Source organism: Nesoenas mayeri (assembly GCF_963082525.1).
Source record: "Nesoenas mayeri genome assembly, chromosome: 6".
Lineage (NCBI taxonomy): Eukaryota > Metazoa > Chordata > Aves > Columbiformes > Columbidae > Nesoenas > Nesoenas mayeri.
Window position 1 is genome coordinate 19,555,521 of NC_137545.1, and position 122,832 is coordinate 19,678,352.

General features: G+C 38.0%; 2 protein-coding genes across 4 annotated transcripts in view; both read left to right on the forward strand.

Annotated features, from left to right (window-relative positions):
- ZNF385B (zinc finger protein 385B) overlaps window positions 1-14,481 on the forward strand; it is a gene marked incomplete at both ends in the record, with an annotated part of 153,371 nt that extends 138,890 nt beyond the window's left edge. For 2 of the 3 annotated variants that reach the window (XM_080346760.1, XM_080346758.1), the window contains 4 exons: window positions 9,935-10,180; window positions 11,254-11,432; window positions 12,535-12,636; window positions 14,263-14,481. In XM_080346760.1, the coding sequence (XP_080202886.1) occupies window positions 9,935-10,180; window positions 11,254-11,432; window positions 12,535-12,636; window positions 14,263-14,481 (746 nt within the window). Of the gene's footprint in view, window positions 1-9,850; window positions 10,181-11,253; window positions 11,433-12,534; window positions 12,637-14,262 lie in introns of all 3 variants that reach the window. The other variant, XM_080346759.1, reaches the window with a different exon arrangement.
- Window positions 14,482-69,924: 55,443 nt separating this feature from the next.
- On the forward strand, window positions 69,925-116,991 carry SESTD1 (SEC14 and spectrin domain containing 1; the record flags this gene model as incomplete). The annotated part of the gene is made up of 17 exons (XM_080347191.1): window positions 69,925-70,641; window positions 76,245-76,353; window positions 79,842-79,932; window positions 81,961-82,074; window positions 93,701-93,814; window positions 95,561-95,658; window positions 96,080-96,135; window positions 98,613-98,824; window positions 102,394-102,516; window positions 105,880-106,074; window positions 106,734-106,848; window positions 107,921-108,080; window positions 110,713-110,794; window positions 111,082-111,204; window positions 112,326-112,517; window positions 114,421-114,542; window positions 116,862-116,991. The coding sequence occupies exons 1-17, from the start codon at window positions 70,587-70,589 to the stop codon at window positions 116,989-116,991; spliced, it is 2,091 nt and encodes a 696-aa protein (XP_080203317.1). The 5' UTR covers window positions 69,925-70,586.
- Between the last annotated feature and the right edge of the window lie 5,841 nt (window positions 116,992-122,832).

The following is a 122,832-nucleotide window of genomic DNA, read 5'->3' on the forward strand; positions in this document are numbered from 1 at the left end:
TCACAGTTGACTTCAGTGGCAGTTCTGCCTGAGCAAGTACTAAGTCAGTAGTTCAGACACAGACCCATGAGAATGTACTGGCATGCAGATTGTCAGTTCTTCTTGATTCATTTATTTAGAAACCCATACATTTTGTATTGAGTTCTAAAGCACTTTAGCAGCTGTGGGTAGAATTTTAAGATTTTTTTTTTTTCCACAAACAGCAACTGAAATGTGTGTTTCTAGTAATATATTTCAGATTCATAGATGGAGGAGGCAATGTTATTTTTATAGTTGAGGAGATGAACCAAAACATTTTTAAGCAAAAGTGAAGGATGTCTGGGCAGAATACAGTATGTTTGTTGTAATCTTTGAATGTTATTTTTCTAAGCATTCCTGCATTGTTGAAATGTTAAAGACACAGTGCAGTACTAAAGAAAGTTTGCATTCCAGGACCTCTACAATAAATGTGCTAGAGTCTGCAATGGGAGTATAAAATATCTGCAAAATTAATAATGTCTGTGTCAGAAAAAGATAAGCTTAACCAACAAAAGTCACATTTTTTAGTAACAGAATTTATACTGTATTTCAAACTTTGCCCAAAGTGTATTATAATTTTCCAACTCTTAAATTTTTCCTTTCCAGCCAATATGGACTGGCATAGCTCAGAAAAGATGGAAGGTTAAGGTAGATTTAAAGTCGATTTGCCTAGACATGCAGCAGCAGGACCCAGGAAGACTAAGCTGTTGGGTAATCTCACTTTATGGATACTCATAAAGCATCCATCCTGGCTGGTTGTGTGTTGTTATGTGTCCCCTGGTTAGATCCCTTATTTTCAACTGCTGGCAGCATGGCACTGCTGATCTTGCTGCATTTTATGGACAAACACCTAGTGAAAGTTTTTCCAGCCTTCTATAATAAAGGTATGATGTGTCACTGAGAAATTAGATATTGGAAATGTGCACTAGGAAATTGCTTTCTTTTTGTGTTTGTAGATGGGCTGGCTTTCTAACCAGAACTAGTGTACTGTATTTACCACAGTTACCTGTTCACTCTATTCAGTCTAAAAATTGTTAACAGAGGCAAAAAATTTATTAATCTATTTTCAAGTGAGGAAAAGAGAAGTCTTATATAACCTGCATTCTGTAAAAAAAAAAAAAAAGAAAAAAAAAAGAATTGAAGACAAGCAGGTGAAATGGAGACACAGCACATTAGCACATTGTTTCTACTGAATATTGGAAGTTTGTTTGCTCCAGACATAGTACAGACACTCCTGAGTTTTGACTAACAGTGCAGAATCAACCCTTCTTGTTCCCCTTGCTTTTGCACAGAGAAATTGCATTGTGTTGAAATATTAAATATGAGATTTTTTAAATATGAATGTCCTTTGTCAATATGTAACAACTTTTGCGCAGTTACTTTGATATATGCTTTTTATGTATCCACCAGCATATCTTCCCCTGCTCCTGCGCAGTGATTGCACCTCTTTTCTTCTTGATCTTGATCAGTAAAACAGATCTAAAACACCAGGTAACCAATCAAAAACAATTTGCCAGGAATCCCCAACTATGCAAGAAATTGACTAAAAATCATAGGTGATATAGTGGAATAAACTCAGACACCCCAGTAACTGGAGCATCTATTGCTCTCTGTTCCATAAGGTGTACAAATGGGCACAGAACTAGATTTTGCAAGGCAAGATTTTACAGCTGCAGAACTGTGTGTACTTCTGCATATTTTTTTTAATTCTCATCAGTCTGCTTTCATAAAAATTAAACCCATCCAAAATTTCAAAACCAAACCTTTGTAACATTACATCTTTAATCTGATCAGTTGCCAAGTATTTTTGCACTCTAAAAAAAAAATGAGAGGTTCCTTTGTAAAAAAATTCCCTGGAGTCTTTGGTATGCCAAATGAGAAATAAAAGATCTAAGATATTAAGTATCAAGATCACTGTTGTGCTATAGCCAAACAAGCAATACTTCTGAAATGAAAAAGCTGCTTCAGCTCAGCCCGTTGGAAAGTAGTGATGCAGTTAATCAAATAATCAGTCTGGCTACCAAGTTCACTCAGTATTGCAGAGCCAGCCAGACATTTCCTGAGGTAGCTTCAGTATCTTGAGAAAATATGTTGTAGTTTATTCCAGTACACATTTGTGTTTGAGATGAAAACCTTTCTATTTATAACTTCCATTTGTTTCTCATTTTTGTATAGAAACAAAATTGGTTTTCTTTAGAACACATCAAATAGATTTATTTCATGTAGCAGCTTTCATTATATATAACCTAGCCATTTTTCAAATAGGACTGAAGTACAAGGAAAAACATTTTTTAACAACTAAAGGCAGTCAAAGGGTTAATAGATACACTGCGCTGTCTGATTTGCATGTAGGTTTGCAGTGGAATTTTTCTAGAACAGAGCCCTACGGGTTTTTCAGCCTCATTTCTCAGTAGACTGCACAACTGGTGAGAAAGTAGGTATTTTGTCTGACAGCCATTAGAGTCTCATTATTCAGCAAATGTGGAGATAAAACACAACAGATTTTGAAATCCCTTATCAAACTTAGCTAACTCTATCTTAATGAATGTCAGGAAATAATCTAATGCTCTTTGTTGGGGTTTTTTTTGAGTGATGCTGAGATGCAGGACAGAGTGCTTACAAATGCTGTAAAGGTCGTGACCACTAGTGACTTAATTGCTTTCCTGCCATTTCCTTTATGGCATATATTACTCATAGTGTTCATCTTTTTCTTCATAAAAAGGATAATTAATTGTGCAAGTGCATGCTTTATTCCTTTATAGCAGTGTCAGCCAGCAGAAGATAAAGCTTTCTGTGAAGAACAATGGTTTGAAACTTGCTTTTCTTGTTGGAGCTATTGTCTGCCCTTCTATTCAGTAGTTTTTCTGCTAATATAGTGAAGGAGACCTTTCTCATCCTTCTTTTAATGCAGTCATTGATGCTCTTCTCCCTTCATATCTTATTTCAGGGCAAAGAGATGTACAGCAACTTTTTTTTCCAATATGATCACTTGTGGGTTCTCTCTCTCTGCCTCAGACCTGTGTCCCAGGGTAGATCCCAGAGTTTGTTTAGGCAGTCCTTCAAGTACAGTGTGGCTGAATAAGTTTTTATTTGTCATGGGTCTTAACATCCCCCTTAATTATTTTTGCCAGGCTTATAACTTCTTTGACGGTGATCTCTCTACTCTTATGGGATTTTTTTGTTTTAAATGCTTTAAATTCTGTTACAATTAGTCCGTGGTACAGATAAAGCTACTGATTTTTCTCTCTTCAATTTCTTCATGTCCTTCACTTTCAAAGCTCTCCATACCTCTGTACGTCTTCTGTAATGTAAAAGATGCTGACTTGCACCTACTACTCATCAGCCATTGATACTGACTTTCCAGATCCTGGCTTTTCCTGGTCCCATTTGTGAAGAGCTCCCTGCCAAGAGCTGCCTAACTTACTTCTGTTACTCTCACCTCTGACAATTTCTCTTTTTCTGTGATGGACTGAAAACCAGAAAAAAAGCTTGTGAGAAGTTTGTCTGCCACACCAGTGCCTGTGCTGGAGACCTGTTGTTCTGTCTCTTTTGTGTTTTCATACCTGTCTGTTTACAGCTGTGATCTCTGCTCTTAAACTGAAAGTCACTTGGTCTGAGGGCCACCTTATTGTTCTGTCTGCAGAAAGCTTAGAAGAGCAAGGTCAAGTGATAGACTTTAGTAATGTCAACTAACTTACTTCGTCAATGGGCACATTTTATAAAGAAGTCTAGGAAGAAAAAGTGTCGTGAGAAATACATGTCACTTCTTAGTTTTATGTCAGATGTGCCAAGCATCTAAAATGTCAAATTTTAACTGAGAATTTTATTTTTCAATAAATAGGGGTTTTACTTTGTCTTTATTGATGCCAGTTTAGCTACAATGATAAGCTTTTCAGCAAATTTTTTTTTGACTGTGTATGGCTGTAACTGATTTTACATTTGCTACACAGTTGATCGGGGAAAGAGCATTTGTACAATAGTCTAACCTGATTGATTTCATCCCGTTCTGTAATCACTGTATGCTTCAAAGGTTGTTTAATGCAGCCCAATATTCATAGTCATATTTGGAGCTGCTGAAATTATAGGGAGAACCTGAAAATGGGTTTCACTCAGTACAGATCTGCTGGTTTGGGAGATATGCTTGCTTTACCTCAGTCTCAATTACTCTCAAAAATAAACACTTCAGACTAATATCAGGTCCCTGTAACACAATTTTGTGGACTCACAGCTATACCATAAGACAGTCTTTGCACCACATTTCTAGTAATCCATAAATAAAACATTAACCCTTCCTTTCAGAAGTCACTTTTGGTTTAGTTATTGTATGGAGTGGCATTGTCAGAAATTATTGAAGGTGTTCAGGAGTACCAAGCTGTCCATGTTTTTAAAAGTCCTCCTTTCAGCAGTGATGTGATATTGTAATATGCCACTGTAAACAAGACTGTGCCAAAGGATTTGCACCTAACTATGCATCAGTTCTGCTCATTGGTTTCATAGTGTTGATAAACATGCAGTGATGCAGTAATATTAATACTTTACATTATTTTGTTGCTGTGTTTCACCTAATGTAGCTGGTTTAGGCTTGAAATTGCATGTCTCTTTCTTCAGGTTTTTCAAGAAGAAAAGGAGGACAAGTATTTGCTATTTTCTTACCTGTACGACAGATAACCATAATTATCTAGACTGCTGAAAACAGTTTTCTGTTTATACTTTTTTTCTAAGCTGGCAATATGTTCTGTTGTGTGAGCAGGTGGATAAATTATATAAACAAATTTCCCTTTCTAGGCTGGGAGATTAGCAAATAATTCAAAATAACTTTGGTGTAGGGTTGTCTAGAGCAGCTGTTGCCACTTAGCAATGTCTGTGCAGGCAGGCAGGTGTGAAGCCATACTTCTTATCACATGCACACAAAATAGATATTATCAGTACTCAAAATATTATTTCTTCTGTTCCTGTCACAGTAAGAGCAGGTTTATTTATTTATTACATACAGGCAGAAAATGTAGGTGACAGTTTTGTAAGGGTTATTAGGGTCATAGCAGAACTCTATATCTAAAAGCTTTTAATGTGTGTTAGAAAGGGCTCCTGCAACTGTATCACATGTATCATCTTTACCTTGGAAAATCTTTTAATTTCAATTGCTATTTGAACAAGCTGTTCCAAAACAGAAGTTGATTGGAAAGTTATGTTTTGTGTATCTTCAATGATAAAAACTGTGTATGTTGTGGGATATAAGTAGCAATGAGGATTATTATTACATAAAAACTTTATCATTTGAATGTCTAGATTTATACATGAGTTTTAGAATACTCCTTGGTTTTATTTTTATTATTAATCTCAATTCTGAACTCAGGATCTGAATGTTAAGTTACTGTTCTATTGAAAATAGCAGGTTTATTTTCATCATGAAGTCCAAATTAGAACTTCTGTCTAACATACACCGAAATCACCACTCTCACCACAAACCAAGAAAAGATATTTCCTAGCTGCAGAAAGCAATACCTATAGGCACGTCTTAGTATGCTAAGAGAGAATTTTAAAATATAAATTTATAATGTACAAATATATATATATGTTATAAAATTGTAAACACTTCACATAAATCACAAAGTAAACCAAGTGAACTCTCATAAAGGTACCTTATAAACCAATTTGCTTAATGGCATGGTTAGGGGGATAAAAAAACTATATGCTTTTTGCTTTCTGCATGGACTGCATTGATGACTGGACTATGAACTGGGACACAATGTTCACATTCAGTTGTTCACCAGGAAAGAAAATAACTAGAGAGATTCAGCTTGAGTCTTGCAGGGAAGAAGATTTACAGTAACATTTTTACCCTTTTTTAAGATAGGGCAAGTCCCATTCACTGAGCTTGACTAGGATTTCAGCATTAACATGCTGCTTCTGTAAATTATCCTATAGCAACTGTAGTAAGAATCCCATGACCTGCAAAGGTAGGTAAATCACTTCAGCTGCTCTTGCATTGACAGCTCGAACCTCTTACATTTGAACCTGTCAGGTGTCATCCTGCGCTATGTCCTCACTTTGGTACGTACAGTTAAAATGAGCCAGTACTAACTAGATAAATGAGTCTTGAATTTTAACACGGTGCTGACACAAACATAAGGCAAACAACCAGAAATATATGAAAACAACTTCAAAGCAAAGTTGAAACAATGTAAGTAGGCGACAAGAGCATTGGTATTACTGAGCCCAAAGCAATACTTAATTAGCTTGCTTTATTTTTTTCCTCGGGCTCTATTTCAAAATAAATTCAAGCTTCAGTAAGAACTTGAAATGAACCATTGATTTACTTCTCTGGAGTCTTGAGAAAAAGAGAAACTTAATTTAAAGACAGGAACTTAACATAGATGAAATACAGTCTTTCTATGTGCTAAAAGAACGTAGTAGGACAAAGTGCAACAATATGAGTTAGATTTTGAATGAACCTCATGCATGTGAGTTACGATGTGAGCATTTCAACTTGACCCTGATTCAGGCTGAATCCCACCTGCAGTTTTCTGGGCAGAGGTTGGTGCCGCCGTGGCCTCCTGCTTCCAGCCGTGCTCTGCTGAGCTCTGCAGCAGGAGCTGGCGCGTCCCTGGTCCTGGGCAGCAGGGACTCGCTCATGCACTTGTTTGGCCTCTGCTCAGCTCTCTTGGGCTCCCTGGGCTTGGCCCAGGTAGAAATCAGAGCAAATTCAAGACTGTTTTCAATAATACTTGCCTTCAGAAATAGCAAGAGGACTATAATCCTACAGCTGCATCTAAACATCCATGTGTATTTTATATAGCGGTTACATTTTGGAAGTATGTATATGCATGCAGGCATTAACAGTTACATTTCTGATTTCTACATGGAGATATTTTTTGTTAGATCTGTGCTATAAGTACAAATAAAAGAGTAATCTTCGAGCTTTGTATATACATGCAATTTGCATTTCCTGTGCTTTGCACAGTTGAATACTTGGCATTTCTGTCTCAAACACAAAACTGTAAGTAATGGTGTTTTGAATTCTGTGGATTTAAAACAATAAGCTGTTATCAAAAACCCATTTGGATAAGTGCAATTTTCTGATTTTAGAAGCCAGGAAAACCCAATTCTGGCCCCACTGTAGTGACAAATATACACTTAGCTCCATGTACTTTCTGTGGGAGTTAAACTGTATAATAACCTTACAATTACGATTTTTGAAGATGTTCTGCATTAAGCATTTAGGATGGTGGAAGAAAACATTAATTCATAGAGGGGCGTATGTATCTCCTTATACATCCCCATGGACGAAGAGCTTATTTGTGTCAGAAAGCTTTCCAAATGATGGAATTATTATGTGAACTGAGGTTCTTTCCAAAAGCTGCGATACTGGCAAAATCGAGCCCAGCTGGATGCTGGTAACTTCTCTCTAGTTTTCTAGAAGTTTTCTTGTTAGCTTGTTATGCATGGTGTACTCTGGAATTGCTTTGTATTATGAATAGTGAAAACACTGTAAATCTAGGGAATATTTTAAAATTGACGTACTACATCAGCTGGTGGCCGACTAGGTGAGGAGAAGTGGGAAATAAAATCTGTCATTTTTCAATCATCTGTTAAATTCAGCAATGGAAAACCATCACTCTGTGACGGTAATTGGTGGCCTGTGTAAAATGGATCTCACTTCACAGACATTTGATGGCAAACCAAAGAAATAAGAATCTGTTCCCATTTGTTGCAGAGGGTTTGAACAGTGAGGGCGGGGGCTGGAGGCGGGAGTGTGAGCAGAGTCTGTGCTGCTCAGGGCAGGGGTCCCCCCCAGCACACATCTGCTGATGTTCCTGCTGCCCCAGGAGGAGATGCTTTCTATCTCCAGGAAGTGTTTCAAAAGCACGAAATCTTTATGCTTACATTTAAAAAAAAAAAAAAAAAAGGGAAACAACATTAAAAAACCTCAAACTAGAAGTGTAGTCTCTGTATATTAACATACAGCTTGCAGTTCTGCAGGCATATTATTCTTTTAAAGCATGAAACTCAAAATACTGAGGAACTTTATTTTATTGCACTCAGGTTCAAAATATCCTGTTGTTATACCTTTTGCAGAATGGCATAATATTGCATAGAACAAGAAAAACAAGCCTGCTTTCTTGTAATATGAATTCACAAATGGCAACAATTCAGAGTGTTTCCTTTGTAGATGTTAACACCTCTGAGAATTTTCCATTTTGAAAACTCTTTAATTGAAAATGTTAGCAAATGCTGTTTATTCAAATTGTTTATTTTATGAAGACTCACAAGCCATATAATATGTTGTAGATTTTTGCAGATGTGACTTATTACTATAGTGACATTAAAATAGAATAGTCTATGAACTGTGATTTAACATCACTTTCTTTTGTCATATTTTATCAATCAAAATACCTTCAGAATCTGGTTTTATCATTAATTTGGTCCTAATAGTAGTCTTCGAACTTGTTCATTTTCAATGTTTAATACAGTTCATATTGTGTAATTTTAAAGGATTTTTATTGCTACTTTAAAAAATAATAATTCTTTTATTAGAATTTTCTTTCTCCTGGTCTTTAGAATCTAAAATTGATGTACTGCAATGTGCTTCTGGGAAATATGCCAACAACTGTGGGCTTTACTTTCAAGATGCCTGTTCATAGTTCATACACACTCTCAAGTATTTGTTGCAGGGGGTACAATCCTGTTTTCAGAATTCTTGGTAGCACAGTGTTGGCCTGATACACAGAGTGATGTTAAGACAAAGTCTGGTAGCTGTAAACATAAAGTATAAGGGCTCATATTTAAAAATAACCAAGTGCCCAAAATAAAATCTATTTTTTCAAATCAGTTCAACACTAAAACTATGCTGTAGGTTTCAACTTGGATATAAGTAGTTTTTAAGAGGCTGCTGTTATGTAGGTGCTGTAGTTGCTTAGATGACAATATTTTATTCATGTGGTTCGGAGTGACAACGTGTCACAGTCTTCTGCAACCATTCTTTATGTCCATTTGATCAAGGTTGCCCATGCCAGCACCTCTGTACTGTCCCCCTCCCACCCTGTGTTCTTTATAAGATGAGCTTGTCTTACTGCTGGCAACTGGTACGGCCTGTGGTCACAGGGACTGCAGCTGAACAGGTGAAAATGCAATGAGCTCTTGTAGACAACACGTAGGCAAAGAGCATTTGAATATTGGCTCTGACACAAAGTTCCGCTTTAGGCACAGCTGGGACATTTAATCTCTTGCCTCATGATCGCCATCTGTAAAACGAAGCAATACCTGCCTGCCTGTCTCATAGGAGCACAGATGATTGAGTCATGCTTGTGAAGTGGTAGAGGAATGCACTGAGTGCACATTGGAGCCATCTGATCTCTGGATATATGGGGAATTTTTCTTGGAAAATATTAGCAGCTGTGTTCATTTGTGTAGTGCAGTACTATAATCAACTTCTGTAACTCAAATGAGGCATATCAGTGTCAAGATGGTGGTGGAACCTTTGGGCATCCTCCCAGTGACTTTGAGCCATTCTAAAGAGAAATATATTGCTTTTCAGAAATATTTTTGTGATCCCCAGTGCAAAGATTTGCATGTTTCTGAGTGCTCTTCAGTCCTTAATCCTGGCTGCCTTTGGGACTTCTTGGGCTCCTTTCAACTGACCAAACCTTCAGCATGACAGCAACAACAGCTGGCATGAATTTATTGAAGTCATTGGTATACATTGGTAACCTTAAAAACAGGAACAACACCTCTTTTGGCAAATCACACACATTTCATAGTAAGATTTTAACAAGATTTCAAGGATGCTGCTGTCCTGTATAAAATGAGATGAATTAGGCCCCTGTTGTGTTAGGTTCACTAAAACCACGGGACTATTGCTGTATGAATTTTTTTTGTGTGCAGCATATGATGACATATGTTTTTTTACTTCTTTTAGAAGATAAAGGCAAAGCAAAACCCAATAGCGCAAGTCAGCAGTCCAGTACAGAAGCAGGTCTTTTTCTTCCCAAACCTGGGGTGGCAGCAGTGGCACCTGTAACACCTGCCTCATCCTCCAAGAGCACGAATGGAGCTCCAAACACAGTTTCTGAGTCAGAAGAGGAAAAAGCCAAAAAACTGCTTTACTGTTCATTATGCAAAGTGGCTGTGAATTCCCTGTCACAACTAGAAGCCCACAATACAGGTAAGTGTGCACACGGTACAAGTTGGTTGTGTATTATTACTTCAAAAATTCAGTGTAACAGTCTGTTTTTTCTGACACTGTGGTAGCCACATTTCACTGAAGAGTCTTTTAGATAAAACCTGCAATGGCAGTTTACAAGAACATCTCCGCTAATGACAATTTCATGTGTAATGTTTGCTATTTTATTAAAGCTCACTATGCATTGTTTCAACTGTCCTTCTTGTACTCTGTAAGCTTTTAGTTGACAAAATCCCTATAGTTCATGTTACTTGATTCCACCACACCTCCATAGTGGCAATCATAATATGATCATAGTGGTTTCTGTAACACTAAGGTTTCTAAAATGTTAGTTCACTCTCTCTTTCACATTTCATCTCACCATTTCTGGTGTCTGTTTTTTTGCTGGTACAACTTATAGTAATTTTTGTTATTTGACATTTTTTATAATTTTAAGGTGGTCTCCTTAGATTTCCTAGATGTCCCAGAATCTTTTGATTATTGTGACTTAGATATGCTTCCTTTAAAAGGCCACAAGTAGCAATCCCTAATGTGCTCTTGCTGTTCAGTGATGGGCTGGTGATGTAAAGCTTGTTAACAAACCACTGAAGCTGGTTTTGCAGCTGTAATCCATTCTTGAAATGGCCAAAGGAGCCATTTCTTCCAAATCAGAGGATACTTACTGAAGTATTACTGTTCGTAGGCAGGTTTTGAGTGATTGCTGTGGTTCCTCTCCCACTTTTGGCTCAAGTCCTTTCTCATGATTCACCAGCTGTATGGATTTTGGCAGAAGAACAAACAACAAACACATTGGCCATACAGCAACACACTTGCCCCAAACAGAGAGGCAGTGTTCCAGCGCCCGTTGTTCCCTTTTTGTACAAACCCTTCTTCCATTGTCTGGCTCCCCTTTACATTGAGGAAGTGAGAACTGCACTGGCCAAAACCAATCCTGATCTGTGGTGAACTTTTACCATTCTGTCTCAAAGATAAATGTGTTACAAAAAGTCCCAATGCTGATAGACATGGTTGCATGTTGCTGATCATTAACTCACCTGTGTCTTTTTGGCCATTAGGCTCTAAGCACAAGACCATGGTCGAGGCTCGAAACGGTGCTGGTCCCATCAAGTCCTACCCTAGACCTGGATCCCGGCTGAAAGTGCAGAACGGCAGTAAAGGCTCAGGACTGCAAAACAAGACATTTCATTGTGAAATCTGTGATGTCCATGTTAATTCAGAAATTCAACTTAAACAGGTAGCTTACATGTATTTGGGGTTCCTTTTGTGGGTTTTAGTTGCATTGCAGTATTGTAGGTGTGATGTAGATCTGTGTGAAGATGTTTTTGCAAAAAGTGAACTTAGTATTTATTTTGTCATCCCATAACTACTTCCAAATAGTTCACTATAGGTCAAGCTCATCTGATTGTTTCATCTGGGAAAAAAAGGACTTGAGAGTCATAAAGCAGAGCCGGACAAGGTGTCAGTATCAATGAATAACATAGCAGATCTAGTTTAGAACTTTGCTATAGCTCAAGAGAGATATTTGAGCTCTGGTCCCGCAAATGGAAGAAATTCTGTGTTCAGGTTTCTTGAATTCCTCGTTTGGTGCTGTTTCAATCTGCTCGGATAGTTTTTGATACTATGTGAGAAGGAATATGTGACTTGAATCTGTTGGTTTAGGACCACCAGCAGGAGGATAATACTGTAGATATGTCCAAATTGTGTAGAACAATGTTATCATTAGCAGCGTAGCTGTATGAACATGCAGCTCTATTCTGTCCAAGCGAATTAGCCCTGGGTTCAGAGCTGTGCCAACACAAATACGTTGTTTCTGATACCCAGATGGGAATCTCTGACAGGATGGTGCTGTGCGGATGTGTCCTCTCACTCCCTGTTATTTCAGTTATCTCTAAGATAGTATTAAATTGCATGGTGTAGGCATATCCCTGAGTACTGGTTCTTCCTTCTGCTAATATTGAATTATTTATACAACTGAACAGTATCAGCAAGACTGAAATTTACCTCCTACTGCTGAATATCCCTATGACCTAGTGATTACAGCTCTGCCTGGTTCAAAGCTCCTCAAGTGGAAAAAGGAAATACTAACCAAAATATCAGTAATGTGTAAAGCCTGTCTCGGATGACAGAACCCGCTATATTTGATTAGTTTCTGATTCTTTATTTGATGTGCTCCAAATTGTTATGTTTAATTTAGCAAAACTCATTTTTGTTCTGTCTAAAGAACCTACTTTGTCTTACAAACAGGGGCTTAGGCATATCCTGCTGATAAATCAATTTCAAACTCAAAACTGAGAAATGTGTATACAGCTAATTAAATGTGAGCATATTTATTTCAGCACATTTCCAGCCGAAGGCATAAGGACAGAGTTGCAGGAAAGCCTATGAAGCCTAAATATAGTCCTTACAACAAATTGCAGCGCAGCCCAAGTATTTTAGCAGTAAGTATTTTTATTTCTCATCACTGTCTATGTGAATTTGTGACCCTGGGGACTCCCACCACGCAGAGACAGGAGCATGACAGACCTGACGCTTCCACAGCATTTCTTCCCCTGCAGGCTGAGTCTGCACGGGGATCAGATTCAAAGATAGTTTTGTATTCTGTCTGCCCAGTCAAAGGCACACAGACAGCACTGTGAGTGTTATTTATTGCTAGGAAGAAGGGAATAATCAGTGGAATGGCGAATGAGCCATATGCCCTATGGAAAGGTATTGGCTCCGCTGGGCTGGTGCACTTTTCCTAGGAGGCTGCAATGTACATACACTGTCTTTCTGGGCACCTGAGATAACTCTCAGTTATTACAAATGCAGTCAGGGAAAAGTACGGAAGGTGTTTTGATATAAAAATACTAATGCTCATTCTCTGCATACAAAAAAACAGAGTGCTGTGTGGATGTATTACGTTGATGCAAAAGAGTTACCAGGTGTTTAGGAGAATTGGTTGCCTATGTTCTTGGGCTCTGTCTGTCACTGGCTCCCAAAACACCTCTCCTGCCTCTGTGCCCCAGCACGTTCCCCTTTCACACCCACTTACATTTCCAGGAATTCCCCAAGCTGGTTCTGCCAGTCAGCTGCAGCCTGAGTTCAGCCTGACTCTAGCACAGCACAGCTTGTATGTTTATTTGCTCATGACTCAGCCTGTATTTTATTCATTAGGGAAAAGTGCATGCCACCTATGGCACAAAAACAATTTAGAGGTTGGAAAGAGAGAGATGGAAATGTATGTCTGCAAGAGTAAGCACGTGAAAAGCCTTTAAAAGCTGAGATGTTAATATGTGGTTGTAATTGTATAGAGGCAAATTAAAATGCTGCAGACTTTCTCTAAGTCTCCCCATTTGATAGGTTCTGCACACACTATTCTTCTTCACTCATGTAATACATCATTTTACAATCTATTGCATAAGGAGAGACCTCCACTAATAAAAGAAGGATGTATCTTTGCCCACACAAATGTTTCATTGTGGTGCAAACCATTTTCCGTAAGACTGTAGTGTATGTATTTCTGGTTACCTTTTCACCACAACCAACAGCAACGATTGTAGATCATAAACTGAGTAACCATTCTTTCAGAAAGAATTCTTTATGGTATTGATCTTAAAAAATATTTATATTTTTAAAAGAGCAGCTCTGCATTGGCAGATGAAAAAACTCACTGGACTAATACTAGTTTCCCATCTTGACCACTCTACTTTTCTTCAATTCATTTTTGCAAGTGGAAAATTTGACTTTTGACATTGAAGTCTTAATCACATAGGGTTTTATTAATATTTTTGCACAGTTATGATTTACATAATTTAATATTGTTCACTTGCATATTGTGCTTTCTTCTAAATGTCAGTGTGACTGCACGTACTCTCAAGAGATTTATGTATTTTTAAACATAGGATTTGGTTGCTTTAATTGCCTTGGGAGTAAGAAGACAATGTGGGTAAACTTTCTAAGCAGCTGACGTGAGGCTTCTGTGCAAAACCACAGTGTGCCCTTTGTCAGCGTTCATTTTCTCCCTCAGTAAAAGTGGGCATGGGGAGAACCATATTTACATTGCTTTTTTGTGTGTTTTATTCCAGGCAAAACTTGCATTCCAGAAGGACATGATTAAGCCGCTGGCACCTGCTTTCCTTTCATCTCCTCTGGCTGCAGCTGCAGCGGTGTCGTCAGCCCTGTCCCTCCCTCCCCGCCCCACAGCCTCCCTGTTCCAGGCGCCCGCCATTCCCCCAGCTCTCCTCAGGCCAGGCCACGGTCCCATACGGGCAACACCCGCCTCCATACTTTTTGCACCATACTAATTTATTGATGTAAAAAAGAGATAACTATGGCCAGTAGAAAGGGCAAAAGAAAAGCAGGAAAGGGGTTGAGATTTGTAAACGTCTTTCTCTTTTGAAACGCCATCCAGCATGACACCTCAACCAACCACGCCGTAAAATTCATCATTATTGGTACTGCATTTTGGAGTCTAGACAGCTTTCTTTCTCAGTCTCTCTCTGTATTTCTTTTTTAATCCAAATGCAGATTGATTTATTAAAAACTTAATTGCTCATAAAATTTATACCATTAAATATTCATGCATCTATTATTTTTTTTCTTTCTTCAATGTATATGATGCACCTTGGAATCAAGAAACGTAAAATATTTTCCTGACAGACTTGAAAACTAGGGTCTTCCTCACTCACACTTATGTAAATACTTCTCTGAAAACCAATGGAGTATAATCTAATGTGAGAAAAAAGGTAGATGAACCAAACGTTTGATTATGGATAACATCTCAAAAATGAATTGCGTCCTCTTTTTTTTCAGTGTGCTCTTGTTGACAGGGATTGTGTGCTGTCCTAGGCCCCAGTACTGGTGTATTTTGTGTAGTACTAAAGACGTACCACATGTCTGATTTTAATATTTTTAGTTTATGTGCAAATGTTTGAAAGCAATGCAGCGCTGAAGCTTTTAATTATTTCTTTTGTGTCACACTTTATTTAGAGAAATTAAAAATAGAAAGCCATATAACATATAGTTAAGATTACTACTTGTTTGCTACTTTCATTTAACTTATTTTTGTTGTTTCTTCACTGGTGTTGCTAAACAATGCTTAAAGAGAAAAAAAGCTTTTCAATTGCACATTACCACAGCTCTCATGCATTGTTCAAGATGACAATGGATCCATGTATTTGTACGTAAATATCCTTTTCTCTCCATTTCTAACTAGTTTCCTTTGTAATGATGCTGCATAACGTTGTGGCTCCCTAATGCAATAATGTACAGAATATAAAATATTTATAAATGACCATATTCTCTGTTTACTAAATATATTGCAGTAATGCTCCACCTGTCTTCTTACCTCCCCAGTCCTTTTATAAAGGTGACATCAATATACAGTACTCAGACTGAAGTAATTATGTGATAATGGGGACAACAGAAGAAAGGGAAAAAAATAGAACTTTTAGAGTATCTTTATCTGCAATCCATAATAGCAAATGTCTGTGTATTTTTTTAAATGTACCTTTTCAATAAAATAATAAGAAAAAATATTTGTGCTTCTTGTGTTTATTAACTGGTACAGAAAAAAGAAGCCTAGAACAAACAAATTTTGCTAAAGGAATCTTTGGGAGCAGGCAAAGCAACAGACTTGCAATGAAGTATAATTACAGAACCTGTGTTTACTTCCCTTGTGTTTTAACGTTTTTCCTTACTACATCCTGTTACAGCCATTACTGGTGTGTTTTTGCAGTAAGGCTGTAAACATTCACTACATCAAAGATTCAGAGGAAGAAGCAGTAGAGCCAGGTGGGTGATTATGTTTTTATTATTGCACCACCAAAATGCTGCAACATGGTTATGCCATCTCTGATGGAGATAAAGGATTAACTTTAAAATCAGCCTGGGTGTACCCAAGACTATAAGAAGGCTTTGGAGCCAGGACTTGCTCAGAAGCATTGGCAAAGTGGGCAGCTGCTTGACGCAACAGGCTTTTGAAGGCAGGTGTTTGGGGAAGCTTTGAAGCTATCTTTTTTCCTGCTGAAAAGCTTGATCTGTTCTGTAAAAATATTTTCTTCGTTAATACAAAGTGAAAAGTAAAGAGCACAAAAGCAAAAAACTGTAAGTCTGTTAGCATTAATGCAAAGCCAACAGGGCCATTACAAATCCAAAAAGGCTGAAGAATAAAAATTTCAGGAACTTTATAATAGAGAATTTACAGACTAACATGTAACTCATAGTTGCAATGTGTATAGGAGACCATTTTCTGCAAATATAATTCTGCTCAGTTTCCTCTATTTAGTGGAGCGGTGAGCTGTGTTGTGAGAGGATAATTCACTGGAGAATCACCTATGAAGGGTAAGTAAGGGAGTACAGACTTTTAGCATCCTCTGGGGAAGCAGATACAGCTGTATTAATCCTATGGACTGTGAGAAGTACGAGGTAGTACAGGTAGGCACTGTTCCATGTGCATCTGTGTCTGTAACATGCTCATAGGGACTCAGGTTTAACTGCTCAGCTGCTTTCAGAGGAGTCACTTCCATGAGGAGCCTGTTTCTGTCCAACTTGAGATAGGTTTACAGAACTGTGGATTTTAACTGGTTCTTCAGAAAACTAGAGTTGTCTATGTATTAAAACACTCCTTTGTCTGCTTTTAATAACTTACTGTTGGTGATGAGAAATTTAACGCAATTACGAGTTTCTGCAATTGAAAATGTTCCCATATAAGAGACAGCCTATATTAAAGAGGGGATTAGCCAGGAGTGTGTAGATTTGTTGGACAGCTGGGTATTTCAAATAACATCTTACACTGGAGAAATATATAGGTCACTGAGAGTCAAAGAATGTGTCGTGTCATTCAGCAACAAGAGGAATTGCTAACTTGTGAAACACATGAAGCTAAAAGACTATGAATGTAAGCCAAGGAACACTCATGTTCAGATTCATATTCAACACCTTTTGTACTCTTTGCTGTGTTAAGTTATATTTTGTATACTGTAACTCCACTTGCCAGCAACGTTTTTTCCATGACATGCAGGACTGAGCATTTGAGATGATAATTGCATGATAAATGGCAAACCCTCTCATTATGCCTACTGGGATCTCATGTTTTAGAAACGAGCTCTACATGAGAGCGAAAATTTGTATCATCCTTGCGCAGAGGCTATCAGCTGCTTTTTAGGTATGTTAGGATGTTTTCTTCTGAGGTGTAATATCCTTACAGACAGCTGGCTATGAAATTCATGGCTATAACAAAGAACTAGTACTGAAATATAATATTTGCAAGGCAGTTAACATTTTGAATAAATATGTTGAATGTGCAAGTCACTAAGGTAATACTGGTAAAGTAGTAAGATCACGTCCTCTCATATGTCTATTATTTAGGTCTGTTCGCTGCACTCTGAGCTGGAAGTTGTTCTTGTATGAGAAGTCAAAAGGAGCGCTGTGTTGGTCAGGGGTTGTCACCTGGCACTGCCATCTTCCTATAGCAGAAGCAAAAGGATCCACATCTGGTGGATGTGGCTGGATCATGGTCCTTGTACTGCAAGAGATTTCCGCAAAGGGTATCAAACAGATGACGTGGTCCAGTAGTCTATGCAGATATATTTTTTTAAGAAAAATAATAGAAATAGGATCTTCTAAGACCACTGCAGGATAATTATATGTGTGCCTCTCGTTTCTGCTGGTCAAGACAATAATAAAATCTTTCCCTCTGATTTTAGTAAGATAGCAGAAGGAAGAAGAGAGAAGCTAGCACACACATTGCCCTGTCCATATCAGCACTTGAACTCATATGATAATGTTACACTGGGTCCATCTACTGATAATCTAATAAATGTCTCCTGTAAGAAAGATATTATTTCATTAAAAATTATGTCTCTTATTTTACTCCCTTACTCTGTGATCGTAGACTATAAATTTTATGCTCAGAGAAGACTTGCAAAAGAATTTGTCACATTTGTCTGAAAATAGAGTACTTTTTTTTAAGCTCTGCAAGACGTATTTCAATATCTTTATGCATCTGGCAATAACCCGGTGAGCTTCACTGTGTATCTTTTGAACATGTCACCTTGAATAAGTGAGATACTGTACTATTTATTCATGCTTGGTTGGACAGTAAATCTCCGCAGCTGTCACCTTCTGGTCACAGTGGTCATGACGATTTTCTTACTATACCTTCAATAGTTTTTAACCATTTTTTATTAACATTCTTGTTTCAGGTGACATCTTGAGTATCTTCAAGTATTTATTCTAATGACCTGTATTTCAAGTAAAACTATACATATGGTTTTGAGTATCTAGAATTCTTAGATGTTATGATGGTTTTGGATTAAAGTGACATTGATTTAGAAATGCTTCTATTTGGTTTAGTTTCCTATTCATAGTTGTTTGTATTGATAGAGGACTGTGCCAGATGTTGAATGCCAAGAACCAACTCCTGCCAAGCACCCGAAGCAGAGGAGGCCGAACTGAGCCTGTCGCCTTTGAAAGGCTGTATCTGAGGGAGGTCCCCAGCGACTTCCAAAATGGCAAGAAAGGGGATCCAGGGACATGGAAATAAGTAGGTCATTTGGATTGGCCAACACGGGTTTTCCAAACGTAAAATGATGCCTGAGCAGCCTGGTTGCTTTTTCTGATGAAAGACCTGCCTGTGCAGACCAGGGGTTTCAACAGACTTACACGGACTTCAAGTTTCGAGCAGGAGGTTGGAGTAGGTGACCTTCAGAAGACCCTGACATCTTAGATTAGTCAATAGTTCTAAAAGATAAAAAGGTTTTCTGCTGAAAAATCGAAAGTAATCATTGTGTTACAGGGCAATTAGAAGCTGAAGGAAACCTTACAGCTCTGAATACTGACTGATCATTCATAACGTAGTGGGTACCTGCTATGAAAGCCTGAAAAAAATGAAGACAAGAATCTTACCTGTAACAGGCTGAAGAATGAGGATGTATGTGGAAAGGTAAGAGGATTAAAGTGACGGGGAGGGGAAATTACTTGTGCTGCAGTATTGTTACTGGATTTTGGAAGGGCTGAAGTTGTTCTTTTCATGCCAAAAGAAGGACTTTGCAGTATTGCAATGTGATGTATTTCAAGTCTGGGTGAGTTTTGCTAAAACAAATACTTTTTCACAAAGTTATTTGTTTAGATAATCTGAAACTGTTTAACTAATTCAGTGGCTAAAAACTTCTTGTCAATCTTGCTCATATTCTACATTCACAGCCAAGCAACTTGTATTAGTGCACCAAGCACAGCAACTGACACTTGTTGTGCATTTGTCTCTGGGTACATATGTTTCAGAGCAACATGTTTCAGGCTGTCTGGGGATTGAATTGCATATTTATTCTACACCCTATCAGACTTAAAAAGGAAAGATTAATGCAAAACAACCATATTTTTTAGAAAAGTATTATGGACTTTTTAAGGGTAATGTTGGTAATATTGTAAAGTAGCAGCAAAAGGATGGATTATAATAGGAAAAAAAAATACTCTGTGCAACAGACGGTAAGGTTACTGCTGGCTCAGTCAGGTGAATATCCACTGGTTTATGCAGATAAGATGCTGACTGAAAAAAGGGCACCTGGTACCTCAGAAGCAGGGTTAGGTAAGGTGGAGACAGATTTCTGTGTCTGGAGAACTGGCCAGCAAAATCCACTCAACATAAATGTGCTGTCAGACATAAATCCACTACAGAATTTTTTTCTCCCTGGAAACAAACTCAGATCTATGCAAACTTACAAACCAAAATGACTCCTTTCTCTCCCCTGAAATAAAGGTAAGGAAAACATCGTGATTTTATTGCACAGGCCAGATGAAAATTGAACAAAATGGAAAAGTGGAGTTTATACCTTAAAAACAATTTTTCACTGAGTGCTAAAAAGTATTTGAATGCCTCCACTGTTTGTCTAAATTGCACAAGAAATAAAGGGAAAAGGATATTAAGGACTTAGGTGGAACTGAGAAAAAAGTAAAACATATTCCATCAGTATAAAACATTTTAATCTGTTGTGTGAAGGGACAGAATCAAGTCAATCCCCTTACATGAGATGGGGTAGGTATAGGCATCTGCAGTGGGTTTGATAGCTCGGGAACTATTTAGAAGCAGCAGACATCTTCCTCTTGCACAGAAGACCTCAGGTCCCCTGGAGGAAAAGAATGCCTTCCCCATCCAATGGGCTGAGAAGAGGAGCAGGCATAGCCAGTCTCAACCACAAAATGCAGGCAGCACCAATGCCAGGATGACCACATCTGGCCCTGTAGAGCAGGTTGCATGAGGAAAGGAACCAGCATGTTTACATCAGTCTCACATGAAAGCATTTGACTGTAGTGGTGCTGGAAAACAACTTGGTTAGGAGGTGTTAGCTGCTCTGAGCTATTTTGCCAGGCTAGGAGCAGCCATGGCACACAGGCTTCTTTCTCGGAGACTGCGGTTTGCACTTTAGATATACGATGTAATTTTAGCAGATTTAAATGCCCAACACGCACAGCAGCCAGTTGGTGCTGTCAGAGCACTAAATCTGAGCCATGGCTTTCAAGTCACTCCAGGCAATGAGCACCCTCTCCTGTGGTCCAGACCCAGACATGGCTCTTGTTCAACAAGACGAATTTCCCTGTTGTTTCTCCAGGATTTTGTTTTTCCTTCAGCAGGTCTCTTGCTCATAAAAAGATGTCATTTTTGGTCTAGCCTTCTCCCCACAGCCATCCACCCAAGTTACTTCTCCATTTAGACACTTCCTCACCTCCAGCTGTAAGAGGGAGGTTTTTCCCACTGTTCAAGGACCAATTTCTGTCAACCAAGTTCTCACCATCCCATATCTAACTCTATTGCAGCATTATCCTGCCTTGCCTTCTGATTAGATCAGCTGACTCTTTGACCCTCTTTCTAGTTCCTTCCTTGACCACATCAAAACATGCTGCTTGTTTCTCTGTCCCTATCAGTTTTTATAGCCTGTCAAGATGTCAGCTCCCTCCTCTACCTCCTGAGTGAAGTCTTTCTTCATTTTCCAGCAAGTGATGGTGAGATTTTTCCATTTGGCCCTTGAACTTAAAAGCAGATCATTAAACAGTTCACCTTCAATATCTTCCTTACAACTCACTTATAGAAGCAAAAACCCACCTCCCACCTGTCCTCCCCCTCCAAAAAAAAAAAAAGAAACACCATCACAACACCAGCAGGGAGAGTAAAACTGGCAGGAGATTTTGTGATGTCAGATTTCAACACATAAGGATGCCTAAAAATAGGGAACAACCTAACCATGACCCTTCTCATTTTATCTATCTAAGCTCTGTCAGCCTTGACTGTGCTAAGCACATTTTCTGGCAGATCTGATGGTTGACTTAGAGGGTCAATGATGCCTGCAAACACTAGCTTTTTGGGATATATTATGTCCTCAGGAAGGCAGGTGGTGGCTTTATTCAAAGCTAATTTTCACGTTCAACTTGCCAAATCAGGATTTCAGATTTTAAATGTTCTTTAATATTTTCTGCAAAGATCAAATGAAAAATGGATTCCATTTTAGCTTTTTCTTGTCTCCTGATGGGATCACATGGAGATGTACTCCTGTTCTGAATACAGTCCACGTCCCCTGCAAAACAGCACTGTTTGCAGCACGGCTACAATTTTAACTGCCAAATTTGATTCTGTGAGTTGAAAAAGCTCTTATGTGCCATAAATTCAGAAGTTCTAGTCATTTTTCACAAGACACATTCACATTTACTGTTAACATCTCCAGAGTCGGCAAATGTTCCAAAAAGATCATAGAAAGCAATGGAGAAACTTGAATGGTGATGGTTTTTTCTTTCTATTCATATGCTTATTGCCTGTGTTTACTCTAAAGTAGACATTCAGCTCCATACTTCTGTAATAACACAGAACATTGATAATGAAGGTAGAACTTCAAGACTAATGGAACTTGTCAGATATTTCCAATGTTTCAGTAGAAATGTTGGTTAGCACCAAAAGAAATTTTCTTCTTGGCATGAGAAAGGAATCTCTTATCCTGATTCATTGGCATTGTTTGACCTTGGCATAAGGAAGAAACACAAAATGATATTGTATGTTGTTCCTCAGGAGGCAAAGACAGAACTTGAGATCACTGACAAAATATTGGCTTCTCAACCTGTTAGTATGGATATAAGTATGATGTACCTTTTCTTTTTTGCCTCGTGTTCTTAGTCTGATTCGAAACCTGTTCATGAGACTTAAATTGCCTGATGCTGTTTGGATGTTGCCTTCTACTGCTAATACAAATACCAAGTGCACTGAGGATGATGTTTGAATGGGATAACTGCTCACATTCTTTCTTCAGTTTATCAAAGAGCAATAACACTGAAGTGGTTACAGTACAGAATTTTAATATAGTATATCTGCTTTACAAACAGCATTCCTCTCAAGACATTATTGACATGACCAGACATCCTTTAAAACATCCCATGTGGAAAATTTATTCCTGCATCGATGCATCTCAAAGTATCTGATTTTTCCAAAATACATGTAGAGGTTTTCAGAGACTAAGGTCAATAGAAATGGACTATAGATAGCAAAGGAGGTTTCTTTTCAGATATGAATCAAAAATTTACAGTCATTCTCTTTCATTTTAGAAATATATTTCACCACATTGTCAAAGGAATTGTCTCTTCTCATCATGACAGACAGAGAAGATGAAAATCTTCAAACTTTTTTCACTTGGTATTTGGAAGGCTGATAGCAATGACTGTTCCCACCTTTTCTCAAAGCTTGCCTGCATACTTTCAACACACCATTCACACAATGAAGCATTTCAACAGATCACCCCCTTGCTTTCAAGTTTCATTTAAAATAAGAAAATTTTCAATTCTGTGGCTGTTTCTTTCAGATGCAGTTGAGACAAAAGGAGGGGTTTTTTTATATCGTCTACTGATGGAAAGAAATACCGTGGCCTTAAAAACAGCTAGTGCTCCTTTGAGAAGGGGAGAACATGGGCAGTTCTACCAGGACTGAATCAAAGCAGTCTGGGAAACAAGCTGCCAGGTCTCTGTGCTGATGGGAAATTTGCTTCTCATCCACTATCTGTTATTAAAAAGGAGAACTAAGAAAGTAAAATGGAGATCACACCCCAGTCCTTTTCTTTGCCTTACCATGGCAAAGAGGAAGGGCTGACACCATTTCTTCAGCCAGCGGAGTGCCCTGGCCACAACTTTCAGAAACCTTGAACGCTTGGCTTCTCTCATCTCTGGCACTTGTCCTGCAGAGAACCTGGAGCCATTTATAAGCTGATCTCCAGGAAGTATGTACAGGCATTGTAAAGAGAAAATCCAGTTCTCAAAGTTATTTGTATCTGACACATCTGTAGACCAGTCTGACTAATTTTCTTTTTTCTGTGTACTGTTAAGAAGGCAAGGTATTTGGTCTACATATACTATGAGTGGCAGGATTTTTTTTTCTCCCTATTTGCTGGGAAGGATCTTCTTACTTATAGTGACGTTAAAACAAGTAAACAAATGAAACATGTCTGTTGCATTGGAACTCAGTATTCTCAGAGCTAAATCTTGGAATAAGCAGACTCTGACCAGTGTCTCTTTAGAGGATAAAGAAGCCCTAAAATTAGCACCACTGCTCCCCAACAGAAATGCATTTCCTCTTGGCACCAATTGAAAGTACGGAGGTGAAATAAGTACCTCCAAAGAAATATCTCTATAGTCATTGTAAAGAAATTGAGAGATAATGACAAGTATTTCTGAAGTTCCTGCAGGTTCTTCATATCAGGAGGACAAAAATAGACCCCAGAGAAAGCTCAATAGAGCTTGTCACACCTGGAATGTGGATTTAAAATATAAATAATTTCATCTGCAAAAAAGCTTTCAGGTTGATTCAAAGAAAATAACTGCTACCTGAGAACTTCACATTAATTATGCTTGTTGGTTTTCCTTTTTTCTCTTTTTTTTAATGCATTGAAAATAATCTTTAATATTCTCATAATACAACTAAGAAGAAACCCTCAAGCTTTTTAATTAGTTATCATAGAATGTGAATCTGTAATTAATTGTATTTTCAAAGATTTCGCCCAGACTTTCACTGATCTGCACAATATGTGCACTTGGAGATACAGCCTTGGCTGTTACAAGAAGTCTAGTTTCTGAGGGACACAGCTCAGTTCCATGTTCTGACATGGCCTCTGTCCTCCTTTGCTTGACCTACTGTTGAAGGAAAAATACAAAGGACAAGAGTGTCTCAGAACTTCTGCACAAAGGAGTTTCATCTAAGGAATTTCCTTTTCTTCAATAACCCAGGAAAGAAGGAAACAAGAACAAACTGCACCCCTGAAATCTGTAAGTCTCTGTTGAGCAGAATCCTTTCAGGAACCTTCATGAAGTTAACCCCACTGCAGCTGTCTCACCAGCTGTGCTCCTCCCACAGGTATTCCCACTGAGAGGAAAAACATGGATCTTTGTATTAGAAACTCTGACTTGATATGCAGATAAAGACTAATAATCTGTGATTCTTTTTGATGCTTCATGCTACCTCAAAGTGCAAAACTTTAGGAATAACAGTGTAACTCTCTTGGCTGTCAGTAGAGTCGGCACTAGGGATGAATAGTACATTATATTGGATTTACACTGCATCTCAGAGTAAAGAAAGTAACACAGAGTTTCTTAAGGCTAGCTGTTGTTATTTTAAGATGAGTGCAGTTAAACTTGCAAATATAATCGCTTTCATTTTCCTTTCTTCTTTTTAGAACTATAGCTTTAAGTTGCAGAAGCTCTGCATGTCTGTAAAACAGTCTACCAAAGTCCTGTTTAAACTATCTTGCATATGCTTCCCTCTCATATAATTATTTCATTAAGGGAGCAAGCTGTACCAACATTGCTTCCTTAAAAACACAGATTAATCAGAAATATATTATTAAAAGAAAAGGATACTTTTCTAAAGTACTTTCCAAATTACTTTCCTAAAGTAATTAGATTACGACAGAGTTTACTGTTGCAAGTCAATAAAATTGTTTGCCACCTAACGTTTTTAAAATATAGTATACAATGAAATGCTACTTCTTGTAAAGATACATCAAAAACTTAAGACTAACCAACATTTATCATGCTTTAATAAAAATAGTAGTGATCCTTTTTCTATAGGCAAATACTTTTATACTCAATTAGTCAGAGCCCATAAAATAAAAAGGAGTGGCGGGGGAAGCCCAAGAACAAAAGGCACAAACCCTTAAATCTGGAATTATAAATCTCAATCTGGATCCAGACTATATCGGGCTAAGATCTCCAAACAGTGGAGCTGCATATACCATGATGCAATTAGAAAACCCCTGTACTTCATAATACCAAAAAATTTCACTGAACATGTTCAGAACTGAATAAAATTTTTGAGTTTGAAAAAATGTATGCAAGGCAAAAGCACCCCCATCTGGAGAACCAATTAGATGTAAGGCCAAAGAATCTCTCTACTTGGCTTATTATAGATTTTCTAGAGAAATTCAAAACATAAATTATAGAACTGATGATTGAAGAGGATGAAAATTTGAAGCAAGCAGAACATGTTCAGTTTCATCCTGGCTTAGGATTTTTCCCTAGAGCCAGCATACTAGAAAGGTCCAGAATGTTTTAACTGGTACCACAGGGATCGCAAAGGTCAGTCACCCACAGCAGATGACATCTAACACAGCATCTCCTGTGCAGAAGCAGAAATAACCTTGGGAACCAACCTATGAGCCCTCTGCCACGTCCTCACCTTGAGTGCTTGCTGGTGCAGGAAGGACACAGGTACTTGTCCTCTTCAGCTGCAAACTTTTGAACCACCCAGAACCCCTAGTGGCAATTCCTGCCTCTGATCTTCTTGGGTCCAACTAATAAGCGAGTCTAAGAGAATGTAAATGGTACGTACCTCTCAATATGTATGCCATATGACAATTTAGACTCATTAGCCACTATGTAATTACGTGTAATTTCACATCACTTCTGAACTTGGTCCATTAAGAAAACTAAAACTAGTATAACTTCTGTTCTCTGAGATAGCAACAATCTGACCTTAAATGAACCAAATATGAAATTGCCCAGTGATTGATTTTTCGATTTAATTATTTTTTCCTTAGACATTAAATTTAAATGTGGCAGTTTGCAGACTGCCGAATCTAGGTCAAATAGATTGGATATTAATAATAACCAATCCTGTGTGAAATCTAGGGGTTATATTTAACAGTAAATTCAGTTTGTGGCATATTGCGAAGCCTGAGTCTCATGTAAGTAGCCATGTCACACAAGGCAAAAGTATGGGCCAGAGTTCCACAGACTTCTGTACATACTCAAAACTGACCCAGGACCCTTCCTCCCTTGCATGCTTCCCTCCCCTGTAGCGATTTTGGGCATCACAGGTGCAGAAAGAAGTAGAGCGTTTCTAGATTGCAATTCTCCTTATCCTATTTACTGTTTTCTTTCTAACCCCAAAGAATTTAAGAGAAGGAGGCTCTGCTATCTGTCTCACCTAGGGATAACTGCAAATGAAGACACGAGGTTGTTTCCCTTGGATCCAGGAAGGACATACGATGCTGTGCTGACCCAGCCAGAAGGCAGCTGGGATGAAAGGTGTTGAGTACCATCCAGTCCAGCTAAACCACCTCAAAAGGTGAAAAATCAAAAAAACTAGGCCTTGCAGGAATGATAAATCAATGAAAATGTTTTGGCTTCTGTGAACTGAAACAAAATAACAGACTTGGAAATATGTAATTTATTTGTGCGCTGAAGTTAATTAATTTTTCTGAAGGGTATTAGAAGCTTTGGTGACGCTGTTCTTTCTAACTGCAACCTGCTCTATAATTTGCTAATAGATGATGTTAAGGAAACAAAGGGGTGAATCTCTCCCTACATTTGGCTCTTGTGAATCACCTGGCTGGTGACGGACGAGCTGAAGCCAGCTCGGCAGCATGGGCAGCCACTGCCCACAGGACACTGCCAGCACCCTGCAGCCCTCAGGGACCCGCAGGCACCACTCAGCCCATGCCCAGTGGTTGCACCACTTTGGCACGCCCGTGGCTGGGTTCGCTTTGCCCCCATGCACACAGCAAGTCCTTTGGTGCCTGGCCACCTATGCAGATTCAGGACAAGTTTATTTCTGCATTTGGCAGATAATGCTTTTGTATCAGGGATCCGATTATCTGCCCTGGTGAACGTCTGTAATTTATTCAAGCTTCTGGTCCGGATGGTTTTAAAAAAAGAAATCCCTTATGCATTAAATGAATTCAGAAATGGTGAGCTAGACAAGTGACAGCTTACAGAAAAGGGCAGTTAGAATGTGATGGGTAGAAACAGTGTTTGGCATTTTTGTTGGAAAAGCAGACATTTGGGGAGGGAGAGATGGAGAACAAAGATGAAAAGGTAATGTGTGATTTGAAAAAGAAATTGCTTCACAATCTACTGTGGAGTTTGGGGGATTTTTAAAATGTTTTTTAGCCAAAACCTTACAATAAATAAGTATGTCTTATCTAATGCCTCTTTCTTCAATTCATGCTTTTTTTTTTTTGTAAATCTTGCAGATGTTGTGTAATCGGAAGCTCCAGGGCTTGTTGAAAAGCCAGGAATACCTGCCTCAGGGAGAAAGACATTTTTCCAGGTGTGCTGATGAGCACTGTAAATCCAGGCAGACTTTGGAATAACTCTTAGCGAAATCAAAGATAAGCTGATATCAACCACTGGCAGTGCAAATGTTTAGATTCTACTGATTCCATCTTGTAGCTATAATGCAAAAATCTAGCTAAACAGAGAAAGGCACCGGGGAATCAGAAGTGTGTCCCTCTTCCTCATGTGTCAACTTACTGGCAGCTAATGAGAATTTCTCTTTTTTGACCTCAACAATTCCTAGAGCTTTCAGTAAGCAGAGCGCTGGGTGCTGGTGTGCGTTTTGATGACACCTAGTGGCAAAATTGGAATAATGCGCCCGAAATAGAAGGCACATGTGGGTGAAATCAGTGTTATTGAAACTAAAGGAAACTCCAGGGGGAGTATGATGTGAACAAGAGGCTGACAGCAAGAGTGGAAAATATTATGTTATGAATGAAATGGAGAAGCTTAACTACATTATTTTAAGAAGCAAAACCAGCTCTGATGAATATATTACATTTCTTTTAAAAGTGTTCCATACAGAGGAGCTATAATGAGCTCTACGGGATCAGTTACTGTCTATTTAAAAACAACTGTAAACAGCAATAAGATAAGATTGATTAGTTTAGTTCAGTAAAGTTGTCTCCTTGGATACCATTCAAGTGACTTCCACCATTGTTCATGTGAAATAACTGGGAATACAAGCTTCAGGGTAATAAATATAGTGTTCCAGATGAACTTCCACCATGTGAACTTGATGTGGAAAACTCTCTCCAGAGCAGAATTGCAGAATTTTGGGGGTTTCCTTTAAGCACTTTGCAGCAAGTGAGGGCAGGGGCAGAGGAAGGAGCCTGCCCAGGGCAGCACTCCCCACCCCGGCACCGTTGGGACCTGCTGCAGCAGCATCCCCCTCCGCAGGTACCTTCTCTAAGCTGTGGGTAGGCTGTGTGAGGATGTTATCTATTTATTTATTTTATTGCCAAGCTGGATCTCTGAGGCCATTAAAGTGAAACACCAGCATCTCTCTTCTCAGGTATGAGCCCTGCGAAAGGCCTTTCACTGAAGAAAGAGTTTCATGCTTTTCATTTTGTTTCATTCTTCAGGTATACTGTTCCTGTACCTTGCAGTTGAGTTCCTTAAGTGAAGATCGCCACCACTGTTACAGACCTGCAAGATGCCCCAAATCTCTACTCTACCTCACACAACAATTTATTTCACTCTAAATGTTTTCAGCACTTTGCTTTGCTTTAACTGGTCTATGTCACATGCTACATTTGTGTGCTGTCTTCTGTTTGCTATTTGCAAACAGCCCTGAAATCACCCAAGGAGCTTCAGTGTAGCTTCTAGGTCTGCTAATAGATGGTGTGGATAGGGAGATATGTACACAGAGAAGGGGGCTGTTGTAACCCTGTTGTTGGTAATATCCTCCTCATCTCCCACTGTGTGCCATGTAATGGAGGCACTGGGGCTGCAGTCAGCCTGCTGCAGTTATTGCTGAGGGCACAACTGAATTAATAGTTTGAGATTCCTCAGTTAATTGAACTTTCATTTTTAAAAAAATGTAATAGCATATACTTCACGGAGAAGCAGTGAAATTAAATTCTTGTTTTTCTCTTTGTTTTAAATTGCTGAAAATTTCATGACTGGCTCCTCTTTCCCCATTCAATTTTTTCTGTTACCTTAATTTTTATGTTGGGCTGGTTTGTTTGGGGTTTTTTTAGAAGATAATGAATCTTCCTCTAAATTTTGGGTCTCTGAGTTGAAAAATTCAATTATCTGGGTGCACCAGTATTAATGATGTGACAGACACAGCTCCATTTTCCTACCATAACGTCCTCATTTTCACTTTTTAATATCACAGTTAGAGGTCAGCAACTACTTCACTTTCAGAACTCTAAGCTAGAAAAGAAAGCAAGCAGGAAACTTTCAAACACTCCTTTCCTCTGACAGCCCCTCAGTAATTATTTTCCTGTTGGAACAATAACCCAAACTTTAAAAGCCCAGTCTGAGGCTTTTTTAATCTCATTTAATTTTTTTCCAAATATTCAATAACATATGAGTCCTGCTTATCTGTCTTTTTCTAATTATATGATTTAAACAAAAATATCGGTGAAGAAGAAATAATATTCTCACAATATGCACGGGAAACCTGTGTCCAAGATCTATCTAAAGCAAGTGTTAGTTATTTGTGCTTACAAATAAGGAGACAATTAAGTATATATTTCCAACTGCAAGAAGTTATTTATAAGGCAAATACCTTATCAAGACTCAATGACAGCAATCCTGGATTTTATTTTATAGCACCAGCTTCTATGAGACAAATGAGAGGCCCTGTCTTGGCTTTGATAGCAGAGACAGGATATGCAAAGACACGTTGGCCCTCAGAGTTGAACTCTAATATCTATTTGCAGCACTGACAGTGGTGCAGCCACCATTCGGACCTGCTGCTACAGGAGCTGCAGGACAGTGATTTGCACCGTGTGGTGTCAGGGAGCGCACAGCCCTCACCACCCCCCATGCAACATCTGCTTGTGTGTCAAGCCTGTAAGAGGCTGCAGCAGAAAAGAATAAAACAACCTGTTCTTCGTGTTGAGTGGGGCTAGCAGAAGCAACAATGAGCTTAAATTTGAGGAAGGAATATTTAAATTAGATGTTAATAAAAAATAATTCTCATGCTTTGGGTGAGTAAGCATTGGCACAGATTGCCTAGGCTTTGTTCTTAAAACTTACAACAGAGGAGATTTCACAACCTCTTAGCAAATTTTTGCCAAAAATTACTCACTGCAAAGTAATGTGTTGACTGATACCTTAAGATCCCTTGCTGCTCTAGATTTTAACAGCCTGTATATGCACAGTTCATTGATTTGCTGGTTTGTTCAATCATTTGACATCTTAGCCTCAGTAATTACATCAAAAATCCTGTATCAGCTGCCAGTATGGTTGCATTACACAGTGCTTTGATGCATTTGTACTAATTGGCTGCTTCTGTATTATTATTTACTGCACATTAACTTTTAGCCTGACTCACATAGAACACTTCAAGTGCCAAACAATAATTAATGTTGTTAAAAATACACTGCAGCAAAAAGTAGAAACCGAGAGAAAAGTGGAATATTTGCTGCTTTTTCCCCAGAAGGCTCCAGCATGAGAGATTTTACAGTTGCAACTGCTCACGTGACACTGGGCGTTTGTGACCTTCCTGTTAGATCAATCCATTTCCACCATGGATTTACTTTTTCCTAGAAAGTCCCAGTAATTCGGGACTTCCAGGTACTTCCAGGTTAAGACCAACAGCTGTGAAGTGCTTTCCCCAGACCAGCAGTCTGGCAGGGCCACAAACCTCCTGCAGCCTTTCGGTTCCTTTCCCCACCACACACCCAGTGGTGCAGAAGTGATGTGAGGTTACAGACAGTGACCACTGAGGGCAGCTCTTGGCTTAGAGGGACAGCTTCTTAACTGGAAAAGAAGTTACACCAATATCAAAAGTCATCTTTATTTTGTCTCCAGAAAAGATGAGAACAGCTGCCTAGCTCATGTTGTAAAATGTGTCAGGAAAGCCTCTGGGGCAGAGTTTTAAGAAACTCAGTCCCACTTTCTAAATTAATAAAGACCCCAAGATGTCCCCATTGCTCATCTTGCAGCTGCTAGAAGGGTTTGTCACAAATACATTTTTCAGCCTCAGTCCCAGGCCTGTCTGATGGATAGGGAAACATAAATTGGAAAATAAAATATTTATTATACAGAGTCACTCAGATTCTTATAGATTGTTCAGTGCAGCTGCCTATCACAACAGTAAAACAAAAACTGAGCTGGGTTTCAGCATTTATGATTCATCTGCCATGGAATGCTTACATAATCAGTCCACTAAATGGAATTGTCCTGAACTAAACTGTGAAGTTTTTATAAGTGTCAGTCTTGCAAAGAAAATAAATTTATGTTATGCAACTTTTGCATTGACCAAAAAGGCTATATTGAACACAGGGGACTTACTAACTATCCCTTGAATACCAACAGCAAAGCTTAGAGTAACTGACATTAGAAGAGTAGCTACTGGAGTTGGCATATTTCTAAGAAGACAATGGGTTTCAGCAGTGATCCCCACCTAGCTGTATACGAAAGGGTTCCCAAAAGTCACTAGCGCTTTGTAAAACACAGCATCTGTCACAGATACAGAGATAGTTGTTCTGCCAGGCAAGAGGAGTGGAAAGTCAATTAAAAACTTCCTCTGCCTCACACTTAAATTTTTGAAATCCCAGGTGCATATTTGTCATGCAATTTAACTTCTAAGAGAAATATTCATATCTGGCCATCAGAACCTAACCTTATCACTCTCTGGTTCTGCAGCTCTCCTCTTCATGGGCAACGATTGCAGGTAAAATGCCTTCAGCTAAGAAGATGGCCCTGTGAGCTTGCAACAAAGCATTTCAGCCTCTTCCCCAAGGTCAAAAGACTGCTACTTTGGATCTACTGATGGGAATCAATCTTAAACAGACAAGAAATGTAGTGTCTTAAGTTAAACTCAAACAACATAAGAAAATGGTTGAAAATAGTTTAAATGCCAACCTAGCAAGCTTCCTTGCTTTTAATGTACAGTGTTGAGAAAGCAAAACTTTTGTGTGAGGCTCAAGCATCCATTATTGCTTTTTATACACTAGGCCAGATCATTCCTCAATCTGCCCCTCAGTATTTCTGACTAGTATTTGCATTTCAAGTGGTCTTGGTCAGAAATCAGGCCTCCACTGTGCTTGTTACTGCTTGCACACAGAAAACATGGTCTTGCCCCAGAAAGCCTACAGCGTAGGCATATGACAAATAAATTGATGTAAGAAACTACTTTTGGGCCTCTGAAGGCAAATGAATTGGACAAAAGAACAGAGTATAATAGATAATAATAGAAATGACACTCCATGTAACTACCGTACCATGACCACATCTTTCTTCCACAGAAAGACCTGCCTGCTTTTCCCCATCCAGCTATTGGTGATAAGTGTCCTTCCTACAGCTTCTGGAGTAATCAAATTTCATCATCATTTTCCCTCATTTGAAAGTGGTGTCTCTTACTCTTAGTTGTTATTCACTCTTGGTCTTTTTCCATAATGGTTCAGGTTACTTTAGCACACAGCACTCCTGCTGGCCCTCAGCCTGGGTAATTCTTTTGTCTGTCTCAGCACCTTACATTCACTTGCTTACAAAGCCCTCTCACTAAGTTTTTAGCATTGTGCTTTACAAGATACAAAACAGTAAAAAATTGTCCATCCAACGTCATGCCGTCCTTCTGAAACCTCACTCATTCCAAAATGTGTCTTCCTTGCTCTGAAACTGTGGACCATTTTTAACATTTACCATTTTCTGTATTTTTCAGTTCTGAAGAGGCTCTTCTACCTTTCAAGACTGGGATTAAACTTCAAAATCAGATTGGTCTCAATAATTGATTTTATCAAGACCAAATCCTCTGCTGTTCCCTTGCCCCATCTCCAAATGGCTCTTCGCTTACAGGTAGGAACCTGCATTTACAGATAGCACAGTGGCATAGTTTTCCATCAAGAACATTGTTACCTCTAAAGATGTATCTTGACAAAGCAAGGTAGAGCTTCTCCATTTGTATAATGTATAATATGTATTTGTATAATATTTGATGAGTAATTGAATGAATTGTGCTTCAAACTGTTGAGATCTCGCACATTTTACCCAGGCACATTGCCTTGTGGCACAATAATGGTTTGATCAGTATAGTATCTTTCATAGACAGTAGTGGTATGTTCTCAGTCTGGTTTTTGTGTTTTTTATCTTGTGGCACTGCCATAGGAAAGCAGGAAAGTTATTGCTCAGGCCTGAGGACAAAAATTTAATCCTGCCTAAGCAACCCTCAAGTTTCTGGTGCTTCATTTCATCTTTGAAAGTATTGTTTGCTCTGTTCAGGATAAGACTGAAAATGCTCAGAAGTAGCAATAATATTTACTGCAAAGATTATTTGAACAGAGGGTTAAAAAGCAGGACTTTCTTGATTTGTTATTTATCAGTATTGGCTTGCCTGGTTGAGTGTCAGGTCAATATAAAGAGGAAGAAGTGTCCTTGTCCAAAATAATTTTTGCAAACTAAAAATTAAAATGGGCATTTTTGTGGCTGGACCGCTGCCTGAGCCTCTGTGCCATAGGAAAAGTCCACTCCTGCAGACTCTTCTGGCTTGAAGTGCAGCCTGGGCTGGTTAGAAATACAAGAAGACATCTGATAACACTGCTTACGTGTCCTCATTCTGATTCTTTGGGAAGTAGTTTCACTTCAGTTATTGTCCAGGTTTTGGTCCAAGTCAAGCTGTTTGGATACATTTCTCAGTGTGGTGATTCACATGCAACTTCCCTTTTCTTGATTTAATGAAATTGAATTCACATCATTGTTGTTGAATGTATTTTATTCCTGGGTAGCAAATCTTTACTGAATTTTTATACATTTAGTTGATAACTAACACTTAACACACTGTAATGTGATTTGCTTATCTCGCTTTTTTTGGCTTCAAAAGCGAATAGCACAAAAATAGATTGGCTTGACTGAGGGAGACTGTTTTAGTGCCAGCCTCAAAATTAGCTTTGGCTGCTATTTGCCTATAGATGTTAGTCTAGGCGACAGGCTTGAAGGTCTGTCTTCCTCCTGAGGGCCACATGAGGACTTTTTTGCAGAGGAGCCTAAGTAAGTCAGTAGAGGCTTCACTGTTCAGTCTGCTTTCTTGCAATCCTGCAATTCTGAGCACCATCAGAGGTTGCCAAGTTCACAGGCAACAAGTTTCCTACCAAGCAGCAGTTAGTACAGATGGTCCCTCCACCTGCCCTGTTCAGAAAAGGAGGACCCACGCTTTGTCCTCTATTCCCTGCAGTGCAGCGTAGCCACCTCGGGACGGCCATAACTGTGAATCTGGCCCGCTATTTTAAAGGTCATTGTCATCCCTTCCAGATGACAGAGGTCAGTCTGTTTAGCAAGTTGCACAGAAAAGCTGCTGCTCCCTGAGTTGTGTGCTCTATGAGCAAGTCTCACTAACATGATGAATTACTGAAGTGGAAGAGGCAAGTCTAGAGCAGGGAAGTTTAACAATCTATTGTATCCTTCCCTTAATTAAAGGTTTGGAGTGAGGCGTGTAGAAGCAAAGAAGAGATAATGAACTTCTCTCTTTAAAGAGAGGGAGGAAAACCAGCTGTGGGTAGCCTTCGCTTTAAACATGACTGGCAGAATACCAGCCTGGAACTTAAACCATCCTCTGCGTTTTAGTAGTCCAGGGAGAGCACCTGGTTCCCACTGGGATGCTAGTACTTTATTACCTGTTTATATGGAGGCCTATCTCTATTTTCTTGGAATTCGATACAATTGATTTTCAGGCCTTTCCAGGATTTTATATAAACATTAATCCAGCTGCAAGTAACAAAAGAGAAAAGAGAAATTCTGTAAAAAACCCTCATATGATTATATAGGAAGGATAGCAAATGTGTGATATGTATAAAGATGCAAACATAAGAGAGATCTATGTCTCAAGTGGCTAGAGGTTTATGGGACTAAGATCATCACTGAAAGTCAGTCTGTCAGCTGCTGTGCCTGTTCTGAAGGACTCGACCTGCACTGTTCAGTCTGACAGTAACACTTTCATGTTTGCCATTGCTATAGAGAACACGCAGGCAACCTTTCAGACCTACACTACCACAGTGACAACTCTTGCAGCTTTCAAAAGACTAAATAAAGAAATGGTTAGGCATTGATACTCCTCATCTCAGCCTCTTAAAATGCTCTTCATCTAACATTTTGTGGCCTTGTTCCACTCCTTTCCTTACTGTAAATCAGAACTTCCCACCTCACTGCAACTTCATATGGCATTCCCTGCTCTCCAGGACAAGATGTGGAAGAATCTGTCATTTTTAAAGTCCAAAGGCAATGAAAGCCTCTTTTGGCAGTGACAGACGGGGATAAGAGCAGGAAGCAGATATTGATGCTGGGTACTTCTTAGTGGAGAGGGTTCCTTCTGCCCAGTGCAAGCAAACACACAGACTGGACTGGTTGCACAGAGGTGAGATGAAGCCAGGTCTTACACCATTCAGCATCAACCAAAATAAAATATCCCCTTATTTTGGAACACTTGGAAACAAGACAGGGAGAAATCATACCCTGTAGAATAAGTGTCCTTCAGATCAGTTGCCCAACTTAGCGGTCAGGGCCAAGACACAATCCAATACTTCATCCCCTCCTAATGATGCCCCCATGCCCTTCACCAAGCCTATAGTCTTTATGGGTCTCCTCAAACCAGCATTACTTACACTAACAATAACTGCATCTATTGCATTTTAAAAGGGAATTTGTATCACTGAGAAACTTCAAACACCACATCAAAAAAAAAAAAAATACAAAAAAGCATTTGCTGTACAAGTAAAGGGATATCAAATACAAGAAAAAAGGGGAAAACAGGCTTCAGTAACGAGGCATAGCAATCATGCATCTGGTGCCACCACTCACCATGGCTTTTCTTTAGGGACACAGTTCTCTTTAAAATGATTGCTGCTAAACTGAAATATCAGATCAACAAAACCCCAGCTCACAACCACTTTTTGATTACTTTTGTCTCTTTGATACTTGAGAAAGACCCTTTTATTCCTCTCTTGCAACTGACAAGAAAAACTTGTTTTACAGAAATGTAGAATATAATGGTGGCAGAGCAGCAACACATCAAACATTGTGGGAGAGCCCTTCAGATTTTTGTTTCAGGTTTTGAAAAAAACAAAACAAAACAACTTAACAGAAAGGTTTTGAGGGATATTTTGTCCTGAAATGTTTTTACCTGCAAACAAATATGAAAACAAAGCCCACTAAGTTTGTGAGTTTTAGTGGCAAAAGAGTATTCCAGTGGAAAACATTAATTCAAATACTATTTTTTTTCATTTTGATCCATTTGATTCCACAGAAAATGTTCAATAAATTGTAACTTCCAGTACCTTTGCTGAAATGTAACACAAAAAATAATGCAATAATTAAGTACAGAAGTGAATGCTGGGCTCTGGCATTTTACACTTAAGACTATTCTTGCCTTAGGAGCTAATATGTATTACGGCATCTTGATGAAACACTGCTGTCTTATAAAGAAAACCACAGTGCTAAATTTTGCAGACTACCATAAATGTAATTACCTCCTGCTGAGAATATAAGTGCTCATTCATAGCATCATTGCTTTTAGTAATTAAGTCTGTAATTTCCTTCAGAATGATTCATTCCTTCCTAAATCATAAATGTTGGGCCAAAATTTATATTTGATTGGTCAACATATAGAAATTTCATTACATTTGCTCCATGCTAGAATTGTTATTAAATCTTTACCATTTAAAGTGCATCAAAGAAACTTCTAAACCCTGCCTGAGCTGATGAGGAAGGAGGGCAATCCAGTCAATGAAGAAGGGGTTGGGACATGTCCATCTGAGCAGATTTTACCAGTGTACATGAAACCCACTGGCCAGCTGGGACAGGGGCATGGGCATGTGTCTGTGCTTTTTTCTGCAGCAGCCAAGTTTCTGATTCTGCAGAAGACCCATAAATGTCTGTGGTTATTCTTACTGAAGACAGGGAGCAAAATTTTGCTCCCCGCAAATTCTTCCAGCTGAGGTTTGCTTTTCCTTCTTTCTCAGTGCAAGTGATGGTGATCACCGAGAGAAACTTTAAGTTGACATAACATTTTTCCTTTCGTTGCCTCTTTCTGCCTGTAATATGAAACAGAGAGGAATATATAGTCATAAAATGGTAGATAGCACATCTTAATGGTGTGAAAATTTAAGTTAGATTGATCTTTGATTTTAATGGCAGAGGCTGACTTAATGCTGTGCAACAGTTGCTGGTGCATACAGCAGAGATATTCTCATGTTATTATGCATGTTGAATGTTAATATGGCATTTGCTTTTTTAATTCAACTCAATTTGCTTCCAATTTTTCTCTTCCTTTACATTTTTTTTAATTCTGTCAGCAAAGGAAATTCTTACTGGTTGCTAGGTAACTGTAGCAGCATTGCCGCAGATGTGCAATAGGCATATCGGCTTACTATGGTGGTCCTCATTTTTAAGTAAAAAATTAAGTAAAATAAACCTGATACTGAAAGTAAAGATGGCCTGATAAAAGATGTCTTTCATTATCCCAAATATTTGCAGCCATGTATACATTACATCAGCTGATAGTAGAAGCAGTTCTGGGGAGGAGTGGATTATTCTCAAATGGGTTATTTTAGTAGCATCAAGCACCATAGGACTGCCTCTCCCCAGAGATTTATACACACATCAGTTAAGATACAGGCAGTCCTGTCACACCAGGCTGCAGCTGAAGTGGCAGAGACTGTCAGAGAATGAGCTTACTCATTCTGAAACAGGGTATGCCAATAGTTGCAAGATGATGGACTCTGACTTTGTTCAGTTCCTGTAACCATTCCTAGGTAGACCATGAGTCTTATCACTGGCCAAGATCTAATATTTCTGCCCACGGCAGCCAGCAAGTCCCCTTTTGCTTTTGTCAGTACAGTACTCCAGAGCTTTAGCCAAAGTTTTATGGGAACTCAATGCAGGTGGCTATCACAGCAAAATGAAAACTCTTGACTCATTTACACGTCTCCTTGGAGGTAGCACGCATTTCATTTGAGTGTCACAGTTGTCCTTTCTGGATTAATCTCTCTGAGCACTGCAGACCGCTGGGGGCTCTTGGAAGTCAGAAATCCCACACCAAGCAGCTCCCCTCTGTTTCACATCACCCCCTGGCAGGCAGGGTGGCATGAAGAGTGGTCCATGGGAGGGCTGACAGACGTCTCCGTTATCAATTGCTCCTCTGCACAAGGGAACTGTGCTGATGGGTGTGAAGTATGAAAGTTAAATCCTATTGATCATTAATTTGGGACGAAAACACCATAATGCAAATGTAACAGTGAACAATCGCTCTACTGACAGATTTCCTTTTAGCATTTACTAATTTGGGTGTGTTTGACTTTGTATCCACAGCAGGATTTTAATGTAGATTTTTAGTGGTAAAGATATATAGATAGACTCTCCTCTTACTGAGGAACAGAAGAGTTGTAATTGTTGACATTATTCCAAACTAATATACAGCATTTTAAAGATGTGGATCTTATGCTAATATTTAATTTATTGTAGCTAGGTTAGGAGGGTTCCATTTATTTTGTTTGTTGAATTCAGTTTAATCAAATATGTCCATTAAGTCTGGGATGTGGCATTTGAATCCTTTTAGGGTATGTTTGCAGGAGATTGATTTTTGCCTGTGTTTGAAGAGAGTGAAGGAGTTTGCCCATGTAATCTCCAAAAAGGTCAAATCTTGACTTAATAAGTGTATGATTCAGAGACATAAAGCTCATTCTTTAGGACATCACATTAATATTTATTGGGGTCTGGATATTACAAAGACCTGTTAATTAGCTACAGAGTCTTTTGTGTATTGGTTAAACTGGCTTAAATCCAGTTTTGCTCAAGAGAGATTAAAATTGCTCCCATTATGATAAATCTGCTAAGCAGGGGACTCATATTCCCATTAATTCCTATGGCTCAGATTAGTGTGTAGGTACATCTTTCTGCCATGACTAATAGCTAGTGATGGTCGACATTTTTAATAGATGCAGCGAATAATATTTCCAAGGAAAATCATCCTGATTGCTGACAGTAGAGTGAGAACCAGGGGCAGCCAGGGACCCCAGTGGGAGCTACGCAGCTGCATTGGGAAGAGGCACCGAATGTCCCAGCCTGTGCAGCACCTGCCCTGTGCACAAAGGGAGCAAAGCAGTGAAGACCAGAAAAATGGGCTGGGACTTGTCTGAAGGAAATGCTCTCAAATATAGAGCTAACAGTCAGTCCAGATTTTACAAGTCAGAAGAATGGAGATGGCTGCTGTACTGAGACAATAACAGAAAAGCAACTCTGAAAGTGGAACAGGGACAAGAGGCTACTGCCAAAGTAAAGGGCTACTATGCACAGCTATAGCTGCAGAACTGCATAGGTGAGGGAGGATACATCCATATATTATGCAAGACAACATGGTGCATACCTCGCCAGGCTGAACTGGGCCTGTAGATCCTCAAGACTCAGCCTGGATTAGGTTCAGAATGAGTGCGGCTATATTTGCATAGTGCCAGCCCTAATCAAATGTGCCCCACTTCTGGACTCTGTTCAGTTGTTTCTCAAATACCTTTGAATGCAAAGTTAGTGGGTTGGAAAGGATAAGATTAGACAAATAAACTAGTAATTCAATATTTTTGTAAAGAGACAAAGAGAATATATGGAGTGTAACAGCTGAAAAAAAGACTTTACACTGGTAGAAAATTCCTAAAATGAGTGGGCTTAAGACATTCTTGCAACTAAAAGCTCATTCTTTATGTTGAGGGAAGAAGCCATAGAGTCAAATCTATATTGAAAAAATAAGGGGTGAAAGGACCTAAAAGAGAATCATATGTCACAGGTGGATACTAAGCAGGATCACTGGAATCAACTTTTTTTTGTTTTTCCCCCTGTTCACAGGTGTGCCACTGAAAGGTGCAATGGGGGGATGAGAGTATGTTTTGTCAGCCCAGGATGCCCCAGGTGATCCTGTCTCTTGACGCTGTAGGTGATGATCTGGACAAAGGTGGGGAGGGTACTGAGGAGGGATGCTCAGGTCTCGTGGAGGTGCTGAAGTGGGGGAAGTAAAGTAAGCACTTATATATGTTTGAGGAAATTGAAGAGAATGCACTCATGTAAGTTTAGTAGACCAGCTTAAATCTTAGAGGTGCTTTCTGGACCAGTCAATAAGAGATAAGTATTAATGGAACTTGCCTGACCTTGAATCAACAGAAACTTGTTTTCATAGAGCACATGGCATCTGAGAACAGAGTGATTCAGCTGAAGATCTTTGCACCTCTATGCAGTACTGTCAACACTGGGGTAAGTCTGGAGGGATAATGAGATTTTTTTTAAATACTTGGATGTGGCTGTGGGAGCCTTAACTCCTGAAATTTTTTGTTTGTTTGTTTTTCCTTCTGACAGGTATTATTCTAAAATAGAAAAATATTATTTCATAAAACCTCATTTAAACCCCATGCCCTGAGTCTTCAGGACTCTCATCTCACAGTGAAAGGGAAAATAATGGGCAGAGCGCTAACCCATCTGCATAAACTATTTATCCAGAACTCCTTATGGGGTAAAACCAACGAGAAAAAAGTGCTCTCTGCTCTTAGTTATTGGCACACAGGAAAAAGACGGCCCTCAGAAAGCCTCATTTGCATCAACCTTCAACTCAGCACTTCCCCACTGATGCTTTTGAGCCATCATGAAAGGAAGCAAATTAAAACCTGGTTTGGATAGCGAAGCTATCTCTGTAGAGATCGGTTTGGAGTCCTCCTCCAGAAGGAATCTCCAAACAAAGTGCAGGCCCTTCCAGAAGCTGAAGTGAGTGATAGAAATTTTGGATTAGCTCCATGAGGGCCTCCTTTTTTACAGAGCTGGTCAGAGTTGAAATGGCCACTGTTGGCTGAACCAAAAGCCAGGGTCAGGCAGTGTTCCCAAGGGGCTGAAGCCTCTTTGTGAGACCTCTTGGAGGGTACTACACAACGAATACCGTGTACCAGCCAGAGGGACTGATGGCTAAAAGCCTATGTGGCTGCTACATGCTCTTTTCTGTGAGTGAGGCATCAAAATAATGCACTATTTCTCACACTAGCTTAAGGGAATATCTTATGTATCATCCTGAACACATTGCTGGGGGCGGCATTCAGGTTGAAGCTGTGTTTCTCTAATAATGGTACTCTCTTTCCACACCCAAGAATCTGGTGCCTGGGAGTGGGGAACAACTTTTAAGGGCTCTCAGGGAATATATCTAGTGGTTCCAAAAATTCTGGGAGAGGGCTTGAACTAGAGGCATATGAGAACCCTGAAATATATTGAACTGGTTTTTTTTTTTTCTGATTATTCCAATCAGCTAGGAGAGAGTTTATATGATATGAAGCTTTCGTTTCTTGCTAACACATGTTCACACACACAATGGCATTCTGTTGAATAGAATCCAGAAGATTAATTATTCTTCAGAAGGATTTTGGCTTTCTCTGAGGACAGTCTATACTTTTTTGCATTAGAGAAATCTTTTGTCTTTGTTTAACAAATAGGTGCAGTGGGAAATACTTGCCTGGGAAATTCCTGGAGGGAATAAGATGTACAAAGATCTTGATGCTGCAGTCCAAGATAAACAGGACATTGTAATACACTTAGCAAATGAAAATGCAAATCACAGAAAAGTAGAGGAGGAAAAAAATATTCCATGGCCTGAACATTCAGAGAAAGGAAGTGGGACTGGGAGGTGTCTGACAAGCACATTATTCGCAGTCTCCTGCTAATTGAGTGTTATCTGACTTGCTTGTGGTTGTCATTCCATGAGCAAATGTACTTGTGGAAATGCCAGTAGTTTCAGAGTGATGATGCACTTAGAAGAAAAAATTGTGAGCACTGTAGGGAGACCACAAGCAAATGGTAACGGGTAGAAGAGGCGTCCAGAAGGACTCCTTGTGCTTATCAGGAGTCTGTCCTTAAAACCTAATCAGTGTGGTGTTCATTTATCAGATACAGCTAAATAATCTAATTGGCGTATATGTGAGTTCAGCTTGTCAGAATGCTTGGCCTCTCCACAACCTAACGATGAATTACCATCTAAGCAATAAGATGTAGGCGAGTCCAATGGAGAAATGTAGCTGGCAAATGAGAAAACATTTTTGAAGGGACTCAAGAAGCAGGCAATCAACTCTATGAAACTCAGAGCGGGGGGAAAGAATAAAAAACAGTGTGAAGGAATAAGAGATGTAGAAACAATGAAGGAAGAAATCTGAGGGAAAATTGTAGAAAGAAAGAGCAAGAGGGCAGAAGGAAAGAAGGACTGTGGAACAGAGGGACAGAAATAATTATGCAAAGGACAAATAGAGAATAGTATGAGGAAAGAAACTAAAGAGAAAAATAGGAAAATGAATGTTTCATAGTATTTGTCTTGGGCTTTCTGGTGAAGCTATATTATCAGAAACCAAAAATTTTGATGTACCAGCGATGTGGACCTTCATAAGAAGAGGGTGCATGTAACCAAACTGAAAAATGCTTTACCAACAAGAGGTGCATTGCCGTGTTGTGATCCCCAAACGCAGCTTGAGGTTGCAGTTACCTTTTAGATGCCCCTAAAGCGTTTATCTCTCTCTTCCATCTGTCTTTGGCTGCTACTAAATCACAGATTTGTGACAAATGCATGAGTCTGAAGGACCCTTACAAAATAACTACATCTCTGTAATTCACACTTTTATTTTGCAGATACAGTTTTTAAAGTGTTCTGGCACATATGATTTTAATTCTTGCAGGTTGTAGGAAAATCTTTTGTATATTTTTAATTCTTTTAATGACATTGAAATATAGGTTCATGTCTATTTTTAACCAGAGATAATTTCATTTGCATGATTTCTTCTTTTGGGAAAAAACAATTTTATGGAGATGGAGAAAGACAAATGACTGCATCCAACACATTCTCTTTCAAATGTCTCTTGCGTGGATACCAAGTAGGTGCTTTCAAAAACAAAACTCAAAATATTCCAAATTCTCCAGAATCAGATTTGCATTGAGGCATCCTGCTGCTATAATAGCAGTGCCACTTGCCAGCTGTCAAACGCCCTGACATACTGTATAGCTCATGATGTCTTTACCATGGACTATTGCTTGGACATTGTGGTCAGCAGAGCATTGGTGATTCTGCTCCTGCCTTCGGTCACAGCTGCCTCCAGCCACACCACTGCCGCTCCGTTCTCAAGAGCATTAATCATCGCAGAAGTGCAAGGAGATTATAATTGAAGTCCTGTGGGCATTTGAAATAGTTCAGCCCCACTCTGCACTGTGACAGCTGCCAAGTTTTCTGTATTATGAGACAACTAGAAATTGTTGTTTGAATAGAATGTGCAGGGAGGGAGAAAAGGATTAAAAGCCACTCTCAGCACATAGCACCTTTTAAAAAGTGCTGACTAGCAGCTTGTGTTTCGACGGTAATTAGAGGCTGAGAGGATACTTTCAGATCTGCTCCAACCCAGCCATGAGGAGTGTGAGGGTGTGGGGAGAGGACTTTGTTACTGACTGCCTTGGTGGCTCTCTGGCTTTCCAGCAGCGCTGATCTGGAGGGCTCAAAGAGACACATGGACATCAAGTTTAAGATAACAGAGCTCCAAAAAGGGCATGACTTGACTCAATGGGGTTATTTTTCCCTGAACGATGGGCTCATTCATTTCTATGCTCTTATAAATGGGGTTCATTTTAGGTCTGTTTTCTCACCCTTAAAGCCTCTCAGCAGGTTTGTTTCTTGGAAGATGACTTCTACCACAGATTCACACAGATAAATTCAATAATGTAGAAACCTCAATGGAAATTGCTGCATGCATCTGTACTTTAAAAGATCCCAGAGAGGAGTGCTACTTACAAGCTACTATGAATGTGTAATGTCTCCCAGATAATGCGTAATTCTAGAGCTGTCTTATCTCAAAAAAAAAAAAAAACAAAAACAAAAACCAAGCCATGTCATTTAACAAACAAACAACAACAAACAACAAAACAAAACACCCCACATACAACACCACCACACAAGTGGGAATGGTTTCTAATGAAGTGAAAAGGGGTGGCAGTATTCTGAGTCTCAGCAAGAAAAAAGGATGTGTTCACAGCTGAGGAACACTGTGAGAAGAAGCAGAAAAAAAAACTTAAAAAAAAAAAAATCTATCAGAGCTTTGAGGAACTTTGGAGTGTCTAAAATACTTGTCCTCTTGAAATGAGAAGACATGGTATTATTGCCTTGGAATTGGTGACAAATGACAGTTTGGTCAGTGCAAAACACACACACAAAATGGGCATGGTTCATATATATACACCCTGAAGCCCTGGATTTTCTAAATCATAGAGGAATACACACACAATTGAGCTTAAAAGGAATGGCCCTCTTTATATAAATGCAGCAGGAAGTGTCTATTAAAAGAAATGAAATATAATGATAAGCTATGCCTACTCTTATGACCAAAGTGACTTCTTAATCTACACCACAATTTATGTTCACATAAGGTTTCAGTCAAGCCATTTATTCTGGTTTTTTTTCTGTTTCAGGGAAGAACCAGGAAGATCAGCTACAATTTTCTCTCATTTTAGACAAATGCAATCCTGATGGCTGTGGCCTGAAGGGAAGAGCTGTCCCCCCACCAGAAGAGGAGGAGAAGGACTGTGACATCTGGTGGCAGAAGAGGAGCAAAGGGTCAGCTGCCGGTGTTGGCGGTGAGATATTTCTCCTTGTAATAAGCAGATGTATCATAATGTGAGTGAGATCGTGTAGATGCAATACTGAATGAACATCTGGGCAAATCAGCTCACATAAACATGATTTGCAGCGCAGAAGTTGTGGACTGACAAGACAGGATAGGAAATTATGATCAGCTTTGAACCTGTGGAGCATCAGGAGCTGGAGGCCTTGCTCCTCAGCAGTGTATGCAGCATACCCTCCCAGCCCAACAGCCACAACCTGCAAGACTGATGTGTTACTATAAGATGAGAAAAACAGCTGCAGGGTCCACCACAAGAAATGAAAGAGAAGGAATACATACTATGTTCTTGCAATTCTGGAAAGGAGTAGTTACGTATTATATACTGCCCTGTCTCCCCGTTACTGCTTCCTCCTTCCCTCTTCAGTGAAATACTGTTCTAATATTTGAGTTCATCTGTCATTTACAAATGGGAATAATTAGCTCAGGTTTATATTTTCAAGTTTCAGGGTACATATTTAAGCTGGTGTTTGTTAGAAACTCCTGAAGTTCACTGTCAGTAGCCTGACAGAAGGGTTGTACTCCCACATCTTCATAAATATGGTATTCCCTGAAATATTTTGCAGTTAACATTTGGATATTAACCCCTAATAAATATTCAGGAAAGTGTAAGAAGTTCCATATGCTGCCATGTACTTCCACATACTGCAGGGCATCACTGAATCTTCAAATTTGTTCTTATTTAAATTACATGTGCTGATACCTCTCTTATTACAGCTTGAATATGTGCTCTAGCTATTTCTAGCAAATACAAGGTCATTGATTGCCTCGCAGTTGTTTACAGAACCCAGCATTACATTAAATGTCTCTACCATACTGAAAAGAGTGGCTCATCTTGCAGTGATGGTTTTCTAATGTCTAGAATAAGGTACCAGAAAGACACTAAGTGATTGGCAACCTGAGATCAATTTGTGTGAACGGGCTGCGTTCCTCCCACCTCGCTGCCTGTGCGGTCAGGGATGCAATTGGTAAAGCTGCTCATAATACACCTTCCTCAATCTAAGTGTGAGTGCTTGGCAGGATATTCTTCACAGAGACCCCTGATGGCTTTGAGATACTTCCTTGCTCTTGCAGTGAAATGCTCTGGAGTTACTTACTTTGAGGCATAAGCCTCATTTGTTCCAATGCTCCTTTAAAAAGGGGAGAAAGCATGAAATATAGGCTTTTGTGTCTACCCTGGATACCAGCTATTGCTTGTGGGAGAAATTAAATAGATTGCATTTTCATTTTTGCAGTCTGAAGTGGCTGATGGGACATTCAGGTGTGGTAGTTAAGTTCCTTAAATATGCTAAATTTTTTAAAAATAAGAGAAAAAAAATCGCAACACAACAGAAGTTACTGGTAGTCCAGGTGTGATTTTAAAAAGATACTGCACCCACTATAGGCTTAATTTACTTCTATTTTTCATTTAGATATGCATGACTTACTGTACTAGTAATATGTGAAAATATACCTTGTTCTTTCTTAGGCAAAGTTACTCTTAATGCTCCTATCTATAGCCTCTGACTCCTTTACATTTGAACTCTGACATATAAACCTCACCTTGTGGCTTTCAGTGGTCATCAATATATTAATCTGTAAAGCTATATGTCTGCAAAGGCCTCTACCATGTACTAATCTCACAGCAGAGAATGCTTGTCTGTTACTTAAATCACCATGCTTCTCTAGCCCATTATCCAATGTTGAAGTTTCTAAGTAATCATCTGTTACTTCAAATAATATAAAAATAGCATGTCATTACCATTAAGCACCAACTGCAAGGATTTAATTTTAAACCATTTCTCCTTCCCTTGACTGAAGAAATGCCTCTGCGATCATTTTTAACCTTTCATCAGCATAATTGCTAAATAATTAACAATGGTTAAATGATGAGAACCTGAGAGATTTGAAAATTATTACTGAAGTATTTCACTGGAGCAATGACCTATATAAATCTGTTTCAAAATAAAAGCAATGTCTGTTCACCAGCAGCACAAATTCTTTCTATGTGCTGGATCTTTCAATGTATGTGCTTATGTTTTAGTTACTTACAGCTGTCCCTGGTCCTATGTCAAGGCATAAAGACCTGTCTCACTGCAAAGAACAACTTGTGTGCTGAGGCTGAGCTCTGCTTCTCCAAGGTTATTTCATAATACTTTGCAATGTCTTCATTTCCACTAATACAAATTAATTATTCCACAGAATAAGCCGTGGAAAACAATGGAAAGGCTCCATAATCCCTCCCTATTTTTGTATTGAGTATTTCCTTGCTTCTGTTAGCTGAGCTGATTAGCATGCTGAGTTTTTCTGCAGTTTCTCCACTCATGTCAATGGGTTCCATGTGCTGACTTTGGATATGCCTTTTATAGACCCTCAAGGAGCTGACAGTCGTCAGCCGCTCAGTCTTGTCCCATCTCTATGAGTCACCGGGCTTTACTCACTCTACTTAGTCTCCTGATTTGGTCATGCTTAGAAGCTGCACACAGATCTGCTGGAATCTTGATGACCTGCTAATCGAGGTGCCATCAACGTAGGCCTTTATGTCCTCTCCAGCCCTTTGTTCCAGGCACACCCCTTCATTCTCCACTCACTCCAGTCTTAACGTTTCTACTAAAACCCTCTACATAACAAGGGTAGGTACACGCAGAGGAACTAGAGGTATTTATGACTTGCGGGCAGGAGAATCCATGGGAGCATGACGTAAATCTATCAGAAGCCTGGCGGCTTCCTAAACGAATTATTTTCCTCATTTTAATTATTTTTCTTTTTTTTTTCATTTTTTTTTTTAAGGAAAAAGGTTCTGGTGGTTAATTAGTGTACAGAGTCTTATGATGACCCTATTAGGATTCCCAAATCACACCTCTGTCCACAGATCTTCTTCAAGTCTTTCTCAGGTTCATCCTTTTTGTAGATACATTTTTGGTAAAATCATGGAAAGCTCTTTGTGGCTTTCACTCCCTGTTTTGAGGGTGTGGATCTATCCTATATCTAATCACATACCTGCATCTCCCCTTTCTACAAGATTCTTCTTTTCAGTTACATCATGTATCTTCAATGGTGGATGTGATTCTGCAGCCAGTGGCTGATGCAACTACCCTTTGAATTGCAGTTTCTCCCATTTCACCCAAACCTCTCAATAGCCACTTCTGTCTTTCTGTGTGCTTTCATCTATTGCCGTGCCGTTCTTATTCAGTCAAAGTTTTATTTAATATTTTTTTTTGGCTGAGGTTTTGAGGGAAGTAGTGGCAGAGAGCTTGTTTCGTTTTGTTTTTTTTCAGTCAGAGGTTCCAAGGTACATAGTTTGCTGAATTACCAACGATGTCTATACAATCCTAATGACTCTTCACTCCTCTCACTTCATTTATGCCTTTCAGCTGTTTAAATCAGGGGCACCTGTCTGGAAACAAAGAGAAGTGGCTGGCTGAGTGTTTTCACAAATAAAAGTAATGTGTCTATTGCTCCGGCTGTATCCCCACCACTTCCTCGTGGAGTGTTTGGCACAAGGGCGTTCAGTAGGCTCCGGTTTTGTTAAACACCTGCTCAGCAAATCTGCTGCCTACTGGGGGCCATGGGAGCCCCGCAGCCCATTAACGCCGGCTTTTGAAAACGCTGGTCTAACGCTAATACAGCAGTTGTGATCTTCTGTGAGAAAGTGCTCTAAATGCAAATTTTGATCAATGCCATTTCCTCATAAATCAGTCCCTATAGCTTCCTAATTATCAGCGCCAGGCTCTGCATTGTCATTATGCTTCTCATACTGGGGTCCAGATTGAAAGAGATCCCTTCCTCTGCGGCACAGGAAAGGATCAGCACTGTGCTGCTCTATCAGGGATGCGAGCGTGCAACATGCGGCTGATCAGCACGCCTGCCTCTCTCCTGCGCACAAGATGCCACCGCTGTGGCTTTCCTACCGTAAAGTTACTTATTTTTTATTCTTATTCTTCTTAAAAAACAAAACCAGAAAACAAACAAACAAAACCACAAACAAAAAAACCCAGAACAAACAAACAAACCCCCTACATGATGCTTCTGGAGAACTGTCATTTATAGTACTGTCATTTATATATATATATATATTTAAGAAATGCCAAAATGGAAGTTGAGCAAATATCAGGCTTATTTTACTATGCAGTTGAGAAAGAATGTGACCATAACTGCTGTTTTTCTTTCCTCCTGTGCTAACATTTTTGCTGCCTCCTGCTTTCCCTGAACAGCTGAAAACCTCTAGATCGATTAAAAGGAAGTGAATTTTCACTGGAATGGCTTACAGATGTCTAAGCTTTCAAAGCCACTGTGAAATAATTACCCTTCCCAGTAAAAAAGATGCAAAATTCGTTGTCAAGCAAGAGTATGTTCTGCTATGTGTAAACAAAATAAAAAAGGAAGCATGATTTCTATATTATAATTGTTTGGAAAATAATTGCATGCCACCTGTTTCCATTACCAATAAGCAGAGCTTATTTGTCGATTTAATAATGTTAAAATAATCATATGCTTTTATTAGGTTTTTTAATTTCCTTATGACTGGAGGTAATCTTGTTATACCTAACTACATATTTAAAATTTCTTATTTCTGGTGTTTATTGTTAATAAAATAATAAAAAAGAAGATATTATTATATTTTAAAAGTACAATCCTTTTACTGAAACAAACAGCAAACACATTTTAGAAAATTTATTTTTTATTCCTTAAATGGGGAGCCTTGAAGCGATTTTTTGCAAAGCAAAGAGAAAAATCTTTCCTTTTGCATTTAAACCTGAAATGAGAAACATAGATTATATTTTGAAAAGTTTGTATAGTGTCTGAGCACTTGGGATACTGCAGTTTATTAATTACTTTTGAAGGCATGGTCTGTCAAGGAAACCTAAAAACATAATTGAAAAAAATGCATGGTGGCCACTGATAAAAATAGAGTTATTATTGAATATGCAGAATAGAAAAACTTTAAATCATTCAAGAGTGAAAATTTTGAGTCATAATTTGGATTAAACCTGAATACGGTATTTTATTTACTAACTACAACAATGGAAAGACACTAGGGGTTTGTTTGCTTTCTGGTTTGCTTTGCTGCCAATTAGCTGCTGTGAATGTTTAACACTGTATATCTGTGTCCTACTCCCTGTGAGAAGTAAAGGAATGCTGTGCAGTTTCAGCTGTGATCTGGGATCTACCCCGTGTACCCTGGCTCAGAGGTAAAGGGCCTTGGTTAAGAGCAACACGGGTCTGGCCTCTGTTGTCTGCTTTACAGAACTGAGGTATCCAAAGACAGGCTTGTCAGTTTGCCTCATCTTTCATGCAGCTAAAAACTCATTGTGCTATTCCAAAAAAACTTCTGATGATTAGAAAACTTATTTGAAATCTTTTATATCACTCATATACTTATACAGTTTGTAAGTGATCTAAAGTCCAGACCACAGTCCCACCAGTGAAACTACAGAAATGTTTGAAATTAATAGGGCTTCTTGTCAGTAGCGGCTACCTATACAGATGTGATTACACGATTTGTACTCCAGTGCAAAAAATGTCTTATTCTGCAGATATTTTACTAAAACAAGCAACTTCATATACATGAGTATGAATTACAAATACCAGAGCACTAATTATACTGTTGAGGCTTAGCAGGAGTGGAACAATAATTATGAAAAGGCTTTTCTTCCCATTCTATCAAAAACGGTTTAATTACTTACACTGGGTTAAAAATTAAAAAGAATGAGGGAAGAAGTCATGCATAATGCCTGGGGAATCTCTGTGCAACTTACAAATTCTGATTGATCTCAAAATATTTCTGTATTAATAAATATCACAGCATATGTATAACCTGCCACATGCTGCCAGAGGTTGACACACGCTCAAGAACTGGAATGTTGGAGGGCCCCTGAACTTTGCTGGTTGCACTCGAGTGGAAGCCACTTGGTGAACAGCAGAGCAGCCACTTAGAAAACCCTGGCTGGTCAGCTTTGTTGGACAACAGCAAAATGTTTGAAGAGAGGACTAGTTAATTCAGGGCTTGATACTAGGAATAGAGACATGGGTATACGTGCAGCAGGGGCCACTCAGAGAATTTTGAGCTAAACCCAAAACACATTTAAAGTATGGAGAAAAACAAAACAGAGAACGTGTAACAAAGTTTCTACTGTTAGCTGGAGGCAAAGCTGAGAAGGATTTTTAGTTCTTTTATGGCAGAACGCTGAACTGATAAATTCTAGGCACGAAACAGGCCAGTGAGTTTGGAGTTCAGAAAAGGACTTCACTGAGCTAGTGAGGATGTTGAGGGAGAAAAGTTGGCACTAGCACCGGTGACAACAACCAGGAGGCTTAAGGACACGTTTCTGTGGAGGGGTAATAGCTGGCCTCGGTGGCCCAGAAGCCAATGAAAACAGATGGGGCTTGTTTAGCCTAAGGAAGGTTTAAAAGCAGCTGCTTCTGTGTGCGCCTAGTATGCCCATGCATTTTAAGCAGGAAGGTTCATTAGGATAATTTGCTGCAATGTCGAAGTATGGCAAACTCAAACATCTCTTGCCAGTACTGAGAATCTCAACTTTATATAGGGGTTTTCCCCCTATTTTATTCCAGATTCTTATCCTGCAGGCATTCATAAATACAGGGCTGCAAATTATAAACAAAATATTTACTTTTAAAATAGAAAGGCAAACAGAAGTCTGGTTTCAGTTGCTAATTATAATTAGAGGACACACATATTTCACTTATGGATAAAGAATAGAAGATGGTCACAGTCAGTTATGAAAAAGGGTTTAGGAGAAGAATTAATCAAAACCAGTTATTTAATAACATCATGTGAACCTAGTAGAGTCCTTGCAAAATGCTAAAGCATTAAGCAAGATTTTTGATTTTTTTTTTTTATTTAGAAATGTAGATTTTCATGTTTTGTAAAATTTTGTTACCTACAGTAACTCAGTGCATGATAATATTTTTGACCAACGTTGTTTTTTATGAAAGTTTTTCGGTATTACCTTATTAAGTAAAAATTGTTGCATGATATAATTAATCTCTGCCCTATTTTTCCCATCTCTAAGTATGAGCTGTTCTGAAATTATGTTCATGTACTATAAGACGAAGTGCCAAGTACCTAATTTAGTACTCAACAGTTACATTCAAATTTCAGCTATTGTATAACACCAAACACTGTAAAGACGAAAAGCTCAAGAAATCCTTGTCTCAGAATAGAAAATTATCAGGACTTTGGATTAGACAGTATTATTCGTATTCCATTTAAATAGTACCTTATTCTCAGGATGGCATGAATTACTTTAACAACCTATTTGTAATATGTGTGACCTCTGTGAATAAGATCAGTATTGCAGTCTGATTGCCCATGACTTCTGATGTATGTGTGAAGAAAAGTGATACAGGAAGAGGTTTACTTGTGAACTATGCAAAAAAAAAATACCCAAATCAAACCAAAACAAGGACCAATAAGTGGGATTTAAAAAAAAAAAACAAACTCTGTGGATTAGAAACCTGTCCCATGATTAGGCTCTTAGGGCTTTTGGATGCGTTTGAAAATCCTGGCCATTCAGACTAAGATTTCAGAAATATTTTAAAGTTAAGGATAAACCAAATTAATTATATTTGAGACTACTCTTTCAAAATGCATTAAAGTTTGTACACAACAGTTTTGAGAAAGCAATAAGAAATTACTTTCACACATTCAAAAATGTTTTACTTTTAAATTATAATTACAGCTGTAATTCCTGTCTTCGGTAAAACAATTGGGTTTTTAGCCATGAAATTCTATCTTCCTTGAAGAGGATTTCTGATGTGCAGGCTGAACACTGAATACTGAGTAACACTGAATCTCTATAAAATGAGCACTGTTCTACACCAAAGGTCACAATTTAAAGCTCCTAAATACTTAATATACGTAATAAACTATAAAGTCAGGAAGCTTTAAGGACATCCGTAGACTAGCAGATACAGTGATGAATTTTAACCAGCTCAGCCACTTACTCCTAAAAATGGCTTTTCTCTGAGAGTGAAGAGCTCTGGCTTATTGCCTCTAAACATAGCTCATATTTCTTATCCTCTTTCAATTCACTGTTGCTTACAACGATTGTGATTAGTGTCAGTATATATCCTGGAGGCCAGCTGCTGTTTGTAAAGTTAGATATCCAAACCATATGAAGAGGAACTTATACAGAGAATGTATTTAAATCCCATAACTGAGCAGTTCTTGTTAACATAAACAGATTTGCTGTTTAGACATCATAGAGAAAACAAAGCAAAACAAAACTCCAGCAACAACAACAAAACTTATTGGGACACTCCTTTCAATTTATTCTTTCACCAACTGATCCCTATTCTGACCCCCAGATAAAACTACAGGAGTGTTTTCTCAAGAACATGCTTGTTAACGTGTCCTGGTTAGAACTGCGCTAGAATCAAGAATCACCCAATATGGGGAATGCACACAAAAAGTGTAAAGCCATCTTTGTCTTCTCCTTTTCTAAGACCACATAAAGTAACAGCTACTGTGCAGGACACCTGCTTCGTGATCTCTGATGTACATTATCATCCTAACCCCCTTTCCACTGTTAACACTCTGCTATACCTGCTAATAGTTCATTTTGAAGCTGGAAATTGAATGTAAATCTAATGCAAGCAAAAATGGTGGTGATACCGAATGTAGCTGCTTCTTCAGGCCATTGTTAATAAACCCCATGGCCTAAGAGTGAGCAAGTTGCAGGGAGACAGTAAATAATCAAGCCTTGTTAGAATAATCTCTGGGGTTTATTTTTGTGGTGTTTTGTTTTGTTGGTTCTTTGTTTGGTTGGTTTTGGTTTTGGTTTTGTGGTTTTTTGTTTTGGTTTGGTTTGGTTTGGTTTTTTTTGGTGCAAGCAGAAGAAAACAGCATGGAGCTCCAAATATGGTTCCAGCAAAACACTAGTTGCTTTGTACAGGACTCATTCAAAATATCACTGACTATCAGCACTCTCTGTTACTTCCATAGTTAGCATTTCAGAGCCATGCTTTTGCAGAGCTGCTATGCCTCGTGATAACTTGTATAGTAAGTACAGTTGTTCCTTTGCAAGCACCACAGCAGTGACCCCTGATCAGACTGAGCCATCCAGCAACAGAGTATGCTGCAGACATCCCACCAAGCCTGCTCAGTGGTTTGGCACAAGCACCTCACATGACAGGTAAATTGGTTCTCATCTCCTTCCTCTGCAGCCACAAATGTGATCTGAGACATGTCCGTCTCCATTCTGCTGTCGTGTACCTTCTGACTGAAGCTACAGAGATGGGACCAAGATCTATACCCCTCTAATGGCACAGGGAGGCTCAGGCCAGACCTAGCTGACTGATTCCCTCTGCAGAAAGGAAGGCATTTGCCCTGTACTATGGAGGCGTGGGGTCTACTGCCAGCCAGAAACCATTTCTCCTTCACAAGATGAGATAAATTGGTGAGGAAACCATATTTATGTTTAAGAAACCTGGGCAACAAGATACTTACCACAGATAACTTGGTTTCCCATTAAACATTTCTCAGGTAGCTACTCAGACAATGTAGCCTTTAGGCTTCTATTTGAGGTTTGTTCTTGGTTGTTTTGTTGTTGTTGTTGTTTGGTTTTTTGTTTGTTTGTTTTTGTTTTTTGGTTTGGTTTGGTTTTTATTTTTTTCAAGAAAGCCCTTATTTCCTCAGTAGGCAGGAAAAGACAAGTTATGAAGATTGCATTTTATAGAACTAAAAAGTAATTAAACAAAGTAATAAAAGTCATTGCGGAGTTTGCTGCAGGACACGCAATCCAATAGCCTCTAGTACTTGGAAGGATATGATGAAATCACAACATGCTTTATTGTTCCTATCTGAGCATGAAGAAGCAGATGAAAAAAAAGACACCCCCTCTCCCCCATTCCAGTTTCTTCAGAATCTTACAAAGAGTCTTATTGCTGTCTCTCATTACAGACATGTCACTCCTGCAAAGACTTTTATAAAACAAAGGCTTTATCTTTTTTTCTTTTGTAATTTAACTGAAGAACTTCAAAATTATTGCCAACATGAGATAGGAATTTAAAAGATTGTTTCATACACTCTTTGATAAGTATGAATATAATAAAACATAGATCCTACAAAACCTCCTCGGTGCTGCCGCCACAGAGTGCCCGGCTTTCTGATTGTACTAATCAGTACACTCAGTCTCGGGTTTGGCCTATTTGGGATGTGAGTTTCAGATTCTACTAAAAGCACAATTTAAACCTTTGTTGCTAATTGTTTCAGAAGAAACAATCTCTCCTCAGTTCAGGATTGAAAGCTAGTGTTTGTGTTTAAAAAGGCCTTTCAAATTTTTATGCTAATAGCAGGTGAACGTGGCTACCTTCAGAAGCCAGCGGATGGTAGTTCCCATACTTAGCACTGTAGCAGATCCTTTGTTTGTTTCTGTGATGTTTTGAATGTGTACTGAATGCTTATATATTTCTGTCACTTGCACTTCCCAAACCTCCTAATACTGTTTATCAACACAGAAGTGACTTTTCCCACTGTTTTGCCAACATGTATCTGGCTGTATGACAAATACATAAGGTTCTAAAGAAGTAGATATCTCTGCTGCTTACCCATGAATTTTGTTATAATCATAAAGCCCCATAGACAAAATATTTTTCAGTTTTTATTTACAATTAATTACTGCCAGCCTACACTAATCCCACTGCATATAGTTATTTGCTTATTTAATTTATATACTATTTATGAATTGCAATGGTCTGCAAGTTACAGTTCTAACCACTTACACTGGATAGTGCTAACCTGCAGTAATTTAACTACTCAGATTCATTTTTGTGTTACAGGTGAAAACAATTATCTCTCTGTTGCAGAGAGATGTGGAAGGAAATAACAAGCAAGGCAGCAGAGTAAATCCCTCCAGGTGGATGGTTTCCAGCCTGCTGGCACAAGGCTGTGCCCGGCAGTGAATCCCTGTGCCCAGGCTCAAGTGTAGCAAGAGCAAAGTTGCATCATGGGCCCATGGGTACTGCACAGGATGGCCACTGTCACTCTTGGTGGCACCTGGGATCAGCGTCATGGTGATAAGCTGGTGTCCACTAGAAGCATGTGGGGGTTTGGTTTGTTTTTCTTTGAAGGCTGATTTTTCTGGAAGTGCAGCAGCTGAAGCTGGAAGCAGTAAGTCCCTTGTGAGAGCCCTGCTCTGCCTGGAACAAAGGCTCCATTGTGCTGGTGCGCAGCACAGCGCCCAAAGCTCAGGCTGTTTTCAGCCTATTTACTTTTGTTCGTATTTGAGTAAATCTGGCATAGCTGCTAAGAATAATGACATATTTTAAGGCTTGTTTTAATCAAATGGATCCTTGATGGAGAAAATGTACTGTGATTTCATTTTATTGGTAGTTTTCGTGGCAAAGGCAATTAACTACAACTCTGAATTGCTGGTATGACCTTAAACAAAATTCATCATCTCAGATTCTGTCCTGGCAAATCGCTCAGCAGAATATACATAGAAAGGTCAGAAAACCTGTTACAACACCTTGATACTTGAATGCTAGTTCAGTTCCAGCCAGAGTACAAATGAGAATGACTTTTGGGTTGCTCTGTCTTGCAGGATTGGGAGCTGCTGCAGGAGTTCTGCCCTTCCTCTCTGCAGGAGGAGAAGACTTGTTCAGTCATTGAGAAGAGATTCCAGTTGTGACCAGGAGAACAGAGAAGGAGAAGTTTGGTATGTGTCCTTTGGGCCTAAATTTTGTTTCTCTTCTCTCAAAGCAACTATAAGAAATTTTATTAGGATTAAATAGCTCACATGTACTGAAAAGTTTGAGAATCACAAGCCAAACCAATAGCACCAAAAGTGCACAACCTTGTCATAAATAGACATACTTTCATTTATTGTATTGGCTATGTGATAGGAATGGTACAAAGAATGTAATGTCTGTACTACAGAGGCTTTTAGAAGTGTGAAGTGACAAAGAAAAACTCAGTATGGCAGTCAGCTGCAGTTTTCACTTTAATTTTAGTTTTACTCCTTTTAAAGAGTAAAGATGTATGTGTTAGTGACTTCCACTGGGCTTTTGCTTATGCTGGACATCAGTGCTGGGCATCGTATCACTCATCCTGCATGTCCAACAGTCAGAGATTACAAAGATTCAGCCTGTGGGATCTAAAGTAAGTCTTGATTTGTAGTGTAAGCTTCTTTCTATTGTCTTACCTTCTAGCCACAAGAATGCAATAAATAAGCATAAATGCAGAAGAGTGACCTACAAGTTGTATCTGGTGAATTCTTAAACCATTAGTGCACACATTTAAAATATTTTTTAAAATTTTCTACTTTTAATAAAATAGAGAATCGTTTATGTGGTTCTCTACAGCAAGTACTTTCAGTGGGAAGCTGATGAACATTCCTTATCTCTGCTTATCTCTAAAGGTTGCTAGGGAAGTATTTTTGCTTTTCCTCTTGTTTTGCTGCTGCTGTTGTAAGTGTTCTTCCAGCTAAGAGAGACCTGTCAGAGAAGGTATGTTCTCGAGGCTGTCAGGCCTGGGCCAACAGGCCTTCTCTGGAAATGTTAATGACAGTTCTTTATCTTTAGCTCTTGCATGTCCAACAAGTTGTATTGCTGAGAGAGGGACAGCTTTCTGAGTCAGCTTGGCGAGGGATGAGGTCAGTGTCACAGGCGTGCTCTAATGGTGATGATTTCTGCAGCACATGTTGACTGGCAACTATTGGGAAGGGAAGCAAACAGTGATGGTTTTGCAAACTGCATTTTAAAGGGCAGAAATCAAGCACTCACAGATACGTGAGATAGTTGTCTTATATGGAATGAGGTATAGTAAATTATATCCAAATGTTCTGCAAATAACAAGAGGAAAATAACTGTTAAGATGGAGTTTGCAGAGGCCATTTTTATTTTATATATATATATATTTTTCTTAAGAGCCATAATGTAACCTAAAAACTATGTGTTCAGCAGGAGATTCAAGAGAGACAGCATCTTGACTTAGGCCAGTTAGACTGAAAGCAAGACAAGTGTCTTGGCTGGTTTCCTTCATAGCATTTCCTTACACATTTTTTTCTTGTATTTTAATCTTGGCATGAAAAGAGTTTTGGGATGTTTGTCCAGGAGCCTAGACAGATGATAGCTTGTTAGCTGCAATCCGGGGGAAACTAAATGCACGTTGGTTGTGTGATGAGTGGAACACTGATAGCAAAGCACCGCAGGTAGAAGCTGACATCTGCCCCAGGGACTAGGAATGATCAGTTTCACCTGTGATCAATTTCACTTCCATTCAACACCCCCGCACATCTCCAAATAGTAAAGCGCGACTGTCGCTATCTGAACAGAACTACCACTCGGTTCTGTCAGATCTTAGCCCACCCACCGCTGGGTGTTTACGGCGGCCCCTCGGTCGCTGACCGGCGGCTCTGGCGGGGCCGGGCGGTGGCTGGCGGGGCCGCGGCCTGCGGGGCGCAGCGCTCGGCACCCCCTAGCGGGACGGCGGCGGCGCATTGTCTCCCGGCGGGGTGGGGCTTCGCGCCGCCGTCCCTGGGCCGGCGCGGGTCCCGCGCAGCGGCCGCGGAGGCTCCGCAGGAGGGACGGGCAGTTCGGCGGCTCCGCGCTCCGCGGGCGGGGGTGGTGGGACAGCGGAGCGGAGGCGGGCCCGGTAGTGCTCCGTGTGCGCTGTTTCCTTGCCGACGGGGGAGGGGTCGGAGCCGCTCCCCTCCCCGGGGGCTGCCGCCGGGCCAGCCAGGCGGTGCGAGGCGGCTGAGGGCAGCCGTCGCAGCCTGGCCGGAGCGGGCGGGTCCCGGCTCCGCCCCACGTCCGCCCGCCCTGCCGCCGGCGTCCTCCCAGCCCGGGCACCCGGAGCGCCGCAGCCGGGTGAGTAGCCGTGTCCGGAGGGGCTCTTCTCTCGCCCCGGCCCCGCGGAGGAGCGGCCCAGCGGCTCCGAGCGCAGCGCAGGCCCCGCGGCCTGGCCGCGCTTTGTTCCCCGGGCGGCGGCGTTGGAGCTGTGGGGCGCCCCGTTCTGTCGGGCGGCGGCCAGTTCCCGCTCTTCCCGGGGGGCGGCGGTGGCCCGGTCTTGCAGCAAGGTAGCTCTCCCTGGCCGCTGCCGCTTCCCCGCAGCAGGCGGGAGGGGTAACGGGGTACCTGGCGGCTGCCGGCCGAGCTCACCCTCCACCCCTGCCCGTTTCCCTGCCCCTTCGTGGGTCGCGCCGGCCGGCGGCGCGGGCAGGTCGGTACGACCCAGGGGAACCCGCGCAACAGGTCCGGGTATTGTTCGTGCGGCCGCGGTGCGGAGGGGCTCCTTTGTGCGGGCGACGCGCGGGAGGGAGGGCGGCGGCCCCTCCCGCCGGGCCCCGCCGCGGCTGTCACGGCGGCTCGGACGGAGGGGGCTCCACGCACGGGAGAGCTCCCCGCAGGGGCCGGGGCTCGCCCATCCGCTCCCCTCGGCTTCTCCCGGGGATTTTCCCGGTGCGTCGCCGCTGGTCAGCGCGGCCGCGGGCTGGCGGGGACGAGTCACGGCCGTGTCACTGCCCCGGCGTCGGGCGCTCCTGGGTTTCTGGAAGCGCTGCCTGGTCGGGAAGCTGATTCACTGCTGAAGCAGTGGTTGCTCAGAGCCATGGTTGCCATTTCTTTAATTTTTGACAGTTCCATTGTCTAGCAATTTTGTTTTTTCCCCAATAACTGACCTTTTCCCCCTTAGCAGAGCTTTTCAGGCAGGCAGTTGTAGGAAGGAGATCCTCCGAAGCACCCTTGTTTTTAGAGAATTTGAACAAGGGTATGGAGGCAAGTAGTGCAGAACGGTTGTTTGTTGAGTTTTATGTTTGTTTGTTTGTTTTTAATGAGCAAAATTGGTAAGACATGGATGGGTATTAGTAGATGTTTTTGTCAGTTTTTTCATCCTTCTTCATCTCAAAGGGCATACTAGTCCTATGCATTTTTAGTATTGCAGTGTCTACGTTGTCCCAACAATTGCATGTTGACTTTGTTCATGCATTAAAATTCACCGTGATGAGGAAGTACTGTTTTGTGTTTTATTTTGTTTTTTTTTTTCCTCTTTCCTGGTTGTGTGACATTGTCTGCTGAGATTCAGTGTATAGTAAATAATGAATACTGTTGTTACAGGAACAATGATGGTGATGAACTTCCACACTAGTAAGGGTTCTGAGTTTTCTGATTGTGAGCTTTTATAGTCCTGGTCCCATTGTCTGCACCAAACAGAAACTTGAGGAAAGGGGGAAGGTGGACCACAAAATAGAACTGACAGTTGATTGGAGAGGCCTACTGCTTGCTGCTAAGGTGCAGATCATGCTTTACTGTCAGGGAAGAACAAAACAGAGCACCCCACCAAAACTAGGAGTATTTATAAGTTTTTTTGGTGTTGGATTTTAGGATTTTGCACAAGTCATTACATCATAGATTGTTGCTTGAAGAATCCTGTAAAATCATCTCAGACAACTGTTTTTTCTAAAGTATGCTGATAGGTGATATCTTATTTGGAGTTTTGATGATCTGTAACATCAGTTTTTCTAGAAAAAGAATTTAAGAGAAAATATATGTCTCTTTAAATTTCTTACAAGAAAAAGTGCCATGATGTCTTCTGGGATTGTAGGCTATAACTCTAAATCAGCTATGGAATCCCATTTCTCAGTAAGACTTATGTGAGCAGGGGAAATAGACATAAGTTTGTTATTTTCCAGTAGGAGAATAAAGGAGTCCGGTAAAGTTCAGCTCAGTTTCATTTGGCTGCTGCTTGTGAGTAGTATCAGGGAGGGAGCCTGCCATACTTCTGGAAGAGACAAGATACATTGATGGTGAACTTTAATGCAATGCTGCATGACTATTGAGAGTCCTTAGGAATAGAGGACAAAGAGGAACACCTTTATTCTGCGGTGACTGTGAGTGGTTGGGCAAATACAGAATGCCTTCAATAGGCAGCTTCTGTTAAAGTAGGCAGAGCCTACCTTGGGGTTTGGTGGGGATAAGAAATGATGTTGCAGGATTTCCACCGAGGCTGTGCTCAAACTATCTTGAGCACTTGATATTGAAATTCTGGTTCCTGATCTATAGGTGTGGACTGTTGCCTTCTCTCCATCTTTTTGAAGCCACTAGTTTATTTGCCTGGCTAGGAAACTTCTGGTAACATAAGGTGTGCTATTTGTTTATTTATTTAAATTTAAACCTTGTTGTAAGAGATACTGCTGTGATGCCTGCTGCATCTGGGTAGCTGTAAAACCTATGAAATGTGTTTAGTGTCCTGGCTTTGCCTGTAGCACAATGTACATTGAGGTCTTGGGTTTTGTTGGTGGGTGGTATTTGATCAGTTACAAGGTTTCAGGGAAGTCTTAAACCATTTGCTGAGGTTTTACATTTGGTGCTTCTCTTAATTCTGCATCTTCTAATACAGATAGGGACTATTTACTTTTTTTTTTTTTTTTTCAATCCAAGTTATAATTTGCCTTTTTAAATTTTATAGTAATGATTAACTTGGTTTGTAGGAATACCTTCTTCCTCTTTTCTCACAAAAAAACCCCTTCCACTAACACTGTTCTATTTTCGATTTTGCCTAAAACCCTGTGTGGATTACCTCTGACTGAACACATACTACAAGGATTCTGGTTCTTGTTACTTTCCCGCTGCTTCCGGTGCTGCCTCAGGAGCATTGCCTGCTAATTATAAACAATGTTGATGTCTACCATATGTTTTGGTAGAAAATACGGGATTCCTGCTGTCCCGCTCAACTTGAATGCCTAGCTTACAAGCATTTGTGAGCATATAATGGAAACATTGACTCCCCTATGATGTAGCTTTGTAATAAACCCTTGTTTTCAGCCTCCAAGGAAATAAAGTTTTAGATTGAGTATTGACATCTAAAAATATGGTAAAATACTTTTTTTTCATTTAAATTTGCAGAATCTGGGATCTGGAACTCAAACTTGTATCCCTAACAGACAGTGTTGCATTCCAGTACCAATGGTAAGTAAGATCAGTCTCTTTCTAAAACAAGATCTTTAAAATTTCCATGAGTTATATTTTGTTCTTATGAAGCTTTGATATTGGTGAATACACTGCATAGAACAATGTCTTTGCAGTTGGTTTTGCACAAAGTTATTTAGGCTGTAACTCATGCCTTCTTTAGCTTACTTCATTTTCATCTTTTGACTTTTAAAAATCTTTAAAAGGTGCTATAGCATAACCAAAGCTTCTGATACTCAAGTTATGTTACGTAGTTTGGCTTAGATACTGTAAAATAGTGCAGTTTGTGTTACAGTGTCTTACGTAGTGTTAGTGTCTCACACAGAGTAGTGTTTGCAGATGTATTAGATGGTGTTTAAGCAGAACACTGGAGATACCTGAACTCTGATTTGAAGAGGGAGCTGTGGTTGTGGGTGAGAGTGGGGAAAGAAGCATTGAGGTAGATTGTTGCTGCTCTGATGAGGCTGATAAGCTTCTGCATAGAAGAGAAATGAGAGACTTGAGCACCTTGAGTGAGCAAATAGAAAAATGCACTGGCAAAGCTTTTTACTCTTCAGTCTAAATGAGAGTAGGATATTTCTGAAGTGAGGAAATCCTTCGAGCAGACTCTAAACTTGACAAGGAAGCTAGTGAAAATCAATCTGGAGTGTTGTTTTCCTGTTTCTAGGTGAGAAGATGAGCTGCTACATTTTGGACAAGCTGAAGTTTGGAATGCTGGGACATAAAGAATCCGTTAAGAAGGAAATTACAATAGTTAAGAGGAGATGAAGGTATGACTTAGGGCTTCACAGAATCAATGATTCAAGGGAGATAGATATAGTAAGCAGTAAGAGTAAAAGGTGTTGGAAGAATATGGTAAATTGATTTGATGTTAACTTGATGTTTTGGTCACTAATGATACGTGTAGCTGAACTTGAGAAAATAAACGTCTCTTGATGGAAAGGGTCAGGATGGACACATAATAGGTAGATGAAAGGTGCCATGGTTTATCTACTTTGCACTGTTGGTAAAAGTGATGGTTTCATTCTAATCAGCATACCCTCAATGTGAGTTGTCGTTTTTTTAGTCTGCTAGCATGATGTGTGCTAATTCTTTCATGTTAGATTCTAATTTGGCACTAGAAAAGAGAATCAGTGGAAAATGTATGAGTGTTACATCTATGCAAGATGCTCCAGGTAGCAGTTTAGAAAGCCTGACTTGATGTTCTCTGTAGCATCTGACCATTTATTTATGAAAGTGGAATGTGACATATTTTATTTTGAGGGGGTGGGACAGAGGGAGATGTACTGTGGTTACTGCAGGTGGTTGCTGTGGCAAATTTAATTTCTGTTTTGCAGCTGAAATGAATATTTTGCAGAATTTTTAACATGAGACATCTTTGCAAGTTAAGGAGAGATTTATTTCTCTTGCACTAGAGCAGCTTAGATAATTATTTTTATTTTGCATAGTAATGAAATTGTGTAATTCTGAAATACTTTGAAACTTAAAAATATGAATGAACAAGGTATTTATGAACCAGATCTGGCTTATTTCAATCTCTTCTGCTTTCATGTTTGGTTAAGATGAGCAAAGTTCTCAAATTACTTGTTTATTCCTTATGAAGGGATTTTCATCCTTGTTGTGTCTACCTTGTGTGTTGTGCAGTGAGAGGTGAGGAATCTACTACCATAAATTTTATTTTAAAAATACAGAGAAAATTGCTCAGGATCTTTCAAGGTCATACAAAATCTTACTCTTAAGCTGGGAACTTTTTGGTCAAGTATCAACCCCAAATTTTTAGGGATTTTTAAACAATCTTTTTATTAGCCTCTCATGGTTTTCTTTCTTGTTTTGTGTCAGTTTTCTCCACCAAAAAGCATGACTGCTTTTACATCTGCTACACACCCTTTTCCTTTCAAACAATCCCTTGCCCTTTCGTACCCCCCACCACTCTAGATGGCATTTGGTTTAGAATAGTATTTCTTTTTGCTTCCGTTCAGCTGTAGTGTCACTATACTGAGCTGAGAAGCGATTCCTGAGCGCCTGACCCACGTGCACTTGTAACCAATGCCAAATATATGTGTTGTTATGAAGTTTTGAATTGTTTTCTTATATGAATGGTGAAAAAGGAACAAGAAGTTCTAATCTTGCACTCCAGAGGAAAGTTGTTTTTCATTTGCTCCAGGCTGCCAACAGTTGTACTCATCGGTGCAGCTGGTTTTTTTTGACTTCGTCTTTTGACTCGGCTGCTTATGGCCTGAATTGTCCAGTCTCATTCGTCCCACTCTCTTAGATACTTCTATGAAGTACTGAAGTCATAAGAACTCTCTGATCTTTCATCACAAACTGGTTTTGGACAGTTCCTCAAAGAATCAGTGAGAAGGCACCCTCTTCTACCAGTTCATTCTTGCAAGCTGTTATGACTTGTTTGGGTTTTTGTGTGTTTTTCAGTAGAGGGAGCTAATTTTATTTTACTATTCATTGATTATTTTTCTTTCCCCAAACCCGTGACTCAAAAACTGCATCTGTGGGAAAATTTACAATCTGTGTGATTTCTCTTATTTCCGCGTGATCTGAAAGTAAAATTTTAAGAGCTCAACCAGAGGTGTGGTTTTTATTTTGTTGGTTCTTGTTTGTTTGTGGGGTTTTGTTGTTTGTTTTGGTTTGGTTTTTTTATGAGTCTTAGGGCAGTGTGATGAGGAAGAGAACGTCTGTGCTATGCTTTGGACATAACATTTCAATTGACCTATTGCTATGTAGAAAGTGGTGAAAGAAGCAACCTCCCAAATTTTGTCATTTTGCCTATTCTGTGGTCACTTGATGCTGTTAAACAAGTTGGGGCTATACCAGATAACTGCAACTTCTGCTGCTTTGGTGGTGTTGCAAGGGTGGATATATGTTAGATCAGAGTCTTCTGTTTCCTGTGGTAATGTCCAAGGGCAAGCTATAGGGTTCTGCAGGAAGATAAACATGGGGACTCTCTCAAATGTGGCAGGAAAGAAATGTGGAGAAGTATCCAAAACCTGTGACTTACCTTCTGTATTCTAGGCTAAAGAAGGCTGGAAACTGCTGTAATGTAACATACACCATATGTGTTCAGCTTAGCCTGAAGCTGTGAAGGGTATAAAACTCTAGCAAGCTATAATTTTGTATGTTCTATGTTGAAGCATCATTGCAAACTTCTGCATGTGTTCCTTGGGGCTGGAGCAGGACTGCTGGCTGTGGGCATGGCCATTGGATCTAGACCCCAGAGAAGTGTTGCTCTTTGGGAGAGCGCTAATTGCTGCACAGTAGCCTCTGCTTGCCCCTCTTGTTTGAAAAGACTGAGATGTCGGTATTGTGTTTCACAGCTGTACATGCAGATGTTGTGCATCCTTAGTTACATTGTTTCTGTACTCAGTGCTCTTCCTTCTTTTCTTTCACTCTGATACTTCCTCTAAGTCTGAGGAAAAGCTCTACGATTTGGTGAAATGAACAGTTGACTGAGATCAGAGTTAAAACTTAGCACAGTATGTTTTCCTTCTCGGATGGTACAACCTCTCTTATTCACTTGTTCTCCATTTGCTGGTTCGCGATTCATTATATTGCTCCTCATTTCTTTTTTCAACTCATCTTTTATTTTACTTTTCACAGAATGTTGTGGGGGGGAAAGAGTGGGAATCAAGTATAGAAGATGGGTTAAATAGAGTAAGTAGTTAACAGATAGCTCTTCTAAATTCTATTATTGGCTATAGTTAGAAGAGAAAGTGTTCAAGGTAAGCCTTGAACCTCCAGGTGAAAATGGGGCAGAAGAAATGGAGTTTTTCCAAGGCTAAATTTGGTATGGCTGTGACAATGTGCTTTTGGATCATGGCCTAGCAAACTGTTAACCCTAGGTTTGATCGAAACCAGGGCAGGTTTTTAATCTGCCCATTCATCTGCTGTCGCAAGTTACTGAGAGTACTGACTGTGTATGTGTAACAGAACTGACATTGTTGCATTTTTCTTTAAATAAGTTTATATACTGATGAAATCTACTGAATCTCTCTGTGGTGTTTATTTTCTTAATCTTGTAGTGTGAATTAGCAGGTTATGGAAGATCAGGAATATTTTCTTTGTGTACACCTCGAAAATCAGGCATAATAAAACTTCAGTATGTCATTTTTAATGGATAGTTTTTACATATAGTAAAAAAAAAAAAAAAATTTAAAAAATGGTTGAAAAAGAAGAAAACTTGATTTAATCATCCTTGAACATCTTGAGTTACCTTTTCTCCTGAGCTCTGGAAGGGCTCTAACATCAAAAATTTATTAGTACTGTTCATAATATGTTAAAGAGTAAAAACCAAGCACTGCATTTGAGCTTTATTGTTACTTTGAAAGTGTCCAGCTGAGTAACCCAGTTCCATGTGCTCTTTAATTGAAGACAGCATTAACTAGTGAATGCTTACAGCCCATTTGTACTTTTTGGGCAGGTTTGATGTGCTCTCAAATTACCCTGGGGTATCAGCCCTGCAGACACCTTTGTTTGTGTTCTTTCTCTCTGTGCCGCTTAGCTATGGGAGACATCACGTCCTTTAATGTAGCTTTAAAGGAAGGTGAAATAATAATCTACACAGGTAACTGTGATATTCAGCTTTCTCTGTCTCTTGCACATGGATTTTATTTCTGCATGGGACAGATGAACATGCTTGGTAGATTGGAGTCAGCATCTGAAAAGAGTTGCATGCTGGCTTCGGGGAACAAAGCTGTTAATTTTGAAGGTCTGCAATTCAGTAGTTGATTTTAGAAGGAAAAAGCAATTTAATCCTATATGGTTGAGGCTGCTTTTTCAGTAGTACTTCAGAAAGTCTGTTGTTATCTTTGCTATTGTTTGTGCCTGGACTTGCAAGCTGCTACAGTTTGGAATGTAGCTTCCCATCTGCTGTTTGGTTATTTATAGGCAGATCCATGGAGTTCCTTCTAACCTCTCAAGTAATCACAAACATTAATGAATTAAACATCACAATACTCTTGTAAAAAGGGAATTAGATGCAGGGACTGTATGAAGACTAAAAGGGATAAATGACTTGCTGAAAGCCATATGTATATTTTATATCAGAACAAGGACTAGAAACCAGATTTTTTTTTTTTCCTGACTTACGGACCAGCTATGCAGTCTTGCTTGATACATGATGAGGGAATTAAGAAAGTGCTTGTTCTTTGAAACTTGCAATAGATGCTCATGAACAGACAGATCCATATAAAGACCTAAAGACCTTGCAGGATGTACTGAGAGTATTAAATGTTTCAGGTCTAACAAATCTGAGTAAACATATTTATATTCTCATTGAGCCTGAGTTCATTTTGGTTGTTAATGCTTTTAAGCAGTCATTTCCAGTGAGTTGCTTAAAAAGAAAACACTTGCTACGTGCAGGGCAGCTTCTCTTTGACATCTTCAGGGCATCTTAATTCCACTCATATAGTCAATGTGAGTTTGTCAACTTCTGCTTCTGCCCTCTGTCTTTAATGGACTTTTAAAATTATTTTAAACAGTGTCTGGACATTGGTTCTTATTTACGTTTTTTTCTGAGGTGAGAGTGAAGATGTGTAGCAGAAAATGCACATAATATTCTTCATCAGAAATTATGCACTTTTATGTTCAGTTACATGTAGTTCTTATTTTATGTGAGTTTTGTGTCTTTTTTTTTTTTGGGGGGGGGGGGATGGCTGGAAGAGTTTTTTGTTTCACTGGAACACCTTTGAAATGTTTAGGTTTTAAATACAATATTTTGTGGATTTATTCTTGCCGCTTTCCTGTGGAAATCTTCTAAAGAATGAATATGTTTTTGGAAATTAACACTGCTGTATTGATTTAAAAACCTGAAAGCTCAGGTCATTTTAAACAAGTTTAGCGAAGTTCTTCTCTTTCATTTAACATGTTTCCTGTATACAAGTTTTACAGTTTGACACATGGTATTTTAATCGGCGAAGTAAATTGCTGGTGGCCATACAGCACTCTAGGTTGTGTCTGAAATTCAGCAAACAGATTTAACCTCTGACTTGTTTCCTATCTGTAAAATTTGAACATATAAAATTTATGTCTTTTGTTTTGGAAGTGATCAAATTCAGCTTCTTGAAGTATTTTACTTTCCTCAAGTGAAATCTCTTCTTGGCGGTGCTCTTGTTTGTTTGTTTGTTTTCTCTCCTGTGGCTTTCTTCTATAATGAATCCAAATGCACTTTTTTTTATTGATGAATAGACACTGGATCTATTTCTTTCCACTAAACGTGGTACAACATCGAGCAACACATTATTCTGTCCTCATTCTAGATTGAGAACCTGATGGCCCATTTAAGAGCCTGTCATTTTGTCTTCCTTTGAACAAGTTTAAAAGACCTTATAATTTATTTGTAGGTTCAAATATACTTGTATCTGCTTTTTAGCAGTGTACCTTTTAAAAACACCTTTGATAGCTCCCAATGGAAAGCAGATGCCAGCTCTCTTGGAACTGGTTCACTTTCCAATACTAAAAAAAGATATTTAGTTTAATTCATCTGGAGATTCTCCAGACTGTTAAAGATAGAGAAGGATGTTAAACCTTATTTTTAAACCTGAAGGTTTTTTTCTGGTATGTTCTAATAACCTACTCTGGTGAGTTTTCTTCTCGGTAAAGCACATCAAAGAGGAATTACCAGAAGAGAGGTAATTGAAAACTTCAGGAGTGTCTGGAACAAAGGTGTTTGAAATGATCAGCACTTGTTCTGACTCCCCTCCCTCCATCCTGAATGAACAGAATGCTTCCTTTGGTTCAGGAAATACTGAACAAAAGAACTATTTTGATCCATGGACAGTGCCACTGCTGTGGCAGAAAGCCAGGCTGTGCTTTCATATTAAATAAATCAGTCTTTTCACAACAGCAAAGAAACATGCTCCCTAGAGTCAATAAGTTGATGCAAACCTTTGTTCATATATGAAAGTATGAAGATAATGAAGTGTGTGTGTAGGTTGGGGCTTTCTTCCTCGGTTATAACAAAGAGCCATTTGTAACAATTTTGAAAGGTAACTTGGGGAGGGGAGGGGAAAAAATGATGACTAGTTACATTAAGAAAAAAAAAGAATGCTGCTGAAGTTAAATAGCTGACACAGGGTAGTTTGAGCATAGTGTTTGAAAGACAAAAATGACTGCCTGAGTCGTTCTTGAGTTCTGTGTTTTATGGAACAAATAACGTACAATTATTTTGTCTGAAGCATACAGGAAGCTTTAATAGGGTGCTTATTTGAGTAATTGTTTAAAGTGCAAGCTGTCTTGGGACTCAGTTTCCTGAAAGAACTGAAGTTTGTTTGTTTCCTTCTGTAATATGGGAAATGTGTATTTTATATAATTGACAGAAATGACACTTGAAGATGAACATTTTGAATAAAGGATAGGAATGAACATAGAAGCATTGTGCACTGGAAAAGGGAGGGAGAGTAAAAAGTTGCTGATGTTATTTCTGTTTCATAACAGAAATAATAATTCTGCTTTTTTGTTTGTTCTTAATGATGCTCATTGTTTTAACAAGAAAGGAAATAACTGTTCTGTTTTACCTCAGGCTATCTATTTGGAGTTCTCTTTTTTTTTTTTTGTGGTGGTGGGGTGTTTTGTTTCTGTTTGTTTGCTTGTTTTTGCAAGATCATTTATAGTTTTGGTTCAGCTAACTTCCCCTCCACCCCATTTGTGTGCATGAATGCTGAAATACCTAGACAGAGAACTCCAGGTTGCAGTCTGAAGTCCTGTGCCTGGAATTTAAGAAAAAAATCTGGTTTTTTATTTTGACTGGATACTGGTGCATATCTTGAATTGTGTATTTCTGCATTATTAGTTTTTTTAATTATTTTATAGATTGATTTGTCCAAGGATGGGCTTAAAAAGACAGGCAGATGGCAGTTGCTGTTGTACTTTGTGTAGGCTGGTGGAGGAGGTTGCAGTTCAAGCATCCTGTTGACTGTCAATGAAACACAGAAGCTTAATCACAGTGAATTGCAGTTCATAATGCACTAAAAATGGGATGAGGGTAAGAAGGGATTTGGAGACAAAAGGAGCAGAAGCATTTCCAGCTATGGGTTAGACATATTTAACTCTGGCTGTTGGATGTTTTACTTTAATTGAAGACCTACTAATGGCAGCGTCCCAGCATAAATGCAGTGTATCGTATGTAAATAATTATTATATTCTTAGTAATATGAGACAGACTATTCAAAAGTGTGATTTTTATTTACAGCTATTTTATGCCTGAATGACTCAGGAAATAGATGATCTACCTGTAAATTAATTGTAGTTTAATGGGGTTGGGAAATAGGATTATATTTAAATAAATTATCTCGGGGGCCTTGGCTGAGATTCTGCTTTGATTTTCTTTTTTTCTTTTTTTTTTTTTTTTCTTTTACAATGTGATAAGGAGTAAAAAATCTTTAAAGATTTACATGGAGAAATGCATATGATTATGTTTTTTCTTTGTTTTTTTACAATACCTTGCATGTTGGTTACAGTGTTCTGTGCTTCCTTTGGAAGTATTTTGGCCAGTGCTCATTCTAGTGAACCATTGTAATTCATTTCCTATGCTTGATAACTTTAACTTCGTGTGTTTCAGAGCTGTGAAAATTATCTGAAGTAGAATGGAAGCTTCAGTAATACTACCCATTCTGAAGAAAAAATTGGCTTTTCTTTCAGGTATGATTTCTGTTTTCCCCAGTTGGTTCCTCCCTGCATAATTTGGATTTTTATGTTGGATGGATGTATTGCTGGATGTATTTAACAGAAGTATTTTGTTGGTTAGCACTTTGTCATATTTCAAAAGGGTCTCTGAAACTTTTAATCTAGTAGCCAAGCTATTGCTGTTGGCATTTAGCTTGTTTTTGCTGTAGCCTGTAACTCAACCCACAAAGTTGATGTCATGAAGTTTCAGTCCATATATAAAAGAATTAAGATTTAGCAGACATCCAAGAATAATGCTTTCTGTTTTGTTTTGTTTTGTTTTTTAATGTGGTTTTCTAAAAAGAAAGTGAATATTTTAAAGATTTCCTTTAGAAAATTTTTCTTTCCTTTTCACCTGTCTTTTCTCCAACATAGAAATAAAAGGAAGCAGAACTAGCCATGCGTTGTAACATTTTGATTATTGCCAACTAGTTAATTCAGGCAAGGCTGGAATTATTGTTATTTATTAAAACTTCTTGAAACTTGGGTTGAAGGTAATTTTCCCTCCTCTGGAATAAGTATTTAAGTATTCTGGAATACTTAAAATGAAGAATGACATTGTGTTGCTGGTATCACTGCTGTCCTGGATAGCTGGGTTAGCTTTTGGTGTTTGTCTGCTCTCGGGTAGGTAGCTGACTTGCAGAACACTTCTCAACTCCACAAATTGACAAGTATTGCCCTAAATAAATATTCTTCTGTTTTAGTTTATTTTAGTTAGTCTAGTTTAGCCTGCTCCAGTCACTTGGGAAGTGAAACCTGTTCCTTTTGTTAATAGAATTTGTTTTGGTTTGAATTTGGCCACTGTCCCCAGCAATTGCAGATCAAACCATTCCTTAAAAACAAACAAAACCCTGAAACTCAACTTACATTAAAGCCTGGGACAGTGGGCAATTTCTTCCATAGCAGTAGCAGATTCGTAGTGTGTTGGTTGTTCAGCATTATACCAGAAGGGGAAGTTCTCATTAACTGGAGTGCTTTTGCAATTTGCTATTAAGGCTTCCTGATCCATTTCAAAATACAGATGTCCTTTGTGGAAAGTAATTTACTGAGTGGCAGTTTAAATGCCAGGAACCTTTTTGAACCTACATATTTCTAAGTAGGTTTGACTTTTTTGGAATTGTGCAGTATTAATGCATGCTTTCATTTAATGAATGGAAAAGATTCATGCAATAGTTATTTTAAGCATTCTTCAGTGTAAGTAGAGGAACCTGACAGACAAATCAGTTCATCATATCTCTTTAAAGCAATTTTATTCCTTATAGTTTCATAAATAAAAATAATGGTTAAAAGCAAACCAACAGAAAAATCATGTTTTAGGAAAGCATTCTCAAGTGTTTATATATTAAAGTATCTTGTTGGTTTTGAGTTAAATTGGTACAAATAATATTGACCCTGCCTTCTTTTCTTCTGGAAGCAAAACAGAGTGGTTTCTGATAGAGCATCATCTCCCTCAGGTTTGGACTCCAGGCTGTGTAGCTTCCATGTTGGTAGGGTGTTACAAATAGCAGGGGGGGAGAAAAAAAGGAAAACTACTGACTCGGAAAAAAACCTGAACAACCAGTTTGGTGCAAAATGAATTCAAAAATTTCTTTTTTTCTTTTTGTGATGCTCTTAGTTGCTCTTCTTAACTTAAATATATTTCCAGTTTATAAACTATACCAGTTTTTCTCGGTTACAACACACATCAAGTTAATTTCTCTTGATTTTGTTTTTCAGGTTTAATTCTTAGCCTAAAGACTCAGTCTGAGTGTTGTGCTTTTTTTGTAAGACAGGGAGTTATAATTCTAAGAATATAGAATATATTCTATGGAATATATTCTGGATTATAGAGGTGGTGTTTGCCATGTGATTTGGTTTATCTCCCTAAACATCATATTTGGAAGGTGGTAGTAAATATTTATGCAACCTTTAATTTTTAGAAAGTAGTTACAAGTAATACAACCAAGATCAAAGAACAACTTCCTATACTGTTTAATTAAATAATTAGTATTTTTAGTGTGTTAGTATTGGGAAATGTTAGATTGCGTCCATATTAGTCATCACTTCTTAACTGGTAACTTTAGGTACTCTTCCTTTAAAGCTTCATTCAGGTTGTATTTTTCAGTATTTCCTTGAAAAATACAGGTTTGAGTTAAAAGAGTTCTTAGATAGATGAAGATATACCAGTTACCTTTTACATAAATGACTGGCCCTCATTTTCCACCAAGGAAAAGGATCAGTGATAATTCCTACATTGCTCTCTCTGTGCTATAGGAGGTTGACAGAATATTTACCTGATCTATATAAACTTCAGTGCAAGAAAGCTGTACAAAAATGACAGTGCAGGCAGAATACAGATGTTTGAATCTTTTCTAGTACTGTTTACAAGCTGGGTGAAAACCTGTCAGTTGTTACACAAGATGATTTGTCATGAAACTGAATAATTTAGGTAATTATTGTGGTGTTTTTGTGAAATGTTAAGAGACTATAGTTTTGGGGTTTGGTTTTGTTTGTTTGTTTGTTTGTTAGTTCAGTAAATGCTGTTTAAATTCAGGTGTGAAAATGAGAGTTTCTGTGTGTCATGAGCCAATTCTAAACTTTTGTAAGTTAGACACCATTCAACACTGGAGTCTTTCAAGTCTGCGTAAACAAAACATGAACTACTATTAATAGTTAACCACTTCTGTGGGGGCTGCTGTTTGTCTGTCTCATGAATCCAGCAGTAATTTTGAACAGAACAAGTCCCTTCCAGTTACGAATCAGCTCTGGTCAGACTAACTTGCTATATATGTAGGAAGAAAATATGGTTTTTTTCTGCAAACCCTTCCTTCCTCAGCCATGTATATATTCGTTAAATGAACAATAATGCCGCACTCATTAATTCTTGGGTAAGGGAGGAGAGGGAGCATTAGATACAGTTGTTACAAATCTATTTTCCAGTAGATTCCTGAGCTGCTGCCACGGTTTATGCAGTTCTGGACCCTGGAAGTTGGTTCAAGGAGACACTTCTACTGTAGAAATACCTTTGTAACCTCTTATGTTCTTATTTATCTTATTGCAGCCTTGCTCAGTTTGATCACTAAGTTCTGTACAGTCTGTGTTTTTTATTAATACTTGTTACAGTGTTTTCTTGATTCTCTGCTCTAGTAGTTTTTCATAGTTCCTCCTTTTTTCAACATGTAACCCATTTCTGAACTTGGCTGTTGCAAATTTTTAGTTTCAACAGATTTTTTTTCTATATTCCTAAAACCTGCTACCCTGTCTTCTCTGCGGATTTCCTTATTGATAAGGAGACACTAAAAGATGCCTGAACACTTAAGAAAAGGCTTCTTTATTAAAGTTTTATTCTTGTTGAGAGATGGTAGTTAATAAGCTACCATTGAATCAGTACAGCTTCTGAAGTATTATTTTACATCCACAAACTTACCATTTTCATCTTACATGTAGGAATTAATGTGTGCTCACTGGCAGTGTAGCAAGTGGAGAGAAATAATTTTTTGACTCCAAGGGTACAGATGAGAACCAATGCTCAGTTTTTAAGAGCACTGTGGTATTTTTCTTTTTCCTCCTGCATTCCCACTCCAATTTTCAGATTTTCTGCCATTCAGAAACAGAGAAGGGTGGACAATCTGTAAATAACTGTTGCTTTAAACTGTGACTCCCTCTTAGTTTCTGTGGAAAGGACATATCATTTCTCATGTAGCACCAATGTTTAATTCTTCTGTTTAGAAATATAGTTATTAAAAAAGTGCCTTGCTGTTTTCCAGCGACAATTCTTCCCCAAAAAAGAGAACAGGAGGGGAACACAACTATTGCAGTGGGCCACTTAAAGCAATAGATGCTTTATGAAGATGTGGAAAATACGTGTGTATCAGTGGATCTCTAATACTCTTTGAGGAGTTTGCACAGCTTTGGAAACAAGGGAAAAACCTATTACAATTAAGATGCCAACACATATTGTATAAACAAACAGTGTAGCTTTCAGCTACTCCAGATTGTGGAAAAGTCACTTCGAAACTGATTTAATGTAGAGATGGGTATTAGTTTAAAAGAAATACTCAAGAATGAAAAGGAATACCCCTATACTTTAAGATGATTGATTGAAGTTGCAGTGTAATAAGCTATAAGCTCAAGCACTGTATCCTCTGGAGTATGTTTGAATTCATTCATGTTCTTCACTTCATGTGCAAATTTCCCTCCTCACTTCTCATACTTCCTCTCCTGTTCCTTCCACCAAAAACACCTGCCAAAATATTTGATTGGATTTTGAAATTAAGATCTCTTTTCTTTTTGCTGGTTATAGACATTAAAAGGTTAAGGGCATCGAGGAAAAAAAAAAAAGATAAGGTGGTTTGCTCAAAATGGCAAACACATACTCTAGAAGAGTTGCTCCAAATTAAGTGGAAGGATTCATCACACCTACCTTTGCCTCTTTTACTTAATCCTCTCATGAGTTAACAGCCAGTTAGGGGAAAATATTTTGCTCTCAAAACCCTCTGCCTACAAAACATCACTAGTGATACCCCGTACTTGGAGGTGTGGTGATAATAGAAGAGTCGACTGCATACCTGATTTCCTTCATTCTAGAGCACTTGCACATTGACCCTTTCGGGGAGCTCTGCCAGTAGTTATTTTTCATGTGATCTTCTTGTATTCAGTGGATTTGGCTTCAGTTCCAATCCAAGCTATGAGGAAGAACCTAGTCCAAATCCATTTTGGTTACTGGTTCATACCCATGTGACTCAAGAGTCAATCTTTTAGAAGAACAACCAGAAGAGAAAATTTCAGCTTTCTTTAAAGATCCATTGTTTGGTTTTGCTTTAAACTGTACCTTTCCAGGGACTTTCTTGAGAATCTGTGTTGTCAAATACAACCCAAACCACAGTTGTAGCACATCAGTATCAACTAACATGTGATCTTTTTAATCTTTTAATGGGCATATAAATGTGAGGCCAGCTTTTTCAATATTTTTGTTGCTGATATTGTTTGTGTAACTTTTACCAGAAGAGTTTGAAAAAACACATATGAAGATTAAAGCAACCAGTTGGAAATGTTTACCTTAATTGTGAGGTGACTCTTACGTGTTTGTAAGCAGTTCCACATTTGATGAATGATGAATTTAGAGAATGTGCCCCGGGCAGCCCTTGTGGTACAAAATCCTCCTTTGTTCAGTCAGTGTTTCTGGGAGGTGCTGTGTTCCAAGCAGAGCTACTGGGTACGTGCTCACCTTGGAAGCTCACCAGGTTTCTGACAGGCTGGTAATGCAGGAGGTCTAGGAGATGCTTTTTAACAATGTAATCTAGATACGCAAAAATAATGCTTCTGGAAAACTTAATTTGGGTTGCTTATGTTGAAAGTTCTAGATGAAAAACCATGACAGCTACAGATGTGGTCTATGCTCTGAAGCTTTGGCAATGCCGTAAATATCAATGTGGAGAATGAATCCTCACAACTGCGAGGTGAAATGTCTGTTGTGATTTTCACAGCAACTTTAAAGTTTGCTTTTGTGATGGATTTTGAGACCATGTAACTACAAAGTATTTCTTTTACCTTAAAGCTATGACACTACCTTTCTAATGACTTTTTTCCCCCCAAAATAGGAGGGAAGGACAGAAGAAGTGGCCTCATTCTGACGATTCCATTATGCCTCGAACAGACAAGTATGGACGAGCTGAGTGTCACACTAGACTACCTTCTGAGCATCCCAAGGTGATTTCAAAAGCATTCTGTTCAGAGCTGCCTTATTTTCCAGTGGTGGAAGGGATCTTTTTATTAGTTTTTATTTTTACTTACGTTTCTACACCAAATGAATTTTACACAAATGCTTGTTTGAAATGTGATACCTTGTCACTGAGTTAGAAACATACATCACAGTAAACTAAGGGCTGTCTACTAAGGCTTGCTTATGTCCCATATGTGTGTGGGGTTTCTTGTTTGGTTTTTTTTGGTTGTTCTTTTGTTTTGGTGAGGAGGTCTTGTTGTCTTTTGTATTTCCTCTTTTCTTGGTACATCTTTGGTCATTCCTTTTTGATGACAATGCACTTAAATTACTATGTAAATTAATGAGCTGTTCTAATGGAACTCCTAAGCTTGCAAAAAGTAGCATTGCCCAAAGTAAAAAAGCTTCCTTCTCTTTCTTTGCTAATCTTTGTAGCTTGTAGTGCTTAAAGGGTGCACTGAGTCTAAAAACATATGAAATCTTACTGAAGTTAGTAAGCAACTCAAGTGTTTAAAGTGAAGATACTGCCTAAATGTGCTGAGTGACGACTTGAGTATCCTGACATCCAGATCTTGCTATAAAATTATTGTTGAGTTCTGTGCATGTAACCATGTAAGCTTACAGTGACAGTACTTGGTCCCAGCTTAGTTAACTGCATTTTTTTAAAGAACCAGAACATAGCTTTGTTTTATTCTCTTGTACCACTGATTTAAGAAGGAAAGAAGCCTCTCAGATAAATGCTTGCTTTTGTATCCGTCTTCTGGAAACAGGAGCAATGGCATAACGAGAGATTGTTTAATGTACTTATTGCAAGTTATAAATGTTTTTAAAATGCCATTAAGTGATCTGAGTTGTTTGTTTGTTTTAGCGATAGGGGAGAGAGAAGCAAAGAACAAATTCAAGTTGCTTACAAGTAAAACATCAATAGGTATATGAGTACATTGCATAGCGTTTTAGTCACGGAAGTTTTAGGATTTTTCAAGAAGCTTGTTTTTTGTAAAGTGATGAACATCCCAAATGATCATCTGTGCAAGTCATCTCATTGACTTAAGGACTTGGCTGTATTTATGAAACAGATGCAGGCATTGTTATTGTAGCAAGCATTAATTATTCCAGAGTCTCATCCTGATGTATGCTTTTACATTTATTAGTGTAAAAATAACTGTCTAAAAATTCAACCAAAGTACTCTTTGTACTCTGTACAAGCTGGGAAATCTGTTTGAAAACAAAGTTTAGTGTTCCCACATCTAACATTCTGTTTGTCAGTCATGGAAAAAATGACCTCTCTTTTATGGTGGCAATATGGGAAAATCATTGTTGTTTTTGTTTGCATGTTGTTTTTTGGTGGGAAATGCAAACTTTTTGGCCTAAATATTTGCCTTATTTGTTCTGGAAAGACTTGCTGAATAGTGTTTGAAAAAAGCAGGGGTGTGGGGAGGGATGTTGTCACAAACCCAGATAGCTGTCCAAGAACATTATTGTTAATTTTTTTCCCCAAGTTCTATGTGTAAGGTAACTTTCAATTCAGTTGTGCATGACATATGTTGTAACTGTAACTATATTGAAATATGCATTCTAGTGTTGATGGATAGCTGTGTCCAGAAGCTGAGAGGCATCACTGTCTATAGAGTCTTGGGTAAAATTTCTGTGGGAGGGTGCATGTGTAAAGCTTTCCTAAAACTTCAAACAACTTATTCCTCCTGTCTAAGTCTACTGTTAGGCTTTTCTTTGATGCTATTTAAAATGCTTGGATTCTGAAGAGGCTTTTTTACTGAGAGGCCTCTTTGGAATCCAAGAAAAACAAATGTGGCAATGCTGCACTATTTTCTGTGCATACTAAAGTTTGCTTCCTTTGTTGTATTCTCTCTATTGTGGCTCAAATCGCCAAATGGTTTTTTATTTTAACTTTCATACAAACATTTTTGTTTGTGTTGGCTGAACTTTGCAGAAGTGGTAGCTTACTTTTGAATTTGCGTATTTGTTTGTGTGGTCTTTTTTTAAAATAGATTTAGTAGCAGAGAAGAGCAGATGCTGGTACTGCTAGATTCCACTGAGCCTAAGGAAGCCATGTCTCAAGATGCTGTAGTAACACTCCTCATCTTGTTTTAAAAGCAGTGATAGTGTGCCTTTTGAGTTCATTCTGATTAAACGTTGCGTGTGAAGCCTGAATGTTCAAGTGCTTCCAGAGAAATTGTGTGTGATCTCAGAGGTTTCTTAAAGCCAAAAGCATGTATGGAGTGGCACCCAACTTCATAATTAATTTTTCCTAAATAGACTAGTAAGGTGCTTTTTTCCCCTTTTTAAAAATTCCAAGATAAATTTGTCTTCCACCCATGTATGATGAATTACAGTTTAAACATGAAATAAATAACAGTTAAATTTCTCAGTGTGAAATATAATGCTTCCTGTTACTCAGAAGTTGCTTTTTTCTATGTTTTTTTTGGTAAGCTAAGGAGATCACAGAAATGGCTTTGTTTTGTAACGGTAGATTTTGGTGCTAAAGATTACATACTGCTTTTCTCTCTCATGTAAATGTCACGTTTTTTTCGTTACATATAACTTTGCCGGACACAAAAATTTCAAGCCGAGACATGATATCTGATGTGGTAACTAATGGTAAAATTATGGGCTCACTTCCGTGTCCTCTTCTGGCTGTGGCTGTGCTGGTTGTGAGAAGGTGCTGCTTCCCAGCTGTTGTTGGTATCCAGAGGTTGCTGCCACCACTGAACACTGCCCAGCTGTTGTTGTGAGCACATTCTTGCCAGCTTCAGTTACGGATGGGCTGGAGCAGTATTTGTGGGAATGCACAGAAAGACAGTTTTCACTATTTTCTCCCATTTGCTACTTGTGCAGGAGTGCCTTTCAAATTTTAGCTTTGCAGCTATTTTCAGCACGTTTTTTTTTTTTTGTAGTACACACAGACTCAGACCTTATTAGAAGAAAATATATTATGTCAGTCTAAAATAATCTTTCTTGTAGATCCATATGCAAAGCCTCTCTCCTTGTAGGGGTTTTTTGTGCACTGCAATTTCTAGTCCATTTGTTCAGGGAAGAAATTTAAGCATGTTTAGATGGTTTCCTGCTTGGATTTGCATCAAGGGATATGTTGCTGTATCCTCAAATCTGCACCAATTCACAAGTAACCTTGTGAAAACTCACATCGCTTTCTCTTCCTTACAAAACTCTAAATCAGCCTCTTTCTGAAGTTTATGGTTATAAAACCTTACCAGAGTTGCTAAAGTTTAAATAAATGCTTGTATTATGAAATACACTTCAGTGTTACTGAGAAATTGTAACTTGGAATATCTCTTAATATGCTTGAGCATTAAAATTGAAAGTTATTGCTAAATAAGCAAACTTAAGGTTTGTAAGACCATATTTATATAAGTAAAAAAACTATGTAGTTTTATTTTTCAGTAGAATTGAAATACAAAGTCACTGTGATATGACACTTGTTGATGTGTTTTTCTTCTTTTAGTGAGAAATGTAAAGCTAGAGGATTTACTGTGATAGTGGATGGAAGAAAATCTCAATGGAATGTGGTAAAGACAGTTGTGTTAATGCTACAGGTAAGTACATTTTTATATATTCATAGTTGACTGATTTGTAGATGTGAACCTAATAGCTGTAGAGGCAGTGATTTCTTTATTGAGAAGTAAACAATTTATGGCCTTTTAAAACCACAAATGTGGTTCTGTGTCAGAGTTCTGTGCAGGAAGAAACAATCTGAAACAATCTCAAGTGAGGGACAAATCATTATATTCTGACAACACAATTGTGGGCCTTTTTTCTAAACCAGAGTTTTAGCTAAGAAGTACAGAAATATACTCCTGGCATTGTCAACTGTGAGTAGTAAGAATGTCTGCAGGGCAACAATTCACACCGATGGTGCAGCTGAGCAGGTTCAGATGCAAAATGCTGCACTACTTAGTTTCCATTGGAATTGGCTATAGTTGGTTTTGTTGTATGTGATAGTCCCAACCACAAATTATATTGTGGATGCTACACAGACTAGGAGAAGAAAAAAGTGCCAATTCCCAGTTAAAGAAATTCACAGCAGTTTATTTAGTTTTTCAGAACTGTGGGGTTACAGTAAATGCTGCTGCTTTTTTTTTTTTTTCCTGCTAAACAGTATAGGTTTCTTTCTGGCCTCAGTGGTCAAAGGAGATGCAAGATACAGCACTCTGAATAGCCTTTTGTACTGCACAGATTATTTCTTTTTATCAGAGTAGTTTTCCTCTCAGACTTAGATGAAGTCTCAGAAAGTGTGTCAGATATGAATAATTTCGTTTTGTTGTCCTGCTGGCTCATTGTTGCTCTTGGGCTTTTTAAGTCTGTTTCAAGGTGTCTTTCACCTATTCTTGAGTAAGATAGCATTCCTATTAATAGAGTTATAATAATTGGATCTGCTGTATTCTGATTATGATCTTGACTGAGCCTTCACTTCAGGTAACGTGCATTTGGCATATTTAGTGGGACCTTCAGCTAGTGGGGAAGGCAGCTCTTTGCCCATCCTCAGATTTCAGTGGCTTCCTACCCATGTGAAGCCTGCGGAGGCACAAGTTGCACATCTGTATCTTTAATTTGAGAAGGAAGCAATAAATATTTTCCTATGTGAACTAATCACTTGTGCAGACCACTTGAGACTTCTCTCTGCTTGGACACGCGTAGTTCTCGAAGATGTTGGCTGGTCATCAGACAGACACTTCTGTGTTAAAAATACTGTCTACTTTTAAATAGTCTTTACATATTCCTTAAAAGGAAGGGTGCAAGAATGAAATAGCTTTTTTTTTTTTTCCCAGTGCTATGATTTCTCTGTTGGTCATAGTTAATTTTTTCAGAATTATATTTTTATAAATAAAAATGAGGTATTTCAGGAGAAATCCCATGGATTGTGTCACCTATATGTCAGTACTGTGATTATCTAATTGTTGCTTATTGCTGTAGCTGATGACTTGGGAGTAGTAAAGAGTCTCTGTTCCTTGATATGCGTTCAAGGTGATAACATAAAATCAACTTGTTAGATGAAATTACTGTTTTAGGCTGAGGAATGTTTTTCTAGTAATGCTTTTATGAATTAATGTGCTGAAATGTTAATATTAAGCTCTTTCATTCTAGTCTAAGCAATATGTACTAGAGAAATATAGGATATAATATTGAGATGTGATCTAATAACAAAGTATACAGTTATTTTCTAACTTTATGATTACTGTTTCATCCTACATAGCAAATTACAGTGGTAGAAAGCTTTGTTCTTAATATTTTTTAAATGAAATGTCATAAATAAAATCAAGTCTAGCCAGTAATTAATGGGTTTTTTTATGCTGATGTAGCATGGACTACTAGTTAGGCCTCAGGACTGGGAGTAAAGAGGTGAGCTTTTCTGTTCAGTTCTGACATGATTTTTGCTATGAAATGCAGTATAATCTGCTGCAAAGTGAGATGGCACCAACATGGGACGTAGATGCAACAGACTTTAATTTCTGTCTGTAAATTCTAGGTTCTTGAATAGATGATGACATGCAAATGGATTAAATTCTGTAGTAAATTAAGGTTTAATCTTGCATGTTTTCTTCATTTTCTAATTTGTTTTACAGAACGTTGTTCCAGCTGAAGTGTCACTTGTTTGTGTAGTAAAACCAGATGAATTTTGGGATAAGAAGGTTACGCACTTCTGTTTTTGGAAAGAGAAAGATAGACTTGGCTTTGAGGTATGTAGAAATTTTGCCTACTTCAGGTAAAAGTACCGTTTCTGGAATTCAAGAATAATTATTTTTTAGAAACATTAATTTTCATGCAATTATATTCCAGATGCTTTGTGGATACCCTTAACAAAACACTGTGGCCTTTTAACTTGTTCCTACTTCAAGAAGAATGTTAAATTAAGTAGGTTTCAAATTAGAAATGTGTGGCATTCTTTGCTCACCAAGAGGAAAACGCTGTTTGATACATATTGTGGATGTTTTGAGTAAGAAATGGTTGTACAGGGTTTAGTGTGATTCTTCTGTAATAGACTGTAGAGATGCATGTTGTGTGGTGTCACTAAATCAGTAGTAACCATTCTGAATAACATCTTGTTGCCATTGTATGTCTTCTCTCATTTTTTGAGTTGACATTAGTAGCAAAAGTTATAGGTCTCCTCATTTTGCTAAATATAAGCTGATATTGTTCTTAGCTTGTGAGGCAAAGTGTGTGCAAGAGATTAGACTAATGTTAGCAGTTCCATTCTTTTATCTTTTTGGGAGGTTAATGGAAACCTCAATTTTTCCTATTTCAGAAAACTATCTGTATCATCAGTCTTTCCAATTGTTTTTGAAGCTAATCTGGTTTGAACTACAACAAGCTTGCTGTGATGACCAAATAATAAAATGTCTGCTTGTTCTGTACAACAAAGCTCTTGGAGAGCATCTTTTTCGTGGAAGATACTGAATAGAAAAGCTTTTTGCAGCATTGTCTAATGCTGTGTAGTACTTTCTCATGGCAAGATTATAGCATTCTTGAATACTCTTGTAGAAAACTTTAGTTCAGGGAAAATGAGAATTGGAAGGTGGTGGCTGAAAGGTTATGTAACTGCTAAATAATATAAACTTAAAAACTGTATCATCCAGATATAATTCTGTCAATTCATATCAATTTCATCTTGTTAAATGTTGTATCAGACTTTACCTACAATACATGGCTTCATTTTTGGAAACAAATCCTGCATGTGAATGTGCTCTGAAGGAGTGTGAGGGGCAAGGGGTAAGATTTTTCAATCAGATGACCAAACACTTCATTTTTTGCTACTTTAGAGTCTTATAAGTAAGGAACTCCTGGATGTTTGCCTTCAGATTGTTTATCTTACAAATGAAGATCATATTTTCTTTTTGAGTAGTTCTTTAAAGACAGATTTGAAAAGTAGCCAAAGTTCAACAGAGCAATCCAAAGAATCTCTGAACAGCCGCTTGTGTGTTTGAAAGTCTGCAGCCAGCAAGATATTCACTAATCAAGGAACTGAAGTGCCTGAAATTTTGCTATGGGAAGTAGTTCTAACTGTGATAGTCTTGTGACTTGCACTACAGTTAAACTCTCTTGGGTTTCACAGTCTGTCCCTTCACCTGAATCCCTTGAGGAGACTGGCAAGGAGTTGTGGTCAAAGTTCATCAAAAACATAGTGTGGTGGTGTCCGCCTTTTATAAACTAGCCTATTGTTTGGAGCACATCCAAGATGAGAATTAAAAAAGAACCTGAACCAAACGGCTGTACTGGAAGGGATGGATTAAGAGCTTGTGTTCAGAAAGTGACTTAAGTGTGCAATATTCAGTTTCACACAAATGCTTTCAGGACATAAGGTAAACCCTGAAGTTCAGAAAGTGGCAGTAATAAAGGTGAGCCCTCCTCTTTAGCAGTTCCTAGTGCCTGATTAAGGCTCTTTTCCCATCTGCACGCCTGTAAATATGGTCCTCGGACAAGTTCAGGAAGCCTTTGAAGTTGTGGTGTAACAGAATTATATACAGTGGTTGTTACTGTATGCATCATGGTATTGCCAGTTTGGAAATTAATCCTCTAGAAGATTCCTCTTGGATTTTTCTTTAATATGACTAGCTAGAATCTATTTCTAGATGAATAAGCAGAAAGCCTACAGAAAATATTTTAACGAAGCAGGGATAATCTTACATGGCTATGATAATAAAATGATTGTTTTATTTAACTTCAAGGATTGTCTAACAGTCATTAAATGGTAATTCTGTAATGAAATTTAGTAAGCTTAGTAATTTTATGAAGCATGTTCTGTGCCAGTGATAATGTCTGCATTGTTGGCATAGGACATTGGAGTTGTGTAACTGAACCTTTTGGTTTCTGTTTCTAAACTACTTTTCTCATTACTGAACCATAAACATTTTTCCTGGCCTGAAATTTTGGTCCAAGATTCTCTTAAATAATAGTTCTAAGGTTTTAGGAAGAAGAAAATAATTAAAGTATTAGAGATGCATTTAACATGAACATGTATCAAAATGTGTCAGTTGTGAGAAAAGTAGTCAGTGATGTATAATTTTACAAGAAAAATAATCATAGCATTAAAATGCAGCAGCTGCTTCCAAGGAAGGAGGAAAACTTCAGATTTGTTCCCTAGCGCCTCCTTGTACCTTGACTTAATGCGTGGGCAGATCAGGAGTTTCTATGAGCAGAGGATAACAAGAAGTAGTTGCTGAATTCTTGTTTTGGTTAATAGGTGTTTGTTCTTGAGCTCCCCTTCTGCCTAATTTAGAAGCACTGAAGCAGGGTGAGGCTGCTGGCTTGCATGGGGTGGGGGGGCTACCCTCAGCTTTGGGGCAGTTGTCATCTAACTGAGGTTGGATAATGAGTAGCAGTTGGTATGGAGGTTTGCAAGAGATTTTCCTAAAGAGACTGTATAATACCATCCTAGATCATGGCTTTTTCTTGTATCTTGCACTTTCTTTGTTTTTTCTGGTGTGTTGTGTTTGGTGGTTTGTTTGGTTTGGTTTTATTTGTTTACTTGGTTTTGTTGGTGTTTTGTGTGTGTATAATAACTTGTATTCTAAAACGGCATTCTTCGTGAAAGGACAGGGAAAGCTGAGACCACAGCAGGAAAAATCTTGTGCTTTCCCAGATAATGAAGAATCACCCTTGGTATGAAGCAAGCCTTTGTTTTTCACCAGTCTTTAACTCTTACTGGGTAGTGATTAGGAAAACTGGCTTGGTAAAAATTACCCACCTTCTCTGTGCTCCAAATAATGTTTATGTTAGAGACAGTGGTATTTCTTTGCTCTATTCCTGATATGAGTGCAGCGCACTGATAGGCTATGGAAGCCTCTAACTCATGCACAAATCCATAACTGCATAACTGTATATTATTGTCAGTAAAAACAAAGCAACACCCCACTTGTGTTTTAGATCACGGGTTAGATATGCATAACTATTAGGGAAATCCAAGATTGCTTTTGCACCGATGAAATAAATGATCTAAAAAATGTAAATGAAAGTATGAAATCTCTTCTTTCACTTGAGAGTGTAATCTAATTTTATTTGAAGTAAAGGCAACGTAATTGTGATTTCTTAATGGGGCATCACATCTACCTCCTACTTCCTGCTACCTGGTCTATTTTTAATAACTTGCGTAATATTGTCATTTGAAGCCGTTAATTACAATGCCTTCCTCTCTGTTCAAAGGCAGAGATCCTCTGCTTCAGAGTGAGATGTGGTGCTGGTGAGTTGCAAAGCGCTGAAAGTAAATGTGGGAACTGAGATCAAAAGGCTGCTGGATGGATAAATGTACCGAGGGGGGCTGATTCAGCTCTGTAAAAGTGCATCTCCTTATTCCTAGTTAGTATTTGTATTGGTTTTGAACCTGCCTCAGGTCAGTTGCCATTCATCCTCCAGCAGAGCTTTCATCTATTCCTTTATCCCTCCCTAAAATGCTTATTAGCAACCAATTCATGTGTTCATTAAAGCAGTTTTTTCTGGTCCTGTGTCCATGCTTCGTAACAGGAGAGTTGAATTAATAATTGTTCCAAGGGTGTCTCTCAGCTGAAATGTTGCGTTTGTTACATTGTAATAATTAATACTGTTAAAGTATTAATAACAGGGTTTGAATACTAAAAATTATTGTGTTTTGGAGGGCTGCGAGCTGTTGCTTTTTGCCTTTTTATTAATGTACGCTACATAGTGATATGAAACAAATAGCTCTTTGTTAGTAGCTGTGGTTTGTTATATTTTATTGTGAGCTTTTCACATAAAGGTAACTAGGATAACTGGAGGAAAATTTGTACCATATAAGTAGAAGAAATGTACAAGCCTTGTACACAATGCAAAATTGCATACAGATGGGGCAGAGAGGGTTGCATATGTTTCATTTAAGGGACTGGGAGGGAAAATAATCCCTGAGCCTTGTTTAGATATTGGATTAGTGCTTTGAAAATCAGTTTTTCAAAAGCAGGGAGGCAGAAAGTGTGCGTCCTGGTTTCTTATCCTTGTGGACATCATGGAATAAAATTTAGAAGTTAGGTTAGTGTTGTAAGATAAGAAATCTAGTGCTTTAAAAAAAAAAGAGGGGGAAAAAAAGGTGGTAAACTACTGGAAACTAGTTGGAAAAACTGGAATATGGAACAAAAAGGATCCTGGTGGTCTTCAAGTCTAAAGTCGGAGTAGTTCTAAGCGCTTCAGGACTGCACTGTAGCAGCTAACAACTGTAAGTCTCTAGTAACAGTGTCAGAAATTTCTTACAATCGTGTATCAGCAGAATCTGCTCTGGAAAATCCCCAGTCTGTAATGTCAAGTTATCAATATATAGAATCATAGAGAAGCCTAAAAATCACATTTTTCTGTGAAAATTTCCTGCGTATCAACCTGTTTATGGGCCATATACTAGCAAATCAGAATTGCTGTGAAAGAAATATTAGCTAGCTGACTTTTCTCTGTTATGTAGCTGAAAAATAGCCTAGTAAGATACTGTCATTTGTTTAAAAGTGTAGGAACTGTTTAAGGAAATAACTAGAAAGGTTAAATCCAATGTGATTAGACTAGTTTTTTGTAGTAGTCCCCAATTCAAGTGGAGTAACTCTCCTTTGTCTGGCTAAGTCAGTGGTACATACCTGAGTGGATAACTAATGGTCTTTGTTCTGGAAGTGATTAAATGCCTGTTATGTGGTTATAGCAATCCTTAATGTTCCAAAATGCAAAAATCCCTACCCCAAACCCTTTTATATGGGTTTTTTTGATGCCATTGAAAACACACTGCCGTCCAGAACTTTCTACTGTCTTATTACAAGAAGTTTTTGTACTGTTCTTGTATTTTGAAATTAACTACTGTTACCACATATATCTTTATATCTCAGCTCTCAGTATTCTACTTAGGAATTATTGTGACACACTCATCTGCAGTTCACCTTTAAAGAACAATGCTAACAAGCAGAGTGAAGAATGAATAACACTTTGTAGGAAAGCTTTAATTTTTTATGAGAACTTCCAGTCCCATATTTTATACTTAGGCACCAAAATCTTATAGCTTTGCTGGTCTTTCCCAAATATTCATATAGAGTTCCAAAGTTTATCAGAGTGATGTTTATTTAAATCCATCTCCCTTTTCATCAACATGTATCTTTGTTACTGGTGTTTTAATACCAGAGGCAATGGGTCATTTCTTTCAAAAACCTGGGCCAAATCAGGGAATTGTCCCTGTGGATCCAGAGTTCATGAGCCTGCATTTATGTCATGTTCTAAATTGAGTCCTGAAGAAGGGTGTGTTGGAAAATACCAGATTGTGTGTGTCTATTTGTCTCTTCTCCAGGATGGAAAAAAGCTTGTGTGCTAATTATTATTGTGAGCCCTGGAGGGGAAGGTGAATGAGTGAGCAAAGCCCTGAATGCTCCAAAGTGAAGGGGGCAGTTAGGGGAGCGGGGCTGACAGTCTGGTGTGAATCTCAATTCTGCTCGCTGCTCTGGGGTTTCTGGTATGCCAGATTTCTGTGTGATACTGGACAGGTGAATGTTTAACTTGTGTTTCTCAGTGTGATGTTACAGCAAATAATTATATAGATTAGTGTTCTGTATTAACAAATAAGAATCTATCCTACTCAGTGTTTAATCCAATAGTGTTTCAAAAAAATTGATCAAAACAGTATTTATCATCAAACAGTAGGATGATTCTTCTCCTCGGGAAGAGGAAGTCTTTGCTTTACAGTTTCATGCCAGTGAATCACTGCCAGACCAGATCTATGGGCAGCTGTGTTTTGTCCGTTAAAACTGCCATACTTATTCTTGAAAAATCACGAGGAGAATAGTTCAGGCTACGTTTAAGTTTTGAGTTTGCTGGAGAATAAGCACAACTAACTTTCAAAACCAAAACAATACCCAACGGTAACAACAAAGATGAATCTGATTGTGCTTTATAAAACAAATAGGACTCACGCTTAATAAAAAAAAACCAAAAAACAAAAAACTGCTGGTTTTTTTATACAAAAGATGCCTTCAGTGTAGTGTGAAGAATGAGTGTAGGCATTCTTTAGTTTGAATTTCTGTACAGGCTGAAGTGCACATTTATTCTTGCAAAATCTCTGCCTTGTTCATTGTATTTTTTCAAAGCTGTTTGGATATGTAAGCTGCTGGCATAACAAATCATCAAGAATCAATTCCCTGAGAAAACAGCTTTAATACTGAGCCCAAACAACTTCACAAAAATTCAGCATTTTATACCTATCATCAGACTGTGAGTGGGGAAGAGCCATCTGGACTTCCCAGTGTTTCTTGGTGGAATTTTTGGGAAATGAAAAACCCTTCTACATATGCCTGTTTCAATGAAATTTGTCCAAAATTACCAATCAGTAACCAGATAAGTATGACCAGCTTTTAGCATTGCTTTGTTAATGTTCTTTTTAAGAAAGTATTTTAGGAATAACAGATTCTTATGTTCCAGTAAGTAAATGAAAAGTATTAAATATTTTGTTGCTAGTTTAATAAAATTAGTAAATGAGGCAGTGATGTTCTGTTCATATTGAGTAAATACCTTAACATACTTGTATTGGAACAGATAATTTAAACATTATATATTATTGTACACATGCTTTTGCCATTAGTTGCATTTCTGTCACTTTTGCATAACATTGAACAGCTAATAGAATGTATAATATATACATTCTATTATTCTTAGAATAATTTTTTTTTTTTAAAGATGTGTCTGTTTTCATGACTAGCATTACTTGTCAATGAGGGTTACTTAAAATAAGTGGAAAACAGTGGCATGTGTTGGTAATCCACTTACAATCCATATGAACAACTCAGTTGGGTATACCTGGTAAGAATTCTTTACAAAGAATTGTGGACTTGGTCAGACTTTTTGGTTGTTGGATATTGGGTTACTTGAAGTGTTTAAAAAAAAAAAAAAATCCAAACCAAAATAAAAACAAAAAAACCCACTAACAAATTATAAGCAGTATAGCTGTGTGTATGCAGTGAACTATTTTCTCTGTTTTCATAAATGATTTTGTCAGAATTGGATTTTTTTCTGCTCTGTGAAATACAGCATATTTTTACCTTTACAGTGTTTAGAAAATGTCAGCTATTAATAAATACTTTTTCTAAGAGATGACACCAATTTTTCTTTTAAACTAGATCTGATTTTGAGACCTTTTTACTCCTGAGGTTAAAAATAGGATTTAGTCCCCTTGTGGCGCTTCTGTACCTATTTCCTAGTATCAAGTTTTTGCTCTGATAACAGGTGTATATCACCATCCAATTTGTTTAGACCATTTTCTTAATTTATCCCAGAACTGGAATGTATTACTTATTGATATCAAGCTATGAAGATTAATACGAATATTTACTTTTCTCAGAAGGTCATGTGCTTAGATTTCACTTGCTTAAGTCTTACATTCTCAAGACACGTGTATGATGTGTTCTTTTGGAAAGTAACTGCTCCTTTTTAGATTCAGTAGCATTGGCTGCTGTGATATTACACACTTGAGAAAAATCTACCTTGTTACTGAGAACTTATACCAACCTGTCTTTCAATAGCTCCTGGGTTTGACTCTGTGATGTTTGTATTAAGGAGCTTTTTCATTTCTTTCCTCAAGAAAGTTTGGATGGATTTTTTTTAACATTTTGAGAGCACGTTTACATGTCCTATTGAATATCCAGAATTCCCGTCTCATCTTGACACCTACCTCTATCTTGATGCAGATGATGAATGAAAACAATTGCAAAAAACAGCATATGGTGTAGAGAGAGTGGTCAGCTTTGTACGAACAGTATTCAAAGCTCTTATTATGAGAGATAAGTGATAGTGGCATCGTTGCATAGGTCAAAATCATGTTACTAGAAAAACCAGCTGTAGTCTTGCTCCTGAGAAATAAAGGAATATTGCAGTTGAAGCACAAGACTTTTGCAGTATGTGTGTTGGGTTTTCTTGTTTGTTTGGGAGTTGTTAAAAAGGTTGTTTGATTTTATTAAAAAATATAGCCTTTTTATTACTCCCAAAGCATTGTTCTGAGTTATTTCTGTAAAGGCTTTCACAGTGTTTTAGCAGGGCAGCATTGTACTAAACAAGTTTGCTGATTAGAATAAAGCAGTGATGAGACCTACTACTGCTCTTCTAGGTTTTAAAAAGAGCTAAGTACAGATGATGATGATACTGACTCTGGTCAATAGCAAACAGGACATTTTTGAAACCTACTGCCAGTGTCACCTTATTAGCTGTCACTGTTGTCAGACATGGGCAGATCAAGTGGGAAGGGAAGCAAAGATTTAAGGTTTCAATATTTTGTGCATTTTTTTTTTTCAGTCTTACCATCTGTCCAGATCTATTCATTTCTCCCTTGGGGACTTTAAGCTGTTCACTTTAACATCCAGCTATAGTCACTGTCCAAAGGATTTTACTTTGGATTAAGAAAACTTTTTTGCTTTTGTTTTTTTTTCCCATTGCAAGCAAACAGGAGGATATTTCTATATTTGTAACAGTAAATGGTGTTCATCTGTACCTCTGTCTTACCAGGAGTATTGAGAGCTGGTCAAGCCATTGTCGTTCTCTTCAGAGAGGAGAAAATAAAGATGTTCTCTGTGGTTAGTGATCTAGTGCAGTTTGGTAATGATAATTTTATAGGGATGACAAATAATTAAGTATGCTATTAATGAAATATTAAACTATTGGGGATTTTGAAGGGCTCATATGATTAAAAGCTTTTTGAAGCTTTGAAGTGGGAAATTCAGATGCAAAGGTGGAACACTACCTCAGAAAGGAAGACTTTTTCAGGATGTGGTAGTCTGACATTTTCACAAAAGGTCAAAGACAAAGGATTTGAAAAGTTTTAGAAATCTTTGACCATAGAAGTTTGCATGCTATAGGTGCTGAACTAAAAGTAGAATTCATATCTTTAAAAGCAAAGTGTTTTCTGCCTGTTCAACATCACACCTACTGCTTTTCAACTTTTTCTTTTTTGCTTTGGCTCTTGGTCTGTGTTCTTGTGGGCTATTTATCTGTAGTACCTGATATAATGAAAACAGTATTTCAGAAGCTTCAGAGACTTTTGCACTTTAACACCTAGAAATATCCAAGTTACTAATTTAAGGAACATGGATGGTGTTAGATTAGCACTGACACTAGTCTAGGTCTAGAACAAGAGCTAAATTCTGGTCAGGAACCTCCCTTCTGCCACCACCTTGTCAAAAATTGAAATGTTTACTTTTTAAAGTCTTCAGATGGGATTTCTTCAGTTTTCCCAGTGAACAGTCAATAAACAATTTGAGAAAGAAACAGTTTTAAAAAACAAACAAAACCTAGAGAATGAATAGTTTTCAGATGAATGTCTTAAATAATAACAAGGCTTACTATTGAGCTGAAAGATTTTCTTTTTCAGAATTTTTTTCTAATAACATGCAAAGCTAATTTATGTTCTTTCACCAAACATCATTTGTGGGGTAATTTGGTTTAGTTTTTTGTCCAAGGATTTTTTTGTCATATAGCTCATATATCTGTTACAGGCAAATATTGCTTTGCAGAAGGGAAAAAAAGGTTCTGTGATACAAGTGGTAAAGCATATCTCTTGCTCACTCTCCTTCCTGAAGGATGTGTGTTTAAAAAAAAAAAAATCAGCAGTAAGTGGTCTCAATGCAGTTTATCCTTCTCTTAAGGCTGGGGTTTTTTTTTGTTTGGTTTGGGTTTGTTTTTTGAGGGGCTGTTTTTTTCCTTTTAGAACCTGTATTTCAGTGATGTGAACCAGCTGCCCTATTTTCTGTAGTTTCCATACCAAGATATCCCAAATGAGTAAATTAATTTTCTCCTTTTTTATGAACTCATAGAAATGGAAAGAGAATGTAAAAATGACCTAAAATACAAGTGTGTGCCTAAAGGAGGAAAAACAAAGGCTTTATTTTTCCTGGACCTAGAGTCATCTGCGATTTTGGCTGGTCATTTGCATTACTTAAAGAAACTACAGCCTAATTCCATTTAATGGCAGCTACCAACCATTAAGAACACAGGAGAACAGCCTGTATTTGAATGTTGCTGGAAGATGTTCTGTGTGTTAAATATTAGACCATTTTTTTGGAACTACTCTGGATTCTTTAGTTGTAAGAACTGAAAAGTCACAGAGTAATTCCAATTGGAAGGGACCTCAGAAGATTCTAGTCCAGCCTCCTGCTCAAAGCAGAATCATCTTTGAGATTAGACCAGGTTGCTCTTGGCTTTATTCCTGTGGGCCTTGAAGAGCCACCAAGGATGGAGAATGCGCAGCCTCTACTTCCAGTTTTTAAGGACGACCAGTAGTTGTTGAATGGCTTTTATCTCAAAACCCATCTCAGAAATGTAGTATTTTCATCAATTATTTAGTATATTAGATTGGTTTAGTGTTCTAACCAGTTCTAAACTGTCCTGAAATAGTGGAAGGCAAAACTCTTGATGTAATTTTAAGGACAAAACCTGTCTTGTCTCTGCAGGAACTGGACTAGAGGTAAAGGCTCTTTCCACATATTCTTGTCCCCTGCAAGAATATGTGCATGATCTCATGGGTTCTCAGATTCTCTCTGTTTTTCTTTCTTTCTGGTTATATATTTGGCCAGTATGTCTGCTTCCATAGAGAGGGTTTTTTCCACATAAGTTATTCCAGGCGTAGCATATCACGCATCAAAGCAACCTGTGCTGCCAACTTTTGGTTTAGGTTTATATGAATAAGGCTCAGCCAGGAGCCTCTAGAATGTAGAAATGAAGGGAAGAATTTAGTCTTCTGTCTATCAGCAGACCTATTTTCCTTTGTTTACTGAAGTAGCTGATGAACTAGATTTGTCTTCTGGGAGAATGACTCAGGCTTTTAAGCATACTGAGATTTGAATTTGACTACTCATTGAAATAGTGTGGTTGATCCAAATCTTGCTGAGCATATTTGCACAGTAAATGCAGGCATTTAGCTTTTATGGCACAAACTTACCTCTGGGACTCAGACATATTGCAAGAGAGCGATAAAAATACTAAGCGCTTTGCAATATGATATCCTGTTACTATATTTACTTGCGTGGTGTATGACTTAATCAAGAAGCATCAGTTACCACCATAACAGATACCCAAGAAACACATTTCTTTTTGCTATTATAAATAGGCAAAGTGGTACAGATGATACTTTTACAGGATTTTGCATGAGATATACACTGCATGTCAAAATTACCTGTCTGTTTTAGGTCCGTGCTGATTGCAAACAGCCATACTTTGTTTAAACATTTAGCGGTAAAAAAGTTCACTTGCTCTGAATCACAGAAAGATCTGCTCTGTACCTTTGGACACACTTCCCAACTTTGCAGGTACTTAAGGAAAAATACACACTTACAATTGTATCTGAAATTTCTTTTATTGTTGCAGGTTATTTTAGTATCTGCTAACAAGCTGACTCGGTATATAGAACCATGCCAATTAACAGAAGATTTTGGAGGAACTCTCACCTACGATCACATGGATTGGTTGAATAAGAGGCTGGTTAGTTTTCTGTTGTGTGTTTTTTTTGTCGTGTTTTTATTGTGTGTTCTTTTTTTTTTTCAAATGTTTAATTCTTGAGCCATGATTTTTTATTTGTGTAGAAACTGCTAAGTGTGCAGAAATTGTCATATGTGTAGTAGCGCAGTTCAAATGCATGAATAGTTTCATTATGATAAATAACACTGGATTTGCTCAAAGGATGATAAAAGCTCATGTAATTGCTTTGTTGAAACAAGTTCCTTAATGAAGCTCTTGTGTAGATCCTCACTCTAGAAGAGCCTGAGTGTTATGTAGTCCCTACAAAGGGAAATCGTTTGACTGCTGAGACTAGAAATCCAAAACAAGGAGGAAATACTTGGACTTTGCAGATCTTCAGAGGGTATCTTGTAGGCCTTGGTTCTTTTGGATTCAGAGCCAGATTTTAAGCTGTCCTACACTAAAAGCTCTATCAGTGCAGTTTCACCAGTAGATACGCAGATGGGGTAAATGTCTGGGAGCAAATACACCCCTAAATCATTAATAGACACAAATTGTTTAAGCACCTGTTGGTGCACATAGCACTCCAGAATGTTTCTATCTGTTCTTCGTTGATATTTGGTTTTCAGTTATTTAAATTGAATTTTCAAAACAATATTTAATCTTCAGTGAAACAGTGTGTTCCTTTCCCATGCAATCTATTCTTAAAATGTGCATCTCCATCTAGGATCTCCAGGTGGGATCGTGGACAATGAATCGTCCACAGTGTGTCCCAACTGTAGCTGCCCAAAGCCCTCAGAGATACCCTGCAGCAAATCCAACAGCAGAAGTCTGAGGGCTTTTCACCACATGTACCATGTTTCTGTTTTGCTGAATCTTAGCAAACTGTAACAACTTTTGTAGCAACTGAATTTAGCTTGTATTTTGTAAACCACTGTTGTGTAAGTTGGCTTTTAAGAGCTGTCCACCACATGTCCTTTTTGGTTTTCCCTGGAAGTAGTCCTAATTATGTTAAAAAAGGTTCATCTGCATGCTATTGCTTAATAATTTATTAGTACCAAAAAGACCTGAAAGTTGTTATGCATGTCATGTATGGCGCTTGATCATAATCAGTTCTGCTAAAAACAAAAACAATCAAACAAAAAAACAACCCTCAGAAGTCAGATACAGAGGAATCATCTGAAGGGTACCCAGTGTCTCACTGTACTGGCCTTGTTATCTGAGATCAGAAGTCCCTGTATTCAAATAAGCTGATTAGGGTATTTCTTTCTATATGATACATCTTCATTTTATTTTAGTTATAAATTAAAATACAGACCATATTAGTAGTGATTAAAACCTGGAATCTTCACAAAGTTTATTATTTTAATCCATTCCAGTGAGCTCTTGGATGCTTGTGTAACATGCCTTGATTCTCTAGTGTTATTTGTAAGATTTACTTAAAGGTTTAAATTAAGATGTAAATACATCAATAAGAACTTACAGGTTTTGCAGAAATCTCATAATTTTTCAGAATTTCAGAATTCAGTCCATCTTTTTTATATTCAGTGTAACATCTACTATCTCCCAAAGGAATCTTAGTGCTTTTAAGTGTTCCCTGAACAAAGCTTTGTATTTTGTACTCTACCTGGCCATCTGAATGTTGGGAAATAATTGCACTGTGTAAAGATTGAAGTCTACTAACAGAACTAGTGGATGAATTTGCACTGATGCCTTCAATGCTGCCATTTATATAATTTTCATTTCTTAAATTAAACCCCACCTCTTTAGGTATTTGAAAAGTTCACAAAAGAATCAACGTCCTTACTGGATGAGCTTGCACTAATTAACAATGGAAGCGATAAAGGAACTCAACAAGAAAAAGAGAGGTGTGTGATTCACTTTTTGAAATCACTGCTTTTGGATTATGAAATTTAGTGGGCAATCCAAACAATATTGAAAGTATGATATGCCTTAGATATTTTTAAATGCATAAACACATTCTGAAAGTTTATAATGTAGACTACACAATTCATCAGCGTGTACACGTAGATGGATGCTCATTTGGCTGTTGGCTGCCTGCAGCTGCACTTCTGCTTAGATACAATGAATTGAAAAAACGGGGGGAGGTGGCTTTCCTGTGTGAGTAAAGAAACATACAGTCTCTTAGCAGAATGCGGTATCTCTGGCCTTAGTTGAAATTTTTAGTGCTACTGTAATATTAATATTACTGTAATATTAATAATGTGTTTGTTAATTTAAGTAATTAAGTTTATTGTTATTATTAATATGTTTGTCACTTTATTCAAGATCAATAGATTTGAACTTCCTTCCCTCGGTTGATCCTGAGACGGTACTGCAGACAGGTATAGTAAGTTGAAAAAAAAAAAAAATTGGTCAATAAAGTAACATTATTCATTTTTAAGCCCCAAGTGAAGGCACAGAGGGCACAATAATTATTTTAGGCATCACCACAATGTTACAAGCTTACCAATTAATTATATCTTTGAGTTAAAAAAAGTGATGTCAACAAATAAGAGGAAGAACTCCAAATGTGTCTCTTAAATGCAGTTTTTAATAATCCTGATAACATCTTTACAGTATTACCATGATAAATATGTTTAATTTTGAGAAATCTTTGTTTTTAGACTATGTCAATATGCTTGCCTTATAGAACGAATTTGTCTCAGTAGCCACCAAACAGTTTACAATACAGATAGCATTCTCCTACACTTTTCTGGTACTTTACATCAGCCTGGTTCTGAGCTGGCTGGCTGTAAAAGTGAAGCATACAGTCTTCTGACTCTTTGCTGCTTAGACTCTCAGCATTAAACAATTTGGGGTTCTATGAAATGGGGGTTTTAGGGTGGATTTCCTATTGACTGTTGATTTGTAGTACAAATTTGCTTAAAGATTTGTGCCTTTGTAGAAGAGGCAGCAAGGCATAGTACTGAAGTAGTGATCAGCATCCGAGTGCTCAGAATCCTTATCCTACAGCCTCCTACAAACTAATGCGTGGGTCACATGTAATATTTGCCACAGAGAACTGCGGGCTTTACATGCCCTCTGTGTAAAATTTTAGATTATTTAGTTGTGGAATAATGTTGTTTGAGTTGAAAGTTGAAACAAATGTTCCTTACTGTGGTCTTTAAAGTTTTCGAAATATGAAGTGTCTGCAGGAATTGTCACTAGATTTTAGTCTAATTTTGTATCTTGCTCTAATGGTAAGGTTTTTGGACAGAACAATGCTTCAATTTTGTGTAAACAGCTGGCTTCAAAGAACATTATTTTGTATGCGTTCTCTGCTTTCTTAATTATGGCATAATGATTTTTTTTTGTGAGCTATGAAGTTTAATAACTTTAATTAAATCATGGGAGTTCCTGAAATGCAACCTTTCTCTGTGTTAAATTCACTATATTGAAAGTTTGAGAATAAAAAATTAAACTCTTCCCAATTAAACTTTCTCATTTCCTACTTTCTCATCTCCTAAGGGTAAATATGAACTAATTGAAGTTTTTAGGTAAGAGGTTTCTGTGTTCCATAGTTACAAGTACTGTTGTTTACTTAAGCTCCAAAACCACATATAAAATATAGTTCTTAGAATTTGATAAGAATCTAGGTTAAAGAAATGTTTTTACCTTGAAAATTTTAATACTTTACTACTAAAATGATAAAGTAAAACTTCAAAATTATCCCAGTAGAACTATGACTCGTGAAAGCCTTTAAATCTGTTTGCTTTGCAGCTATCTGTGCTTATATAAGCAGTATTATAAAAGATGAAATCCAAGATGTTTATTGCCATAGTATGGCAAAGTGTATTTGAATTCTTAAGACTTGTTCATTTCACAATAATATATGCTGGGTAATTTGAAGTTGCTTGCTGCAGTCTCCAAAGCCCTTGGCATTTTGATTGTCTAGATAATAGCAGTTGAATTTAGAGTGTATATTTCTACATTTTCCTTGACATATTACAATTACTATTGTAGTGGTATTTTTTTTTCTTTTAGTGAATTGGCATGTTGCCGTTTTAAGACCTGCAGAACTGATGATGTGGAATTGGCACATTTTCACTTTTGCACCAACACTTCTTTAGTGACCAAACACTGTTTTATTTGCTAACTTCTTCATTGAGCTTTTGGGGAATAAATTTATCATCAGTAGTTTTTACATCTGAAAACTTTACCACATCTTAACAATAACATTTCTCAAACAGTTTAAACAGAGGATTAAATAGTCAAAACATACTATTTTTTAATATATGAAAGTTAGTCTAGAGAATCTGTACCCTGATGTGGTGCTTAAGAGCACAAAGAAAGTGAGAAAAGTGAGGAAAAAAATATTGATCAAAATGCTTAGTATTCAGCTCCACGTTTTCTATGAAAGTTTTGTATTATATGTGCTATAAAAATCCTGAAAGATAACAGAGAAATTATATGCTCAGTTTATTAGTGCTTCTAGATCATTCATTTAATTTAAGAATACGATTATTTTGAGATAAATACTTAAGTTGCTACACAGTATTTTGAGGTTAAACAGAATACTTATAGTTGTTTCAGACTCAGGATTGTGTTTTGCAATTGTTTCTTTAAATTAATCAATACTGTTGTCAACATGAATGTTAGTCATGGTATCTCTTTTATAGATCCTAAATATAGCACCTGATTTCTACCCTATTGTGACTGCTACAACTCCACAAACTGTGGCCAGTGGGCCCAATGCGTGAGAGATAATTAGCTGCAAAAGCATACCACCAGATGGTCTAAAAGCAGGTGTGCTTACTCTTAATTTTTGTGCTTGTTTTTTGAATCTAAATTAACCACATCATTATGTATATTCTTAAAGGTCATGAGTTGCTATCTGAGCTACAGCAGCGTCGATTCAATGGTTCGGATGGAGGCGTGTCCTGGTCTCCCATGGATGATGAGCTCCTTGCTCAGCCACAGGTGATGAAGCTGCTCGACTCTCTCAGAGAGCAGTACACCCGCTACCAAGAAGTTTGCAGACAGCGTAGCAAGCGCACGCAGCTCGAGGAGATTCAGCAGAAGGTGATGCAGGTAAGCCTGGCGTTGCTCTGGAATTCTGTGAGGCAGAGGTTTGAGTTCAAGTCCCCAGCTGCGTTTCCTGCAAAACTAAGAATCACAGGTGACAGCTTCACACCTGTTTTCACTCCTCAAACTGCAACATGCTACTTGCACTTCTTGCTTTACATTGTGACTCCCAGAGTGGCTTTCCAAAGGCTGCTCTGATATGTGGGGGTAATTAGAAATGTGATCTCTTGCCATCATGCTGAAGAACGCTCATGTTGTCCCTTTGCTGCTTACCATGCCAGTGCATCGCTACATTGTCAGAGGGGCAGATGCTCAACCTGTTGGTAAAGAGAGGAAGAAGCACGAAGATAAGACATTATTTATTCCTTTATTTGTCTAATGATTGGCATTTTAACTAAGTTACAGTGATAAAATTTTCTGTATTTCAAGGATACTCTGACAAGAATGAATAGAAATGTTCCTAATCAATTGTGTGCTAAAGGTTGCAATGTATTGGTTTGGTCCTCTGGAAACAGGCGTGTAATTAGCACTTTCAACATTTTCTTTGCAGAGTGTCAGTAGAGAAAATTAAGGAAAGAATTAATTTATTCCTCTTGTGTTTATTATTTGAAATTAGATTTATATATTTTTAAGCTTCTGTATAGTTTGACTATGCAGAAAATGGAATGGATATTACTTTTGACCTTTCAACATTGACATTTTTAATGCATGAGGAGTGCAGATCAAGTACTTGCACTTCACAGCATTTGAGACATCAGTAAAGATAAAAACTAATGAATCTACTGAGGAAATAATTTCCATGTATGTAGTCATTCAGATTATGATAAAAAATGTAAAAAACAAATGTAATCTTTTGATATGTTGAGCTGGAAATAATTAAAAATATGTAAGAGATTAAAACAGTACTATATAGAACATATTAGTATGGCTGTTGCTATAATCAGGTGAGGTTTTTTGCTGTTTTATAGTATTGAATAAGACATTCTGATTGAAATGAAATTTATAACATACTTTCACAATCTGCTATTGTTAATGAATTTAAATAGACTTGTTTACTGGGACAGGAGGCACATTTTGCAATATTTTTATTAGAAATAGTTATTTGTTTGCTCTGTCTGCACTATGGATGCAACATGGTAAATAAGCTGGGTCGCAGTACACACGAAAAAAGTGTTTAGCTGTTTTACCTAGCTAGTCAGTTTTTATAAAGTGCGTTTACAAGCTCTCTAAATGGCATATAAATGTATGGGGGAAAACTTACTAAATCTAGAAATTGATTTAGTTTCCTTTTGATTTACGGGAGAAAATTAGGCCAATGGAGGAAAGAAAGAAGACAGTGACGGACTGGAGGAAACCAATATAGGCAAAGTGCCATGGCATATATTTTGCTAAAATGAACAGAAGTTGCAGTGTAGCATGCTTGCAGTATTTGCAGTTGGCATGGGTGTGCACATGGAAAGGTTTTCCCTTGTTTTGTGTTGCTGATGGTTTTTTAAAGTGTGTTGATTTCCTGTTAGCTTTCATTACCATTACATTCCTATTTTATTCTTTGTATAGCTTCTCATATTGCAACCACTACTCGATTGCTTTTGTGTTCCTGTTACATATTCTCTATTTGCTACCTCTGCTGTCTGTGAACTGCTTAGTTCTTACTCCTGTCTGAAAACCCTCTTATCTGTAACCATCTCTCTTCCCTTGTGCCTTCAATATCCTACCTTCTCTTTTAAACTACCACTCTCAGTTGTATTTCATAGTTTTCTTTACTTTATCTTCCATTCTGCAGTGTAAAGATGGCAATGATTTCCAGATGTTTTCTGATGAGCAGCTCTGCTACTCAGACTGCTGATGAGCAACGCTGCATGCTATGATAAATTCTAGCTTTGTTCCTCCTTAGGCAGAGGTGTTAATTACTATTTTTCTGATCTTATTTCATAGAAATTAATGTCAGGTCTTGCAGAAGTCTAGTCATTAACCATTTAAAAATATGTTTTATGAAAATAACATCACTACTTCTCAGTTCAAGTATCTATCACACAAGAGCAGCCATGTGCTAAGCTAAGCAGTCTCAGAGGCAATGCAGTGGTTGCTGGAAACTTATAATGGGGAGGTGGTCTTGGCCGGTGAGAGCACTGCTCAGCAGTGATCCTGCACGCTGCTTCACACTTGCACAAAACCTCTTGTTTCCAAATCTGAGTTTTCCAGACCACACTGAGGTAACAGGGGGACATCTGGGTGCCCTCACATGTAGCTGCATTCCCTGTTTCCCCAGCAGCAGCTGTGCAGGGGTGCTGAGCACCACAGGAAATTTCTGTCTAAATAAAAAGAACTTAGAACTGTAGAGACTTTGCCCTAGAAATCAGAAAAGAAAGGCAGGCTCAGGATGCTTTTGGAGTACATGCTCTGAAACAGTGCTGGGGGGAGTGTGAAAAATGGAGGTGGAAAGACACAGATGTGATGACTAAAAGGTGGGGTGAGTTGAGTAAACTTCTGTAATGGTGATGGTCGTTCATGATGACTGCTGCGGTGCAGCCTCGCAGCATGAGGAAAATGGTCCCATTAGTCTCTTTTTAATTTGTTGTTATGGTGTTACATTGTGTATTGTATTATATTTCATGAAAAGCTGTGCAAAGCTGTTCTGTCATCTTTGAACAAAAATTTGAACAAAGAGAGGAAGCTGGCTTCCTGTGTTTTTTCATTAAGGTTCAGAATGTGGGGGCGTATTCCTGTATTTTCTTACTTCAGGACTCCAGTAGTAAGTGATTTTTGCACTAGGTTTCATTATGGCTGTCTCTGTTTTCTAGATATTTAAGAATTTATCATAAAACTTTGACATAGACGTCATCTGGTAATTCAAATGTGTATAAGGAGACCAAAACTTGAGATACTCTGATTTTAGTAATATTAATATTAAATGAAATAGTTTCTAAAGAATAATAATCATTATCATCAAAGAAATCAACAATTGAAGTCCAAAATTATATTGCCATGACCATACAAATACTTTTTTCAAAGGCAGATCCCATGAGATATGGCCATTAAGCCTCTGTAAGAGGCTTCTGTTATTTGAATAGAGCAAATTGGAAGACATAAATATATTAAATGCTAAGTTGTTGTGTAAATTTAGATTTGGAATACATATGTATCCTGCACTTGAGTGTTAATATATTCAGCAAAATGAGAAAACTCCCAAGTATGAGTGCACTGTTATTTGCTTAGACAAAAAAAAAAATTCTTGTTTGAACATGAGAGGTCTGTTATCAAGAAATTTGTGGTTTAAGCTCTTTTATTCACAGAGATATGAATGACAAGTATGTATGTGACTGATCTTTTGCTGGCGGCTACCTGCTTTCGTGGAGCTGACAGGCTAATAAGGTTAATGAAAAGTAGTTTCTACCTAAAGCTTTTGAAGATGTGAATGGATTCAACAACAAGACTTCTCCAAATCCTAAGATTTCTTTTTCGTAAACGTATACTTACCTTGAAATATTTCTGCGTATGTTACAAAATTATTCTTAGAACAGTTTTCATGTAATTGATTTGCTACTGTATTTTTGTCATCTTTGTCATACTGACAGGTAGTCAATTGGCTTGAAGGACCTGGATCGGAACAGCTGAGAACCCAGTGGGGAATAGGTGATTCAATTAGAGCTTCACAAGCTTTGCAACAGAAACATGAAGAGATTGAGAGTCAACACAGTGTGAGATTTCCCATACCCTTTTGAAATAGCAAAATAATTCTAAGTACACAGAGTTATGAGCAATGTATTTTGGTTATAAATATCCAGGAATTTTGCATAGTGCATGACTTTGTTGGTTACAGACTAAAGTACCTGAGCAGTTTGAGAACTTAGTATGGTCATTATATGTATATGTTATTTATTTTTGTTTTCCATGTAGAAAAATACTTATTTCCACCTATGATTTTGCATGGATTTATTACATTATAGCAGTTCTTAAATTTTCATGTCAAGGAGGAGTAGTAAATTTCCTTTTTTGTCCCTGCCAAAATGGTTGAGAAGTCCTGTACTTCTCAGATGCATAAGTTAATACTTTTGTCTTTATTAAATTACGTTTACCAGAAGCTGAAACTGACATAACACTTTAATTGATCAAGTCTATACATAGTCTTGATCTATAGTTTACGTTCATAATGAAATCTTAGAGACTGTTTGGTAAGTGTACTGACTTGATGCCTTTGCTGCTCATTTTGAAAGCTTCCTAAAGTTCGGCAGAATTTTGCTGTTCCATCAGATAATTAACTATAACTGGAATATTGAATACTCAGTGTTCACAAAGGGAGTGTTGCTCACAGTGCTTTTCCTCTTTTCTGACTTACCTTGATGTAGACATTGACAATTCTCTCCACTTTTCCTAAGTTCCCTTTACAGTCAAGGCAAAGAAAATAGTAACTGGGTTATAATTTTGCTAATGTAATTTACAAAAAACAGATAACCCAAACCTTTAGTCTAAGAAACACTGCACCTTAGACTACACCAGTTCTGGTGACTGCCTCTCTGCTCAGTACAGTTTCCTTGCTCAAGTGCAGAAGTGTGTGGTTTAGGTGTCTGTGTTTGGTCAATTGAATCCCATCTCCTCTGTCTTCTTGTTGCTTTAAGCTCTTTAAGCAATTTTCTACTCTGAAAACCAGTAGCTTGTGAAGTGTAAAATAGCTTACAATTAGAATCCTAATTGGAAACAAACAAACAAAAAGTTATCCCCTGCCTACTTCATTGATAAAAATATTTTTGAATATCTTTCAGTCATATTAGCACTTCAAACTGAAAAGAGAAAACAGGAATTAATTTACTTTGTACTCATTTGGATATCTGTCACAGAGAACTATGCTTTAGCTGGGGCTGAATATGGCCCCTGAAATCATTGAAATCCCGCGGAAGTCTGCAGGCCAGCCTGCTGTTTGCTCATCAGTAAAGCACTGGAAGGTGGAACGCTGTTTGCTTCTTATGTGCTAGCAGGAGTTTGTAGGAAAAAAAAAAGTCAGAAAAATTATTTTCAATTTTATACCAAAAGAAGTAATTGGGATACGAATGGCCTACCTTAAATCTATATACCTATTTATAAATCGAAACAATATTTTTGACAACAGCACTGGAAAAATGTGCTTTGTCGTCTTCGATTTTTAAACATCTCATAATAGCTGAGTGTACTCTTCCTCTTTCATTATTTTCCTATTTTTTTTTTCTCTCCTAATAATTGAATTGGCAGCTTATAAGCTTGCTTTCTTTCATCATCGCATATTTATTGTTGATGATACTACTTGTATTTTGAAGATAATTGCAAAAATGCTTTATTTGTTTTAAAGACAGGACTTTTTTTTTGGTTCAATTTACTCTGAACTGAAAAAATAATTTTCTTAGGGTAGTTTTCTGGTTTGGCTTGTTTCTTGTTTGTTTTGTTTTCTTTTTGGGGTTTCATTTTCTGACTGTTTTATTCATGAGTAATATACTAGAAATGTTACTTTTGAGCAAATGTTGGCTGTTTCTCCATGGTTTTGAGCTGTCACATACAGCAGTGCCTAACCTTCCCATATGGAAATGATCAGGAACACACTTCTTATATCTGATTTGCCAGTCTCTTAATTTCACTGACAGCTTGATCAAAATCAGTGACTGCAACTGTTATACTTTAATCCTAAAAATAAAACCTAAAAATTATTAATCTAGATTTTTGTTTGACTTCTCATATGATAGTTGATTTGTCACGCTCAATAAGCTAAATTTGTATGTTCAGTGTCTAAAGGTAATAACAAGAGTTATGTTGTGCAAACTGAGTTTATTGGGCCTATATAGCTATAGTACACATGTGACAATGGAAGATGTTTCCATATGACGTCATCTTAGTTACCCCTCTCGGGGTAGATGAACGAATTATCCTGCTCTTAAATTTTTGGCTGATTGCTGATTTAACTTTCTCATTACTTTTTTTCCCTTCCTTGAATCTTTTCATACTCTGTTTCTTCCTGTGAGCAGATGGTAGAGGTGGCTTTGGGTAAAAAGGAAAAAAAAAAAAATCAGAACATGGGTATTTATACTCTATATTTTGCATGCTTAGTAAATGAATGATGCAAAAGCTGAAGGCATGATTTAAAAAAAAAAATTCAAACATCTCAGTAGGAGTGTGACAAGAATACTAATTAAAACAGGTATTTTAGGCCAATAGATGGTGCTATTCCATAGCATTAGAAATGCACAGGACATTTGAAGGTCACTTTGCTGTAGGCAAAAATAAAAGCTGTTAAACAAACATGTTTTCCTTTACAGGCATCTCAATCATGCAAGATGTGAATGTAATCTTGATGTATCTAGTCGTTTTTATATCTCCCAAAATTGTTAAATATTTGAACTATTTTCTTTTGTAAACATACCACTGTGACAATGCCTATGGATGTACTCAGAAATCAAAGCATTTGAAAAACAAATCTACACATTTTGAATTGAGTAGTATAAATCTTTACTTAAATAAGAAACAAGGATCAGTCTGAAATTTCTGTATGTGGATACTGTATCTGTAAGATAGAGATTACTTCCACTTTGTCAACAATAGTATTTTTTTCTAAATGTTTTAAGAAAATAATTGCTGATTTAAATCATGACACTGAAAGTAACACCTAGATAGTCTCATGAACATCTTTTTGTGATAGCTTACCACTTGGCAAATAATCTGCTTCAGTAGGGCACTATAAGCATGTAAGCATTCAAAATTTATTTTAAAATGGTGGAATTCCTCTGTTGGTTCAGTAAAATAGTGGGAGTGGGAGTTTGCACTTGGAGCTGGTAGCCATGACTCGTAATCTTCCCATCTTTCTGCACCATTTTTTATATGACAGTACATATATTAAAATGTACTGAGCATTTTTTGAGTTGATTGGCAATTAGGAATGCTTTTTCTTCCTGTGTGAGATTTCATAATTATAGTGTAAGCTGTAATAAGTGCCTTCTAAAATCAGATTATTTATTAGGCTGCAGTTAGGTATATGCCATCTTAAGAGAATCATAGAATTATGTTTGGTATTATTTTAATGCTTAATTTTCTTGTGTTTGCAGGAGTGGTTTGCTGTTTATGTTGAGCTTAATCAGCAGATCGCAGCTCTTCTAAATGCGGGGGATGAGGAAGACCTTGTGGAATTGAAAGCATTGCAGCAACAGCTGAGTGACGTGTGTTACCGGCAGGCCAGTCAGCTGGAATTTAGGCAGAATCTATTACAAGCAGCACTTGAATTCCACAGTGTTGCCCAGGATGTAAGTTTTTCTTTTTAACTTTTCACAGGCTCACTTGTTAATATATTATTGCCTTAACATTCTAAATGTTCAATATGTTGGACACAATTTAGGGGGGTGGGGGAAATATAATGTCATTTAGAAAATGCCATAAGTCTTCATTTACCATAACTGAAATACTGAGAAGATGGATTTCCCCTTTTTTAGCAGTGAAGTGCTTTGTAATAAGTCTAATATTTCAATAGCTTTTGAAATAAAATGTTTACTATTTAAAAAGTTGCTTTTCCCCCCATGTTCTTTCTTAGTTTTTGTTTTTTGGGGTTTTTTTTTGGTGTGTGTGTGTGGTTTTTGTTTGGTTGTTTTTTTGTTTGTTTAAGTAGAGGCATATGCATTAATTGAACTGCAATTTGGTGTACTTTTTGTAGTTTCTTTTTTAAATTGGCATTTATTCCTTTCCTATACTTGTCTTAAAAAAAAATCTTGGCTTTTCCCCTTCTCCCCGTCTAAAAATGTCTGCTCTTGGAATTTTATAGGCAGATGGGTAGTTCATCTTTCATCTTGACTTTCATTTCCTGTAGATGCAAATAGAAAGCAAACATTTAGAAGAAGATTGCAGACCCAGCCATCTGAAGCTCAAACTTCTTTTCAAATATCAACATTTCTGTTGTTTTTTGTTTTAGTTGTCTCAGCAATTGGATGGCTTACTAGGAATGTTGTGTGTAGATGTAGCACCAGCAGATGGAGCATCAATTCAACAAACTTTAAAACTACTTGAAGAGAAATTGAAAAGTGTTGGTAAGCAAAATATTTCTGCATTTCAGGTACACACATTCTAATGAATGCATGACAGGAAAGAAAACATCAATCCCACCACCCCTTTTAAAAAAATCCAGCCGAATAAAAATCTCTCTCTTCTGATTCCTGCTCCACCTAACTACCTTAGTAGTTCTATCTGGCAAAATGATCTGGAAATGTTTTCTTGGAAATGTTTTCCATATAATGTGTATTTGTTATATACCATTATCATGCATTTTGTCTGTAAAAAAACTTTTTCCCCCTCACTAATCATCCTTAGTATCTTGGGAATACAGTGCTTACATAATCTTTTTGTCTGCAGAACTGACCCCTTCATGATTAAGAATGTTATCCACTCATTTTTAGAATGCTTGTACTGAGTATTTTGCAGTAGCTTTGAAAATGTATGTTAATAAATGGCATGTTTAAGGTGGTTGCACTGTCAAACATGTAGAATAGCTTATTTCAGTTAGAAGGCCTAATCCGATATGTTGTAGGAGAAACCTTTGAAGCAAAATCATATATGGTAGAAGTAGTTTTGATTGGAATGTAACAGTTTGATGTGTAAACTAGATTTTTTTTTTTTTTTTTTAGGAAAACAGGTGGTCGAGCTGACAAATAATACATGTAACAGGACATTCTAAGGGTTGGCATATTTCAGTATAGAAAAATGCATCGGCCATATCAGTTTTAGTATAAAATAGTAACTTTTGCCAGCTATGGAAGAACATTCAACCTATAACTGCTTAGCAATGATAAATATTTTAAGTGTTGTGGATGAAAGACATTAATTAGCTATTTATATGCTGAGAAGTTAATTCTCAGTGACAGCTTTTTTCCTTTTCTTGTTATCTGCTAGGTTGTAAAATAGCAAAGCCTTAGCTCTTCGGTAATATAGACAAATGGTCATTCAAATGTAAAAGCTGGAAAGGGCAGTGAAAGGTACATATGTCCTTTTCGCTTTCCAGCCTTCCATCTTAGGTCCTGTTGTATTTCATCTCTCTCCTTTGGGGGAAAAAAATAAAGAATTCATAAAGGTGACCATTTACCTTTTTTTTCTTTCTTTCTTTAGACTTAGGCTTGCAAGGCTTGCGTGAGAAGGGTCAAAGTCTTCTTGATCAGATATCTAATCAGGCATCCTGGGCCTATGGAAAAGATGTGACCATTGAAAACAAAGAAAATGTGGACCATATCCAAGGAGTGATGGAAGATATGCAGCTTAGAAAACAAAGGTAATAACAGCTCTAGCCATTTGGATTTTCATGGGCTGATAGGTCACTTTATATAGGTAGATATTTTTTTAAGAGGCCATTTTGCTTTCTCTTCAGTTACGGAATGTACTACAACTGTAATTTACATTTATGGTGTATTTAAATGTGTCAGAAGCTTCTCTGCCTAATCCGTTGTAGCATATTCCTAAATCCAAGCACCTTCTGTATTTCGGTACAGGATGGAGTATTTGAGTGCTTTCTTGTACTTTTAAATGGTCAAAACTTATTTATTCCTTTTCTATGGAGTTATGGAATGGATGCAAGAGGCATCTTTTATATGTTAGCAATTTGATACAGAAAGTATAGTAAGACTACAGTATTTATGGTGGCTCTAAATTTGTGTATTAATTATGTTCAGACTTGTTTATCCTCTTCACGACTCCTGTCCTTTGAACATGGCATTTTCAGCCCTGAAGATAGGAAGAAAGATGTCAGGGGAACAGAGTACAAAATGCAGGCACAGTTTGGTTTTGAAAATGTGTATTTTTGTGAGTTTTGAAAAAAGATCGTGTGGGGAATTAAGTTTTAGTAGGGAAAAATGCTGCTGTGAGTTGAATTTGCAAAAAGGATGGATTTTGCCATCATCTTCTTCCTCCAAGACTACTTATTGTGTTTTATTTAAGATGTAGTGGTGCTGGGTTAGCTCTAGTACTGCCTTTTTTTCTACTCAACAGTGTGAAAGAATCAGATGATGTTGCTCATCATTACTGCTGCAACCCCCAAGACAATAAAGTACTCTCCATAGAAAGTGCCTGAACTTTGAGGGCAATGGCTGAACAAAAAGGTGCCTCTGGGGAACAACAAGGTCTAATGAGCATCAAGTTGTTAATTTTAGGAATTAATTCTACCACTCACTAATTCTTTTCTTAGAGAGCTTAGTGTAAGAAGCCCTGTGTTTTGGTAACACTTAGAGAAAGTAGTGTTTAAAGTATGTCCTTGGAATCCCATTTACTTGAGCACTTTTGTTTAGAGTGCCAGCTGCAAAGACCTAGAGAGGACCATGCGTCACTGTGCAATAAAATGGCAGCTAGAATTCAGTACTGAAGAAAGAAATGGATGAGTGAAGGAAAAATTATATATACCTAGTAGTGGACTCTGAACCAGCTGTTAAATGTTGGAAAACTTTTGCAAAAATTGCTTTAATATTCATTCATACCGTGAGAAGCAAGCAGAACACTAGGGATTATTGGGAAAGGAATAGAAAACTAAAAGGAAAATGTTGTTGTGCCACTGTATGGATTTGTAGTCTTTGTTTTAAGTCACTTCTGTTTTAAGTGTTACACAAATCTGGTCTCTGTTAGCAGAAGGGATATAGAATTGTGAGAAGTCAATTGAAGGATCGAAAAGTCGATAAAATGTTCAGACAAAGGTATGAAGTAGCTTCCAGATGATGAACGATTAAACAAGGTTCATCATTGTGGATGAGAGACAAAAAGTACAATAAAGACCACTATCAGTAGCATTTAATGGTAATTTTTGCAACACTGCTTTTTTTTTTTTCCAATTCTTTTGAATGTTTCTCATTATTTATAAACACATGTAGTATAATGTCTATTTCTAGGGGCATTTTGCTGCTTTAGTTATGCTTTTGGAACCCAAAAACTATTTTCCTGTGTTATTTGACCAGTAAATTTCCTTTCTGTAAGCATCACAGCACTACAGGCCATGTTACAAAAGTGCAGCACGCTAACAAAATGTTCTCTGGAAGTGCTTATGTTTGCAGCCAGTTTGAAAGAACAGATCTGTGCATACCATCGCTTGCATTCACTTCCAGTGCTGTTGTTGACATTAGTAATTCCATTTGCACTGGACAGGAGGTTCAATATTGTTGTCTACGTAGGAGGCTCTGAAATTGAAGTGGAAAGGTCGTTCTGCTGAATGTGTTAGCTTAGCTCTTGCTGTGGAAAGAAGAGAACTTTCAATACTTTTTTTTAAATTCTTATTAGAGAAAGGACTGCAAAATGTGCTTAATTGAGAACACGAGCAGTAGAGTTAGATTTTATATGAACGGGAATTTTAAATGCTTTCTGACAGGTCATAACAAAGGACATAATTTTATAAGGGTTCAATTATTACCATCTTTTGCTAAAAAGGAAAAGAGAAGATGAATTAGCATCTTTTAAACAGTCCTCATTTTATTCACTCAGAAAACTTCAGCAATAGCTCACAGTACAATTCAGAATTATGCCAGGTTTAAGCCAGCTTTCACCTAGACTTCAGTAAGATAAAGTCTGTCTTAGCTGTGTGAGCCTCTGTGCAGCAAATCTTACCAGTGCAACAAGGCAAGGAACCTGCAGTGCTGCTAGAGGCCTTGTAGCTGCTGCTGGTATTACTATCTATAGTTTAGCCGCATCAGAAGTTTTGAGGATCATGATTCCCATGGGTTGTAGTGCTCAGTTCTATTTATTGCATGTTTCTTCTTGCTATGTGAGTCTTTATGTATTTTAGCCAAGCTAAGCAGCACAAAAAAGCTTTAATCACCTTTTAATGAACACTTGCATCTTAATGTTGCTCACTGAAAACGTTGTGAAACTCAGAGTGTGTTGTGTATGCTACGCACATGTTGGTGAGTCTTTCTGTGCTACTGTTTAAGGTGTGAGGATATGGTGGATGTTCGGCGACTGAAGATGCTTCAGATGGTACAGTTATTTAAATGCGAAGAGGATGCTGCTCAGGTATGGAAATGCCTACAGAATTTCATCATTCTGGTCTTTGCAGTCCACTGGTTAAATTTATGAGTGTTGATAGCTGTGCAGTATTTTTGTCACTTTCAAATGTAGCTTTATTTTGTGATTTTGTGTAGTGAAAATAAAGGATGTGGCTGAAAATAGTGTATTGGGTGACTGCATACATGATGTATCAGTTTGTAATATTTCTTTTAAGTTTTTCTATATCCAAAGTATATGCTAATACTGAAGTCACCTCACTACTAGTTTTTATTCTTTGAACTTCTGTTTTTAAGGCAGTAGAATGGTTAAGTGAACTGTTGGATGCGCTGCTGAAGACACACATCCGATTGGGAGATGATGCTCAAGAAACAAAAGTTTTACTGGAGAAACATCGAAAATTTGTTGATGTTGCACAGGTGAAATTAATTATTTTTTTAGCAATATGGGGTTTGCACAGTTTCAGAAGATCTCCTAAATTGAATTGGTACTTACATGGACAATTATGGAACAGCTGTTGCTAGTAGTCTTAATGGTTGCCTCAGTGCTTGAATGAAGAAATTGTGATTGCTGGAATTAGTGATGAGCCTAATGAGATTTTTTGAAGTGATGCTGCAGTTCACTACCTTAGTTTATCTGCTTCATATAAGCAATGCAGACCGCAAAACAGAAAATTCACATTGACTTTCTTAAAAGGCATATATTTCAAACAGTCTTTATAGTAACTTCTGAAGGACTGCAATAAAATACTGAAATGTGGATGAGCCACTGGGTTGTAATCTACTTTGTGCTGTACTTGATGAAACAGTCTGTCTTTCTGTTGGTTTTCCAGATAGAGTTGACTGTCCTGATAGTCTGATCGTCCTGCTCGTAAGAGGAGGTTTGGCTCTAGCAGAGTTAGCGGTTGAACCAGAACAGACAGCTTTAATTCTTGACTGTAACAGCCAACTAATGAATCCTGCTGTACAAGAATCTACTGAAATTCACTGATACCATAGGGCATGTTTGCATACCTGTTTGCAAATCTTGAATATGCAAACAGAAGCCAGGTACACGTGAAAGAATTTCACTGAAGAATAGAAAGGGTATAAGCTGGGCCCTTTTCAGGTGCTTTTTATGGAATGTCTAACTCAAACTTGACAATAAACAGATGTGATGTTTTTCAAATTGTACCTGTTAGACTAGAACTGATTTTTCTCTTTTGATTAATTTGAACTGACAGTGACAAGAGGGCATTGCTGTTGCAGTGGTGTGCCACAACGCACCTGGATGCTGGGTGACCACAAACATCGTGACAGTGAAGTCAGTGAGAGTATCATCTCAGCAATAGATAGCAAGTACTTCATGTAAGATCCAAGCAGCTCTTTGAAATTTTTTAGGAAGCTCTGTTCTTTTGCCAGTGTGAAGACCAGACAACTTTCAAGTAGACCAGATCAGTTCAATATACTTTGTGGACCTAAACTGAGGAGCTTTCATAAACTTGTCTGCTATGGGCAGAGATTTTACATGTACTTCCTTTCCCATTCCCTCCAACTTTTAGAGTACTTATGATTATGGAAGACAGTTACTGCAGGCAACTGTTGTCCTGTGCCAGTCCCTGCGATGCACTTCAAGGTCCTCAGGGGACACTCTTCCAAGACTGAACAGAGTGTGGAAACAGTTTACAGTAACTTCTGAAGAAAGAGTACACAGGCTGGAAACAGCTGTTGCATTTCATTCAAGTGCTGAAAAGGTGAGTGTTGTGTTTTTAAGAAGAAAAAGTTATTATCAGAATTTAAGCAAATAGAATGCAAGAAAAATGAAGTTGTCAGTGTGTATTTTCCCTAAGTATTAAAAAAAGCAGAAAGAAGAATTCAAGCGTGTTTTTTCCAATTGTTAATTTCAATGCTTAATGCAATTATTGCTTGCATACCTATATTGGTATAGTGCCTGCTTAACAAAAAGGAGAACAGCAGCCCTGATGTTCAGCTGCATTGAGTTGGAGCTGGTGAGAATTCTTTTTAACTCTTCAGAGGGGAACTCTGACGGTTGATTGTGAAGATTTTCTTTGTGTGTTTTAGACTCTAATTATTCTCAAAGGCAAGGAATACTTCTTGATTTGTGTTTTGTGCAAGGTCTGACAAATAGCTATGGGGTTGTTTAAGATCTTTGGAGAGTTGAAAGGAGTATTGCCTTTTAAGCTGTCTGCATTTTGAATGAGGTATCCTTCTCACAAACTGTGTAAATGAAAGCAGCTCTCACTGGTTTCCATGCATGCTGTGTTGCTGCATGTTGTATTTTGCACTTGGAGAGTTCGAACATGCTTTCTTCAAAGCACACCTCTGCCTTGGTATGGTTTTCAGACTCCTGTAACCAAGTGTCTCACCCCTGTGTCCAGCTGGACGATGCTAGAAGCCACAGAGAAGGATGAGCAATCAACAACCTTAGGATGGATTGTTGCTATTCAGTAACAGCTTGCTGAAGGGAGGGAATGTTAAGAGTTTTCAAATGCCTGAATTTGAGACAATGTCCATTAATGTAGATCATGTGAGATAGGGTCTTTTCATCCAGGAACCATTTTTTTTCTGTGAAGTGATGCATTTTAGAAAAGCAATTTAGCATATGTGTGTCTAATATTGACAAAAAATTGCATGTAACTAAAAAAGCCAACCTTGCACATGGTAAAAGAAAATGAATTAATTCTGTCATTGAAGGAAAACATGGATGTAAAGTTCATTTGTATGCTTCTTGCATTTATTATTTTCTTATTTGTATTAATGGAAGATACATTGAGTTTGTATGCATTGGGACTTGATGGAGGTTCACAAAAGCAGAAATATATCATCTGTGCTGCCACGGATGGCTGAAGGTTTTACCTGATAACAAATTAGGATTCAGTGGCTCACAAACTCCTGAGAGTGCTGATTGTCTCAGTCCATATTATGAGCATTCTTTCATAATTGCAGTAGTTAATTGCTAGGTTTTTAGGCAATCCTAAGTTTAAAAAAAAGTAAATGGCTGAAAAATAATGCGCTTGTTCAAAAATGTAATTTTTCTAGCACTATTGTGACATATTAATGAGTCTGTGAGGAAAATATGCTGTTAATATCCATGCTGCTTTGGAAAATGTAAGAAGTGGCAGAGGGAGAAGTGCAAGAAAATACAGAACTAAGTACTAGCATGGGACCCCAATCCCATCTGGAAACGCCTATGTTCAGGCTTTTGTAACCCCACTTGTTCTGTGCCAGATGTGGATTTTAGTTGTGAAACGGCTTGTAAGGGGCCCTTTGTTATCCATGTTTCTTCCATTTTGTATTAATGTCTTGTATGTTTAATGAGGCAGGTTACTATTTTTATGCATTTTATATTTGTTGCTGAAATATTGTCTAGCCAGACTATTTGTACTTTTTTTTTTCCCCCTCTTAGAAGTAATGTAAAATGTTCTGTACAGAACAGTGGTAGCCCTGAACTATCTTCTCAGTGCAGCTTAATGCATATTTTCCTTTCTTGAACTATATGAATATTTCAGTTGATCTCATATCAATGTGGTAGTGAAGATGGTGAAAGAGCATTCACTTTGCCAGTTAATGACACTTGAAAAACTATGCAGTATCGCTTGTGTACTTTATTTTGCACTTCCTTATTTCTTTTAATAGATTTTGCAAGAAGGTCCAGAGCAGCCTGAAGCTTTTAGTGAAATGGAGCAATTTGATGAAATTGAAGCAGTTGGAAAATCGCTGTTGGACAGACTAACGGTGCCTGTAGTTTATCCCGATGGGTACGCAAAATACTTTTCTAATGCCTTCTGAATATGCTTTTGGTAAAGATTCATAGTAGCCTCATATGTAGAAGAATCCTGAATGCTTATTGCTGAAATGGAAAAGGCAGAGCACTAATACTCATTAGAAATTCTTTCCCATCTTTTCACAGAAAACTGGCAGGTCTAATTTCAAACCTTCCAAAGACAACATGTTCACTTTTTCTAAGTAGTGACTTTTTCACCCTCAGTAATTATTATATTTATGCAGTCTTTACACCAGTAACGTATGTAGAAGTAACAGAAGAATTACCAGTCCCAATCTCTTCTCCCTGAAAAAAAGATACCAGATTAGAATCCTAGTATTTTTTAAAATTTACAATTCTATCTGAATTAAGTCAGTGTATTTAAATAAATTTCTATTTTATTTACTCAGGAAAACAACAACAACAAAACCAACCAGCCAAAAAAAAAACAAAGCCAAACAAGGGAGCACTTCCCTCATGAGCTATTCATACTAATGTAAAATTGGTGGTGGTCTTGAGCTACAAATCAAATTTGAAATCTTAACCATAATAAAACTCAGTTTGCTGTCCAGTAAATTCACTTATCCATTGTGATGCTGAGCTTGTAGTTAATTTTTTCTACCTGAGTATAACCAAGCCTTGGAACTAGTCTCTGGGTGTGTACGATCTTGTGAGATTATGAATAAGACGTGAAATCAATGTTTTGAATTAGAGCCTGAAACTTTGAGATAGTATCAGGCAACTGCATTATGAGTTACCTGAAGTTGATCTCAAAAATACCACTAAAAGAAGCTGGTCATGAAAATTCATTTCCTGTCATCTTATTTGCAAAATACCATGCTCCCTGTGCAGCGTAGTTTCCTTTAGTAAGGATTGCTACCCATGAAGATGACCCCAGGCCTGAACTAGTAGTGATTTTTACTGCCCTTTCAGTAGTGTATTTGAAAATAGTGGGGGATTTTATAGCTGGAGGGGTGGGGGTGGACCACAAACAACCAATAAGTGTGTTATGTTTGTTGAAGTAATTTGATATAACTGTTGTATAGCAGATTTTAGTGACCTGGTAAAGTAGCGCCTGCTGTTTATTCTTAAAATGGATGTAATTTGCAGATAAACTATTAAAGTAAAAAGAAATATTAGAATTTGGAAAAGCTCCCCATGGAAGAAGATGCTTGTCACACTTTAAGGTTTGAGTCTAATATAGTTCTTCTACAGCTACTGGTATATATACACCTGTATTTTAGACTAACTGACTGAATCCTGACATTTCAGCAGAGTTCTACGTGTCCCCCTTCTCAAAAGTGGGATCGTAGCTGTCCTACATCCCAGGGTACCCTGTTCATCGTCCCTAGGCATTCTGGTTTGAAGCAGTTACCAAATAATTTGCAGAGAGTTCTCTCATTAGTAGAAAGGTTCTAAGAAATGTAGGAACACACAAAATGTGATAAAATGCTTGGAGGCATCTTCATCAGCCTCTTCACCACTTTAGACTTACATTAAGTATCTCCTTGGTCTGCTCTTGGCTTCTGACCTGTGTCAGGAAAACCATCTGCTGGTGCTGTGATCCTGTGCTCAGCTGTGCAGTTAGTGGCCTTGGGAGTTCCCCAATCAAACCAGTCTGCTCCTGCGGGAAATCACTTCTGACTACTTACGCCTGTCCTCTGACTCTGTCTGAAGTCTTTTGTCCTACTGCCATTTCCAAAGTCTTCAGTGTCTGTGCTTTTTAATTAGACTTGATACCTGCTTTTCTTCTGAAACGTGTATTCTGTTCAAATCCTCCTTTTCCTGACAGCTTGGTTATTGGTTTCCCTAACATATCAACCGTTCTTATATTTGAATGAGAGAAACACATGCAGCCCTGCGTTCTTTTCAGTTTGAGATGACATAATGTGACAGCATGTGACTGACTTCACATACACAGATTCTTTCATTAATGCAGAACTTGTATAGCCTCAGAATTCAGATTTCCTGGATTGTCACAGTACCTGAAACAGCCAGACTGACTTGGGGATAGCCAGAGAACAGCTGTAAGAAGTAGCGTTAGGAAGTGTCTAGTTGCACTTACAAAACAGAGCTCTGCTGTTGAGGAAACCTTTTGCATATGAAAAGGTCATTCAGTATTTGTAATGACTTCACCAAGGTCTGTTGTCAGGTCTCATCACTGAGTCTCCAAAGCCTTTTAAAGGTGGCTTTTAAAGAGGAAAACGTGCCTATTTTTTGTTACTGTCTTTGTGTTTCCTAGTGCCATTCACATGTATATTCATACACTGTCTTACTTTTCACTGATAACTCCTTGTGGGTTTTTTTCTTGTAGGTCTGAGCAGTACTTTGGGAGCCCAAGTGATATGGCTTCTGCAGCAGAACACATTAGAGAGAAGATGAAGCTAGTTAGCCTGAAAAAGCAGCAGCTGAGACAACCAGAAGCCACTACCCCAGAGAGCTAATACTGACCCTTGTCTATGAATTCATAATAGGACTTCAGTTTGTAATCCAGCATGTTGTTTGCATATTACAGATTTTGGCATAATATATTAAAACGCATTTCACAGCCGTTATAAATCTCATCTTTTTTTCAAAGTAAATGTTCTCAGCATATTAACATTGTACATCTGTCAAGCCATAATTATTTAACATGCTATGAAACCATAGATTCCAAGTATCTTATGAAAAAGAACTGTAAACTTTGCACTGAAATTTGCTGTAAAGCTTTACCTGACCTGTCAGCTGCTTCTTGGTTAAACAGCTGATGCAAGCTTTGAATGGTGCTAATAAAAGTGTTAGGAGTTCCGTATTATGAAATTGTAGCTCTTTGCTTCTCCCTATGCCCAGGTGATGTAGTAATTTTAGACTGTAGGTAAAGTTCCTGCAGTGTAGGCAGTGGTGACCTTATAATTTTAATTTGAAATACTTAAAAAAAATAAACCATTTTTATTGTGCCAGTATGCAACCTACCCATCAAATCTTTGATATATCAAATTCATTAAACAGATGTTTTCCTATTTGTATTGATAATGTATTAAAAGCTGTTTGTGCTTAATAAAAAATCATCTTTTAAAAATCTAATATGAGTTTGTTCTGGTCTGTATTCCCAAATGTCATCTATGTTATATTTTTGTTATAAATGGTAGTAAAAATCATTGTTCCCCTGATATATTTACAAAATCTGTAGAATTTTTCTTATGAAATACTTTTTAACACACTGTAGCTATAAGGGGAACTGCTCTTGAACTATTATTAATAAGAGTGAGAGTCTGTTATTTTTCTTACTTTCTGATAGCAGTAAGTACACAAAGGATGCTATGTACATTGAGTCAGTGTTGTTATAGTTTTGTTCCCATGTAAGTCTGATACATATCTCTTGTGCTTTTTTCTCTATGTCTTGTGTCCCTTTGAATGGAGAATCTTGAATAATATGAATATCCCTGGTAGTACCTTTGAGGTTAAAGATTTTCATCTAATGAAAAATTATTAACATGAAGTTCATAAACAACTACGAGACTAGTAATAAAATTAAATTTATTAAGAGAAGGGAATTGGATTGAAACAGAATCAGCTGTGTGCGTAATGTGATTAATGTCAGGATTTAATCTGGGTAAATTCAATATTGCATTTACTGGAAGATGGTGTGGTATTCTAACCATTTTAGAATACTGTGTGTGAAACAAACGACTGTAGGTCTAAATACCTTCTGTTCCTAAATTATATTTTGCTCACAGTGAAGATAATGCTTTTTTCCTGCAGGCATTGTTATTACTCTTCAGGTTTTCTTGATGGATCTGTCATTCAAATTATGTTTATTAGTCCCAGTTTTTCCACATTTTCTCCAGAGGAAAGTTACATGTCAAATAAAGCAATTTCTCTCTAAGAAATAATAATTCAAAATTAATGGTTTCTCTTTAAGTTCAGTGATAAAGGTTTGTTGTTGGTTTTGTTACTTGTTTTGTTTATCTTTTTCCCCCTCTGGGTATTTTGGCAGAGGAAATCCAAATATTTTTTATGCATTTGATGCCATGGTACAATATTACATTAATACTAGTTTAAAACCAACTGAAGTTTCACAGACCTTATTTATAAAGAGGCTTTTTCAGTATTATCTAAAATTTAACGTAGTCGTTCAATTCCATTTGAAAAAGCTGCCATTACTATGGGTAATATTTAGATGAGATAGATTTATTTAAAAAGAACCCAAACATGAAAAAAATCTAAATATATTTAATACAAAATGCAAACACAAAAGTAAATTAGGATTATAATAAATAAGCACTACATCTCCAATTGTGCAGCATTTGTCTGTAAATTGAATCTACTTGCAGTAAATAATGGTCTGCAGTATAAAATCTCATTAAAATATTAGTTTACAGTAGGCACGTGTTACAAACACTGAGATTATTTGCGGGTTTTTATTTTTTATTCTATGTTTCTGTTTAGGGGTCCAATAATGTAAGCAGAACTGGAGCAGGATCAGAAGCTCTTAACTCCTCCATGTGACTGTGGTGAGCACAACGTGGAACTGATGACAATTCAGCCTAATAACCCCAACGTTAATTTTGGCTCCGTGTATGAAGTCAGATCTTGAGGCTGTTATCTGTTTTCTTTATCTGGCCTCCAGCATTCCTTGAGGCTGGTGGATTCTGACTTTAACCTTATTGTCTCTAGCAGAGTCTCCAATATAAGCCCTTGGGCTATGCTAGCTTTTGCTGCCTCTCTATCCCTGCACCCTTCCCCTTCTTCTCTGGAATTCCTTGCCTTTAGGGAAATCAAATGCCTGGTGAGGAGCTATTTACCAGCGCTTTGCAATTTGCTCATTTTCTATGTATCAGGAATGATGGCAGTAGTTTTCCAGGTCGTTGTAGCATGAGTCTGCCAAATAATTCTGAACCCTTCCTATGAACTCTTGAGATTTCCTGCCTTACTGAAAAATGGAATAAACACTATCTATTAAGGATACTGTTCCATGTAACTGAGAGTTTGTTGTGCTGGTCTTAGTCGGTCTAGCATCTATAGTTATAGTTGCTACTGAATGTTTAGAAATGTGCAATACTTTATAGCACACAAAGTCAGTAAGATACATAGAGACATGCTAAAAGGCAAAACCATGCTCAAGTAATCTGTTGTTACTTCTCTGTGCAGGTACTATTGCAAGCAGTAGTGGGGGCTCTACCTGTGGCTTTTGCTCTGTACTTTTTAGTAGCAAAAATGATTCAAACACAGGAGTTCCAAAAGATGCAAATATGTGGGTGCTTGTTTTGGTGTTTTTGGGGGTTTTTTTTGTTTGTTTGTTTGTGGTTTTTTTTAAGATAAATCAGCTGTAGTAAGGGATACAGCGCTACATGTAAGATGGGGAGATGCCAAAAGAATAGGGAAGGATTGATTATAAGGAGTGTAGTTATTATATGCCTAAGTATATTACGACTAATGACTTGGAAGTGATGGAGTCAACTGTGTTCCATGGTAATGAAATCAAGAACAAAAATTTCTAAGTTCCTGTTAGCCAAGTTTGGATGTATTTGAAATGTTTCAAAATGTGCTAAGTATTTTGGTTACTCTTTCTGATAATGTAATCCTGAGTGGGTTTTGTGACAGTGAACAGTAACCAGCATTGGGAAGGTGATCAACTCAGTAGGTGTCTCAGTTTTCAGTAGGGCATCAGTTGGTAGACTGGTAGTCATGAAATGCTTGTATCTATAAGCTCTTCCAATTGTGAAAGGTGTTTGAGCATTTGTATTAGTTTCCATAAAAATGTTTGATTGTGTTTACCGCTTAATACTTTGTATTGTGATTGGTAGGGCTGATGAGGTTAACTTTTTCTTGGAAAAAGCAGGTTTTAAACCATGGAGACTTGTATAGCTTGTGTGACTGATTTAGCATTCAGTTACTTAGAGGTACAGCAGTGGATGGAGAAGGGTTGAGTGTGCGGTGGGATTGTGCAGCACTTCTTACACCACCGTGGCAGCCTAAGAATATCCTTGCCAGCTGACAGATATGGGGGATATTTTTCCATCCCAGTTAAAAAAAAGTAGGTCATGATCATTAGGAGAGGTTGTGATGGGCTTCCAGCAACAGCAGTAATGTGTGATGACCTCCATTTTCACGAAGTCATTCTACAGGATAATTTTAATCTGTATAATATTATTAGGAGGGAGAAAAAAGGGAAGCTTTTGAAGCTACAGATGAAATTCTGTGGTGGAACATTATGTAAGCTCCAGAGGTAAAAATGCTGAGAAATGGGGATGAAAGTAAAGATTTGGGGATTCCTAACTTCTGGAATCTATCCCTCATATCTCTCTGGACTCTTGAAACAATAAAAGGAGAGTCAGCATGGTAAAAATGCTTAGTTATGTTAGACTTCTGTTCTAGTTTAAAAGAAATAATCGGAAGGTTGTTCTAAGCACACACAATATCAATCCATGCATATGTAATATCTGCAAAAGCTCCTGAATGTGAACTGCAGGGCAAAAAAAAGGAGTTAAGTTGTTAAGCACTTTTTTATAGTTCTACAATTTTAAATATATGCTTTGCATATTAACAAGCCTTTTAGCTGTTCCACAAGCAGCTAGCCATTGATTACTGTCAGACACCACTGATGCAAGCTCCTATCAGGAAACCTCTAACACACTTTGGCTTTGTATGTAAAGGGAGGAATGTTATATGCTATGAAAATATCCCTAGTTTCTAATACTCAGTATGTAATAGTTTCTCTTTGAGAAGATTAATTTAACCACAACTTATCCATCAAACTTCGATTGCAAACCATGCCACTGGCTGCATATGACCCAAACGACCTATATGATGGCTTTGTGCAGCCAGGTAAGAGGTGATTTCTACTTATGGCTGTGTACATACACTTAGCTTTTCTGAGGAGCCTGACATTACATATCCCAGTCTTGTTCTGTCAACTCTGCTACAATACTGCCACTGTCAGAAGGCAACACATATGTTAAGTAGGTTAGAAAATAATGAAAAGTGGGTCTCATTGTAGCCATGGGTCCCAGAACACACACAGCAAGATGCTAGGGTGGTTCTGTGTAGATATGTGTCGCACGTAGAATAAGGTGATGATGGGTCAAGGTGGAAGAGCCATGAGACTTCTATGAAGTCCTAAGAATCACTGTCTGTGTTTGAATGGATATAAATGTTCCCCATATGTTGTGCTTGTAGGTTGGGCCTTAAAAAACATTATTGGGCTCTTTCCTAGATCTTACGCCAAAAATAAATTCCCATCATCTATAAGTTACAGAAATAAAACGGAGAGTGGAGCTTATCTTAGCTGTAAGAACTGCCTCTCAGAGGAACTGATGGAAGACCTGTTACTTGAGGTATTTTCTGTCAGAACAAGACATGAACAAATATCTTTCAAACCCCCTGATTTTTGTTTGTTTCTCTTCTCCATTTCAGCAGGAGTGATCAGTGTGCTAATTTTAGTGGTGTAATTTCCAGATGTGGTTCACTGTGTTACACGTGGTTTGCAGTGTATGGGTTGCCATCTCAATTTTGGAGTTTTCTGCTTCCCATGTTCAAGAGTTGCAGATGCCAGGTAAGCAGCAGTGTGTCCCCACTGTCAGTGCTGAGTTGCCGGGCACGCCTGGATTGTTTGTGATCCCCATGTCTCACAGAGATCCAGGGGACTGGAGAGCTCCAGTAGTTTCTCTCAAGTACTGTGCCAGATTTGTTTAAGTTTTTTTAAGTCTTGGTTAAGTGAGAAGTGTCTTTTAACATTCCATTCTCCTCTTAAGGCTTCCAGCGTACTGAGAGATTAGCTTTCATGGTGTCTTAACCATTTCCACAGGCAAGTATACAGCACAGTTACTTGATATTTATTATGATTGTGTGATGCGAGTCTGACTTTTAGAGACTTGGGAACAAGCTAAACTGGTACTAAGTCCAGACTGTTCTCTTTCTGAACCCTTATATGCAGCTCTGCATGCCTCTATTGGATGATAGATAACTGCAAGCTGCTCTCAGCAGGGTGAAGATTGTACAATGTATTCAACACATTTGACTGCTACTCCACATATCTGTGGTGATGATGTGAGTGTGATGCCCCACTGTCTGCTTTATGTTACTCACTGCCTTTCAGAACATGGCCTTCTCCCTATCCAAGACAAATGTATCCAAAGAAACACAGTAATGTGGTCAGCTGTTAGTAAGGGGTTTTATTAATGCTTTGCTTGAAACAGCATCAAAAGGCTGCAGCAAGCCACATGTTCATTGAGCCTTGTAAGGGCCAATTTGTTTGGTAGCTGCCATTTGCAGGCATCATTTCATGGTGCGTTACCTCTGCAGAA